Source organism: Macaca mulatta, chromosome 19, assembly GCF_049350105.2.
Source record: "Macaca mulatta isolate MMU2019108-1 chromosome 19, T2T-MMU8v2.0, whole genome shotgun sequence".
Classification (NCBI taxonomy): domain Eukaryota; kingdom Metazoa; phylum Chordata; class Mammalia; order Primates; family Cercopithecidae; genus Macaca; species Macaca mulatta.
This window is the reverse complement of record NC_133424.1, coordinates 69,389,090-69,510,193: the sequence shown is the minus strand read 5'-3', so window position 1 is coordinate 69,510,193 and position 121,104 is coordinate 69,389,090. Positions and strand designations below refer to the sequence as shown.

The 121,104-nt window shown below is 44.1% G+C and overlaps 4 protein-coding genes and 5 long non-coding RNA genes across 15 annotated transcripts; 2 read left to right on the top strand and 7 right to left on the bottom strand.

Moving 5' to 3' along the window:
* Positions 1 to 13,829: 13,829 nt before the first annotated feature.
* LOC144337115 (uncharacterized) lies at positions 13,830 to 18,410 on the bottom strand. The gene is made up of 2 exons (XR_013409739.1): positions 16,447 to 18,410; positions 13,830 to 14,337 (listed from the first exon to the last, which is right to left on the bottom strand). It is a non-coding gene; the product is annotated as an uncharacterized LOC144337115 (long non-coding RNA).
* Positions 18,411 to 24,290: 5,880 nt separating this feature from the next.
* LOC144337116 (uncharacterized) lies at positions 24,291 to 25,038 on the bottom strand. The gene is made up of 2 exons (XR_013409740.1): positions 24,846 to 25,038; positions 24,291 to 24,602 (listed from the first exon to the last, which is right to left on the bottom strand). It is a non-coding gene; the product is annotated as an uncharacterized LOC144337116 (long non-coding RNA).
* Positions 25,039 to 25,151: 113 nt separating this feature from the next.
* Positions 25,152 to 40,244, bottom strand: ZNF460 (zinc finger protein 460). Of its 2 annotated transcripts, none has more exons than XM_015125085.3 (3): positions 40,101 to 40,244; positions 35,528 to 35,654; positions 25,152 to 28,516 (listed from the first exon to the last, which is right to left on the bottom strand). In XM_015125085.3, exons 2-3 carry the CDS (start codon positions 35,559 to 35,561, stop codon positions 26,985 to 26,987), a joined length of 1,566 nt encoding a protein of 521 aa, XP_014980571.2. In that variant the 5' UTR covers positions 35,562 to 35,654; positions 40,101 to 40,244; the 3' UTR covers positions 25,152 to 26,984. The 2 variants fall into 2 exon arrangements, with proteins under 2 accessions (XP_014980571.2, XP_002801459.2); XM_002801413.4 differs by lacking the exon at positions 40,101 to 40,244 and adding an exon at positions 39,389 to 39,762.
* Positions 39,886 to 47,263, top strand: LOC144337113 (uncharacterized). Its single transcript, XR_013409737.1, has 3 exons — positions 39,886 to 39,946; positions 42,871 to 42,947; positions 47,196 to 47,263. It is a non-coding gene; the product is annotated as an uncharacterized LOC144337113 (long non-coding RNA).
* A 3,037-nt stretch (positions 47,264 to 50,300) lies between these two features.
* LOC144337114 (uncharacterized) lies at positions 50,301 to 56,521 on the top strand. The gene is made up of 2 exons (XR_013409738.1): positions 50,301 to 51,174; positions 55,591 to 56,521. It is a non-coding gene; the product is annotated as an uncharacterized LOC144337114 (long non-coding RNA).
* Positions 56,522 to 59,357: 2,836 nt separating this feature from the next.
* On the bottom strand, positions 59,358 to 65,014 carry LOC144337118 (uncharacterized). Its single transcript, XR_013409742.1, has 2 exons — positions 59,931 to 65,014; positions 59,358 to 59,536 (listed from the first exon to the last, which is right to left on the bottom strand). It is a non-coding gene; the product is annotated as an uncharacterized LOC144337118 (long non-coding RNA).
* Positions 65,015 to 68,043: 3,029 nt separating this feature from the next.
* Positions 68,044 to 81,944, bottom strand: ZNF805 (zinc finger protein 805). The gene is given in 4 exon segments (NM_001194103.3): positions 68,044 to 70,228; positions 74,874 to 74,969; positions 78,875 to 79,001; positions 81,915 to 81,944. Coding segments are annotated over 4 exon segments (1,884 nt in total). The 3' UTR covers positions 68,044 to 68,597.
* Positions 81,945 to 85,780: 3,836 nt separating this feature from the next.
* Positions 85,781 to 101,127, bottom strand: AURKC (aurora kinase C). 5 transcript variants are annotated; one of them, XM_001098364.5, is made up of 8 exons: positions 101,038 to 101,127; positions 90,249 to 91,252; positions 89,789 to 89,834; positions 89,341 to 89,532; positions 88,883 to 89,021; positions 88,021 to 88,169; positions 86,273 to 86,447; positions 85,781 to 86,080 (listed from the first exon to the last, which is right to left on the bottom strand). In XM_001098364.5, the coding sequence occupies exons 2-8, from the start codon at positions 90,790 to 90,792 to the stop codon at positions 85,910 to 85,912; spliced, it is 1,416 nt and encodes a 471-aa protein (XP_001098364.4). In that variant the 5' UTR covers positions 90,793 to 91,252; positions 101,038 to 101,127; the 3' UTR covers positions 85,781 to 85,909. The 5 variants fall into 5 exon arrangements, with proteins under 5 accessions (XP_001098364.4, XP_077836150.1, XP_077836151.1 ...); XM_077980024.1 differs by having other exon boundaries at positions 101,051 to 101,119; XM_077980025.1 differs by lacking the exon at positions 101,038 to 101,127 and having other exon boundaries at positions 89,789 to 89,825; positions 90,249 to 90,926.
* On the bottom strand, positions 100,769 to 119,745 carry ZNF264 (zinc finger protein 264). Of its 2 annotated transcripts, none has more exons than XM_015125086.3 (4): positions 119,335 to 119,745; positions 117,811 to 117,937; positions 109,508 to 109,603; positions 100,769 to 103,487 (listed from the first exon to the last, which is right to left on the bottom strand). In XM_015125086.3, exons 1-4 carry the CDS (start codon positions 119,365 to 119,367, stop codon positions 101,860 to 101,862), a joined length of 1,884 nt encoding a protein of 627 aa, XP_014980572.2. In that variant the 5' UTR covers positions 119,368 to 119,745; the 3' UTR covers positions 100,769 to 101,859. The 2 variants fall into 2 exon arrangements, with proteins under 2 accessions (XP_014980572.2, XP_077836146.1); XM_077980020.1 differs by lacking the exon at positions 119,335 to 119,745 and adding an exon at positions 118,713 to 118,971.
* Positions 119,746 to 121,104: the final 1,359 nt, after the last annotated feature.

The window sequence follows — 121,104 nt, the reverse complement described above, 5'->3', positions numbered from 1 at the left end:
CAGTGCTTTGGGATGCCAACACAAAATAATTGCTTGACGTCAGGAGTTTGAGACCAGCCCGGGCAATATAGTAAGATCTTACTTATATCTATTTAAAAAAAGAAAAAAAAAAAGAGCAAGGCATGATGGCATACACGTGTAGTCCTAGACAGTGGTCAATGGGAGGCTGAAACAAGAGGATTGCTTGAGCTCAGGAGTTTGAGGTTATGGAGAGAGATGATGAGAGAAAACACACCACATAAACACACTGAGATGCCATCTTATACTGATCAGAATGGCTATTATTAAAAAGTAAAAAACCAACAGATGGTGTGGATGCAGGGAAAAGGGAATGCTTATACACTATTGGTGGGAATGTAAATTAGTACAGCTTCTATGGAAAACAGTGTGGAGACTTATCAAATAAAAATAGAACTGTAATTTGATTTGGCAATTCCACTATTGGGTATCTACTTAAAGGAAAATAAACCATTATATCAAAAAGATGCCTGTACTTACATGCTTAGTGTAGCACTATTCACAGCAGCAAAGTCATCGAATCAACTTAAGTGTCCATTGACAGATGATTGGATAAAGAAAATGTGATAAATATATATATACACACATACACACCATGGAATAATACTCAGTCATTTAAAAAAAATCATGGCTTTTGCAGCAACATGGCTGGAACTGGGGGCCATTCTCTTAAGTGAAATAACTCAGAAACAGAAAGTCAAATACTGCGTGTTATCACTTATAAGTGGTAGCTAAATGATGTATACATATGGAAATAGTGGAATAATAGACGCAATTAAAAAAGATGGGAGGCATTGCCGGGACCCCTCACACCATGGTGCTGCACTCACCCACACCACGGCCATGCCACCCCATTGGCACACACTTGCAGGTAGCCCCCCTGCACTGCCCAAGTGTGCACACTTGCTTGTGGCCTCCCCATCCCCCAGCCACAGTGCACTCTCTGCAGTCCCCACAGTGTTCTGCTGGAACACTTTTGCCAGCAGACAGAGAACACCTCAGCCCCTCCAGCACAGCAGGTGCTTCACCCCAAGCAGCCAGAGAACAAAGCCAAGGGCTTAGTCCCCACTCCCCAGGTTTACAGCATGCAGCTCAGGAGTGCTCAGCTGAGCCTTGGCCTGTGAAAGCACCCATAATTGAAACCATTCAACTAAACCCAACTTATACCACAGTAAAACCCCCAAGGGCATCAAATAACATAAAAGCAGAAAGCCCCATCCAAAGGACAGCAACTTCAAAGAGTCAAGGAACATCAGCCCACACAGATGGGAAAGAACCAGTGCAAGATTTCTGGCAACTCTAAAAGTCTCCAAACGACTGCATTAGCTCTCCAGCGATGGTTTGTAACCATGCTTAAATGGCTGAAATGACAGAATTCAGAGTCTGGATGGCAAGGAAGGAAAAATCCAAGGAAACCAATAAAGCAATCCAAGCATTTAAATATAACATTACCATATTAAGAAAGAATCAAACTGGGCCGGGCACGGTGGCTCACGCCTGTAATCCCAGCACTTTGGGAGGCAGAGGTAGGTGGATCACTTGAGGTCAGGAGTTCAAAACTAGCCTGACCAACATGGTGAAACCCTATCTCTACTATAAATACAGAAATTAACTGGGTGTGGTGGCAGGCACCTGTAATCCCAGCTACTCGGGAGGCTGAGGCACAAGTCCCTTGGACCCAGGAGACAGGAGATGGAGGTTGCAGTGAGCCAAGGTCATGCCCCTGCACTCCAGCCTGTGCAACAGAGCAAAACCTTGTCTCAAAAAAAAAAAAAAAAAGAAAGAAAGAAAAAAGAAAAAGAAAGAGTCAGACTGAACTTCTGGAAATAAGAAATTAACTACAGCAATTGCAATTTCACAATGTAATCAGAAGCACTAATAACAGACTAGACTAAGCTTGGAAAATAATCTCAGAGCTCAAACACTACTCCTTCGAACCAATGCAGCAGAAAAAAAATAAAGAAAAAAGAATTTTAAAAAGTGAATAAAACCTACAAGAAATATGGGATATATAAAAAGACCAAACCTATAACACATTGGCATTCCAGAAAGAGATGGAGAGACAACAAGGAACCTGGAAAACATATTTGATGATACTGTCTATGAACATTTCCCCAACCACACTAGAGAGGTTGACATGCAAATTCAGGACATTCAGAGAACCCCTGTGAGGTGAGATGATTTTATACAAGATGACCATCCCCAAGACACATAGTCATCAGATTCTCCAAGGTCAATACAAAAGAAAAATATTAAAGGCAGCTAGAGAGAAGTGACAGGTTACCTACAAAGGGAGCCCCATCAGGCTAACAGTGGACCTTTCAGAAACTTTACAAGCTGGAAGAGACTGGGGGCCTATACTCAGCATTTTTAAAAGAAAGAAAGTTGAACCAAGAATTTAATGCCCAGGCAAACTAAACTTCATAAGTGAAGGATAAATAAAATATTTTTCAGACAAACAAATGTTAAGGGAATTTGATACTACCAGACTTCCCTTACAAGAAGTCCTTAAAACAGTGCCAAACCTGGGAGCAAAAGATGAATATCTGCCACCACAGAAACAACTTAAGCACATATCCTGCCGATACTACAAACCAACCATACAATAAAGTCCACATAACAACTAGCTAACAACATAATGACAGGATCAAATCCTCACTTACCACTATTGACCTTGAATGTAAATAGGCTAAATACGCCGCTTAGAAGGCACAAAGTGGCAAGTTGGAAAAAGAAATGAGACCCAACTCTATACTCTCTTTACATTAGACACACCTCACATGCAATGAAACCCATAGGCACAAAGTAAAAGGATAGAGAAAGATCAAGCAAATGGGGGAAAAAAAAGAACAGGGATTGCTATTTCACACAAAACAGACTTTAAACCAACAATGATCAAAAAAGGCAAAGAAGGGCATCACATAGTGATAAATGATTCAATTCAACAAGACTTAACTATCCCAAATACATATACGCCAAACACTGGAGCACCCATATTCATAAAACAAGTTCTTAGAGACCTACAACAAGACTTAGACAACCAGACAATAATAGCAGGCGACTTCAACACCCCACTGACAGTGTTAGATTCTTCATCAAGGCAGAAAGCTAACAAAGATATTTGGAAGCTAAACTGGACATTTGACCAAATAGACCTTACAGAAATCTACAGAATACCCAACAACCGCAGAATATACATTCTTCTCATCTGCACATGTCACATATTCTAAGATCAATCACATACTTGGCCATAAAGCAATACTCAACAATTAAAAAAAAAAAAAAGTCACTGGGCGCGGTGGCTCATGCCTGTAATCCCAGCACTTTGGGAGGCCGAGGCGGGTAGATCACGAGGTCAGGAGATCGAGACCATCCTGGCTAACATGGTGAAACCCCGTCTCTACTAAAAAATACAAAAAATTAGCCGGCGTGGTGGCGGGCACCTGTAGTCCCAGCTACTCAGGAGGCTGAGGCAGGAGAATAGCATGAACCTGGGAGGTGGAGCTTGCAGTGAGTGGAGATCTTGCCACTGCACTCCAGCCTGGGCAACAGAGCAAGACTCTTTCTCAACAATGAAAAAAAGTCACACCAACCACACTCTCAGACCATAGCACAGTAAAAATAGAAATCAATACCTAGAGGAGCTCTCAAAACCATACGATTACATGGAAATTAAACATCTTCTCCTGAATATGTTTTGGGTAAAGAATGAAATCAAGACAAATAAAAAAATTCCTTAAAACGAATGAAAACAGAGATACAACGTACCAGAATCTTTGGGACACAGCTAAAGCAGTATTGAAAGTTTATAGTGCAAAATGGCTACATCGAGAAGTTAGATAAATCTCAAGTTAACAAAATAACATCACACCTAGAGGAACTAAAAGAAAAAAAAAAAAAAAAAAACCAACCCCAAAAGAAAGGAAAGCAGCAGGAAAAAAAAAAAAAAAACAACCCAATATCAGAGTTGAACTGAATAAAATAGATGTGAAAATCTATACAAAGATCAAAAACCGTAAGTTGGTTTTTCAGAAGAATAAACAACACTGGTAGCCCACTAGCTAGAATAATAAAGAAAAAAAGAAGATGCAAGTAAACACAATCAGAAATGTTAAAGATGACATTACCACCTACCCCACAGAAATACAAAATTCTCTCAGAGACTATTAAGAATACCTCTATGCATACACTAAAAAACCTAGAAGAAATGGATACATTCCTTGAAACTACAACCTCCTAAGATTGAACCAGGAAGAAATTGAAATCCTGAACAGACCAATAATGAGTTCTGAAATTGAATCAGTAATTCAAAAGCTACCAACCAGAAAAAGCCCTGTACCAGATGGATTCACAGCCATATTCTACCAGATGTAAAAAGACCTGGTACTAATCCTACTGAAATTATTCCAAAAAATCGAGGAGGGACTACTGCCTAACTTATTCTGTGAGGCCAGCATCATCCTGATAATAAAACCTGGCAGAGGCAAAATGATAAAAGAAAATGTTAGGCCAGTATCCCTGGTAAACATAAATGCAAAATTCTCAAGAAAATACTAGTTAACTGAATCCAACAGCACATCAGAAAGCTAATCCACTACGATCACCACACTCAAGCAGGCTTTATATCTGGCATGCAAAGTTGGCTCAACATAGGCAAATCAAGAAATGTGATTCATCACATAAACAGGACAAACAAACAAAAACCATATGGTTATCTCAATAGATGCACAGAAGGCTTTCAATAAAATTTAACAACACTTCCAACCCTCAACAAACTAGGCACTGAAGAAACGGACCTCAAAATAATAAGAGCCATCTACGGGCCAGGTGCAGTGTCTCACACCTATAATGCCAGCACTTTGGGAGGCGGAGACAAGCCTGGGCAACATAGCAAAACCCTGTTCCTACAAAATGCACAAAAACTAGCCAGATGTGATGGCATACACCTGTAGTCTCAGCTGCTCGAGAGGCTGAGGTGGGAGGCACTTGAGCTGAGGAGGGCAGAGGTTGCAATGAGCTGTGATTGCATCACTGCATTCCAGCCTGGGCGACAGAGCAAGACCCTGTCTCAAAACAACAACAAAAGCCATTTATAATAAACTCACAGCTAAATTCATACCAGACAGGCAAAAGCTGGAAGCATTTTCCTTGGGAACCAGAACAAGACAACGATACTCACTCTTACCACTCCTATTCAACATAGTACTGGAAGTCCCAGCCAGAGTAATCAGGCAAGAGAATGAAATAAAAGGCATCCAAATAGGAAGAGAGGAAGTCAAACTATCTCTCTTTGCAGAGGATATGATTCTATACTTAGAAAACCCCATAGTCTCTGCATAAAAGCTCCTAGAACTGATAACTTCAGTAAAGCTTTAGTATATAAAATCAATGTACAAAAATCAGCATTTCTATGCACCAATAATGTACAGCGAATGTCCAGTCTGAGAGCCAAATCAAGTATGCAATCCCATACACAATAATCCAGAAAAAGAATAAAATACCTAGTAATAAAGCTAACCAGAGAGTGGAAAGATCTCTACAACAAGAATTACAAAACACCGCTGAAAGAAATCAGAGATGACCCAAACAAATGGAAAAACATTTCATGCTCATGGATAAAAAGAAACAATATTGTTAAAATAGCCATACTGCCCAAAGCAATGTACAGGTTCAGTGCTATTTCATCACTTTACCAATGTCATTTTTTACAGAATCAGAAAAAAAAATATTGTAAAAATCACATGGAACCAAAAAACAGTCCAAATAGCCAAGACAATCCTAAGCAAAAAGAACAAAACTGGAGGCACCACAGTACCCAACTTCAAACTATACTTAAAGGCTACAGTCACCAAAACAGCATGATACCGACACAAAAACAGACACATACACGACTAGAACAGAATAAAGAACCCAGAAATAAAGCCACACATCTCCAAACATCTGATCTTTGACAAAGTAAGCAATAACAAGTAATGGGGAAAGGACTGTTATTCAATAAATGATCCTGGGATAACTGGTTGGCCATATGCAGAAGACTGAAACTGGACCCCTTCCTTTCATCATACACAAAAATCAGCTCAAAATGGATTAAAGACTTAAATGTATGACCTAAATCTATAAAAAACCTTTGAAGAAACCTACAAAATATCATTCTGGACACAGGCTTTGGCAAAGATTTCATGACAAAGTCTCTAAAAGCAATTGAAACAAAGGAAAAACAGACAGATGGGACCTAATTAAACTGAAGTGTACAGAGAAGTAAACCATCAACAGAGTAAACAGCATACAGAATAGGAGAAAATATTCACAGCCTGTACATCTGACAAGGTCTAATATCCAGAATCTATAAGGAACTTAAGCAAAGTAACAAACAGAACAACAACCAATCTTATTTTAAAAATTGAGCCAAGGACATAAACAGACATTTCTCAAAAGAAGACATACATGTGGCCAACAGGCATATGAAAAAAAGTTTCAGCATCACTAATGATTAGAGAAATGTAAATCAAACCACAATGAGATGCCATCTTACATCAGTCAGAATGGTTGTTTTAAAGTGAAAAAGTAACAGATACTGGCAAGGTTGTGGAGAGAAGGGAATGCTTATACACTGCTGCTGGGAAAGTAAATTAGTGCAGCTATTGTGGAAGGCAGTTTGGAGGTTTTTCAAAGAACTTAAAAAAGACCTTCCATTTGACCCAGCAATCCCATTATTGGGTAGGTACCCAAAGGAATATAAATCATTCCACCAAAAAGACACATGCACCTGTATGTTCATTGCAGCACTATTCACAATAGCAAAGACGTGAATCAACCTAGATGCCCATCAACAGTGAAATGAATAAAGAAAATGGTACGTATGCAACCATAAAAAAAATCATGTCCTTTGCAGCAACAGGGATGGAGCTGGAGGCTATTATTAGAAATGAATTAATGCAGGAACAGAAAACCAAATACTGCGTCTTCTCACTTATAAGTGGGAGGTAGACAATGGGAACACATAAACACAAAGATGGGAAAAATAGCCACCGGGGCCTACTTGCAGGGTGAGTGTGGGAGATAGGTAAGGGAAAAACAAAAAACATAAACACTTCCTATTGGGTACTATGCTCACTACCTGGGTGACAAAATCATTTGTACATCAAACCCCAGTGACATGCAATTTACCCATGTAACAAGCCTGCACATGGACCTCCTGAGCTTAAAATAAAAGTTGAAAATAAACCCACAAAACAAGGGGAAAAAAGGTGAAAAATGAGAAATTGTCTATTGGGTGCAGTGTACACTATTTGGGTGACAGTCACACTAAAAGCCCAGACTTCACCAGTACATAATATATCCCTATAACAAAACTGCACTTGTGCCCCCTAAATCTAAAAAGAAACAGTTTACTGAAAGACAAAAAATAAACACATACCATATGATTACATTTATATAAAATTTTAGAGAATGCCAACTAATGTATAGTGTCATTAAATCAATGGTCACATGGGGATAAAGGATTGGAGAATAAGAGATTAGTAAGGGGCATGAGGAAACTTTTGATGTGTGTATACATGTCAAAATTTATCAAATTATACAATTTCAATATGTGTAGTTTATTGTATGCCAATTATATATCATTAATGTGTTAAGAAATAAAGTTTCCACATAAAAATCTGAATCAATCAGTCCTGTATTTATTCAACTCTCTCCCTCTTCCTGTATCTTGAGTCAGCCCTCCTTCAGTGGCAGTAAAAACTAGAAAGCAATGAAGGCCATCACTTCCCACATGCTGGCTGGGTCACAAAAGATGCATCATGGACTACAAGCTCTCTTTTGTCAGTCCTGGGGTTCCTGCCTGTTCAGTGATGACTAAAATATCAACAGCCCAAGGAAGTACAGGAATTCACAAACTTTCAGATTGTTTGCTCTCACACTGGTCTCTGCCATAGGAGAAAATGAGCCCAGCAGGTCCTGATAATTTCTGTATGCCCTCATCACAGGGTCATAGTTACATTAAATTTGTGTATCCCCCTTTAGAGTACACACATACCTTCTAGTTTCCCAGTCTCCACTACTCCCTACTATCCAGTGTTTCTGTATGTAGTGTTTCTGTATCTGTTTCCTACTTAGCCCCTGTAGGTCTTACATGCCTACCAGATTTTAGACTTCAGGGGAAATGTCCTCTGCATAGAGGTCCTAGGAAACAGCCACCCCTCAACAGAATTGATGGAATATGACACATCTTCTGGGAAAAAAGGGCTCAACTCATGCTGTTGAGTTGATATCAGAGATCCTGATATCGAGGTCACAAGCTCAGTCTCACAATGTCCTACAGTTTTCCCTAAGAGACGTTGGGCAGCATTGCAAAACAGGCCAAACTAGACTTAGAGCTACTCTCTACCATCCTGCTGTCCACTCTGAGGCACATAAAGTTGGCGGTCCCTGCTAGCAAAGCCCTTCTTTTCTCAGTCACACACAATGAACAGAACAGATTGAAGGGTTAAACACTATGGCACTTATCTCTGCACAAATGAGAACATCATGAGGTGGGCATATCTAAGGTTGGTGGATTGGGAAGCTGGTTGGAGAAATCCATCTCAGCTACCATGTGGGGTCAACACTATTTATTAAGGATGGGGACCTCTGGAAATCCACAACAGGACCCAGCTCTGATCTTTTAGGCAGCAGCTGGATCATACCCACACTGAAACTGAAGAAAGAGATGAGGACCCCATTTGTTTCTGATCACTCATGCAGTTGTAAGTAATCTCTACAGTGTGAATGCACATATGTCTGAGGTTCAAATCCTGGCTTAGAGCTCCCTCTCAAAGGTTACTCTGAGATTTTCTCTTAGGATCATGCCATGTTAAACAATGAGCACATTCCATCAACTCTTAAGGCCTCTCTCCAGTGTAAATTTTCTGATGCCTAATGAGGTTAGGCCTTCACTGTATGCTTTCTTTTATCTGCTACAAAAGGCCTTATTCTGGTTGACTTTCATTTGGCCAAGCAAGGTAGGAGCTTCTGCTTTCCCACATTTCCTGAACACATAAGATCTTGTTCCACCGTGAATTCTCTGATATAAGATAGTCCATTACTGCATTCTCACACTGCTATAAAGACATACCTGAGTCTGGGTAATTTATAAAGGAAAGAGGTTTAATTGACTTACAGTTCTGCATAGCTGGGGAGGCCTCAGGAAACTTAAAATCATGGCAGAAGGCAAGAGAGAAGCAAAGACACATCTTACATGGAGGCAGGTGAAAGAGCGAACAAGCGAATAGGAAAGAGCCCCTTATAAAACCATCAGATTGAGGGTTGGGTGTGGTGGCTCATGCCTGTAATGCTAGCACTTTGGGAGGCTGAGATGGGCGGATCACCTGAGGTCAGGAGTTTGAGACCAGCCTGGTCAACATGGCAAAACCCCGTCTCTACTAAAAATACAAAAATTAGCTGAGCGTGGTGGTGCACACCTGTAGTCCCAGCTACTCAGGAGGCTGAGGCAGGAAAATCACTTGAACCCAGGAGGCGGAGGTTGCAGTGAGCCAAGATTGTGCCACTACACTCCAGCCTGGCCAACAGAGCAAGACTCCGTCTCAAAACAAACAACAACAACAAAAAACTCCATCAGATCTTGTGAGAACTCACTATACGATGGCATAGGGGAAACTGCCCCCATGATCTAATCACCACCCACCAGGTCCCACCCTGGTCACTGGGGATTATGGAGATTACAATTCAAGATGAGATTTGGGTGGGGACACAAAGCCTAACCATGGTAGGAATTGTGGCTTTAGAATTCCTCACATTTACCACACTGAGAAGACATTTTTCCAGTGTGGACTTCCTGGTACTCAACAAATGTGTCTTTATAAAGAACTTGCCACATGATCTGTACTCATAAGGTCTTCTCCACTATGAATTCTCTGGTGCTAAACGAGATGAGGTCTAATGATAGAGGCTTTCTCACATTCAGCACTTTTTTTTTTTTTTTTTGAGATGGAGTCTCGTTCTGTTGCCCAGGCTGGGGAGCAGTGGCATGATCTTGGCTCACTGCAAACTCTGCCTCCTGGGTTCAAGCGATTCTCCTGCCTCGGCCTCCTGAGTAGCTGGGACTACAGGTGTGTGCCCCCATGCCCAGCTAATTTTTGTATTTTTTTTAGTAGAGACGGGGTTTCACTATGTTGGCCAGGCTGGTCTCAAACTCCTGACCGTGTGATCCACCTGCCTCAGCCTCCCAAAGTGCTGGGATTACAGATGTGAGCCACCATGCCTGGCCAACACACTCTTAAAGCCTTGATCCTGTGTGAACTGTTTGGTGTATATGGACGTTAGAGCTGGAGCCAAATAATTTCCCATAATCACTGCACTCATAAGGCACAGCTTTGCTGTGAATTCTCTTGTGTAACTATACAATGTTAGCTGTTATTAAAGGTATCCCAGCACTGACTGCACTCATAAGGGTTTACTCCAGCATGGGTTTCCTGATGCTGAAAAAGTATGTATTTGTGGCAAAAGGCTTTCCCATAATTGCTGTACTTGGAATCCTTTTGTCCAGTGTGAAAAGCCTTCCCACTCTCATTGCTCCTGTGTGGCTCTTCCCCACTGAAAGGGGCCTGATGCTGCACAAGTTGAGAGTTGACCAAGAAGTATTTCCCACCCTCCTTGCAAGTGAAAACCTTCTGTGACATGCGGGTAAGCATCTAACCAGTTCAAGGCACAATTCATCCATTTGTTCACCAGATACATAATTTATTATGTTGCTTATGCATTGTACACTGTAACTCCATTATTCCAGCAACTCAAAACCTCATCCAATCACTGGGTTCATCTCACTGTTACAATCTCTAGGGTGTGTTGTCCTTTGCATCAGATTCAAATACTGTTCCTATAGCACAGGGAAACTATAAACACAATATAAATTGTCTCCATTCACATCCAATATACAGGAGGCCAGGGACACAGTGGAATGACATGGTCAACCCAGATTTCTATCCACAACAACAGTATTTTTCAGGAAAAGCACAAAATAAGATTATATCTGGTCAAAAATTGGAAATTTAGTAGAAAAGTAACTCTAAAAGTTATCCTTAAGGCCAAAGGAAAGTGATTACAGGTGAAAGGTCTGCAGTGGTAGAAGGAATAAGAATCCAAGAGATGGATGCATCTGCAGATCAATACAATTACTTATTATCTCTATACAACATGAACAGTATCTCCTAATTTAGCAGAATAATAGAAATGCTATACTCTAATATCAACACGCAATGACATCCTTTGATGTGTTCAAGAGAAGGGTAAAGGTATTAACAATTCTATAATAGGTTAGAGAAGTGTTACAATTCTTATCTTAGACTAATGAATAAAATGAGTATATACATTTCAAACTAAAAGAAAATTAAGAGTGTTAATAATCTATACATTTTTAAAAGCACAAAAAACAGCCCAGAAGAAAACCACAAAATAAGATGCATTTAAAACCAAATATATTAGTTATCACATGAATTGAATACAGAATGTGAATAGTAATTTTAATGGATTAAAATAATCCAGTAATAGTTCATAAATTACACATCTAAGATATAATGTCATAGAAATATATGAAATAGAATGAAAAATGTATACTTATAATTACTAAACACAAACACACAAAAATGTATATTTGCATCTGACAAGTAGGAATAAGGAAGAAAACACCAGTAAAATATACTTTACAGTTTATACACTTTTAAAAATTTTAGTATTACTTTTTATAAAGATGAAGAGTTTCACTATGTTGCCCAGGCTGGTCTCAAATTCCTGACCTCCGGCAATCCTCCTGCATAAGACTTCCAAAATGCTGGGATTATAGGTGTGAGCCACTGCGCCTGGCCTGTATACAATTTTTAACATCAATTCAAATTACATTAAAAAAAATTTAGTATAATGAGAATAAAGAAATATACAGACAAACCAGGATATTTTAATATTAGCTATCTCAGTAACGATTTCAAAAAGGCAGGTATAACATTGATGAGGTTCTGTTAGATTCATACAACATAATGGTCAAATCTGGACTGATAGATACATACAGAACAGCAGACATCAGTTGCCGAATGTTTTCTTTTAAAACACAAACTGAGTATTAAAAAAACTGACAATATATAGTATCAGAAAAAAATCTTTAACTTTCATAGAATAAAAGAGAGAATACAATCAGTGTAGAGATCAACAAAAGATACCTTGAACTCCTGGCCTCAAGTGATCCTCTTGCCTCAGACTCCCAAAATGTTGAGATTACAGGCTTGAGCCACCATGCCCAGCCTAGATACCTGTTTTTTTAATATGCTTGAAATTCAAAGTATAAAATACTAAGTAACCCATGCATAGCAGAAACAAAAATTGAAGAATATTTTATTTGTAAAATAATGACAATACCAATTTCATAGGACTTTTTATAAGCAGTATAATAGGAAGTCTTCTGACAAATTAGGAAGATAGGGTCTGCCCTTAGAGTAGGGGCTTGGGCTAATTACCTGACTTCTCTGCACCTCGGCATTGTCATCATTACATTGAAGGGGTCCCTATGGTGCCTTAAAGTGCTCAAGCTCTATTATTCACCACACAGTTTTGTTGTTTTTAAATTATCATGGGATATTCAACCTGAAGTTTTACTTGACGTGCCCACAATGTCATCTCTACATATTCTCATGAGATGCAGTTCATGAATTCTAAAGCAGTATCATTTAATGTATTATTTTAAAAAGATAATTAGAAAGGTATATTCAGACATCTGTAAGAATAACAGTGTATCCAATTAATACAAAAAAGCATCTCTACAGCATTATTTCATTTATATCAATTTTTAAATCAGCCAAAAATGTAAAGCTACTATTAGTAATACACATTTAAGGTGAAAGCAAAATGAGTAAGGCAAAATTCTGGATGGTGGCATCCTCTGAAGCGGAGGATGGAATTGGCAATCTGGCAGTCTCATGCCGGGCATGCTGATTTTGTTCTATTATATAATCAAGGGGCAGGGCTGAGTGTATTACTTTATTACATCTATCATGTTTTCCCATTTTTCATCCATGTATAAGATTAAGTGGACAAATCTTAATAGCCGGAAGACTGTCTACATGCGTTTCCCATGTAATTCCTAGTAATGCAAAGAGAGAGAACATTCTCAATAGCTTCTCAGGCACAAATCTGCCCTCTCTCAATTAATACTGCATAAATGTGACCATTATTTTGTCTTTTATCGTCATGTATGATGTTTGGTTATGAACAACATAATTCTACAGTATTTCCTACTGTGTATCTGGTATATCACTACCACTCAAGGTTTATTTGAGAGGGAGACTATATATTTGTTATTATTAACGAATCTATTTCCATGACCGCTGTGAAACCCAGGCGGAGTTGACAGTGATGAGCTCTGGCCAGGCACAGTGGCTCATGCCTGTAATCCAACACTTTGGAAGGCTGAGGCAGGAGGATCACTTGAGCCCAGTAATTCAAGATCAGGCTGGGGAACATAAGTCTCTTTTGTAGAGACCTTGTCTCTACAAAAAATTTTAAAATTAGCCAACCATGGTGGCATGCGCCTGTGGTCTCAGCTACTAGGGGAGGTTGAGGCAGGAGGATTGCTTAGGCTGGGAGGCCAAGGCTACAGTGAGCTATGATTGCACCACTGCACTCTAGCCTGGGGGACAGAGCAAGACCCCATCTCAAAAAAAAAAAAAAAAAAAAGAAAAGCCTCAAGCGTGTCAGTTCAAAAAAAATTTTTTTTTTTTTTTTTTTTTTTTAAAGTGATGAGTTCTGGAGGTAACTACACCCACTCTGGATTTTCTGGTTACAATCACTACCTTTTCTCTCAGCCTCAGCTAGAAATCCAGACTCCTGAGGCCTCAATCCCTGACCTTTCATTCCTTGCAAATGCCAAAGCCAACTATGTAGGAAACTTTTTCAGAGAAGAAAACTTTGTCTTCCCAGAAGATAAACTCTCCACTTTGCTCTATGAGGCAGAGAGCAACCTCAAACCACAAACAGGTTGGGACTTGAACAGGCCTGAACTCAAGCATTCTTTCCTGGGAAATTCATCCATCTTGTTGGATAAAAGCAGCAGTTTTAATCAGTTTGTTTTCCTCCATTTACTTACTGTTTCACAATTTACTTAAACATCTTACAAATGACTGTCAATTGAACTATTTACAGTTGTTATTATAAAAGTGGTTTTTTGCCTTTTTTTTTTTTTTTCTAGAGACGGAGTCTTTGCTCTGTCACCCAAGCCAGAGTGCAGTGGCGCGATCTCGGCTCACTGCAAGCTCTGCCTCCTGGGTTCACGCCATTCTCCTGCCTCAGCCTCCCGAATAGCTGGGACTACAGGCGCCTGCCACTACGCCCGGCTAATTTTTTGTATTTTTTAGTAGCGACGGGGTTTCACCGTGTTAGCCAGGGTGGTCTTGATCTCCTGACCTCATGATCCACCCACCTCAGCCTCCCAAAGTGCTGGAATTACAGGCGTGAGCCACCATGCTCGGCCAATTTTAAATCTTTGTATACATGTATTTTGGTGTAAGAAAGCACTCCATCCTAATGAGTATGCCCCAACGTGACTTGTTTGGTTATAAAATATAAGGATGTTTAAATTTAATATGAAACCCTTAAGTAACACCATATATAAACATTAACTCAAACAGATGTCAAAGCTTTGCAACACTGACTTACACAAAGCCTAATTAGGTAGACAAGGATGGGAGGCCAAGGTGGGAGGATCACTTGAGTTCAGATCAAGACCAGGCTGGGCAACATACTGACACCCCCATATCTATAAAACAACAACAACAAAAATAGGATACCAAAGAACACAAGCAACCAAAATATTTTGGATTACATCAAACTTTAAAACTACTCTTCAGGATACACTGCTAAGATAAAAAGAAAACCAAATACAAATAAATGGTTTGCAAAACATGTATCAGACAAATAACTAGCATTCAGAATATTAAAAGATAAAATGAATTATTAAAATTCAATGTTAAGAAGAAAAAACAGTTTAAAATGGAACAAAAGATTTGGACAGATAGGGTATGGTGCAGTGGCTCATGCCTGTAATCCCAGCACTTTGGGAGGCTGAGGTGGGCGGATCACTTGAGGTCAGGAGTTCAAGACCAGCCTGGCCAACATGGTGAAACCTCTCTACAAAAAATACAAAAAATTAGCTGGGCATGGTGGTGGGGGCCTGTAATCCCAGTTACTTGGGAAGCTGAGGCAGGAGAATTGCTTGAAGCTAGGAGGCAGAGGTTGCGGTGAGCTGAGATCTCGCCATTGCACTCCAGCCTGGGCAACAAGAATGAAACTCCGTCTGGGCAATAAGAACGAAACTCCATCTCAAGAAAAAAAGAAAAAAAAAAAAAAAAAAAGAATTGGACAGATAACTAAAGATATATGAACAATGAACATATGAAAAAATGCTCAATATCAGTAGTCATTTCAGCAATGGAATTTAAATCCACAATGAGACACCTCTACATATCTGTTAAATTGAAAAACTTAAAGTATAACAAAACCAAGTGCTGACAAAGATGCAGGACAGGAGCTCCCACAAAATACTAGTGAGAAATCAAAATGGTACAGCCATTTTGGAAAACAACTTGGCAGTTTCCTATACAGGTAAATATGCACATATCACATGACACAGCAATTCTACTCCTAGTTATTTACAGAATGCAAATGAAAATGTTTCCAACCAAATATCTGTAGCAAGAGAGTGACTTCAGCAAGAAGGCAGATTAGCAGTCTGTAAATGCTGTTCTCCTCCCCACCCCCACACAGCCAAAATAACAAATAAATAACTACATTTTAATGCAAATAACTAAAGAAAAGCACCAGAATATGTCAAAGGAATAACAAAAACTCTGGTGAGCATAGAAACTCAGGATAGCCAAGAGAATGGAAGAAAACAACTGGCCTCCACAACTCCATCCCCCAGCCAAGATCAGCTGAAAACCAGAAGGAATTTCTCTGTACGTGGAAAAAGTGAGCAACAGCATACTAGCAGTGTCCATCACCACCTTGGACACCTACAGTCCTCACCACTGGGGTCCCCTACAGCCCTCACAGGCACTAAGCTTAGCTGAGGGACCCATCTGGAGTCCACACAGCTGTGCTCCCGAGGAAGAAGCTGACACTGTCTTGCCCCCTGTGGCCCACAGAGCTACTGTGCTGTTACCTTGGAACTGCTGGAGTTCCGTCTGGTTCCAGGGGTAAGTGCCAATGGCACCCCTTCATCCCTTAGGATTAGCCATCACCAACCACCCCTACCTGGTGGCCCAACATCTACAAGCAGCTTTTCCACCTTCCCATGTAGGGCCATGCAGTGGCAGAGCTGCTCCACCTACCCCTCAAGTCCCTATACTAGGCTGCGTCCTGTCAACTTAGACTAGCGCTGAAGCTGTGCACTCTCTCCTGGGAAAACAATGCTTTGGCAGATCTCCAACATCCACCTCTCACCATCTACCTCTCTCAGTCTACTTCTCCCAAAACTGCCCTGCTTCCAGGGACCTGAACTGAAGCTGCACCCTGCCTCCTGAGGAAAGGATGCCTTGGCGTAGCTCCTCCACCTACCCCTCCCAGTTGCTGCTGCATCCTGCCCCTCTAGGCCAGAGCTGAAGCAATGCCAGGCATCCTCAGAAAACAGTGCATTGACCATCCAGAGCAGTCACACCCCTCTGTACCTGAGCTGAAGCAGTACCTTGCCTCCTGGGAAAACAGTACTTGGGCCATCGAGAGCAGTCATGCCTCCCCAGTGCCTAAGCTGAAGCAGCACCCTGCCTACCAGGTAACAGCGTCTTGGCCATCCCAAGCAGACACACAGCCCAGTACCTAATCTGAAGCAGCTTCCTGCATCCCAGGAAAATGGTGCCTGGGCCAACCTAAGGTCACACACCCCAGACCTGAGCTGAAGAGGCACATTACCCCCTGGGGATGCAGTGCCTTGCCCAAACTGAGTAGCTATGCAATACTGGGCTGAGCTGGCATGGGACCTCACATTCCAGGGAAACAAAGCAGGGCATGAAATGAGACACCCCACACTACAGGCCAAACAACTCTAGTGCTCACTTCAGGGAGCTAGTTGGATAACCAGCTGCCAGGGGGCTGGACTAACACCCTGTATGAGCTGCTGAGACAGCTCTCTCCCTGGGGAGTTGAGTCATCACTGGGCTGCTCCCTATTGCCCAAGGCCCAAACAAAAACTGTGCTGTGCCAGAAACCTGAGTTGCCAATGAGCCTGAACGGCTCAGATTACCAAACTGCAGCTGTATTCTGCTTCCATGGCCCAATACTCCAGAGCACCACTTCTTCCCTAGTTTGGGCCTGTGCTGTGCCCTGCCAGCCAGAAACAAAATTAAAGCTACAACCTGGCCCTTTGGGCCCAAGCTGCTAGGGCGTACATCAGAATCACAGATCCTGGCTCTGTGGTAAACCTACCTCCAATTCTACCACATGAAGCAAACCTATAGCTCAAAACCCAGGGGCCACAATAGGTTCATCAGATGCTGAGCCTAGAACCCCAGACCCACAGCTGCCCTGAACACCTGCACCTGGAACCCGGAGTCACTGTACCTGCCTATAGGCCGTATCATACTTTGACAGCAAGTAGTATCTTCATGGCTAAGTAACTTCATTTGGGGGCAAATGAAAATAGGACTCCAAAAAGCCCTTGCCATTAACAACCTGTGCCACCACTGCTACAAACTTACAACCTAGGCCACTGAGGCAGTTACTGCCAACATTAAATACTGTTGATAAAGCTGAACAAAGACTACACCATTTCAAAACCTATCTGGAAACAGTTACTACACCCATCTCAACTAGCACAGTAAGGACCGACTGCAGGTGAAAGCCTCTATGAAAGTGACAGTAGAAAAATGGGAAGAGGCCATTGTTCCACCAGATGCACAGACATCAATGCAGGGACAGAAGAAACATGAAAAAGCAAGGAAATGTGTCACCATGAAAGGAACAGAGTAACTCTCCAGTAACAAACTAGAAGGAAATCTACCAATTACCAAAAAGGAATTCAAAATAATGATCTTTTAAAAACTCAGTAAGGCCGGGTGCAGTGGCTCACACCTGTAATCCCAGCACTTTAGAAGACCAAGGTGGGTGAGTCACTTGAGGTCAGGAGTTCAAGACCAGCCTGGCCAACATGGTGAAACCCTGTCTCTACTAAAAATACAAAAATTAACTGGGCGTGGTGGCACACACATGTAGTCCCAGCTACTCGGGAGGCTGAGGCAGGAGAATCACTTGAACCTGGAAGGCAAAGATTGTTGTGAGCCAAGATCACGCCACTGCACTCCAGCCTAGGTGACAGAGCGACACTCTGTCTCAAAAAAAGGAAAAAAAGAAAAAAAAAAAAACCCTCAATAAGATACAAGATAATATAGAAAGATAATTTAGTAAAATCAGAAAAACAATTCATAACATGAATGAGAAATTTAAGAAATATTTTAAAACCACCAAACAGGAATCCTGCAGCTGAAGAATTTAAGAATAAAATATAAGGTACAATAGAGAGCATCAATAGCAGACTTACTCAAGCAAAAGATAGATAGAGTTTGTTTGGAATTACCCCGTCAGAGAAGAATAAGTAAGAATGACAAGGAGTGAAGAAAGCCTACAAGACTTATTAGATAACATCAAGGGAAACAAATTTCATATTATCAGAGTTCCAGAAGGCAAAAAGATGACAAAAGGCATAGAAAATAATAGGCTGGGCACTTTGGGAGGCTGAGGAGGGCGGATCACCTGAGGTCAGGAGTTTCAGACCAGCCTGTGCAACATGGTGAAACCCCGTCCCTACCAGAAATACAAAAAATTAGCCAGATGTGGTGGTGGGTGCCTGTAATCCCAGCTACTTGGGAGGCTGAGGCAAGAGAATCACATGAACCCAGGAGGCGGAGGGTGCAGTAAGCCAAGATCACATCATTGCACTCCAACCTGGGTGAGAGTGCGAGTCTGTCTCAAAAAAAATTAAAGTAAAATAAAATAAAATACATTTAATGAAATAGCTGCTAAGGAGATCATAGCAAGACTAAAAATAAAACATTAAAAAAATGAAAAAGACAATGAAATAATAGCTAAAAACTTCCCAAGTCTTGCAAGAGTATGGACATTCAGATCCAGGAAGCTGAAAGATCCCCAAAAAGGTCATCTCCAAGGCACGTTATATTTGAACTGACAAAAGTCAAAGACAAAGAGAAAAATCTAAAAGCACCACTAGAAAAGCATCAAGTCGCAGTGGCTCAAGCCTGTAATCCCAGCACTTTGGGAGGCCGAGACGGCTGGATCACGAGGTCAGGAGATCGAGACCATCCTGGCTAACATGGTGAAACCCCGTCTCTACTAAAAAATACAAAAAACTAGCCAGGCGAGGTGGCGGGCGCCTGTAGTCCCTGCTACTCGGGAGGCTGAGGCAGGAGAATGATGTAAACCCGGGAGGTGGAGCTTGCAGTGAGCTGAGATCCGGCCACTGCACTCCAGCCTGGGCAACAGAGTGAGACTCCGTCTCAAAAAAAAAAAAAAAAAAAAAAGCATCGCATCAAGTCACATATAAGGGAATCTTCATTGGACTAACAGCAGAAACCTCACAGGCCAAGAAAAAATGGGATGACATATCCAAAATTCTGAAAGAAAAGAAAAAATATCAGTAAAAAATCCTACACACAGCAAACCAATCGATCAGAAACTGGGTAGAAATAGCCAGGCACAGTGGCTCATGCCTATAATCCCAGTACTTTGGGATGCTGAGGGGGGCGAATTACTTGAGGTCAGGAGTTCAAGCCCAGCCTGGCCAACATGGTGAAACCCCATCTCTACAAAAATACAAAAATTAACCAGGCGTGGTTACATGCGCTTGTAATCCCAGCTGCTCCAGAGGCTGAGACAGGAGAATCACTTGAACCTGGGTGGTGGAGGTTGCAGTGAGTCAAGATCATGCCACTGCACTCCAGCCTGGGCAATAGAGCAAGACTCCATTTAAAAAAAAAAAAAGAGAGAGAGAAGTTAGGTAGAAATAAAGTGTGTCTCAGGCAAGTAAAAATTAAGGGAATTTATCACCACTACACCAGCCTTTCAAGAAATGATCAAGGGAATGCAATATCTGGAAATAAGAAGACAATAATCATTATGTAACCACATGAAAGTATAAGATTCACTGGTAGAGCAGACAGGCAAAGAAAAAAGAGAAAAAAAATCAAATCTTATCACTACAGAAAACCACCAAAACACAATGATAAAAAATAAGAAATGAAGAAAAGAACAAAGGATATACAAAACATTCTGAAAACCACAAAATGAAAGGAGTCTTCACCTAAAAATAATAACCTTGAGGTGATTACATTCCTACCTTAAAAGATATATACTAGTTAAATGGATTTTTAAAATGACCCAACTATATGCTACCTACAAGAAACTCACTTCACCTCTAAAGACACAAATACGGCCAGGCGCAGTGGCTCACACCTGTAATCCCAGCACTTTGGGAGGCTGAGGCGGGTGGATCACCTGAGGTCAGTTGGAGACCAGCCTGGCCAACATAGTGAAACCCCATCTCTACTAAAAATACAAATATTAGCTGGGCGTGGTGGCACGCACCTGTAGCCCCAGCTAGTTGGGAGGCTGAGGCAGGAGAAATGCTTAAACCCAGGAGGCAGAGGTTGCAGTGAGCCAAGATAGTGCCACTGCACTCCACCCTGGGTGACAGAGTGAGACTCTGTCTGAAAAAAAAAAAAGACACAAATAGACTGAAAGCAAAGGAAGAGAAGAATATATTCCATGCAAAGGAAACCAAAAGCAAGCAGCAGTAGCTATACATTTTTTTTCTTTTTTTCTTTTTTTTTTTTTTTAAACCACCATTTTTTTAACCACCATTTTTTTAAAAATCATGACTATATAAGGAGTAGCTATACTTATGATAAGAGACTTGTATCAAACACAGTAGGGATGAAATCAGGAAGAGGATACAACAATTGTAAATATATATGCACCCAATATCAGAGCACCCAGATATGCAAGGCAAATATTATTAGATCTAAAGGGGAAGACAGACTCTAATACAATAATACTTGGGGACTTCAACACCCCACTTTCAACAATGGACAGATCATATACATAGAAAATCAATGAAGAAACACCAAGTTTAAACTGACTTTAGACCAAATGGACTTAAAAGACACTGACAGATCTTTTCATCCAACAGCTACAGAATACATATTTTTTTTCATAAGCACATACAATATTTTCAAGGAGAGGCCACATGTTAAACCACAAAACAAATCACAAAAATTAAAAGAATTAAAATCACATCAGGTACCTTTCTGATCACAATGAAATAAACCTAGAAATCAATAACAGGAGGAACTTTTAAAACAGTAAAAATAAATGGAAATTAAATAACATGATTCTGAATGACCAATGGGTAATGAAGAAATTAAGAAAAAAAATTTAAATGTCTTAAAATGAATGAAAATAGAAACACAACATATAAAAATGTATGGGATGCAGCAAGAGCAGTTTTAAGAGGAAAGTATATAGCAATAAACACCTACATCAAAAACAATAAAGATCTGGCTGGGCATGGTGGCTCACACCTGTAATCCCAGTGCTTTGGGAGGCCAAGGCAGGAGGACGACTTGATGCTGGGAGTTCAAGACCAGCCTAGGTCATATAGCAAGACCCTATCTCTTAAAAAAAATTAGCTGGTCTTGATAGCGCATACCAGTAGTCCTAGCTATTCTGGAGGCAGAGGTGGGAGAACTGCTTGAGCCCAAGAGTTCAAAACTGAGGTGTGAGGATCACTTGAGCCCAGGAGTTTGAGTTGATTGTGCCATTGCACTCTAGCCTAGGTAACAAAGTAAGACCCTGTCTCTTAAAAAAAAAAAAAAAAAAAAAAAAAAAAAAAAATCTAACAATGCTTCTCAAGGAACTAGAAAAGAACAAATCAAACCCAAAATTACAAGGAAAGAAATAACAAAGATTAGAAGAGTAATAAATAAAACTGAGACTTAAAAAAAAATTCAAAGGATCAACAAAATGAGAAGTTCGTTTTCTGAAAAGATAAGAAACCATTAGACTAACCAAGAGAAAAGACTCAAAATCAAATGCACACAAAAATGACACTGTAACTGATACCACAAAAGTACAGAGTCATTAGAGACTATTATGAACAACTACAAACCAAAAATTTGGAAAACCTACAGAAAATAAATTCCTAGACACATATAACCCATGAGGATTGAACCAAGAAGAAACAGAAAACTTGAACTGACCAATTCTGAGTAACAAGATTTAATCAGTCATAAAAGGTCACCCATCAAAGGAAAGTCCATGATCTGATGGCTTTACGGCTAAATTCTACCAAACATTTTAGAAGAATTAAATATGAATTCTTCTGAAACTTTCTCAGAATAATGAAGAGGAGGGAATTATTCTAAACTCATTCCACAAGCCAGCATTACCATGACACAAGCACCAGACAAGGACACACACATGCAAAAGAAAACTACAGGCCAATATTCCTGATGAACATAAATGCAAAACTCCTCAGCAAAATACTAGCCAACCAAATCTAAAAGTACATCAAAAAGACTGTTTACCATGACCAAGTAGAATTCATTCCAGGGATGCAACAATGGTTCAACATACACAAAACAATAAACATGATACATCAACAGAATGAAGAACAAAAAATGTGATCATCTCCATAGATGGAGAAAAAGCCTCTGGTAACATTCAATATCCCTTCATGATGAAAACTCTTAACAAATTACACATAATAATAGAAAGAACGGGCCGAGTGTGGTGGCTCACACCTGTAATCCCAGCACTTTGGGAGGCCGAGGCGGGTGGATCACGAGGTCAGGAGATCGAGACCATCCTGGCTAACATGGTGAAACCCCATCTCTACTAAAAATACAAAAAATTAGCCGGGTGTGGTGGTGGGCGCCTGTAGTCCCAGCTACTTGGAAGGCTGAGGCAGGAGAATGGTGTGAGCTGAGATCACACCACAGCACTCCAGCCTGGGCAACACAGTAAGACTCCGTCTCAAAAAAAAAAAAGAAAGAACGTACCTCAACATAATAAAGGAAATAAATAACATACCACAGCTAACATCATTCTTAATGGGAAAGAGCTGAAAGCTTTCCCTCTATAATCTGAAACAAAACAAGTATGCCCACTTTCACATCTTTTATTTAACAAAAGTACAAAAAGTCTGAGACAGAGGTATCAGGCAAGACAAAGAAATAAAGGGCATGCAAATCAGAAAGGATGAAGTCAAATTATCCCTGTATGCACATGACAGGATCAAATATATAGAAAACCCTAAACTCCAAAAGTGGCACTAAAAAACTCTTAGGACTGATAAATTCACTGAAGTTGCAGGATATAAAATCAACATGCAAAAATCAGCAGCATTTCTACACACCAACAATGAATTAGCTGAAAAATAAATCAAGAAAGCCATCCCATTTATAATACTTCAACAAAAATAATATAAGAATACAAGGGAAACTATATAACACTGATGAAGTAAATCAAAGAGGACACACATAAAAATGGAAAAACATCCCATGGTCATGGATTAGAATGGTTAATATTATAAAAATGAACATACTTTCCTGTAAGAGATAGCTTATGGAAAAAAATGAACATATTACCTCAAATGATCTACAGATTCAATGCACTCTCTAACAAAATATCAATGACATTTTTCACAGAAATAGAAAGAGTAATCCTAAAATTCATGATATCACAAAAGATACTGAATATCCAAAGCAATCCTAAGCAAAAAGAACAAAATGGGAGTTTTGTTCACACTACCTGACCTTGAAATATACTACAAAGTGATGGTAAACAATACAGCATGGTACAGGTATTTTTCAAAAACCACACAGACCAGTGTAACAAAACAGAGAGCCCAGGAATAAATCCCATTTAGAGCCAACTGATTTCTAACAAAGGCACAAAGAACATTCACTGGGAAGAGGATAGTCTCTTCAATAAATGGTGCTGGGACACTGGATATTCATATGCAAAAGAATGAAACTAGACTCATCTCTCACCATATACAAAAATCAACTCAAAACACCAAGTATGCTGGCTCTCATACCTGTAATCCTAGCTACTCAGAAGGCTGAGTTGAGGCTGACTCTAGTCCAGGAGTTCAGGATCAAGCTGGGCAATGTGAGACCATGTCTCTAAAAACTAATTTAAAAGCAAAAACAAAAATTGGGAATGTATTTTTAGGGCAATTTGAATCTATGCTCTCAGGATAATCAACTAAAAATGGTTTAAAAGCTTAAATGTAAGAGCAAAAACTATGCAACTACTAGAAGAAAACATAGGGGAAATGCTTCAGGATATTGGTCTGGGCAAAAATTTTATGATGACCTAAAAATCAAGATAACAAAAGCACAAATAAAGGGATTACATTAAACTAAAAAACTTCCGCACAGCAAAGGAAACAGAATGAAGAGACAACTAGCAGAGTGGGATAAAATATTTGCAAACTATTCATCTGAAAGGGATTAATATCCAGAATACACCAGGAACTCAATAGCAAAAATAATAATAATAATAATAATAGAAAATCTGATTTTAAAATGGGTAAGGTGAATAGACATTCCTCAAAAGGAGACATACAAATGGCCAAGTATATGAAAAAATGCTCAACATCGCTAAACATGGAAATGCAAATCAAAACCAAAATGAGATATAATTTCACCTCAGTTAGGATGGCTATTACCAAAGATAAAAAATAAAAAATGCTGCTGAGAACATGGAAAAGGGGAAACTCTTATATATGGCTGGCAGGAATGCTAATTAGTACAGCCATATGGAAAACAGTAAGGATGTTCCTCAAAAATCTAAAACTACAGCCAGGCATGGTGGTGTGTGCCTGTAGTCCCAGCTACTCAGGAGGCTGAGGTGGAGGACTGCTTGAGGCCAAGAGTCTGAGACCAGCCTGAATAACACAGCAAGACCCCATTTTAAAAAATTAAAAATAAACAAAAGTTAAAAATACAACTACCATATGATCCACTGGTAGTGATCTATGTCACTACTGGGCATATATCCAAGAAAAAAAAAATTCATATGTCAAAGAGAGATCTACACTCCTATGTTTATTGAAGCACTATTCATAATAGCTAAGAAATCAATCTAAGTGTCCATTATCAGATGATTGAAGAAAGAAAACATGGCATATATACACAATGGAATACTACTCAGCCATGAAAAATAAACCTGTCATTCACAGCAACATGAATGAGCTTGAAAGACATTAAGTGAAATAAGCTAGGCACAGAAAGATAAATACTGTCTGTTTCTACTCATATGGAAGCATAAAAAGTTGAGTAGAATGGTGGTAACCAGAGGCTGGGAAGGATAGCAGCGAGGCAGACAGAGATTGGTTAACAAATACAAAATTACAGCAAGTGAGATTCCATTTCAATAAGTTGTAGTGTTCTGTGGCACTGCAGAATGAGTACAATTGGCAATACATTTTATACATTTTCAAATAGCTAGAAAAGCAGACTGTGAATGTTGCTAAACACAAAGAAATGATAAATGCTTGAGGAGATGGATATGCTAATTACCCTGATCATTACTCTTAGCACACATATATTGAAATATCACACCGAACCCCATAAACATTATGTGTCAATTAAAAACAATAAAAGAAACAAAAAGAATACCAAAAGAGAAATTCCAAAATATTCTGATTAAACATATTAATTACTATGACTGGACTAAATCCGTAGTGACAACTACCTGCATATACACATGCAGGTTCACCTGTTAAAATTCCAGTCACTTTATAGTCAGCCTACACACAATCTTCTGTAAGACTGAAAAATGAGATTCCTTCTTTGTGTTTATTTTCTGAGTTTATCATAATCCTTTAATTTAGCTACATGTCTTATTTCATTTTTGGTTCCAAAATGTCCTCTAGAAAATTGCTGAGGTGAACTTTTAACTATTTACTCTCTCTAAAGAGGAGTAAAGAAGCTGAGAAACCACAATCAGAGGGAAGAACTAGGACTCCCTGGATTACATTATGTACAAACAGCTACAATATCATCTCCATCCCGCAGAAAAATAAAGAAAAACAAATTAACAAGTAGATCCAGATCAAGAAAAAAGTATGTGTACCGGGTGGTTAAAGACACCTGAAGAAACAATTTTTTAAAAAAATCAAAGCGTTTGAAGTGTGCAGTAAAATGTGCCCATTCATATGTACATCCTTATCTCCTTAAATGTCAAAGTATTTCATAACTCAAGCCTCCATCTTTCTCATAAAGATATATGCTTCTGCTCCTCAAGAGTGGAGACAATGCTGTGGAACAAAGTAGGCTTTCACAAAATGTTTTCAAACAAACCATTTGTCTACAGCACTGGACAGCAGTGAATGTATACACAGGGAAAATAAAGGGGATGAGGCTCTTTTGTTTCTGAAACATTTTCCTCTCCCAAATAAAATAACGAGGAGATGACAAATTGCCATGGGCTTGTCAGGGAAGTCTGAAAGAAGCTGTGCTTCCATTTCTTTCTCTTCCCTATTACTCCTCCTCCTTTGCTTGAATGTCCCTGAGATAACATTTCACTGTAAACTAACAAGAAAGATGTGGCTGAAGGTTTTCCTAAGTGCACAATAACCACTGGGTCTCTCTCATGGGCGAATTATCAGATGTAGAATAAGACTCTTGGCTGTGTCAATTTCTAACATAATTGTTTAGATGACAAATGATTATCTAAAACAGGTTTTCACACAGAGATGATGCTTATGAAGCTTCTCTTCAGTATGAATGACCAGACGGTACGAAGTTTCCTCTCACCACAGATTTTCTTCAAGTGGTGATATTCAAAAACTCTTTCCCTAACAGGAATTCGTGGATGTTGACTGAAGTGTGTAAAAGGTCTTCCCACATCTGTTACAATGGTAGGGTTTCTCCCAGGATGAATCCGTTGATGTCGAGTGAGGAGGAATGAGCGGCAATTGAAGGCGTTTCCGTATTCACTGCACTCACTGGGCTACTCTCAGTCTGGATGATGGAGTGTTGAACAAGATCTGTGCTCTCGCAAGAAACGTTCCCACTCTGGATGCGTTCATGGGACTTTTCTGCGGTGTGAATCCGCTGGTGCCTTGTGAGGGGTGACCTGCGGTTGAAGGCCTTCCCGCACTCCACGCACTCATAGGGTTTCTCTCCAGTGTGGATGCTGAAGTGTCGAATGAGGTTTGTGGTCCGACAAAAGGCTTTCCCACATTGGATGCATACGTAGGGCTTCTCTCCAGTATGAATCCACTGGTGCCTTGTCAGCCCTGACATGCGGGTAAAAGCCTTTCCACACTGTAAACATTCATAGGGCTTCTCTCCAGTGTGGATGTTGAAGTGTCGAATGAGGTCTTTTCGAATGCTAAAGGCTTTCCCACATTCTTTGCACTCAAAAGGCTTTTCTCCAGTGTGGGCTCTTTCATGCAAGACATAGGTGGAGTAGTGAGTGAAGGCCTTTCCACACTGACTGCACACAAAGGGCTTCTCACCAGTGTGAATCCGCTCATGCTGCTTGAGGTGTGACCTGCAGTTGAAGGCCTTCCCACACTCAAGGCACTTAAAGGGCCTCTCCCCAGTATGGATAAAGAAGTGTTGAATGAGGGCTGTACTCTCATAAAAGCCTTTTCCACATTCGCTGCATGCGAAGGGTTTTTTCTCATTGTGGCTCTTGTTATGCAAAACGTAATTGGAGCGGTAGGTAAAGGCCTTTCCACATTCATTGCACACAAAAGGCTTCTCTCCACTGTGAACCCGCTGGTGCCGTGTAAGGTGTGACCCGCGGTTGAAGGTCCTTCCACATTCGCTGCACACAAAGGGCTTATCTCCATTGTGAGTCCGCTGGTGCCGTGTGAGGTGTGACCTGCGGTTGAAGTCTTTCCCACACTCCATGCATTTATAGGGCTTCTCCCCAGTATGGATGATGTGATGCTGAAGGAGGTGTTTGCTCTTGCCGAAGGCTTTCCCACATTCTGGGCAATCATAGGGCTTCACACGAGGGAGAATCTGCTCATGCTGAACAAGGAAGCAATTCTCATTAAACATTTCCTCGAATTTATAGGAATTTTCCCCTTCGTGAATCAAGGAATCTGTAACTGGTCCATATGAGTCAAATCCATAAAGAGCATCTTCTGGTGAGACTTGGTTCTGTATCATCATTGAACATATACCATCAGCTGTCGCCAAACCTTCATTTTCAAGGCTCATTTTCCCATGGAGATTCTCACTCTGTGGGTCTGTCCCTGGTCTCAAAAAGTATTCCTGCATTTCAGATGGCCCATCCTGATCCATGGCCTGCCCAAAATAGGAGTATCCTGGGACTCCCTGTGCCAGCTGTTCCTGGAGTGAGACTTCCTCAGGCAAGGCCAGGTGAGAAGGGATAGGCTCTACAGTCTCAGGTTTTGTGCTGTCACCTGAAGGGAATACAATACACAAAAGAGCTTATTAAGATAGTATAGAAGAAATGAAACCACCATTTTGGTGAGAACAGTAAGATGAAAATAGTGATGATTTGAAAATAGCTATGATTTGATGGGCTGGGTACAGTGTCTGATGCCTGTAATCTCAGCACTTTGGGAGGCTGAGGCAAGTGGATCACTTGAGGTCAGGAATTCGAGACCAGCCTGGCCAACATGGTGAAACCTCATGTCTACTAAAAATATAAAAATTGGCCAGGCTTGGTGGCAGGCGCCTATAATCCCAGCTACTTGGGAGGTTGAGACAGAAGGATCGCTTGAACCTGGGAGGTGGAGGCTGCAGTGAGCCAAGACTGAGCCACTACACTCCAGCCTGGGTGACAGAGGGAAACCCATCTCAAAAAAAGGCCAGGTGCGGTGGCTCACGCCTAAAATCCCAGCACTTTGGTTTGGGAGGTTGAGGTGGATCACCCGGGATCCACCCACCTCAGCTTCCAAGGTAGCTGGACTACAGGCATATGGACCACGCCTGGCTTTTTTGTTTGTGTTTTTGTTTTTTTAGATGGAATTTCACTCTGTTGCCTAGGCTGGAGCACAGTGGCATGATCTCAGCTCACTGCAACTTCTGCCTCCTGGGTTCAAGCGACTCTCCTGAATTAGCCTCCCGAGTAGCTGGGACTACAGGCGCCCGCCGCCTCGCCCGGCTAGTTTTTTGTATTTTTTAGTAGAGACGGGGTTTCACCGTGTTAGCCAGGATGGTCTCGATCTCCTGACCTCGTGATCCGCCCGTCTCGGCCTCCCAAAGTGCTGGGATTACAGGCTTGAGCCACCGCGCCCGGCCAATTTTTTGTATTTTTTTTTAAAGAGATGGGGTTTCACCATGTTGCCCAAGCTGGTCTCGAACTCCTGGGCTCAAGTAATCCGCCCACCTCTGCCTCCAAAGTGCTGGGATTATAGACGTGACCCACCGTGCCTGGCCAACTCTTGAAATTTTTAAAGAGAAACCCGGGGGAGAAGCTCAAGCAGAGTACAGACTGGAATAGAGATCCCCACTCACAGTCAAGATGAGACTAGGTGGACAACATAATGATGACACGGTATGGTGAGCTTGCTCAAGAATATGTCAAGGTGCTACAAGAGGCCAGGGAAGGGGCACTTAATGTAGCCTAAATGGGGCAGGGACAGGAAGAGGCCAAGGAAGCTTCCCAGAGGATGCTTCATGAGCTTAAAGTGAGAAGCACATATTAGCCTTAGGACATAGAATATACAAAGACACGGAGTCTTCAGCGAATCTAGGGGACTGCAGTGAGAGGAGGCAGCCCCATGAGAAGTTAAGGCTGGTCAGGATGCAGTGACAGGAAGGGGCAGAGAGGAAGCTGATGCTCAAGATTCTGCCTCAGGGACAGCCAGGGATGGCCACGGCTACTCCTAGGACAGAGCTCCTAGGACAGAGGGTGAACAGAATCCTGGTAGACATATAGAATCCACTGTGTCAGGGTGAAAAATAGGTGAAAAGGCTAACAAACAACTGGATCTTGAAAAAAGAAAATAATAAAACTTCTGCCAGGCACAGTGGCTCATGCCTGTAATCCCAGCACTTTGGGAGGCCGAGGCTGGCAGATCACGAGGTCAGAAGATCGAGACCATCCTGGCTAACACGGTGAAACCCCGTCTCTACTAAAAGTACAAAAAATTTGCCGGGCGTGGTGGCGGGTGCCTGTAGTCCCAGCTACTCGGGAGGCTGAGGCAGGAGAATGGCGTGAACCTGGGAGGTGGAGTTTGCAGTGAGCCAAGATCGCGCCACTGCACTTCTGCCTCGGAGACAGTGAGACTCCGTCTAAAGACAAAAAAAAAAAGAAAATAATAAAACTTTATATCAAGACAATAAAGATCTACCTGAATGAAGAAATTGATAATATAAAGTTATCAATTCTCTCAAAACTGATCCAGAAATTCAATACAACCCTGAGAAACAGTAACTTGAAAACACTAGAAAAAGACACAATCTGAAAGGTACTGCCTGTAATCCTGGCTACTCATGAAGCTGAGCCCAGGAGTTCAAGACCAGCCTGGGCAACATAGCCAGATCCCATCTCTTAAAAAAAATAGTAATAATAAATAAAAGGAATGTGTGGATTAGCCTTGGAGAGTATTTAAGAGTAACAAGGACTGGCTATGAGATAATAGATGAAGCCAACATAAAAGTGAAGATCAGAGTAAGAAGAGAACCAAAGTCTAGAGAGAATAGAAGAAGAGAATCTAAGAGGGCCCAATACTGAAGCACAAAATAGGAAAACTGTGCTGAATTGTGAGTTCATACTAAAGGGAGGTTAAGAGTGTAGCTCTGGAGTCAGAACATCTCAGTTCAAATCTTGCCTGCACCAAATCAGCTGATGTCAGATAAATGATTTAGCTGATCCTAGTCTCCACTTCCTCATCTGAAAAACAGAAACTCTCAGATTCTGTCTCACAGGGTGTGATGACGGTTAAATAGGAAAATTCTTGGCTGGGCACAGTGGCTCATGCCTGTAATCCCGTTACTTTTGGGAGGCTAAGGCAGAAGAATTGCTTGAGGCCCAGAGTTCAAGAGTAGCCTGGGCAATATAGCAATACCCCATCTCTACCAAAAAAAAATAAATTAGCCAGACATTGTAGCGTGAGCCTGTAGTCCAGCTACTTTGCAGAATTGCTTGAGCCCAGAAGTTTAAGGCTACAGTAAGCTACGATGGTGCCACTGCACTCCAGCCTGGGTGACAGAGCAAGATCCTGTCTCTTAAAAAAGGGGAAAATTTCTATAAAGCACTTGGCACAGTGCTAGACAGTACATAAGAGATCGGTAAATTGTGGGCCATCATCAGTTATCATTATGGTCACTGTTGTATTTGAAAATTAGGAATGAAAGGAGTGACCTTACAATGGTTTCTGTGCTGTGATACACAGAAACCTACCACAGGGACTCAAACAGTAAAATGAAATGATGTTTTTTTGTTTGTTTATTTTTTCGAGATGGGGTCTCGCTCTGTCATCCAGTCCGGAGTACAGTGGTGTGATCTTGGCTTACTGCAACCTCCACTTCCCAGGCTCAAGCGATTCTCCTACCCCATCCTCCTGAGTAGCTGGGATTATAGGCACCTGCCACCACACCCAGCTAATTTTTTTATTTTTAGTAGAGATGGGGTTTCACCATGATGGCCAGGCTGGTAACTCCTGACCTCAAGTGATCTGCCTGCCTAGACCTCCCAAAAGGGAATGATGTTATCAAGTGATGATGAAGATGTGGAGCACTGGAAGCTTTCACATGTCCATGGTCAGAAAGTGAAATGGTACATTCTGCAGAACTGCTGGGCAGTTTCTTTTAAAGCTGAACATGGCCACACAGGGTAGCTCATGCCTATAATCCCAGCACTTTGGGAGGCCAAGGAGGGGAGATCAGTGCAGGCCACGAGTTCAAGATGAGCCTGGGCAACACAGTGAGACCCCATCTCTACGAAAGATAATAAAGAAAAAAAGAAAGCTGAATATACAACCTACTCCATGACCTGATGTGTACACACATTAGAGTATATTCTAACAGAATTTACTGTTAACAGAAAATTCAGAAACCAGTATTTACATCCACCAGAAAATATGAACAAGAATACTCTCAGCAACATCCTTCATAATATCCAAAAACTGAAAACAACAGGAACATCCATCAGCAGAGTAATGGACAAATGAATGGCAGTTTCACATACAATGAGAAACTACAACATACTGAGAATGAACCAGCTCCGACTGCATATAAACACGTGAAAAGAATAACACAGACGTGATGATCAAAAGACAGATATGTCAGAGAACACACTGTGCAGTTCAACAACAACCAACCAATCTGTGCTCTTGAAGTCTAAATACGAGCGAATAGAATTAAAGAGGCTATTGAGGGCATAAAATCCTGATGAGGAGCTGGAGATCGCCTGTGTATTGATGTAGGTGGCAGTTACTTTGGTTTATACATAAGCAAAAATTCAGTGAATGGACTTCTGTCTTTTTTTTTTTTTTTTTTTTTTTGAGACAGAGTCTCCTTTTGTCGCCTAGGCTGGAGTGCAGTGGCACGATCTCGGCTCACTGCAAGCTCCGCCTCCTGAGTTTAAGCGATTCTCCTGCCTCAGCCCCCCGAGTAGCTGGGACTACAGGTGTGCACCACCACGCCTGGCTAATTGTTTCATATTTTTAGTAGAGACGGGATTTCGTCATGTTGGCCAGGCTGGTCTCGAACTCCTGACCTCAGGAGATCCACCTGCCTCAGCCTCCCAAAGTGCTGGGATTACAGGCGTGAGCCACCACGCCCGGCCTCAGTGAATGGACTTCTTAAGATTTTTGCACAACACAGCATATGAGTTACAGCTTATTCAAAAAGTGAAAGAGATGGAGGCTTATTATGATGCCCAGGCTGGTCTCGAACTCCTAGCCTGAAGCAATCCTCCCATCTCAGCCTCCAGAGTAGCTGGGATTAGACGCATCTGGCTTCCATTTCAGGGTTATTAATTGACTTGACTGCATTATTGTTGTATCTCAGAGAATACAGAAGCCCAAGGAGAGAGACAGAGAGGGAATGGCCAGTAAGTGGAGCAGTCAGAAAACACATAACATTTATCAATAAAGCTGTCTTACATGGTGCAGTTTGAGGTGCCTCATAGCAATTACAACAGTAACATCAAAGATCACTGATCACAGATCACCGCAATAGATATAATATTAATAAAAAACATTTCAAATACTGCAAGAGGCCAGGCGCGGTGGCTCAAGCCTGTAATCCCAGCACTTTGGGAGGCCGAGGCGGGCGGATCACGAGGTCAGGAGATCGAGACCATCCTGGCTAACACGGTGAAACCCCGTCTCTACTAAAAAATACAAAAAACTGGCCAGGCGCGGTGGCTCACGCCTGTAATCCCAGCACTTTGGGAGGCCGAGGCGGGCGGATCACAAGGTCAGGAGATCGAGACCACGGTGAAACCCCGTCTCTACTAAAAATACAAAAAATTAGCCGGGCGCGGTGGCGGGCGCCTGTAGTCCCAGCTACTCAGGAGGCTGAGGCAGGAGAATGGCGTAAACCCAGGAGGCGGAGCTTGCAGTGAGCCGAGATCGCGCCACTGCACTCCAGCCTGGGCGACAGAGCGAGACTCCGTCTCAAAAAACAAAAAACAAAAACAAACAAACAAACAAAAAAAATACAAAAAACTAGCCGGGCGAGGTGGCGGCGCCTGTAGTCCCAGCTACTCGGGAGGCTGAGGCAAGAGAATGGCGTAAACCCGGGAGGCGGAGCTTGCAGTGAGCTCAGATCCGGCCACTGCATGCCAGCCAGGGTGACAGAGCGAGACTCCGTCTCAAAAAAAAAAAAAAAAAAAAAAAATTAAATACTGCAAGAATTACCAAAATGTGACACAGACAAAAAGTGAGCACATGCTGTTGGAAAAATGGTTGGGACAGACTTGCTCAATTCAGGTTTGCCACAAACATTCAACTTCTAAAAATACAGTAACTGCTAGGTGCAGTAAAGCAAAGTGCAATGAAACAAAGGTAAGCCTTTTTTGCCACATATTGTCTCATTTTACCCACGAGAAAATTGAGGCACTTTTCTGCACTGGCATGGGTATAAAGAAATAAAAAATTCTAAAAAGAAAATTAAGGCACAGAGGAGTTCAGTACTTTGCCCAGGAACACGCAGCTGACAAGGAGTAGAGCTAGGATTGGACTCTGAGGCATCAGACCTTGGTCTCCCAAGTGCTGTGCTCAGAGGAAATGCAGAACTCCCCTGTATGGTGCCAGGAGTCTCAAAACAAGGAGGCTATAAAGAAGAATGGGAGATACGAGTGGAAAAACTCAATCCTAAGGGAACCGGGCAGCAGAGTGAGGGGTAGACGTGGTGACTCCATACTTCGACATTTCATGAACCACTGAAAAATAAAAAACTGGGAGGGAACTCCAAACAGCAATTTTGCCACATACAGACATTTGCACAAACATCAAAATCAACACTTCACAAAAGAAAGAACTTGTATCAAGAAAAAAATGCAACAAACAGCATCTCACAATGAAGGTATATCTGTTAAACTGAATGAATGAATTTTCTGAGGTGTTCATTGCAATGGCCCTATTATCCTTACTCACTGAGGATGGGGATGCTGGGAAAATTAAGTGAGAAGAGTATCAACAGAGAAACAACAAAAATATGTAGGAAGTAGTAGTGCTAAGGAATGTGTGAGTCTCAGAGAACAAGAACTAGATGGTCACTTTATTCCACACAATAGCTAAGCCAGAAAAAGCCACTATGAAAAGACAGTGACAGGAGCAGACCCATAAAGGGAAGCCAGCACAAGATACCCAGTGTTAGTCCCACAAGGGGCCTGGCTGCAAATCCCACCTTTGGGTTCTACAAAACATCCCCATTTCCTGGTAACGGATCCCTCTCCTTTGGCTGTGACCACAAGCAAACTACATTTCTTAGCCAACCCTTTCTAAGTAAGACACAAAGAGATCAGGAGGAATCAAGTGAGTCAAAATAATGAGGCCAGGCGTGGTGGCTCATGCCTGTTATCCCAGCACTTTGGGAGGCCAAGGTGGGCAGATCACCTGAGGTCAGGAGTTTGAGACCAGCCTGACCAACATGGAGAAACCCCATCTCTACTAAAAATAAAAAAATAAGCTGAGTGTGGGGGCACATGCCTGTAATCCTAGCTACTCTGGAGGCTGAGGCAGGAGAATCACTTGAATCCGGGAGGCGGAGGTTGTGGTGAGCCAAGATCACGCCACTGCACTCCAGCCTGGGCAATAAGAGCGAAACTGTGTCTCAAAAAAAAAAAAAAAAAAAGAAAAAAAAAAAATTGAGTCAAGCTTTGGGAAACAGGAGGGCTGGCTCCCAAGACCTATTCCACTAGCCCGGCCTGAAGCCAGAATGAAGCTGAATTAGGCTAGAATGAAGCTGCTTTCAGGTGCCCCTGATGTTGGAGAGGAGAGGACAGGCCTTACCCAGTGCGACCAGAAGCCCACAGGTCTCCAGCATCACCTCCACGTACAAGGCCCTCTGGGTCACGTCCAACTGCCCCCACTCCTCCTGGGTAAATGTCACAGCCACGTCCTCGAAGGTCACAGACTCCTGAAAAGTCAAACAGAGCCAGTAATGTTTCCTTTGCAACTGTGGAATAGGATTAGAACCTGTCACTCCAGCACTGCAAAAGATGCACAGAGAATCAAAGGCCAAATCACCAAGCACCTCCAAAGGGCCTAGATCTGTGCTAGGATCAAGGGGAATGTGGACACTGCCTTGCATGGATTACAGCAGCGAAGAGGAGACAGAAGAGGCTGAGGCAGAATTGCTTGAACCTGGGAGGTGGAGGCTGCAGTGAGTTGAGATCGTGCCACTGCACTCTAGCCTGGCAACACAGCAAGACTCCATCTTAAAAAAAAAAAAAAAAAAAAAAAGGCCTCATATGCAGGAAACCACTAGAACTTGACACAGAAATAAGGTTAGGACAATCCGAAGCGGACTGAGAGGCACAGACAGTAAGCACTCTGACATATCAGAGGAATGGGAAAGAATAATAATAATAACATCAACACCAGCAACAATAACAGGAACAGTACCTGAGTCTTACCGATCCTCCCTGTGTGCCTGCCTCATGCTGACAGGTTTACATGCCATGGTAAAGTGACTGAAAGTCCCCAGCTCAGGAGCCAGACTCCTGAGGTTTAAAACCAAATTCCTGAAATCAACATGTGCCTGCTATGTGACCTTAGGGACCTCATTTCATTTCGCTGAGCCTCGATTTCCAGGTTAGTATAACCGTGTTTCCCACCTCATCAAGAATAGTCAAGGCTGGGCATGGTGGCTCATGCCTGTAATCCCAGCACTTTGGAAGGCTGAGGCACGTGGATTACCTGAGGTCAGGAATTCGAGACCAGTCTGACCAACATGGTGAGACCCCGGCTCTATTAAAAATACAAAAAGTAGCCAGGTGTGGTGGCACAAACCTGCAATCCCAGCTACTAGGGAGGCTGAGGCAGGAGAATAGCTTGAACCTGGGAGGCAGAGGTTGCAGTGAGCCAAGATTATGCCACTGCACTCCAGTCTGGACAATGGAGCGAGACTCTGTCCCCCCCCCCCCAAAAAAAGAATAGTCAAAAGAACTAAAGAAAAACTGTTTGTAGGTTGGGCATGGTGACTCACACCTGTAATCCCAGCAGTTTGGGAGGCCGAGGTGGGCAGACCATGAGGTCAGGAAATCGAGACCATCCTGGCCGGCAAGGTGAAACCCTATCTCTACTAAAAATACAAAAATTAGCTGGGCGTGGTGGTGTGTGCCTGTAAGTCCTAGCTATTTGGCAGGCTGAGGCAGGACAATCACTTGAACGCGGGAGGCGGAGGTTGCAGTGAGCCAAGATCGCACCACTGAACTCTGGCCTGGCAACAGAGCTAGACTCTGTCTCAAAAAAAAAAAAAAAAAAAAAAAGGAAAGAAAATGAAACAAAGAAAAACTGTTTGTAAAAAAAGAAAAAAAAAAAACCAAAAAAACACCGAGGCAAAGGCTACACACGGCATCTGAATTTACCATCATCATCTCTATGTCATACTCAGAGACCTGAGGCCCAGATCTCAGGTCCCAGAAGCTCTACCAGTCTACCCAAAGTCACATGTCTTCATGTCTTTTTTTTTTTCCAGATGGTTTCACTCTGTCACCCAGGCTGGAGTGCAGTGGCACAATGTCGGCTCACTGCAGCCCTGACCTCCTGTGGTCTAGTGATCCTCCCACCTCAGCCTCCTGCGTAGCTGGGACTACAGGCACAAGATGCCACACCAGTCTAATTTTTTGTAGTTTTTGTAGAGATAGGATTTCCCCATGTTGCCCAGGCTGGTCTTGAACTCCTGGGCTCAAGCAGTCCACCCACCTCGGCCTCCCAAAGTGCAGGGATTACAGGTGTGAGCCACCATGCCCAGCCCAGAGTCACAGGTCTTATCAACAGAGGCAGGATTTAAGCCCAGGGCCCTCTGGTCTAATTATGTAACCTGACATTTCTCTATTAGCAAAGTTAATGCAGTTAATGAGGATGAAGCATTTCAAATCCATATATCCATTTCAGCCACTCCCATGGACAAGCGCAGAGAAGTGTAGTCATCATCATCCACCTCACCAAAGAATCACCTGAGGTGGTGCCACCTGATCAGGTGTTAGGGCCTGGACCTGCTTCCAAGGAGAATTCACAATGAGCCATCACTTCCTTTTCTACCTGAGTCCTACTAGCAGGTAACCCTGAAGCCAGAATATTCCAGCAGCAAGCAAACAAGAGTCACAGAGGGCACAGCAGGTTGTAGCCATGAGAATATGGGCCCATCTGCAGATTATATCTATCCTGGCTGAGTAGGAGAGTACATTCAGCAACAAAACCATACAAACGTGCCCTCTCAGAATATGTCAGCAGGTAAGGGAGTAAGGGGAACCACATATAAAACCACCGTGGAAGCCACACAGGTCCCCTGGGAACTCCTTAAACAACCAATATACCATTTTTTAAGTCTACACAGTTCCCCCAGTATGAAAGGCCATGACTCCTCATGCCCAAGACCACGGCTAGAAGGAGGCCTCATCTTGCAAAGTTTACTTTAGGTGTCACCCCCAGGCCTCCCTAACCATTGCAGGTAAAGAAGAGGTTAAAAACAGACTATGATGGTAAACATACCAGTTGTTAGTTTCTGATACTTAAGAGCTACAGTGATGCAAGGCAAGTAATTGAACGTCTGTGACCCTCAAATTGCTCTTGTGTAAAACAATGATGACAATATAACCTAATTCTAAAGAGTTCAGGATTAAGCCGGTGCGGCGGCTTACACCTGTAATCCCAGCACTTTGGGAGACCAAGGCGGGTGGATCACCTGAGGTCAGGAGTTTAAGACCAGTGTGGCCAACATGGTAAAACCCCGTCTCTACTAAAAATACAAAAATTAGCCAGGCGTGGTGGCGTGCACCTGTACTCCCAGCTACTCAGGAGGCTGAGGCAGGAGAATCGCTTGAACCCAGAAGACGGAGTTTGCAGTGAGCCAAGGTCACACCACTGTACTCCAGCCTGGACGACAGAGCAAGACTCCGTCTCAAAAAAAAAAAAAAAAAAAAAAAAAATCAGGATTACACGAGCTGAGGGTTAAATATTACCCACCGATCAGCCCACAGCAAGGACTCAACGACAGTCAGTTAATATCATTCTTTCTAATTATTTTTCTTTGTTCTCATTACGTCCTTGACAAACTCAAATCCACAAGCTTCTTTAACACCATCAGATTCTCTACACAAAAATACCAGACTCTGGGCAAGGGTGTAAGGTGCCACTTTAGCCGGAGTTGCCAAAAAAGGCACCTCCAAATACGTGACATCTGGACAGAGGCCAGAAGGATGTGGGACGGAGGCCCCCCACTACCGCGGCAGTGTTCGAGGTAAAGGGGGGTCAAGGAGAAAGGCTGGAAAATGGAAGAGGAGTCTGTACGGTCAGCTTGGTGGCTCTGAAGAGCAAAGGACCAGGGAAAAACGCAAAGACACAAGGTCGGGGTGGTTGGCCAAGGGGATGGGGTAGGGGCTGGCAGGCCGCAGACAAGGCTGGATTTAGGGGAAGTGTGATGAGAGCCCCAGAAGGAAGCATCACTCCTCCTTCAACCACGGATTGAACACCTATCAGAGGCCAACACTGTTGCAGGACTGCGGATAAAGGAAATGACAAGCCACGGCCATTTCTCTTAAACGATGGCGACAAAGAAAAATCCTGTGGCTGTCTTGGCTTCCAGCCTGCCCACGAGGCCTCCAGAAATAGCAGAGCAGCAGCAAGTCCGAAACCTCGTCCACTCACCTGCGCCGGAGCCATCCACGCCGCCGCCATCCCGGGAATGCCGCGGATCAGCCGACCACAGCCCTTCTCTGTCCTGGGCGGGGCGACCTCGGCTGACTTTCGCACTCTGAGCCTCAGTTTTCCCCCCAAAAAAATGCGCACAAGGCCCAGGGCGCAGCGTCGGGGCTGAGGAGACGGAGGGCGGCTGCGGAGGCCTAGGCCTCGACGGGCGCCAGTGGGATGCCTCGTTAGGGGAGAAGCGGGGCGTCAGGCTCCCGCCAAGACGCGGAGAAGGGGCGTAACCGCTTCACTACCCTTCCCTGCTCAGGCCGCAGAACGCGCCCACCCAGCGCTCTAGGCCCCACACTGTTTCAGGGCCAAGCCGGCCCACGGAGATGACGTCACACGAAGAAGCGGAAGTCCCGCCTCCGCCGCCCTGGCCCGCAGATAACGCTCCTGTCCTGGGCCGTCAATGGCCCAGAGTCCGCGGCCGACGCAAGGGACGGTGCCTTCTGGGTAATGCAGTTTTTCCCTTACATCTACCGGGTGTGGGAACTCACCCAGCGCATCCGACTCCACGTAAGTGCGCACCAGAACCCCCGCGTCGTCTTAGGGCCGCCGCTTTAGTATAGGCACACGTCGGAGGGTCGAAAGGTCCCTTCAAGCTCAGGAAAATCGAGGTCAGGAGGCGGGGATAGTCGCCCCGATTCAGACCCCGAACAAAGGTGCTTACCCTGCTGTGGGGCTGGGCCCGCGACTTCTCGCTCGCTTTGCCTCTTTTCTGGATCTTTTCATAGAAGAAAAGGATAAATGAGCAGTTAAAATAGCCACCCAAAGGAGGACGCCTGACAGTGTGCCCGGCCTGCTGGGAAAGGACAGACCGCCCTCTATTGGGCCTCCTTTGGCCGGGCCCAGCCTTCAAAGGATGCAGGGACTTCCGGGTGATGTAATAGGCTTCGCGTTCGCCACGTGTGGACTTCCCATACCCTGAGGTGGGGAGGCTGCTAGTGGAGCAGGCTTGCAGGGAAGCCCAGTACTCCCATTTCAAGCATGATCAGTTTGAAACGTCAGTGAGACCTCAAAGCGTAGTGCCATCTACTCAACCTATGATTCAACATTGGCAGAGGGTTCGAGAATGGATATATAAATTTGAGAGTTACCGTAAACTGTTACTTCAAGTCATGTTATTAGGTGAGGCTATGAAAAGAATGGATAAGTGACGGGAAAGAGGGGAACCCTGGCCCAACCCAGCATTAACTGGTTGCAGACAGGTGACCAATAAAGTCATGTTAGGATTTTAACAATCCTATATTATGCAAAAGATATCTATATTATGCAAAGTGTTCGTAGTCCTCATCAGTAACTTTTTTTTTCTTTTCATGATTATGAAAGTGAGAGAATAAAGTCCAGCTTTCAATGGTTTGACGATATATATGGTTATGAAAATAGAAACAAGGTGTGCAGAACGTACTCCCCAAGAGATTTAATTTCGAGATTGAAAATAGTCAACGAATGGAGATGGGGTCAATTTCCTACACGATGCTGTCTATAAAATACTTCTGGAGAAATATTTTTGGCTAAATTAGTGTTCTAGCAACACTGTTATTCATCATTGGCAATAAAAAGACATCATTCTCTTTTTCACATACTTATGACTCTTATAATTAAATCTTTTTTTTTTTTGAGATGGAGTTTCACTCTTGTTGCCCAGGCTGGAGTGCAATGGCACGATCTCGGCTCACTGCAACCTCCGCCTCCTGGGTTCAAGCGATTCTTCTGCCTCAGCCTCCCAAGTAGCTGGGATTACAGGCATGAGACCCCACGCGTGGCTATTTTTAGTAGAGACGGGGTTTTTCCATATTGGTCAGGCCGGTCTCGAACTCCCGACCTCAGGTGATCCGACCGCCTCGGCCTCCCAAAGTGTTGGGATTACAGATGTGAGCCAACGCGCCTGGCCAGACTCTTATAATTAAATTTAAATGTTTTTTTCAGAGGCGTATGAACCAGAGCAACTCCATCTTAAATAGGAGCTGGGTAAAATGAAGCTAAAGCCTACTAGGCTGCATTCCCAGACAGTTAAGGCATTCTGAGTCACAGGATGAGATAGGAGGTCAGCACAAAATACAGGTCATAAAGACCTTGCTGATAAAATAGGTTGCAGTAAAGGAGCTGGCCAAAACCACCAAAACCAACACGGTGACGAGAGTGACCGCTGGTCGGCCTCACTGCTACACTCCCACCAGTGCCGTGACAGTTTACAAATGCCATGGCAATGTAAGGAAGTTACCCTATGTGGTCCGAAAAGGGGAGGCATGAATAATCCACCCATTGTTTAGCGTGTCATCAAGAAATAACCATAAACATTTGCAACCAGCAGCCCTCGGGGCTGCTCTGTCTATGGAGTAGCTATTCTTTATTCCTTTACTTTCTTAATAAACTTGCTTTCACTTTACTCTATGGTCTCGCCCTGAATTATTTCTTGCGCGAGATCCAAGAACCCTCTCTTGGGGTGAGGATTGGGACCCCTTTCCTGTAACATATTCCTGGCCACCGCGGAAGAGACTATACTGCAGAAACCCCTGACCCAAAGGCTAACTTTGGGTGTGTGGTGGGATCCAGTAACACCTTTCTTGCAAACCACAAAAGGAACAATACTGAGGAGATCCCCCTGACCCAAAGGAAATAGACTGCAGCACTGATTGGACCACTTTGGATAAGTGGTGGGGTATCCAAGTTAAGAATGGGATTGGGATAGACGCTCAAGTTAGGGGAGTTATAGTCTCTCCTAAGACAGAGTGGGTTAGAGGCCCCTCTTAATAAAAGGCAAGGACACTTGACCGACTTTGGGTTAGAGGCCCAAGTCAGGAGGATTAGAGTCGCTTCTAAGATTTAGGGGATTAGAGACCCCTCTCAGTAAAGTCTCTGCTGGCTAAGAACAGGTTTGGCACCGTGGGATGTTAACTCCTATTCTCTTTGGATTAATCTGCCTTGCATTCTTTGTTGATGACTGTGGGCAACAGGGTTAGGCATGTACAGGATCATGAGACACGGGGAGCTTTTTCCTCCCGCAAAAGGGGAAACTTGAGAGCTGAGGGCACTGCCGGAAAAAAATACCTTCACGACAGCAGCCGCAGCCGCCTGAACTTTTCAGTGTCACTACAATGGGTGGGTCTTTCTCTGGCCTCCCTGATCATTTCCCCTTCCTTGGGAAAGTATTGCCTGTGGAAAGTATTTCCTGGGAAAATATTACCTGGGAAAGTATTTCCCTTTCTTATCTTTTCTGTTACTCAGGGCGACCATCTTCCCCAGAGACCACATGTTGAAACTCCAAGTCAGAGGCTGGATTAAAGATGACGGGGCCCATCTGGGGGCAAATTTAAGCCTTGCCATTTTAATATTGGGTGCTAAGCAGAGTGGCTAATGTGTATGTTTTATCGCATGTATTTTGTTCTGGTCAGAATGAAAAAAGGTAATTTTTCTTTATAATGCGACTTGGCCCCCAGGGCAATGCTGCCACAAGCCAGATCACTGGGACCACTCAGAAAAAGGGAACACAGAAATCTCGCATGCCAGCACAAGGGTAAGAATTTGTTACCAGTCAGATTTCTGATTTCTCTCTCTATGCAAATGGTTGAATGAATGGTAAAATAATAATAATAATAATAACAAATCAATAAATCAGTGTTTATCTCCTCTGTAAAGTTTTGATTAATGTGAAAAAGAATTGTAAGGCTAGTCTTAAGCTGGTGTATTTTGTGCTTTGAATTCATTTTTCTGTAGGATAAAACATGGGCTTAGAACACCTGTAAGCCCGCTTTTCAAGACGACCCAGCAAGCTGGTCAAGTCCCTGACACAAACAAACTGGATGAAGTCTCCCCCTTGTTTTATGTCCTTGGGAGCTTGGCCTTTTAACCATGTAGTGGTACCTTCTCTTGGTCTCTGCCTTCTAGGGAACAGGAATTTTAGGGTTCATGTCATAGTCAGCTCTAAAAATCATATTAAGTAGTTAAAAGCCCTTGCAAGCTCAAAATTAACTACTCTAGGCTTCTGTGAAAGGAAGTGGGCATCGTCCTGTGCTGTAGCTCAGTAACTAAGGTTTTTGCACTTCCACAGTGGCAGTCTGGGTTTGATACCCCACCTAGGAAGTAAGTCATTTCTGGTTTAATATCTGCGGGACCTTGTCTATTCTCGTCTCCTCCACAGACTGTTTTAAATTGTCCTTTTTCTGTGCACCTAGGAGATAACCTTTGGTAAAGTTCAGAAGCTAGAAATATTGGCTTCTTGGCATGGCTAAAGTTGGGTAATAAGAGATTTGAAAGGATTTCTTTTTTAAAGAGCACTATGGTTAAAAGTTAGCTTAATTAAAAGTGGATAGGCTGGGTGTGGTGGCTTATGCCTGTAATCCCAGCACTTTGGGAGGCCGAGGCGGGTGGATGACTTCATTACTGGAAGCCAGTAATCCAGTTAAAAAACTGGCAAATGAAAAATCTTACAAGTGCTGAATCTTTTGTGTGTCTGTGTATTTATATGTGTTGTATGTTTAGATATAAAAGAGTTCTAATTAGAGTTCTAATTAATTGCCTTAGAAAAATAAGTGCTTAAATCAAATATTTTGTCAGCAAAATAGAAACTGTAATGCATTTTTGTTCTTGTGACTTTAGTAATCTTTTGGAAAGAAAGACAGTTTTAGAGATTATTGGTAAAATAAAATATCTTGAAAATGTAGATGCTTGGTCTAAATTAAGGTCAGATATCAGATTGCTAAATGCTTTAAGGTCAAACTGTTTCTTTAACTTTTGAAAATTGTTCAATTTACCTACCCTTAAAGCCAGTAGATTCTAGGTAAGGCCTGGGGACCTCTGGAGTTAGCCACACCCCCTTTTAACCATAGTGCTTTTAACCATAGTGCTCTTTAGTTATGCTGGAGATTCAATTCCTATTTGCACTTCTGCCTGGTGTGTCCTAGGCAGGCTCCACACCTAGTACATAATTAAAATTCCTTACTTACCAAGGTTTTCACCAAAAATAAAAGTTGCTAAGAGTTAACATTATAACATGTAACTGACACTACTAAAGAAACAATTTTACATGGAAGGGGTGTAAGAAAAGCAAATGTGTTTTTGGTTAAAAAAAAAAAAGAAAAAGAAAATGATTATAAGAAGGCATGGAAATGTGGACATTTTTTCTGCCTAAAGTGTTGAACGTTTGTTTTAAGTAAGAAAAAAAATCTAAATATTTAAACAAGTTCTGGAAGGTTTATAAAAATTAATTGTAAGAGATTCTGTGTGTGAACATATTGGCTAAAGTTAAAGGGGCATTACTCTGTTTTTCCATAAATTAAACATTCATCTCAAAAAAAAAAAAAAAAAAGAATCTTACCTTATGGTTAAACATTAAAATTGGGTAAATATGTCTATAAGGGTTTTTTTTTTTTTTTTTTTTTTTTTGAGACAGAGTCTTGCTGTGTCACCCAGGCTGGAGTGCAGTGGCACTATCTTGGCTCACTGCAATCTCCACCTCCTGGGCTCAAGTGATTCTCCTGCCTCAGCCTCCCGGAGTAGCTGGGACTACAGGTACCTGGATAATTTTTTTTTTTTTTTTTTTTTTTTGAGATGGAGTATCGCTGTGTTGCCCAGGCTGGAGTGCAGTGGCCCGATCTCTGCTCACTGCAAGCTCCACTGCCTCCCGGGTTCATACCATTCTCCTGCCTCAGCGTCTGGAGAAGCTGGGACTACAGGCGCCCGCCACCACGCCCCACTAATTTTTTTGTATTTTTAGTAGAGACGGGGTTTCACCGTGTTAACCAGGATGGTCTCCATCTCCTGACCTCGTGATCTGCCCGCCTCAGCCTCCCAAAGTGCTGGGATTACAGGCGTGAGCCACTGCGCGCGGCCTAATTTTTGTATTTTTAGTAGAGACGGGGTTTCACCATGTTGGTCAGGCTGGTTCGAACTCCTGACCTCATGATCTGTGCACCTCGGCCTCCCAAAGTGCTGGGATTACAGGTGTGAGCCACCGCATCCGGCCATCTATAAGGTTTTATTAAAAATTGGGCTTCACATTAATAGTACATTAATGTAAAGGTGAAATTTGGCTTATTTGGTATAAAGATCATACAGGAAGCATTATCAAATGTGAAATGGTGTTTTGCTTTCTTTGGATTATATTTGCATAAATATGTTATTGGTATATGTTCCAAAATTATGGGAAACTCCTATAATTCTAATATGACTTAGTGTATGTTATTAATAATTATAATTGTTATGTAAAATTTTGTGTGCCACAGAACCAAATTTCCTTATCAATTGTGGCCTTAATAGTGGCTGTCCTGAAACTTCTTATCATCCACAGACAATTGTCTTGTTTTAATCATCTTTAGAAGATGGTTTATAATCAACTATAGAACTCCAGGCTGGGCGGGTGCAGTGACTCAAACCTGTAATCCCAGCACTTCGGGAGGCCGAGGAGGGTGGATCACGAGGTCAGGAGTTGGAGACCAGCCTGGCCAACATAGTGAAACCCTGTCTCTACAAAAAAAATACAAAAAAAGTAGCCAGGCATGGGGGCGGGCACCTGTAATCCCAGCTACTCGGGAGGCTGAGGCAGGAGAATCGCTTGAACCTGGGAGGCAGAGGTTGCAGTGAGCTGGGATTGCGCCGCTGGACTCCAGCTCGGGTGACAGTGTGAGACTCCATATCCAAAAAGAAAAAAAAAGGGCCGGACACGGTGGCTCACGCCTCTAATCCCAGTACTTTGGGAGGCAAAGGCGGGCAGATCATGAGGTCAGGAGTTTGAGACCAGCCTGGCCAATACAGTGAAACCCTGTGTCTCCTAAAAATATAAAAATTAGCCGGGTGTGGTGGCGCAGGCCTGTAGTCCCAGCTCCTTGGGAGGCTGAGGAAGGAGAATCGCTTGAACCCAGGAGGTGAAGGTTGCAGTGAGCTGGGATTGCGCCACTGGACTCTAGCTCGGGTGACAGTGCGAGACTCTGTTTCAAAAAAAAAAAAAAAAAAAAAAAGTGGGGGGGCCTGGGCATGGTGGCTCACTCCTGTAATCCCAGTACTTTGGGAGGCCGAGGCAGGCAGATCATGAGGTCAGGAGTTTGAGACCAGCCTGAATATGGTGAAACCCCATCTCTACTAAAAATGTAAAAAGTTAGCCAGGTGTGGTGGCACAGGCCTGTAGTCCCAGCTACTCGGGAGGCTGAGATAGGAGAATCACTTGAACCTGGGAAGTGGAGGTTGCAGTCAGCTGAGATTGTGCCACTGCACTCAAGCTTGGGCAACAGAGTGAGACTCTGTCTCGAAAAAAAAGAAAGAACTCTAGCAGGTGTTCTTAAATGCAGGTTTTCTGGCTGGGTGCGGTGGCTCACACCTGTAATCCCAGCACTTTCGGAGGCCGAGGTGGGCAGATCACGAGGTCAGGAGATTGAGACCAGCCTGGCCAACATGGTGAAACCCTGTCTCTACTAAAAATACAAAAAATTAGCCGGGCATGGTGGCAGGCGCCTGTAGTCCCAGCTGCTTGTAATTCCAGGCTGAGGCAGGAGAATGGCGTGAACCTGGGAGGCGGAGCTTGCAGTGAGCTGAGATCAGGCCACTGCACTCCAGCCTGGGCGACAGAGCGAGACTCCAAAAAAAAAAGCAGGTTTTCTGATAATTTTGGACATAGTGATATTAGAATAGAGGAAAAAACTTTTAGAACTCTCATAGAGAACTGAAATGTTCATAAGTATCAAACAGAAGTTAACTACATGGACTAAACTGAAGAAGTCTAATGTTTTTAACTTTGTTTAAAACATTGCTGGTCCTTTGTTTTGTTTTTCAGAGTCAAGGAAACTTTTCATTTGAGCTATTTGCAGCATTTACTAGTTGAATATACTCCTATGAACAAAATTTGGAAAGTATTTGTTTCTCTCTACCTGATTTCTCCAGAATTTGGAAACTAGTTGTGAGTATTCTTAACTTATGGCAATATAGTTATTTGCATAAGTGCAATAAGAATCTGTTTTCCTTTATAACAGGACATAATTGGAGAAATTGGTTATTTTACCAAGGGTTTGACCAGAATGATGTGCTTTCCTTTAAGGAATCAAAGTTGACTTGTAGAGCCAATAAAAGCCCTTTGGGGAACTGGCCTCACACCTTTGCCTACACAGTCCCTCTACAGAGTTTCTGACCTGTGGTTAAGTAAAGAATGTCACTTTCTCACAGTCCAGGAGCTCCACATTATCTTAGGACCTCAAAAGGAGAGGAATTTACCCAACTTATAGGTATTTGAAGGTACATACCCATGGCAGGGCTCAGCTTTAAAAAAGTCTTATCGGAGATTCTCTATGAAACAAAGTTCCATCAAAGCCAATTAAAAAGCCTATGTAGGCCAGGCGCGGTGGGTCATGCCTGTAATCCCAGCACTTTGGGAGGCCGAGGCGACTGGATCACAAGGTCAGGAGATCAAGACCATCCTGGCTAACGTGGTGAAACCCTGTCTCTACTAAAAATACAAAAAATTAGACAGGTGTGGTGGCGGGCGCCTGTAGTCCCAGCTCCTCGGGAGGCTGAGGCAGGAGAATGGCGTGAACCCGAGAGGCAGAGCTTGCAGTGAGCCGAGATTGTGCCACTGCACTCCAGCCTGGGCGACAGAGCGAGACTCCATCTCAAAAATAAAAAATGAAAAAAGCCTATGTGAAAAATAATTATTCTTGCTGCACTTTATATAAATAATCAGACCAAGTATAATAAAGCAAAACAGGCTTACCCTAATTTGTCTTTAGTAAAAATGGGAAACTGGAGAGAGAAATATTGTATTTCAAGAACTATGGTATACTTGTTACTAAATTCTAGTCTCATTAGTTCTTTTTAAGTTTGTTTCTGTAATTTAAGCTAACCCTGCTTATTCCTGTGAACCAACATCTCTGATTGCTGCTCAGAAGAAACAAGAGGGATGGGTAATGTAAAAATCTGGATCAATATTCTAATTCTGGGCACATTATAATCAGCTAACAACCCCATGTCAGCTTAGTTCCAACAGTTGCTCAGTTCATGAAAAGCCTTCTAATTTAGTTTACTTAGAATAACTTTACTTATTTTGCTTTACTCTTGTGGAATATATTGCTGTTATACTCTTTGTGTAGGAATACAGGAGAAGCTTACTGAATGTTTTCTTTTTATTCTTTTTTGTTTGATGGAGTCTCACTCTGTTGCTCAGGCTGGAGTGCAGTGGCACGATCTCGGTTCACTCTGCCTCTCGGGTTCAAGAGATTCTCCTGCCTCAGCCTCCCGAGTAGCTGGGACTACAGGCACGAGCCACCATGCCCCACTAATTTTTTGTATTTTTAGTAGAAACGGGGTTTCATCATGTTAGCCAGGATGGTCTTGATCTCCTGACCTTGTGATCCACCCGCCTCGGCCTCCCAAAGTGCTGGGATTACAGGCGTGAGCCACCGCGCCTGGCTGGAAACTTCTGTTTTTAAAACTATCAGATCTGGTGAGACTCCTTCACTGTCATAGCAGCGCAGGAAAGACCCGGCCCCATAGTTCAGTCACCCCCCACCGATCCCTCCCATGACACACGAGAATTGTGAGAGTTACAGTTCAAGATGAGATTTGGGTGGGCACACAGCCAAACCGTATCATATGGGGTCTCACTATGTTACCCAGCCTGTCTGTGAACTCCTAGGTTCAAGTGATCCTTCGGCCTCAGCCTCCCAAGTAGCTGGGACTACAGGTGCACACCACCATGCCCAGCTTGGAAATCAAATTTCAACATGAGTTTTGGTGGAGATGAACTATTTCCAAATCTTAGCATCTCCTTTACCTTATGTGTATAAGATGGGATTCACAAAACACACATAGAAGCACTTATATTTATTTGATTTTTAATATATGTACTGCTAAGGTGAGCACTTACTTGAGTTTTCAAAAATTAAAACCAGTAATTAATAAGGCTTGCCCATAAATAAGGAGAAGAAACCAATCTTAAAAAAGAATTGCAAATAGTATACATAGATATCACCATCGCCTTTCAGACAGTAGAGCTTTGTGGTCTTCCCCTTGAGATGGCTGGACTTAGTGACTAATTGTGGAAAGTGAAAACAGTAACTTGACAGGAGAAACCTGGCAGACAACCACCTAACCAAGTGATCAAGGTTAGCATCACTTAAGTCAATTTTTTTTTTTTTTTTTTTTTTTTTGAGATGGAGTCTCACTCTGTTGCCCAGGCTGGAGTGCAGTGGCACGATCTCAGCTCACTGCAACGTCTGCCTCCCAGGTTCAAGCCATTCTCCTGCCCCAGCCTCCTGAGCAGCTGGGACTACAGGTGCCCGCCACCACACCCAGCTAATTTTTGTATTTTTAGTAGAGACGGGGTTTCACCGTGTTAGCTAGGATGGTCTCGATTTCCTGACTTCGTGACCTGCCTGTCCCGGCCTCCCAAAGTGCTGGGATTACAGGCGTGAGCCACCGTGCCTGGCCCATTTTAGTCATCTTGACATCAAGTAACACCTACTATGATGATACAAGGAGGACACTTTGCCAATCTGATGTTCTTCCCCTTAACCCACAATTCTAGACTAATAATGAAAAAATATCAGACAAATGCAAATTAAGGGACGTTGCATGATGAGTACTCCAGAAGTATGTAGATCATGAAAAACAAGAAAAGATAGAGCAACTGTCCCAGATGGAAGAAAACTAAAGCAGTGAGATGATTAAGTGAAATGTGGTGTCCTGGACTGGATCCTGCAACTGCAGGACATTAGTGGAAAAACACTGATGAAATCCAAATGCAGTGCGTAGTTCAGTTAGTAGTAGTAGTATACCGATGTTAATTTCTTAGCTTTGACAAATACGTCATAGACTTGTCACGTATTAACATGAGGTGGAGCTGCATGAAGTTATATAGGAACTCCATAATATCTTTGCTTCTTTACAGCTAAAATTATCAGAAAATAAAAAGTTTAAAACAAGGAAAGCAAGGAGAGACTTCTGGCATGGCAGCATAAGGAGCTCTGTGGGCCCACTCCCCAAGAAAACTGTTGAAAATTATTAAAAACAAAAATGAAAAAAAAAAAAAAAAGTCACGTCTCTGGAGAGATAGTCCTAAGGGGATACATCAAATGAAAAAATATTTATTCAAGAGAATCTGTCCTTCTGTAAGAACTGTGAGAGTCAGTGGTATTTGAACCAAGACTATCTCTTTCCTTCAACCTTCCCAATTCAGTGATAGGGAAACTATACTCCACAGTGTTGCAGACAAGAACACAGGGCTCTCCCTCCCAGCTTCCAGACAGGGGGCTGTCTTCTCAGCAGGGTAGGATGTCAGCACTTCTTATCTTGCCACCAGAAACTTGCTGAGGCTAGATCCATAGTGAGTGCAGCCCCAGAGGCAGGAGCTCCCTTCCTCCACCCATCCAGTGTTGGTGAGATGAGGGCTCTTCCTTGGGCACCTTGATGCTGAGTACTGGGGATTCATCACACATGCCCCACTGAAAGTCTGTAGTTGTGTACCATGACAGGGCAGCTGAAAAGACATGAGGCCAATGGCCACCCACTACCACTGAGCACTCAGCCCTCAAAGCAGGGATGTCAGAAGTGGACCATTTTTCTCACTCCCAGCTTTAGAGCCCAGATCCAGAGATACTGCCTGAGGGGACAAGCAGAGAACCTGGAAAGAAACATGTGGGGGTAGGCCAACCTGAGGTAGAACAAATATCAAACAGTTTGGGAACCCAAAAAGCCTGATTTTTTGTTTGTTTGTTTGTTTTTGAGATGGAGTTTTGCTCTGTCACAGAGGCTGGAGTGCAATGGCACGATGTCGGCTCACTGCAACCTCCGCCTCCTAGGTTCAAGCTATTCTCCTGCCTCATCCCAAGTAGCTGGGATTACATTTTTGTAGTTTTTAGTAGAGACAGGGTTTCACCATGTTGACCAGGCTGGTCTCAAACTCCTGACCTCAAGTGATCCACCTGCGTTGGCCTCCCCAAGTGCTGGGACTACAGGCGTGATCCACCGTGCCTGGTCAAGCCTGATAAAAAGCTTTGGAGCAATTTATGCCTCTGGGTGTTGAAAGTGGTGTAATTCTGAACTCGCTTCTCAAACCACATCAGTGGTCTATGGTGGAAGAATCAAGAATACCCAGGCTCTCTGGTTATGAAGGTAATAAATGGGTTCCAACCCTAAGATTCATCTGGAATCTGCTGCTTCCTCTTCATCTCAAGTCTCACTTCATAAGGAATCCTTTATAACCAGTGTTTGCTCCAGTCATCTTCTACTTTCATTCCCTGTAGAATCTGTCTTGTTCTCATGGAGTCAGGAGCAGAAATATATTTCGGGGCCAAAACCATGACTTTCAGTCTTGAACTGGAAGTTTCCCCTGAAGCCACAGGCTGGTTGCTGAGAGAAGAGAAAGGGAAATGGCCTTAACAGCCAGGGGTGACCCAACAGTCCTACAGTAACCATCCTACAGTAACAATCCTACGGTAACAGTCCTACAGTAACCGTCCGATAGTAACAGTCCTACAGTAACCGTCCTACAGTAACAGTCCTACAGTAACTGTCCTACAGTGGTGCCAGGAGACCATGGGGATTTCGAAGCCTCATTATAAAATCCACTCAACATTCACTCTACAAATACTTCTTAGAGAAGCTGAGGAAAGGTACTTTGCAAGATGATGTAAAAGATACCGTGTTGAGCCAGTCCCACCTGGATTGTAGACATGTGGTCCAGGTAATGAGCCTCAGCTTGTATCAACCTTTCCCTTCTCATAGAGGCCTTTAGGGAGCTCACTTTTTTTTTTTTTTTTTAAATGGGGTCTTGCTCTGTAACCCAGGCCGCAGTAAAATAGCAGGGTCATAGCTCACTGCAGCCTCCACCACCTCCCAGGCTCATGTGATCCTCCCACCTCAGCCTCCTGAGTAACTGGGATCACAGGCCCACACCAACACACCCAACTAATTATTTTTTTTTTTGTAGAGATGGGGGTCTCACTGTGTTGCCCAGCTGAGTCTCCTGGGCTCAAGTGCAAATCTCTTAACCTAAAGTAGCGCCCCTGCCCCAGCCAGGTGTGGTAGCCTGTAATCCCAACACTTGGAGAAGCCAAGGTGGGAGGATCACATGAGCCCAGGAGTTCAAGACCAGCCTGGGCAACATAGTGAGACACTGTCTCTGTGAAAAAATTTAAAAATTAGCCAGGTGTGGTGGTGGGTGCCTATAGTCCTGGCTACTTGGGAGGCTGAGGCAGGAGGATCACTTGAGCCATGGCGGTGTAGGCTGCAGCGAGCCATGATTGTGCCACTGCATTCCAGCCCGGGCAACAGAGTGAGAGAACCTCTTTCTTTAAAAAAATAACAATAATAATAAAAATGTTCAGTCCCTCACCCCAATATTACTCTTCTATTTTTCTTTAGGACATTCATAACCATTTGAAAATATATTTTTATATCTTTACTAACTTTAAATGAATTAACTCAACAAGTATTTGACTATCTTGTGATGGGTTCTGCTCTAAACAGTGGAGATACAGAGCTGGGCCTGCTGGTGTGTGCCTGTAGTCCTAGCTACTCAGGACGCTGACACAGGAGGATCGCTTGAGACCAGGAGTTTGAGACCAGCCTGGGCTATCTAGCGAAACCCTGTCTCTAGACAAAAAAGCAAAAAGTCACAATGGAGACACATACATACCACACACACAAAAATAATAATAATCCAAAACTCCTAAACAACGTAGAAGGTTAGGAGTGTTGTGGAGATAAGACAAACTAGAGCAGATTGAGAATCAGTGAGAGTGGGATAAAACCAGTTGTGCAGTACAGAGTAGTTGGGACAGGTCTAATAAGACAGTTAGTTAGGCCAGGCATGGTGGCTCGTGTCTGTAATCCCAGCACTTTGGGAGGCTGAGGCGGGCAGATCATGAGGTCAGGAGATCGAGCCCATCCTGGCTAACACTGTGAAACTCTGTCTCTACTGAAAATACAAAAAATTAGCTGGCTGTAGTGGCACGCGCCTGTAGTCCCAGCTACTCGGGAGGCTGAGGCAGGAGAATCACTTGAACCTGGGAGGCAGAGGTTGCAGTAAGCTGAGATTGCGCCACTGCTCTCCAGCCTGGGTAGCAAAGCGAGACTCCGTCTCAAAAGAAAAAAAAAAGTTATGTTTTAGCATGGACTTAGAGGAATTAAGGACTCGTCAAGTGGAGATCTGAGGAAACAGTGTTATCACTCAGAGAAAACACATAGGACAATGGAACTGACAGAGCATCCTGGGTGTTTGAGGAACACCAAGAAGCCTAGTGCAGCTGGAACTGACTATGCATGGAAGTTGGAGAGATAGATGGAAACAAATTGTGTAGTCTTTTATGCCAGTGTAGAGAGGTTGTCATATGTCCTATGTGTTCAGAAATGTACCTGGGGTTTTTTGCAGTATGGTCTGGTAAGAAACTCAGACATGCAAATGATTGCCGGGAAGGAAAAACTTTACAGAGTTTTAGAAACAGTAGGCAAAACACATCCTGCAGGGCTATGTGAGAAGCACCGGGGTGGTATAGGAAGCAGAAGCAGAGGAGAAAGCAGAGCCCAGATCCTTTACTGTGTTTTACACAGGAAAAGAAAGGCAGGGCTGGGTAATCAGAAGAGGATTTTAAAGTTGGTAGACTTTGGGGTCTAGGGGCTGTCCCCGTCTGCCTAGTACCTGGCCCTGGAGTCATTCGGGCAAAAAAAAAAAAAAAAAAAATTGTCTCCTATAGTGTAAGAGCCAGACAGAGATGATTCACATTAGGGGACTCTGGATTTGTTAGTATGCAAATAAAAGGCATGGTTCAGAGTGAGTCATTTGCAATCTCTAAGAATCAGTTAACTCTAAATGACAAGGTCCCAAATTCCATAGCATCAATAATGCAGAAAATAAGAAAATACAGCTAATACACTGTGAAATAGGTAGCCATCATGGGGTTTTGAACAGAGCTGTGATGTTATCTGATTTATGTTTTTTTGTTTGTTGAGACGGAGTCTCGCCCTGTCGCCAGGCTGGAGTGTGATGGCGCGATCTCGGCTCACTGCAACCTCCTTCTCCCGGGTTCAAGTGATTCTCCCGCCTCAGCCTCCTGAGTAGCTGAGATTACATGCATGCGCCACCATGCCCGGCTAATTTTTTGTATTTTTAGTAGAGACAGGGTTTCACTGTGTTAATCAGGATGGTCTCGATCTCCTGACCTCATGATCCACCTCAACCTCCCAGAGTGCTGGGATTACAGGTGTGAGCCGCCGTGCCTGGACTGATTTATGTTTTAAAAGGATCACTCTGGGTACTCTATGGAAATTGGAATATGGGAGGGGCAAGAGGGAGAAGTCCTGTTAGGGAGCTCTGGCTCTTTTCAGATGTGCAAGGTGGAGGATAACTTAAGCCAACGTAGTGAGAGGGGAGGTGGTTTACCACAAGGTACAGATAACAGTAGATCAAGGAGAACAATGAGTAATTGAATCGATACAAATATATGGAAAAGTATGAATGGCTTTATGGGATGGATTGTTGTTTCTAAATCTATCCATTCCCCCACACGAGCTGCTCCAATGGCTCATCATGTTCACGATGTTGCTGCTGATGTATCTTATATAAATGTTATACTAAATGTAGATGCTCAGTAAATATGATTGTTTTGCTGTAAGAGACTCTGGACTAGGGCCAGAGCTTGGGTTCTACACAAAAGTATGAATTCATCAGGCTTCAGTTGCTCAGATGCTATACATGCTAAAGAAAGGAATGGCCCTTAGCCAGCTCCAGGAAGACAGTTCTCTTGAGTTTCTGGAATATTTTGCCTGGTAAGAGTAATTTTTAAGCCTGAGTCCATAGGCCTTGATGTATGGATTTGATGAGATAATTTATTCTAAGAATATTGTCACTGAAAAGGGGTCCCAATCCAGACCTCAAGAGGGTTCTTGGATCTTGCACAGGAAAGAATTCAGGATGAGTCCATAAAGTGAAAGCAAGTTTATTACGAAAGTAAAGGGGCCAGGCATGGTGGCTCACGCCTGTAATCCCAGCACTTTGAGAGGCCGAGAAGGGTGGATCATCTGAGGTCAGGAGTTTGAGACCAGCCAGGCCATCATGGCAAAATCCCATTTCTGCCAAAAATACAAAAATTAGCCGGGCGTGGTGGCACATGCCTGTAATCCCAGCTACTCGAGAGGCTGAGGCAGGAGAATCGCTTGAACCCAGGAGGCGGAGGTTGCAGTGAGCCAAGATTGCACCACTGCACTCTAGCCTGGGCAATAGAGCAAGACTCCATCTCAAAAAAACAAAAAAAAGGAATACAGAATGGCTACTCCATAGGCAGAGCAGTAGTTTGGGCTGCTGGACTAAGGCTACTTATAGTTATCTATTGATTATATGCTAAACGAGGGTTGGATTATTCATGAGTTTTCCAGGAAAGGGGTGAGCAATTCTCAGAACTGAGGGTTCCTCCCCTTTTTTAGACCATAGGGTAACTTCCTGACATTGCCATGGCATTTGTAAACTGTCATGGTACTGCTGAGAGTGACTTTTCGCATGTTAATGCATTATAATTGAGATATAATGGGCAGTGAGGACAACCTTGGTTTTGGCCGTCTTGGTTTTGGCGGGTTTTGGCCAGCTTTACCACAAGCTGTTTTATCAGCCGGGTCTTTATGACCAGTATTTTGTGCTGACCTCCTAGTTCATCCTGTGACTTAGAATGCCTAACTTCCTGGGAATGCAGCACAGGTCTCAGCCTCATTTTACCCAGCCCCTATTCAAGATGGAGTTGCTGTGGTTCAAATGCTTCTGACAATGTTCCTCATGGTGAATGCTGGATGTTGCATGCCGCAGGCCCTGGGCCACGCTGCATGTTTGCTTTTTGCAAGGGCTGTATGGCTTGCAAGGACCCTGCATTTCTATGTAAATGACCCTCCAGAAAAACCCCAGAAATGAATGCTTGAGTGAACCTCCCTGGCTTGTATTGTAATACTGTGAACATGTTGTCACACCTCTTTGCTGGGGGAATTAAGTGTGTCCCTCTGTGACTGTAATGGGAGATAACACCCAGAGTTTTGTGCCTGGTTTCCCGTGGACTTCACTCTATGTGATTTTTCCCTTTGGTGATCTTGGTCTATATCCTTTTGTTGTAATAAACTATAACCATAATAGCTTTTCTGAGTCTTGTGTGTACTTCTAACAAATCATGAAGCCTGAGGTTGTATGGGGGAGTAAACCCTGCATAATAGGTAACCTAAAATATCAAAGTGATTAAGGCCATTCATCCACTTATCCATTTAGCAAGTATCTGACTATCTAATACTGACTAGGAACTATGTGCATGGAACAATTAGGATAAAATCCATATTAACATCTGTGCTCTTTTGAAGCTGGAAATCTAGTTGGTGAGACAGTCAGGAGTCAGTAATCAAACCTAAATATATATGCACATGTATGCACACACACACACACAGACACACACAGATATTTATGAAAGAATGCTTATGACCTAGCTGGGATGAAGGACAAATATGCACTACTGGACAAAGTGTGTGGTAGAAAAGCCCCATGGCAGGTGGGGAAAAGGAAACACAAAGTGAAAACAGAAAGGGCATAAATTATGCAAGATGAAAGGTAATAAATTAGGCACCTCCCAGACCAGATAAAGCCCAAAGGATTGACCATGTAATAATTTGGGAGTTGTTTTTAGAGATGAGGTCTCACTTTGTTGCCCAGGCTGGTCTCAAATACCTGGGCTCAAGCAATCCTCCTACCTTGGCCTCCCAAAGTGCTGAGATTACAGTTGTGAACTACAACACCTGGCCGTGATTTGGTTTTTATCCTAAGAGTTAAAGGAAGCCATAAAAAGTTTTAAGGAAACATAGTGGGGGCAGAGGGAGGGGGAAGCAGAGCACTATTAAATCTGAGATGGTTCTCTGGTTTCAGCTTAGAGAATGAAGAGAAAATGTGGGTAAAAGGAGACTCAGTAATTGAGATGATAGATGATGACTGGATGGACTAGGAAGAGGTGGTAGAGTGGAGAGAAGTGGACATACTTGAGAGACATGTAAGAGTTAAAAATGACGGGGCTGGGCGCGGTGGCTCACGCCTGTAATCCCAGCACTTTGGGAGGCCAAGGCAGGTGGATCACGAGATCAGGAGATGGAGACCATCCTGGCCAACATGGTGAAACCATCTCTACTAAAAATACAAAAATTAGCTGGGTGTGGTGGCGTGCACCTATAATCCCAGCTACTTGGGAGGCTGAGGCAGGAGAATCGCTTGAATCTGGGAGGCGGAGGTTGCAGTGAGCCAAGATCGCACCACTGCTCCAGCCTGGGGACAGAACAAGACTCTGTCTTAAAAAATAAAAATAAAAAGACAACTTTCTGATTGTACATGAGGGAAGGAGAGACTGAGGTAACTATGCTGAGTTGGAAATTTCTAGCCTAGGTAACTAAACAGTGCCATGTAGTAAAGAGGGAAGACTGAAGTAGATCAAAGTCAGGGAGAAGCATTTTATTGATCTTATTTACATCAGGTAAAGAATGAGGTATCTTTGAAACATCTCTGTGAGGATAGCAAGAAGATAACTGGTAATTCAGGTCTAGAGCTGTAAGGATTGCTCAAGACTAGGGTATTCTATTTTCAGTGCTGTCGAAGGAAGATAACTGAAGCCAAGGGCACAGATGCAGCCTGGGGAGAGGCCATATGAGGCAAAAGAGCCTTGGACAAAACCTTCAGGTATTTCAACATTGAGTGGACAGCTAGATATGGATGACTGCACAAAGAAGGGAGAGAGGGAGGGATCGAACGAGGAAAAAGATGTTACAGAGCCAAGGAAAGAGAACATATTTCAGGAATTGAGTGTGAGACACAATCAAATTCTACTGATGGCCCAAGAAAGACAAGGACTTGTGATTTATAAGCATGAAGTCACTTCTGACCTTAGTCACAGTGTCAGAGAAGGTGGCATTATAGCAAGGAGTTCCACAAAGAGTAGAGGTTTGGGAAGTGGAGAGGAAAAAAAGCAAGAAAGAGGTAATGGAGAAGTTAAAATATTACACAAAAAGGAAAACATCTCTAAGAGGCTCCTCTGTTAAAGGAGGAGAGGGACGAAAGGACAAATAATCAAGTTGGAGAAACCCATACACACACAGGAAAGACCAGAGTGGTGGTGACTGACACTCAAGCAGAAGTCAGTTGTGCAAAGATAACTTAGAAAGGGTGAAAGTGACAAAAGAATATGCAGATTAAAAACAGGCTTGTAGGTGGCCATGATGATATCGAAGGCAAATGTTAGGAGGAAACTCAAGATTGCAAGGGAGGTGACCACTGCTTACGTGATTCCAGGGATCAACAAGAGACAGAGTGAGAAGGGAACACTTCAAACACGTGTCATTTTACCCAAGAGCAGGGATATGGAATGGCACTGGGAAAGGCAAACAGGTACATTGAGAGGCTGTACAACTGCAATGCCGTAGGTCATAAGAGAGTTAATGAAGATGCCTGAGAATATCAAGAAAACAAATGATATAGGTAGGAATGGGAAATAACATACAGAAAGACATTTCTTCCTTCAAACCTCAAACAGCTTGGAGAAATGACAGATCTAAAGTCTTGACTACTGAGATCACTGGGATCCCACCAACACATTGGTCCCTTGGATGTGTTTCCTAGTAATGCACCTAAACAGTCCTTCCTTGGCATCAATCCATCCTCCAATCCATGGTTCTATACCGTGTTGCCTGATGTACATACCCAGCACTCTAGAAATTACATGGAAATTACATGGTGAGGCCAACACATCAGGAGATACTGCCATTGAAGAGATACTTAGCTACACACACTTCCCAAGAAAGGGGCACACACCAGGCAGTGTAGGACCACATGTGGAAGCACGAGGATCGGAAAAACAGCAGGAGTTGGGGGAAAGCATGGGCAGGAAGCTTCGCTGTGCTTTTGCAGGTAAGAATGGTCAAGACAAGGTAAGCAAGCTAAGCAGGATTAGGCTTGACTTTCTTATTTATTTATTTATTTTTTTGAGACAGGCTCTCACTCTGTCACCTAGGCTGGAGTACAGTGGTGCCATCATAGCTCACTGCAACCTCAACCTCCTGGGCTCATTTAATACTCCCACCTCAGCCTCCCAAGTAGCTGGGAGTACAGGCATACAACCACCATGCCTAGCTAATTATTGTATTTTTTTTTTTTTTGTAGAGATGGAGTCTCACTATGTTGCCTAGGCTGGTCCGAACTCCTGGACTCAAGTGATTCTCCCACTTCAGCTTCCCAAAGTGCTGAGATTACAGGCCTGAATTTCATTAGGGACTGTCCGTACTTGCTTAATATCTGATCCTGGAGTGGTTATGGCAGGAAGATAGTGGCTCCATGTGTGAGGCCTTGATAAAGGGGGTGGTAGAGGGGAGTGGGCACTGAATTGTTGGGTTGCATATCAAAGGCACATACCCAGGGGAGTCCTTTGCTACCACTTAAAATTAGCTAGTCCTGGGATGGGCAGTCTCACAGGATCAGCAAGGCCCCACTTGCCAAACAGCAGAATAGCCAGTACAGTGGCACATGCCTGTAATCCCAGCACTTTGGGAGTCTGAGGTGGGAGGATTACTTGAGCCCAGGAGTTTGAGGCTGCAGTGAGTTATGATCACACCACTGCCCTCCAGCCTGGGCGACAGTGAGACCCTATCTCTAAACGAAGCCAGCAAAATAAAAACACATGTGAATACATGGATCTCCAATTAAAGTGAGGCAGAGCGGTTATGAATGTCCTTTCCAGCAGGTAAGAGCAAGGACAGAAAGTATAAGTAGATAGTCTGTCTCCCAGGTTCACGCTCTTGACACTGCTCCAAAAGAGGCAAAAGAAACTGTCCATTTACGATTTAGCTGAGACCATCCAATTGTGAGATACGAAACACAAACAGATTTTGCTAGGAGCAAAAATAATCCATCTCTTAGCAATCATTTAAAATCTTCAATCTTCAAAATTGAAATACATCACTGAGCATTGTGGAGCCTCCCCAGCTTTCCACAATGGAAAGGAAAGGCTGTCTGTGGGCCGGAGTCCGAGTACAAAGGTTACAGAGACCAGATTTCTTAAGGTCTCTAGCATCATGTCTCTGTAAGGGCCCTCTCAGCTGGAGCCAACTGCTCCCACTTCCTCCAAGTGAAATTCACAGACAGATCCATCAAAGTGATTAAGCCTGCAACAACATATTCTTTAATCTCAAATTATCCACATTTAATGATACAGAAATTATGACGAACTCCATATTCTTCAACTATCTCTGTTGTAGCCAGAAGCTACAACTTTCAATAGCAAGAACAAAGAGTGGATGAGAAACTGACATACGTGCTAGGGAAAGAACACAGCATTTACCTACCCATCACATGTTTGCCAAAGTAAAGGCCAAGAAAGAGTATATCTGCAAGTCAAACCACTTGAAGCCTATCTATGAAAGATACTAGGCAGAGGCAAGATCCTTTCTCACAAGACTTCCTCTCTTCCCTGTCATCACTGAATTAAATCCTGGCCAGTTTGTTAAGTATTTTCACTGTGACTCTGATTTTTTTTTTTTCCTTGGTTACAATGGTTTACAGGTATATAAGCCTTCATCTCAAAGCTATGGCTTATTTTTGTTATAGAAAATTTTATTTGCTTAATGTTACAGAAACTTAAGCTAACTCAGCATTTTTCCGTGTAAGTTACTGTGAAAAAGAAACAACACAGCAGGCCAGAGACTGCTATTCTTTGATCTTGCAAGGTTCATCCTTGGCTGGAGTCTGGACTTTAGGTTTCGGGAGGTTTCCCATTGTTCCCAGTAATGAGAAGTAGCTCCATGTGCCTAAATTGTCTGTGCACATGTGGCTTATGCTGAACACCTCCTATTCTTCTGGAGGTCTAGAACTGTGGTATGTGCTAGAAAGTGAGTCCAATATAAACTCTGAGCAATGGGTGCCCAAGACGACTTCCTGGAACACATCTCACACGTGTTGTTGTAAAGTCCCAGATGGAGCTTCAGTGAAGCACATCCTGTGTGATTTCATTAAGATTCTCGAAGATTGTGCCTGGTTTCCTCTGGACTTGGGTCTGAGCCTTTTCCTTTTACTGAGTTTGCTCTGGATTCTTTCGGTGTGGTAAATTATAGCCACTGAGTATGACAAAATGCTGAGTCCTGTGAGTCTTCCTAGCAAATCATCAAATCTGGAAGAGGTCCTAAGGACTCCAGCAGTCATTCATTATGATTTCTAAAACTGTGTACATAGGTCCATAAAGTCCATGTAGATTCTCTTTGAGGTCAAGGTATGCCATATATGGTGCCACCTATATGCACAGCTTTGTGGTAAATGCGCTGAGGGAACTGAAAATTGTAATAAAAAAAAAATACCCTGTTGTGTATGGCCATTTACTAAAACACACATATATATTAAGGGTCTACTAAGGAACAAAAAGGAATGGGGCAGTGGTTGGATGGGGGGATGATAAAGGAAAAAGAAATGGCCACAATGTGTCTGGTTTGAGTAACGACAGAAATTAGGGGGATTCACTGATGTTCTTCAGGCATCTCAAACACACTTAAAACCACATGCATGCCTTAGCCCTTCTCTACTCCTTCTCCCTACCCTTCCCACATTTCCTCAAACCCAGACATTCTCCGTCTTTTCTACAGTCACAATAGCTTATGCAGGCATTAAAGAGTGAGTCTGGTTTATCTCATTTGCTTGAAGGAATGGCCAAGATGTACTGTCAAATAAGAATAGTAGATTATAAATAAATGAGCACAGTTTGACCCATTTTAGTAAAAATAAGTGACCAGGAAACAAAAACCTACCATATGAGAAGCAATGAAGTGGCTGAGGACATGGATTCTGAAGCCAGTGTAATGGCTTCCAATCCCCAAACCCAAATTTCATAATTGTGAAACCTTTGACAAATTCCTTAGTCTTTCTGTATCTCAGTTTTCTAATCTGTTAAAGGGCAGAAATAACTTTATGGAGCTGTAATAAACGTTAAAAGAGCTGATGCATGTAAAACATTCAAAACAATGTCTGATACACAGTAATACTTTATGTTTGTGTTCTCTTATGATGATTATGGGTGCATCCCCATGACCAAGGTCATGGCCACATGATACATGCATATAGGCTCAGTGAGTACAAATACAGAAAAGGTGTGGAAGGATGACCAGTGGGGAATGACATGAGAAACATCCAACTTGGAGACACAGATTTAGGGAAACTCTGTAGATCATTGAGAGTAAAGTGTCTTCAGCATGAATTAACTCACTCATGGGGTGAAGGACAAGTTAGAAAACAGCAATGATCACGATGGATATTGGGAAGTAAAGCTGTTTTATAGATGGAAGAAAGACACAGACCCTACAAAGGAAAAAAGCCAGGAATTCACAGAGGCCAGGAAAGGACCTTCAAGTCAGAGATTTAGCAGTATGGAGGTCCAAAAAGAGAGTGAGGGGGTGAAAAGGGACCTTTCTGAGACCTGCTTAAGTCAGGCAATGGTGGTGGAAGCCATTTAGTAGTGTCTGGGGAATAAAAGGAAATGTAAAGGGGTGGGGACAGTGCACAGAACAGTTACTCAGGGCATATGTGTGGAAGAAAGAAGGAATAACCAGAACTTGATAGGCAAGGAAGGGTGAAATAGGTTGGAAATGAGGCTTGAGATCTGAATAAAGCTATAGATTATGGGAAATAAGTTGGTTAATAAGGAGAAGTTAAAGACTAAATAAGAGTATGAAAGACAGAGGACACAGACAAATTTGGTTCGGGAAGGGTGCATGGCTCTAATAAAAAAGTCTAAGAGTGATTTTAGAAGAGGAATGACCCCTTCTCCATTGAGGATATAACAAGGCTTACAGAGCTGGAGGATTTTACATACAACCTTCCCCTGGAGTATGTAACTCTGAATGATATGCAGATCACCCTCAGTTATAAGATCTGTTGACAGAAATATTTAAGGAGCCCAGTATAAAAGACTACAGGACTTCTACTCCTCCAGATAATTCAGGATTTCTATTCAAATATTGAGACAAACCACCAGAAAACCATGACTTTGGAATTTAGTTTTGTCTGTTTTCTGTGCCCTTTTAGTATTATAAACTAAGCAAAGAAATCAAAGATGTACAAAAGAACCAAATGGAAATTAAACAACTGAAAAATACAAAAACCAAAATGAAAATTCACTGGACAAGCTCAACAGTAGACTGCATATGACAGAAAAAAAAAAAGAATCAGTGAGCTGAAAAAAAGTCAACAGAAATAACCAATATGAAAAAAAGGGAAAAACAGACCAGAAAAAGGGGGTAAACATGAAAGCACAAGAGACCTCTAAGACAGTAACAAAAGATCTACCATTCATATCACTGGAGTTCCAGAGAGGAGAAAGAGTAGGGATGAAAATATATTTCAAGAAATAATGGTTAAAAATTCCCAAATTTGGCAAAGGGCATAAACCTACAGATCAAAAAGCTGAAAAAAAACAAACAGGATACACACTCAAAAAAATTTCATGTCACACATCTCATAACCAAACTTCTGACTGCTACAAAAACAAACAAACAAAAAACAAACAAACAAAAAAACACTTTGAATGCAGGTTGATAAAAATGACACATTACGAAATAGGGAACAGCAGTTCAAATGGTAACAGATTTCTCATCTGAAAGCATAGCAGACAGAAGGAACAAACATGTTTCTCAAGTACTAAAAGAACTGCAGACCCTAAATCCTGTATCACACAAAAATATCCCTCAGGAATGAAGGGAACATAAAGACACTTTTAGAGGCACCAGCAGACCGACCCTAGAAAAAAGGCTACAAGAAGTTCGCCAAACAGAAAGAAAATGTTAATAGAAGGTGGCTTAGAATTTCAAGAAAGAATAGTGGAATGGGTAAAGAGATCAACAAGCAATACTTGCTGTGACTTTTGTAAAATATATTTGACAGTGGAAGCAAAAATTACGTTTTCCAACATGGTGCTCAATTTTGAAGAGGAATTACTTTAGACAATTATATTAACAGGCAAGGTAAAGGGACCAATGGAAGTAAGGTTTCTATACATCAAAGTGCTAAATTTTTCATACCATTAACTGTAATTATGTTACATATGTACATTATACTACTTAAAGCAACCACTAAAAAAATTAATACAAAGAAATATATTTTTAAAACACTACAAATATATCAAATGGAATTCTAAAAAATGTTCAAGACCAAAACACAAACAAACAAACCCAAAAAACTCAAGAAAGAAGCAACAGGAAACACAAAAAACAAAAAAAACTAATCATAAAATAGTAACACTAACATAATTATTGTAAACTTTAAATGGTCTAAATACACCAATAAAAGACAGAAATATGCAAACTGGGGCCAGGCACAGTGACTCATACCTTTAATCCCAGCACTTTGGGAGGCTGAGGTAGGCGGATCACCTGAGGTCAGGAGTTTGAGACCAGCCTGGCCAACATGATGAAACCCCGTCACTACTAAAAATACAAAAATTAGCTAGGTGTCGTGGCAGGAACCTGTAATCCAAGCTACTTGGGAGGCGGAGGTTGCAGATTGCGCCACTGCACTCCAGCCAGGGTGACAGAGCAAGACTCCATCTCAAAAAAAAAAAAAAAAAAAAAAAAAAAGCCGGGTGCGGTGGCTCATACCAGTAATCCTAGCACTTTGGGAGGCTGAGGCAGGTGGATCACCCAAGGTCAGGAGTTCGAGACCAGCCTGGCCAACACGGTGAAACACCATGTCTATTAAAATACAAAAAATTAGTCAGGCGTGGTAGCAGATGCCTGTAATCCCAGCTACTCAAGAGCCTGAGGCAGGAGAATCACTTGAACCCAGGAGGCGGAGGTTGCAGTGAGCCAAGATCACACCACTCCACTCCACCCTGGGCAACAAGAACAAAACTCCGTCTCAAAAAAAAAAAAAAACCCCAGGTGCAGTGGCTCAAGCCTGTAATCCCAGCACTCTGGGAGGCCGAGGTGGGCGGATCACAAGGTCAGGAGATCAAGACCATCCTGGCTAACATGGTGAAACCCTGTCTCTACTAAAAATACAAAAAAATTTGCCGGGTGTGGTGGCGGGCACCTGTAGTCCCAGCTACTCAGGAGGTTGAGGCAGGAGAATGCCATGAACCCGGGAGGCGGAGCTTGCAGTGAGCCAAGATCGCGCCACTGCACTCCAGCCTGGGCGACAGAGTGAGACTCCATCTCAAAAAAAAAAAAAAGATATGCAAACTGGATATAAAATCACAACCCACATATATGCTGTTCACAAGAAACTTACTCCAAATATAGTGATACAGATAAGGTTTTAAAAAATGATGAAAATGTATAAATCATGCAAACATTAACCCAAAATGTAAGAGTGACCACATGAATATCAGATAAAAATTGATAAGAGTATTAACAGGAGCAAAAAAGGACATTACTTAGTTATAAAAGGGTCAATACAGCAAGACTACTAAGCAAACCTATATGTGTATATATCAAACAACAGAGCTTTAAATTATGTGGAGCAAAAACTGATAGAACTTAAAGGAGGAATAGATAATTCCACAATTATAGTTCGGGACTTCAACATCCCTCTCTTGGCAATTGATAGAAATACTAGACACAAAATCAGCAAGGATATAGGAGACCTAAATAACACCACCAACTAACAGGATCATACAAACATTTATAGAAACTCCACCCAATGACCAAGAACACACATTCTTTTCAAGCAGCTATGTAAAACAAGATAGCCTATATCCTGGATCATAAAGGAAAAAAGTCAACAAATTTAAACAGTAACATCAAATGCAAAACAAATTAGAAATCAGTAACAAATAGCAGGGAATACTCCAAATACTATTAAACAATATACTTCTAAATAATTCATGGGTTAGAGAAGATGTCTCAAAAGGAATCAGGAAATCTTAGAACTGAGTAAGATAATCAAAAACATATTAAAACTTGTGGGATGAAACTAACAGCACTGTAAGAAAAATGTATAGAACTTAAAGCTTATATGAAAAAAGAAAAAAGCCTCAAATCAATAACCTAAACATCCACCTCAGGAAACCACTGAGTCAAATACAACCAAAGCAAGTAGAAGGAAGGATACAATACAGATCAGAGCAGGTATCAGTGAAATTAAGAACAGAAAGTGGAGAAAAATCAGTGATATAAAGTGCTATTTCTTTGAAATGATCAATGAAATTGACATATGTCTACAAAGACTGACAATAAGTGATACATTTTCAATATCAAGAATACAACAAGGAACGTAAGTACAGATCCTGCTGCCAACAAGAAGCTAAAAGGAAATATTTCAAAGAATGCTACAAATGAGAATATTTACATAAAATGAACACTTCCTTAAGAAAATCTATAAAAATTCATCCAATATGAAATACTCTGAATAGTTCTATACCTATTAAATAAAATAAATACATAATTAAAAAGCATCCAAAAGGAAAATCTCCAGGTCCCACTTGTTTGCTGGAGAATGCTACCAAACATTAAAGGAACAAATAACACCGATTCTACATATGATCTTCCAAAAAAACAGAAGATAATTCCTTCCAACTCACGTTAGGAGGCTAGTTATCATCTAGACATCAAAACCAAACAGTAACAGTTGAAGAAAAAAAAACTACAGATTATCACTCATGAAATTAGAGGGAAGCTTCCTCAACAAAATACTAGCAAATGAAATACTGTTGCATAGTATACAAACAAAATTATACTCCATGAGCAAGTAGGGCTTATCACAAGGATGTGAGGCTGGTTCGATACTCAAAACTCAGTCAAGGTAACACATCAACTGACTACAGAAGTAACATGACATAATTAAATCAATCAGTGGAGAAAAAGCAAGTGACCAAATTCAACACTTATTAATAATAACCAAAAAATCCCAGCAAATTAGGAATAGAGAGAAACTTTCTAAACTTGATAGAGAAACTCTTTGGAAGAAACTTTCAATATCATATTAATGAGAAACCGAACATTTCCCCCCTAATATCATGAACAAGGCATGGATAACTTGTCACTATTTGTATTCAGTATCACACTGGAAATCCTACCTAGTGCAGTAACATGAGAAAAGTAAATAAAAGGTGTACAGATGGGAAGCAAGAAATAAAACTGTCCCAAATTGCAAATGATATTTCTATGTTTAAAATCTTAAGGATTATCCCAAAGGAAATGGCAAGAAATGATGAGTTTAGGAAAGTTGCAAGACAGCAAAATAAGATGGAAAAAATAATGTTTCTGTATACTAGCCAACATCATATGAAAACTGAAACTTTAATCAATGCCATTTACAATCACGCAAAAAACTATGAAGCTATAAATCTTATTTTAAATGTGCGGGAGTTATACTGTGTAAACTATAAAACAGTAATGAAATATATCGAAGAAAATTTAAATAAATGAAAAGGTATGCCATGTTCATGAATTGGAAGGCTAAGATGCCAATACTCAACATATTGATCTACAGGTTTAACTCAATTATATCAAAATCCAAGCAAGAATATTTGAAAAACAGAAAAATCAATCCTAAAGTGTATATGGAAAGTCAAAGAAACTAGGAATGCTAAATGAATTTTAAATAAAAATAAGAAAAAAGAAAATCACATTACCTAATTTTGAGATTTACCATACAGCTATAGCAATCAAGTAAACCAACAGATGGGAATCAAGAAAAATTCTGTGTTAAGTGTTCAATACCCATTAAAAAAGGATTTTTTTTTTCTCCAAATCAAAGACTTAAAACAGTCTTAAGTGGTGGAATAAAACGTGCGCATTCATGTTTCCTTTAATCCTTAAATATAAAAGTATTTCATAACTCAAGCCTTCATATTTCTCATAAAAACAATGCTTCTTTAGAAGAGACAATGTTGTAGAACAAAGACATTCAGTAAGTTTCCAGACCTTGCCTTACTAACTTTCCTGATGTGGGACAGAAATGTACATATAAGACAACAGTATAAAAGAAGCAGTGTCTGCATTTCATTTTTTCTGTCACCTCTTTTTATAAAAATTCCTGAGATAACACTGCACTGTAAACTAACGACAAAGATGGAGCTAAAGGGTTTCCTAAGTGCATAATAACCACTGGGTGTTTTTCCAGGATGAATTCAGATGGAGAATAAGGCTCTAAGCTGTGTGATTTTCTAATATGACTCCTTAGGTGACAAATGGCATTTGGCAACAGAAGGTTTTCTCACAGTGAAGACACTTGTGGGGTTTCTCTTTGGTATGTATGATCAGATGCCATGTAAGATGCTTCCTCTTGCAAAAGATTTTCCTCAGAGGTGACATTCAAAAAGCTTTTCCCCAATAAAAGTTCTTGGATGTTGACTGAGGTCTGCCCGCTTGGAAAAGGTCTTCTCACATCTGTTACACTGATAGGATTTCTCCCAGTATGCATCCTTTGATGCTGAGTGAGGGATGAGCTGCGACTGAAGGCCTTTCCACATTCACTGCACTCATATGGCTTCTCTCCAGTGTGGATGATGGAGTGTCGAATTAGGTTTGTGCTCCAGCAAAATGTTTTCCCACACTCAATGCATTCATAGGGCTTCTCTCCACTATGAATCCGCTGGTGCCTTGTGAGGCCTGACCTGCGGTTGAAGGCCTTTCCACACTCCATGCACTCATAGGGCTTCTCTCCAGTGTGGATGCTGAAGTGTCGAATAAGGTCTGCCCTATTGCTAAAGGCTTTCCCACATTCTTTGCACTCGAAAGGCTTTTCTCCAGTGTGGGCCCTTTTATGCAAGATAAAAGTAGAGCAGTGGGTAAAGGCCTTTCCACATTCATTACACACATAAGGCTTCTCCCCAGTGTGAATCCGCTGGTGCCTCTTGAGGTATGATCGGTGGTTGAAAGCCTTCCCACACTCGAGGCACTCAAAGGGCTTCTCCCCAGTGTGGATGACATAGTGGTGAATCAGGGCTGCGCTCTCACAGAAGGCCTTCCCACATTCACTGCACTCATAGGGCTTCTCCCCGGTGTGAGTCTGCTGGTGCCACATGAGGTATGACCTGTGTTTGAAGACCTTGCCACATTCAAAGCACTCATAGGGATTCTCACCACTGTGGATGATGTAGTGTCGAATGAAACCTGGCCTATCTCGAAAGGCTTTGCCACACTCTTTGCACACAAAGGGTTTTTCTCCAGTGTGGCTCCTGTTATGCAAGACGAAAGTGGAGCGGTGGGTGAAGGCCTTTCCGCATTCACTGCACTTGTAAGGTTTCTCTCCACTGTGAATCCGCTGGTGCTGGGTAAGGTGTGACTTCCGATTAAAAGCCTTTCCACACTCCATGCACTTATAGGGCTTCTCCCCAGTGTGGACCATGTGGTGCTGCAGGAGGTACGTACTCTTGCTAAAGGTTTTTCCACACTCTGTGCATTCATAGGGCTTCACTCCAGAGTGAATCCTCTCATGCCGAGCAAGCAGACGTTTCTTGTTAAACACTTTTTCACATTCACTGCATTTAAAGGTATTTTCCTCTTCCTGACTCACTGGATTTTCACCTGATCCATGAGAGTCACAGTCACGGACATCATCTCCTAAGGAGACCTGATCCTGTATAACCCTTGAACACACACCATCAGCTGTCCCTAAACCATCATGTTTGGGGCTCATTTTTCCAGGAAGCTTCTCCTTTTGGCAATCTAACCCTGGTCTCAAGTGCTCTCCCTGCATTTCTGAAAACCCATCCTGATCCTTGGGTTGCCCCAACTGGGAGTCCCCTGAAGCTCCTTGTGTTAGTTGTCCCCAGAATGAGATTTCTTCAGACAAGGCTAGCTCACAGGTGGTACGTTCTGGGTTCTCGGGTTTTCCTTCGTCACCTGAAAGAAATCCGATACACAAAAGGGCCTGTTAGTAATGTAAAAAGAGAAGAAACAAAATCACCACTTCAGTGAAAAAAATGAAGTTGGAAATGGTGCCTTTATGTCTGTTATATTTTGCCATCTTGAACCCCAGGTCTGTAATTTGTTTCTTTTCTTTTCCTTGGATTCCTGACTCCTTGAGAGGGAGACCAGGCAGAGAGACCAGGTGAGGGGACAAGGCCTAGGGTGGAGATATCGCCTCAATTCCAGACTGAATATTTATATAAAGGTAACTCATTATGGGTCCCTAAATAGTTTATCCTAAATAGATGACTCTGGCTGAGGTCTGGTGGCACCAGAAAGACCAACCAGTGAGTAGAAGGTTAGGTCTCTGAGCCACAAGATATCAGCTGAACTCTGGAAAAGGGGCGAAGGCTGGAAACTTCACATGGCACTATGGGCAATGTCTCGATCAACTGCGCTTGTGTAATAAAGCTCAATAAACTCTAAAAACCAGAGCTCCACTGAGTTTCCTGGGTTTGCAATGCTCTGTGCACATATTTTACACATCAATGCTGGGTGGGTAACAAGTCACCGAGAAAGCTTTGTGTTTGGAACACCCTCAGCCCCATATCCTGTGTCCTCTTCTAATTTGTATGCTTTGTCTGTAATAAACAAAACTGTGAGCATAATAGGTTTTAGAAAGTCTTGTGGATCTTTTTAGCAAGTTATGAAACCTGAGGGTGGTTTCAGGAAATCCCTGAATTTGCAGTTGGAATTAGAGGATTTGGGCAGACTTGACAAAGTCCTGGAGGACTGTGTCCTTAATCTTGAGTTTGGCTAATCCTGGGTAGAAAAAGGTCAAGGCATTTTTCCAGTAGAAGATACCCAGTGAAGTAAGTCCTACTGGTCATGAGAGAAAGTGGGAAAGACACTATAGCCTTAGGAGACAGAATATGCAAATGAGCTATAGCACATGAGAGGGTTGTGGTGATGAGAATCTAGGGAAAGAAGAGGCACAGGGGAACTGATTCCTAACATTCTGACCTAGGTGACAGCTGTGAAGAGCAGTGCCACTCTCAGGACAGGGCTCATAAGGCAGAGGTACCACTCTGGCACAGACACGATCCCAACTGGGAATAAAGAAGAACGGAGAGCTCAGAAATCCCCTTGCACACAGATGGGGCTTTGGTAGATGGCAAGGAGGCACAGCACCTCAGTGGTGAGAGACTACTAAGGAAATAGAGCTAGAAAAATTGGCTACCCACATGGGGAATGGAAATATTGTATTCTATCACATTTTATACTCAAAACCAACTTCAGATTGATAAAGACTTAAATGCCAAATGGCAAGTTTTACAACTGACAATAAAATAAACAAGAATACCTTTTCAATATTAGGGTAAAGCAACATTTTTTCCACAAGGCACAAAATCATTAATCACGTAAAAAAAACCATAAATCAGACTACACTATGTAAGGAACTCACTGAACAAAAGATACTTTAAAGAGAGTGGAAGGACAAAATGAAAAACTAGAAGAATATACCTGCAGCAAATGTAACTGATAAAAGATAGGTATCTAGAATGTATAAAAATCAAATAAAAAGAGAAAGCCAAAGAAGTTAATTGAAAAATAGGCATTTATCACCAAATAACATCTCACAGAAGAAAATACAGATTGGCTCAGAATTGTGAAAGACACTAAACAACCTTACCCATGAGGAAAATGCAAATCAAGAGCACAAGAGAAAATATTTTGTTTCCATTTGATCAGCAAAAATTGAGGGGCCTTATAGTTTCAAGTACTAGACAGGATATGGATCAATGGAAACTTCCAAAAATTCCTGAGAGGAATTTTTTGATATAGGCCCTTTAGAAAACAATGAGAATGATCTTGCAAACTAGAACATTTGCATAGTTTATAATCCAATTATTTCACTCCAGAAACATCAAAAATGTGCCCCTACACATGTGAAAGATGAACAACATATATAAATGTCCACAGCATCACTGATACAAAAACGTAAACAATTAAGTGCTCAGAGAGTGAATGAATATATGAATATACTGTGAACCATGAACACTGAATTGTTGAATTTTCTTCAAGGATAAGGAAGTTGAGCATTTTTATGTTGAGTACAGAAAGGATGAAGTTACAAGACAAACAGAATATAAGTGAAGAAAAAATGTCCATGAAAAGGTGTGATACAAACTCTTCAAAAAAACTGACCGTGGCCAAGGGCAAGACCTCTTTCATCAGGGGAAGAGAGAAGCTACCGATATGAGAGGTTGAGAGGAATGTCTAAGGATTGCTGATTAAACAATATAAGTAGATGATATTGTCAACATGAAAACCTGCTGATACATCAGCAGTCACATGCTGAGTGGCTGGGGAAATATTAACTGTCTGGAACAAGGTCTGAATGCTGGAGTACCCCATGCAGGACAAAGAGCTGACCAGAGGCACAAAGCAGATACAGAGATTAAGTTTTGGGAGTCTATTAACATGCCCTAGAAAAAAGATGGTAAGAGCTTAGAGTAAGAGCCTAAGGAGGCTGGGCGCAGTGGCTCACGCACATAATCCCAGCACTTTGGGAGGCTGAGGTGGGCGGATCACCTGAGGTCAGGAATTCAAGACCAACCTGACCAACATGGAGAAACCCCATCTCTACTAAAAATACAAAATGAGCCAGGTGTGGTGGCGCATGCCTGTAATCCCAGCTACTTGGGAGGCTGAGGCAGGAGAATCGCTTGAACCTGGGAGGCGGAGGTTGCGTTGAGTCAAGATCATGCCATTGCACTCCAGCCTGGGCAACAAGAGCGAAATTCCATCTCAGAAAAAAAAAAAAAAAAGCAGAAGGATAGGTCTCATGGAGGTGATAGAGGGATGAATTCAGGAGACATGCATGATGTGAAATCGAAAGGCTCTGGAGATAGACTGGATGCAGGGACTTATGGAGGCGGAGGGGTTGACCTGTCTGAGGTTGGATCCAGTCCCCTAATCTGCCTGGATGGCAGAGCCATTCACTGAAACTTGCGAGGTGGCAAGAGCGAGCAAGATCACGGGTTCCTTGTTAGGCATGTTGAGTTTTATGCTTTCGGGATTTTCAAGGGGAGACGTGGCACTGAAGAAGGGACGATCTGGAAGAGACTCTGAAGGGCTGAATAGGGACCGCATAAACACTCAGGGTTGGATGAGCAGCTCGAGGAACCCATGCGGGCAGATGCCAAGGCTCTGCAGTGGCACCAATCCACACACCTGACAGATGGCCTCATGTCCTCAGCAGCCTGAGTGTGGGACAGAGGTCAAATGTCACCCTGAGGATTTTTGGAAAACAGGAGATATAGGAGACATGGAGGAAGTACTGCTTCTTAGTGTCTGATTGACACTAAGGGAATGAGTGGAAGGAGAAGGTGGGAGAGGCTAATAGGCAGAATATAACTGGAAAGAGAACTTGGGAGAGTAAAACAGGCCCTGCTCCCCAGAGTTCAGAAGGAAATGTAACGTATCATCACTCATTAAGGTTTATATGACATGAGTAACACTCACAGCTTACTTTGATGAGTTACTTACGTAACACGGCTCAGAATCTATGCAGTTTTATGCATTAATGTATCACATGATTACATCTTCAAACTGCCCAATGGCATAAAAATAATGTTTTTCTTTTTTTTTAATAAAAATAATTTCTGGGCCGGGCGTGGTGGGTCACGCCTGTAATCCCAGCACTTTGGGAGGCCAAGACGGGCGGATCATGAGGTCAGGAGATCGAGACCATCCTGGCTAACACGGTGAAACCCCGTCTCTACTAAAAATACAAAAAATTAGCTGGGTGCGGTGGTGGGCGCCTGAGGCAGGAGAATGGCGTGAACCTGGGAGGCGGAGCTTGCAGTGAGCTGAGACTGCGCCACTGCACTCCAGCCTGGGCAACAGAGAGAGACTCCATCTCAAAAAAAAAAAAATTTCTAATAGCATTTTTCAGGAACAGACTGAGTATAGTGGACTGAGTAGGTGCTCACCAGACCATCTGCTCTTCTCCTTGGACAGGCAGCTCAGCCACAATTCCTAGACTCATGGACCCAAGTACAGCCAAATGCCCAGTTCCCATGGGTGAAATGTGAGGGGAGGTGGTATTTCTGGAAGTGGGTATGACATCCCTTATTCCCTTAATTCTCTACCAGCAAGAGGATGTCAGGACAACCTTAAAGCAATAGGTTGACGACAGAAGGACTCTAGGTCCTGAATAACTGTGGTACAGAGTTCCCTCCCGACCCACACAGACCTTGGTATGAGTGAAAAGAGTTTTCATATGTGAATCATTTAAATTTTGGAATTTGTTGGATACAGCAGCTGGTGTTAACTTAGCCAAACTCATATACAAACTTCACTAGGGTCACAGAGTAGCTGACTGGCAAACCAGGTTTCAGGCACACAAGGTTGGAGCCCCAGGACCAATCTCAGTTCATACACCTCACTGCTCCCCAGGAGTGGGGACAAGTGTGACAGGGCTAGGAAGATGGAGAAACCACTAAGGGCTCCAAGGCTCCCAAACCCTTAGAGAAGCCACAGTGAGAAGCTTCCCAAGAGATCCCAGGGCCGGTGGTCTCCATCCAGTCTCAAGCCAGCAGGGACTCCGACCTCCCCAGATCTTGGCTCCTACCTGGACAGGTGTCTTGGGAGAGGTCTTCCTTCCTGGTCCATGGCTCCTGCCCATGCTCTAGGTGGTAGATCAGCTCAGGTCTGGGAACAGGACACCCTGTTTATGGAGAAAGAAAGTGGACACATGGATGTTGGTGAAAAGAAATAAAGACCTTCAATCCAGTCTGGGACTTCAGGATGGGGACCAGACCTTGGAATGAAGCTACACCTATCCATGGGAACAAAAAGTTAGCATGTGATCTGGAAACCAAGGGCAGGCCATGTCATGCTGCCACAGAATCTCTACTCCTAATAGTAAGTCAAAAACTAGTATTTGTAGGCTATAACCATGTCCAAGGGACTATGCCAAGCATTTAAATGCATTATGTCATTTCAAAAGTGAACAACATTTATGGAATATCTTAGAGAAAAAGTGATACACTTTAAATATTAAATATTGATTCTTTTCATTCAAAACAAGGTATGTATCTTCATTGATCTAAGTCTTTTTTTTTTTTAAACAACCTAAGCAATGTTTTATAATGCTCTTCCTCTAAACCAAAGACTAAATGTGTCTGTTGCCCAGGCTGGAGTGCAGTGGTGCGATCTCGGCTCACTCAGCCTCCCGAGTAGCTGGGACTAGACGCGCGCGCCACCACGCCTGGTTAATTTTTTTGTATTTTAAGTAGAAATGAGGTTTCACTATGTTGGCCAGGCTAGTCCTGAATTCCTGACTTCAGGTGATCCACCCGCTTCAGCCTCCCAGAGTGCTAGGATTACAGGTGTGAGCCACCATGCCTAGCCGTTAAATGAGGATTCCAGTTGAGGGTTTCCTCACGGTATACCCAGGATGTCCATTATCATAATCAACACCATTTTGTTGACAAAGAAACCCAGGCTCGGGGAGGTAAAGTGATGTGCTGAAGAGCACAGAACTGGTGAATGGCTGAGTCAATAAGGAAACCCAGGTCCTGCCATCTCTGTCTATGCTGTTTAACCACAAAGCTCCACAACGCTGCCCAGAAAGTGCCAGGTCAAGGTATGCCCCTGACAATAATCGTGATGAGGATGACGGTAACGGTATTGGTGGCAACAGAGATTGTAATGGCTCCCTGTACACAGCCTGGTCTCCCAGGTGCTGTTCTGAGCCCTTTTCATAAAATAACCCTTGACCCTGGCAACAGCCCTGGGATGCGAACAGGATAAGTCCTCATTTGAACAATGAGAACACTGAGGCACAGGCAAGTTCAGTAATGTGCCCAAGGCCGTGGAGTTTTTAAAGAGCAGAGCTGGGGCTGGACACCAGGGTTCTGGCTCCAAACCTTGCTCTCCCAAGCAATACACTACGGAGGAAACCAAGAGCACCAGAGTGGGTGGCAGAGGGTGGTGACGAGGCTGAGATGTGAGCTGGAGGATTCACCCTCAGGGACCAGTGGCCAGGGTGAGGGGCGGGTCAGTGACTCCAGATCCCAGCATTTCATGAACCATTCAAATATTTAAAAACTGAGCGTCCTACTGTGATATGGTTACATAAGGATACTGACAGAAACTTCATATAGCAGCACAGTGGCTCACATCTGTAGTCCCGGCTACTGGAGAGGGTGAGGTGTTAGGATCACAGTGAGCTATGATCTTGCACCACTGCACTCCAGCCAGCCTGGGCAACAAGAGTGAAACTCCACCTCAAAAAAAAAAAGTTCACAAAAGAAGAATTTTTACTACAAAAAAATTCAGTGGTTTCATAAAATGAAGGTGTTTCATCTGTGCTGAGTAAGTTAAACTGGATGCGGGACTCGTAGGAGTGGCTAAATTTTCCTTATTTGCTGACAAGGATCCTGTGAGAAGAAATGGAGCATGAACACTGCCTGGAACAGGCCTGAGACGCCCAGTCAGTGCTCTGGGGATCTGGACTGTTAATTGCTTTTCTTTTTCTTCTTTTTTTTTTTTTTGAGATGGAGCCTCACTCTGTCAGCAGGTTGGAGTGCAGTGGCGTGATCCCAGCTCACTGCAACCTCTGACTCCCTGGTTCAAGTGATTCTCCTGCCTCCACCTCCTGAGTAGCTGGGACTACAGGCACGCACCACCATGCCTAGCTAATTTTTGTATTTTTAGTAGAGACGGGGTTTCACCATGTTGGCCAGGCTGGTCTCTATCTCCTGACCTCGTGATCCGCCTGCCATGCCCTCCCACAGTGCTGAGATTGCAGGCGTGAGCCACCGTGCCTGGCCTGCTTTTCCTAAAAGTGACTCACTTGTTATTTTTCTTAGATTTCTTCAAAAATGGAATCCTTATCACTCTGGTAAATGGAAAATCCAGAGTCACTTGTCTTGATGGCAGGTAACCATAAAAAAGCAGCAATAAATCAAAACAACGTATACAAAAATTAGCTGGGTGTGGTGGCACCTGCCTGTAATCCTAGCTACTCAGGAGGCTGAGGCATGAGCAATGCTTGAATCCAGGAGGCAGAGGTTGCAATGAGCCAAGATCACACCACTGCACTTCAGCCTAGGCAACAGCGAGACTCTGTCTCAAGACAAACAGTGCTGTTTGGTCCCTGTGAGCTCATGCTGCTTGTTCAGGGCTGTGAGCCTAAGGCTGCTCCCTCTGTAGAAAAGGAGAAGTTACCAACAGTTTGCAGGATATTAAGACTCAGCACTAAACCAGACTTTTCCTCAAATGCTAAGAAGCCAAGACAAGATGCAATAAAAGAACAACTTCCTTGGGGGTGTCTCAGCACCAGCTGAAGTAGTGTCTGTCCAAGCACTCTCTGAAAAAGAGCTTCTCAACCTTAGCACAACTGACATTCAGGTTCAGATAATTCTTTGTGAGATCGGGGGAAGAAGGATCTGTCCTGTGCATTACAAGGATGTTTAGTGGCATTCCAGGTCTCCACCCACTAGATGTCAATGTCATCATCTTAGTGTTAACAACCAAAATGTCTCCACATATTGCCCAGTGTCCACTGAAGCTCAACATCGTCCCTGCTTGAGAACCACTAGCTTAGAAAGACATGAACAAGGTAAAGGGAGGAGGCTGTGGTGAGAAAGGGGCCTCCCCAAGATTCAGTGGTCAGGGAAGGCCTGGGTGAGGAGGCAATGGCGGCGCTGAGAAGCGGCGGCCATGTGAAATGCTGAATTACCCTGAGAACACTCATCAAACAGAACAGCAAATGCAATCGCCTGACGGGGGTGGGCACTTGGGGAAATAACAAGAAGCCCAGCAAGGCTGCAGCAGAGTGACTTTAGAATCAAGAGGACACGAAGGTGATTAAAGTGTTGTTTAGAATAACACCTGGTAGTACAGAAGGTCAAAGTCTCCTGGGGGCCTGCCTGACTCAACCCTTCTTGGAGAACACCCCACCACCCTTGACACCCCAGACTGCGCTGTGGAGCAGATACACAAGCAACCAGGCCCACCCAGGCAGATCCTGCTCTGGAACTCAAAAAAAGAACTGCAGACGGAGGCCAGTCCATGCTGGGCAGTGGGTGAGAGATGGAGGCAAGTATGAGCTGGAGGTGGAGCAGCATTTGCTGCCTCAAGCAGGCCCCACAGAGGCCAGAGAAACAAGACAAGAAATCTGGAGGGGAAGGAGGGGTCACAAAGAGTAAAACCTGGGGTCGTTATTCTTCCCTTGAACTCGCTGAGGCAGAAAAAAACCACACAGAGTAGACAGTGACATGAGCAGACCCAGACAGAGAAACTAGGACACCATCGTGGTGGTTCTCAGCTCCTACTTCAACCCCTCATAACATACAGCTGGAAATCCTACCTTTGGGGTCTGCAAAACACCCCATTTCCTTCCACCACCTCCTTCTCCTTTGGCTGGGAGCCAAAGAGTACACTATTTCTTGTCCAAAGTGATACAGGGAGACTGTTCAGGAAGAGGTGAGTGTAGAAAATGACTGAAGTTGTGGGAAGAAGGCAAGCAGGTTCGAGAGGCCTTCTTGACCCATCAGGCCTGGAGTCAGGGGATGGAATGAAGAAGTGGCAGGTCCCCTGCATGGTGGAGGGGGAAGGCCTTACCCAGAGATACCAGGAGCCCACAGTTTTCCAGCATCACCTCCTGGTACAGGGTCCGCTGAGCTAGGTCCAGCTGCCCCCACTCCTCCTGGGTGAAAGTCACAGCCACATCATCAAAGGTCACAGACACCTGAAATGTCAAATAGAGGTAGTAGAGTTTGCCGTGGGACTGTCGTATGTGGTTTGCTGGAAAAGGTGCAGCAAGATCAAGGCCCAAGTCACTGAGGACCTCCTGAGGGCCTAACTTTGTACCAGGCTGAAGGAGGAAGGCAGACAGTGCTTTGGACAGATTACTGTAATGTAAAAAAGAAAAGCATCCTATACAGGAGCCATCAGAGAATGACAGAAGACAATGGCAACAACTTGTGGACGGTGAGATGTAGACAATTACAGTTCGAGGACATCAAAGAAATGAGGAAATAATGACAATAATAGTAGCAATAATGTTGACAGCCACAGTGCCTGAGCCTCACTGGTCCAGCTCATGCTGAAGGCTTCACGTTCTGTTTTAAAGCTACTACAACTCCCAAACTCTGAAGTCAGACTTCTCACGTTTGAATCCAAACTCCTGAAACTGACACTTGCCAGTTTTGTGACCTTAGGGACCTCATTTATCTCTGCCTCAATTTTCAGATTAATACAGAGTTCCCATTTTCCCAATAACAGACATGAGTTATTCAGAGCTTCATGGACTTTGGGATTTTATTAATCCTCCCACAGCCCCTGAAGTATTACTAAACACCACCGCCAATCACCTCCATGTCACAGTCACTGACCTGAGGCTAAGGGAGCTCTGTGGATTCTCCTAGTCTTTTGTGTTTTCTGTTTTTCGCTTGTTTGTTTTTTTCAGAGACAGGGTCTCACTCTATTACCCAGACAGGAGTGCAATGGCATGCTCAGAGCTCACTGTAACCTCGAACTCCCGGGCTCAAGCGATCCTTCTGCCTCAGCTGCCCAAGCAGCTGGGACTACAGGCATGCACCACTGCGCCCAATTATTTCTTTTTGGTAGAGCTGGGATCTTGCTATGTTGACCAGGCTGGTCTCAAACTCCTAGCCTCAAGTGATCCTCTCACCTCAGCCTCCCACAGCATTGGGGCTACAGGTGTGAGCACCAAGCCCAGCTAGAGTTTCACATGTTATAAGCAGAGACAGAATTTTACCCCAGGTCCCTCTGCTTCAGGGTTTAATACTGTGACCCCAACAACCCTCCATCACCAACGTGAATCTACAATACAGTTGTGAAACATTTCTACATATTTTTGCTATTTAATCTATTTTAGTAGCTCCTGAAAATATCCCCAAGACGTGGGCAAAACCCTCATCACCAAATTCACGAGTGCCAAATGCCGGAGGAGTGACAGTGCCTGGACCAGCTCATCCTCTCCCCTGGACCCCAGAGAGATTGCATAATGAACCATCAGCCTTTTCCTTCCCTGAGTCCTGCCAGCAGGTATCCCTAAGACCAGTGTACTTCAGGACCAGGAAACTCAAGTGGCTGAGGATAACGCGGGCTGTGGTCACAAGAACCCCGGCTTATGACTGGCCAAAATGCCTTATGGGCTGAAGGCAGGATGAACATCCAAAAAAGACCACAGGATCTTGCCCTTCCAGGCCATGTCTCAGCAGGTGGGGATGGGGTAACCATGGTAACCTCACAAGTCCTCTTGGACCTCCTTAAACAACCAACACACTTTGCCTTTGTCTACACAGTCCTCTGTAATGGAATATCTGCCTTTCGCTTCCGATGGCCACTGTGACTTGCTGGAGAAAGACTGCAAAGTTCACCTCCAGGGCTTCTCAGCCAACTGACTAAAAACAAAGGCTCTGGTGGTCCACACACTAAATATGAATTTCTGTTACTTAAGTGCTGTGTGTCAGCAGGTAACTAAACAGGTTGGAGTCTTGACCTCCTCTTGTGTACGGCAGTGTTTATAATAGAATGTCACTTTAAGGAGATCAGGATTAAATGAGATGATAAATAATGTCCATTTCTCAGTTCACATCAAGGACTCAATGAAGGCCAACTGTTACAGTTCTTGTGTTAATATTGATGCTCTTTGTCCCCACAAAATCCTTAAGACCTCAACTCAGTAGCTGTCTAAAATTTTGCCAGATTCTGTATACAAAAAGTTAGACCAATGGCAGGTGAGAAGGGGACTACCTTAGTCTGAACTGCCACGAAAGGCTGCTTCAAAGAAGTGACATTTGAGCAGAGCTAACAAGATATGAAAGGGTCTTGCAGAGATCTGAGGATAGCGTCTGAGGCTGAATGAACTGTAAAGGTGAAGGCTGAGGGATGAGAAAGAACTCTGAGTGATCATATTCATGTGTCTGAAGGGCTGAGCCAGGGAGGAAAGGAAGGAAAGGAGGACAGAGGTGGTCAGCCATAGTGGACCGGGTAGGGACATGCAGGCCATGGCTGAGTTCGGATTATGTGTGTGACAAGAGTCCCTGGAGCGGAACTTCATTTATCCTTCAACCAATTATTGAGCACCTATCAGAGGCCTGACACTTTTGGCGGTGGAAAGCTGCAGAAGGGCTAAAAGTGGGGCATCGTATGTGGTTAGGCTGAGCATGTATGGCTTTCTCTGCTTGGTCCTCTGCTGGAAGCGGAGGCAAAAATTAGAACAGTCAGTTACTAATCAAGTCCTATTTGGGGCCTACTGTTCCAGGAGTTACCGTTTAGCTTCCTGAAATGTCACCAGAGAGTAAACTAGCTCCTTGCAAGACTAAGTTAAGGCAGACTGGTTTCCAGAGTTGTTTAATGTAGAACAGGAGGTTGGTTTCCTGGGCAGGTGGCTACAAAAAATTGTACGTCACAGCCCTATAATCTATGTATAGTCTGGCTACTGTCCACTTGAATATTCAGTCTCTCAGGTATTACCACGACAGAAGATAAACTAAGTGACGAGCATGCTCCACGTTTCGTAAACAAACAACACTACAAAGAGGAATCCTGTGGCTGTCTTGGCTTCCGGCCTGCCCAGGAGGCTTCCCCGAACTAGCAGAAAAGCAGCAAGGCCGAAAGCGCGTCCACTCACCTGCGCCGGGTCCGTCAAAGCCGTCGCCATACTGGGACCCTGAGGCCCGAGCGGGGCGGGGGCTGCGGCGAGCAGGGCGGGTCTCGCGGGCTCAGCCGAGCCCCACCCCTTCCCTGCGCCGGGCGCGGTGACCTTGGCTGACAGTCGAACTCTCCCGTTACGGGGAGGCTCACGGTTCGCTCCGAGACGCGGAGGTCGCTGTCAGCCTCCTACCTGCTCATTTCCCCAGAGCCGCCAGGGAGGCGGCCACGGAACACCGCCCCCTCCCTACAGCAGGCGTGGACGGAACCGTCGCGCCCAAATTACGTCTCCATCCAAATGCCGGAAGTCCCGCCCCAAGCTTCGCGACCCACAGGAAACGCCGCTGTCCTGGACTATCATTGGCCCCAGGGCCCGCCGTCGCACCTGGCAATGCCTTCTAGTTAATGTAGTTAATGTTCTAGTTAATGTTCTCAACAAACCACCTGCAAAGCGGACCGATCCTGACCCGGCAGACCTCAGTGTAAAAGCCGCAGGGGGCCTACAGCCCGGCTCAGGCCTGCCTGGGTCCTGGGGGCACAACTCGGAGGCCAGGGGCCAAGCGTGAGAACGTCCATTCTTCGCCGGAGGAAATCGAGCCCCAGCAGGCAGGGACATTTGTCAGGGTCAGGGCCAGTGCAGAGACCCTGGACCAGGCTCCGGACCCTGACTTCCACCTTGCGTTTTCTCCCCTCCGGATCCTCTTATACAGATCAGTGGGCAGTCAGAGTAACCAAAGGGGGACGTCAGGCGGCGCGATGCGGCCAGCCTGGAATCCCAGCGCCTTGGGAGGCCAAGAGGGGCGGATCGCTTGAGCAACGTAGGGAGACTACCAAAAAAAAAAATTTTTTTTTTCTTTTAAATAGCTGCGTGTGCTGGCGCACACCCGTGGTCCCAGGAGGCTGAGGCAAGGGGATCGCTTGAGGATAGGAGTTTGAGACCTGTCTCCGCGACAGAGCGAGACCTCATTGGTACAAAAAAAAAAAAAAAAAAAAAAGTAGGCCGGGCGCGGTGGCTTACGCCTGTAATCCCAGCACTTTGGGAGGCCGAGGAGGGTGGATCACGAGGTCATCCTGGCTAACACGGTGAAACCCCGTCTCTACTAAAAATGCAAAAAATTAGCCGGGCGTGGTGGCAGGCACCTGTAGTCCCAGCTACTCGGGAGGGTGAGGCAGGAGAATGGTGTGAACCCCGGAGGCAGAGACTGCAGTGAGCCGAGATCATGCCACTGCACTCCAGCCTGGGTGAGAGAGCAAGACTCCGCCTCAAAAAAAGAAAAAAAAAAAAGAATTATATTATACAAAACTTTAGTAGTCTCCATTGGTGACTGCTTTTTTTTTTTTTTCTTCTTATGACTATGAAGGTTAGAGAATAAAATCCAGCTTTCAATGATTTGACAAATACATTATGGTTATGAAAATGGAAACAGGGTATACAGAAAATGCCCTCCAGAGATTTAAAAGTGCAGAAAGTATCATGACAGGATGTTAACTGGGTGGAAATGGACATGGAATCAATTTTCTAGAAGGTATTATTTATAAATTGAGATTATTGAGCGATGTGGCTTAATTAGCATACAAGCTGTTAACACTGTTATCCATCACTGACAATACTATTTCGCCCAATTTAGAAGAGAGTCATAATTCTCCTTTTCACATATGTATGACCCTTAGGTTAGTTTTGGCTTTGGATGCAGAACAGATATTAAAGTTAATATGTTTATATTCCATCATGGAATGTCTGGGATCAGTGCAGGTGAGGAAAGCTATGTAGATACTGGTGACAATTTGTTTTTTTTTTTTGAGACAGAGTCTCACTCTGTTGCCCAGGCTGGAGTGCAGTGGCACGTAGCTGGGACTACAGGCATGAGCCACCATGGCCGGCTAATTTTTGCATTTTTTTAGTCGAGACGGGTTTTTACCATGTTGGTCAGGCTGGTCTCGAACTCCTGACCTCGAATGTTGATCTGCCTGCCTCGGCCTCCCAGATTGCTGGGATTACAGGTATGAGCCACCACACACGGCCTGGAGACACTTTTAAATCCCTCATGTAAGGCATGTCAGTGTCTTCATTATTTAAACATATATCATCTGGTGATCAGTGCTGAGGCCCTAGTGATTTTTCTATCCTTACCTGCCAAAAATGTGCCCAGTGATGTGTTTATCCAGCACCTAAAATGTATAAATAGCAGAGTTTATATGTATGTACCAGTTAATTTATTAGGAATTGCCAAGTGTTTGAAATGTTAATTCAGGAAAACTGATAGGATAAAGCAAAGCATAGAGGTAAGCACTGTGTCTCCTCATGCAAGTAAAAGAAAGAAAAAAAAGAGAGGCAAATACTGAAGGTGCAGGTTAAAAACCATGAACCAATGTCTTGGAGTATTTAACTTATAAATCTGCAATAGTGGGAGCTGCTCATCTGAGTGAAGTAGCTGAATTATTTATACTTACGTTAGTGGGTCTGGTCATAACAGAAATCATGCCTGCAACTGCTGGACATTTCACAATGAGGAGCCTTTGTAGGAGTAACATTAACAAGGCAAACTCCATATAAAGTACTTAACAACTGAAGTTAGGAGAAATACTGGTGTAACTGACTGCATTGATCAAAAAACGTATTTGAGCTTACAGCTGAGTAGTTTAGATGCTTACTGTGGTAGTCAGTTTATAATGGGTGCAGGGAGCAGATGACACATGAAACCATCACAGAAGGTTACAGAAGGCTGGAAGGCCACTCCCCAAACTGCAGCATGCAGTAATTTCAAAAGAAGTGATGTTATATTTATTATGAGGAATGACTTAATTTTTTTTTTTTTTGAGACGGAGTCTTGCTCTGTCGCCCAGGCTGGAGTGCAGTGGCCGGATCTCAGCTCACCGCAAGCTCCGCCTCCCGGGTTTACGCCATTCTCCTGCCTCAGCCTCCTGAGTAGCTGGGACTACAGGCGCCCGCCACCTCACCCGGCTAGTTTTTTGTATTTTTTAGTAGAGACCGGGGGTTTCACCGGGTTAGCCAGGATAGTCTCAATCTCCTGACCTCGTGATCCGCCTGTCTCGACCTCCCAAAGTGCTGGGATTACAGGCTTGAGCCACCATGCCCGGCCGGGGAATGACTTATTCTAATGTAATCAGAGTATGACACAACACAGAGGTGCTAATGTATTCATTTGAGAATTGGGTTGCACTGATGTGCAGTGAAATATTTTATTTCTAAAACAGCAGCATATTGATGTCCATAAAAAGAGAGTGGATCTTTCGGTTGATGACAGTCTTGTTTTACAAATGGCGTACTCCTGAAAACATGGAGAATAATAAGTTGGATCAAGGAGCCACTGTGATAGGGGGCAGGTTATGTACCCTCAAGGCATTTATCTGCAGAAAGTAGGCAAGAGTTTTCTTTTTTTTTTTTGATACGGTGTCTCACTCTGTCTCCCATGCTGGAGTCCAATGGCACGATCTTGGCTCACTGTAGCCTCTACCTACCGGGTTCAAGTGATTCTCATGTCTCAGCCTCATGAGTAGCTGGGATTATAGGTGCCCGCCACAACGCCCGGCTAATTTTTGTATTTTTAGTAGAGACAGGGTTTTACCATGTTGGCCAGGTTGGCCTCAAACTTCTGACCTCGTGTTCCACCTGCCTCGGCCTTCCAAACTGCTGGAATTACAGGCGTGAGCCACCATGCCCAACCTGAAAGTAGGCAAGAGTTTTCAAGGAGAATGAAGTCACCATCTCCAGAGGTGGAAGGTGGGGGTAGCAGGGAGAACCACCTTGGGCAGCTCTCATGGGAAAGAGTTCCCACAAGAAATATTCTACCCAGTCTCATACTAATTCACACAACTATGAAGAGCTGGTTCGAAATGATTCAGCTTTTATTAATTAGCATCTTACATCTTAAAAGAAAAAAAATAAAGACAAATGAGGTGGCAGAGCCAGGAGAGCTCCCTGAACACACACAAAGGAACAGAGGCAGACAGGGCTCAGGAAGCCATCTGAGCACAGGGAGGCAGCACCCTTCGGGAGTGGACCTGAACCCAGGGGTGCTTCAGGATCTGGGCCAGGGGCAGTCGCTCCAAGGGCTGGTATCTGAGAAGCTTGGAAATCAAGTCCCGGGCCCCCAAAGGCATTGATAGTGGAAACCTCACATCTACCTGATGAGGCCAGGAAAGAAGAAAGAGAAGTCTGGTTAATTTCTTTGGTCAATGTTCTCCCTCTTCTTTGAGCCTTGTTAAGGCGTTGTTCTGGACCACAGCAGACAACCCTGTGTGTGTGCCCCAGTTCCCACAGCCCAGCAGCCATCACTGACCAGTTCCCCCATGAATGCCCAACGGTGACTGTCCTACCTTGAGGATGCGTCTGTAAGTCTCGCTGTGGGAGGTGCTCTCAAAGGGTGGATATCCCACCAGCAGCTCATAGCAGAGCACTCCAATGCACCACAAATCCACCTTTTCATCATATGTTCTCCCCTCAATCATTTCTGGGGGCAAGTAGTCCAGTGTCCCACACATCGTCTTTCTCCTAGAGGAAGGCAGAAAAGGGAGTAAGTACGAAGCAGAGGCCCAGGATGAGGGAAATTCTCCTTCCCCAGCTTTCATTGAGATGTGGAGACCCTAGGACAGCCTGGAAAGTCTCTCCCAAGCACAGGAGTTTGGAGAGACAAATTTTTTTTTTTTTTTTTTTTTTTTTTTGAGACGGAGTCTCGCTCTGTCGCCCAGGCTGGAGTGCAGTGGCCGGATCTCAGCTCACTGCAAGCTCCGCCTCCCGGGTTCACGCCATTCTCCTGCCTCAGCCTCCCGAGTAGCTGGGACTACAGGCGCCCGCCACCTCGCCCGGCTAGTTTTTTTTTTGTATTTTGTAGTAGAGACGGGGTTTCACCGTGTTAGCCAGGATGGTCTCGATCTCCTGACCTCGTGATCCGCCCGTCTCGGCCTCCCAAAGTGCTGGGATTACAGGCTTGAGCCACCGCGCCCGGCCGAGACAAATTTTTAATATGGATCAAGGTTCGGAGAAGGTAAGTACTGGGACGGACTATTCATAAATCCATATTTTGGAAGTATAGTGATTTAGCTCCACAATGTTTTCACAGAATAGTCTCAGCATTAAGAAAGATCTAGAACAAACTGATGGTGATGGTGTATCAATGAGAACCAAGTAAATAAATTACGGTAAGAAAATTTCTGTATGAAAATTATTCATACAGAAAAATGCATTGCTGGAATTATGGAGCAATGACTTTCTTTTTCTTTTTTTTTTTTTTTTGAGATGGAGTCTCGCTCTGTTGCCCAGGCTGGAGTGCAGTGGCACAATCTCGGTTCACCGCAAGCTCCGCCTCCCAGGTTCACGCCATTCTCCTGCCTCAGCCTCCTGAGTAGCTGGGACTACAGGCACCCGCCACCACGCCCAGCTAATTTTTTGTATTTTTAGTAGAGACGGGGTTTCACTGTGTTAGCCAGGATGGTCTCAATCTCCTGACCTCGTGATCCACCCACCTCGGCCTCCCAAAGTGCTGGGATTACACGCGTGAGCCACCGCGCCCGGCCAGCAATGACTTTCTTTACATGCAAACTTACTGGTATAGTTATATATTAACAAAGAACAGAAAATAAAAGGTTTGATTGGATCACATTATTTAAATTTACAAATACATATTAAGTATATGTGTTTGAAAAAGGCAGCATAGGCCAGGCGTGGTGGCTCATGCCTGTAATCCCAGCACTTTGGGAGGCCAAGGTGGGCGGATCACCTAAGGTCAGGAGTTCGAGACGAGCCTGGCCAACATAGCAAAACCCCGTCTCTACTAAAAATACAAAAATTACCTGGGTGTGGTGGCACATGCCTGTTATCCCAGCTACTTGGAAGACTGAGGTAGGAGAACCGCTTTAACCTGGGAGGCCGAGATTGTGCCCCTGCACTCTAGCCTGGGTGAAAGAGTGAGACTCCGTCTCAAAAAAAAAAGAAAAGAAAAAGGCAGTATTCCAATACAAACCCCAAGTTCGTATCTAGGTTTTACACATGGACACATGAAATACATTAAATTGGGTCATTCCTAACTGGTACTCAGAACTCACCCTACCACCACCACCTGACTTACCTCAGGGAGGGGGTGTGCACAGACCAGCCAAAATCTGCAATCTTCACCTCACCCCTGAACCCCAGCAGCAGGTTCTCTGGCTTAATGTCTCTGTGAATCACTTTCTTCTCATGGCAGTAGGTCAGGGCATCTGCCAACTCCTCTATTATCTGTGAGTGCAAAGAAAAGTCACCCTGAAAGTGAAGCCTGCCACAATTTCCGTCTGAGGTGGAACACTCATCATGAATTGAATGATTGCAGTGGAATCTTTCTGGTCCAGCAACTAATTGCACCAGTTACTGGTGTGTGGGGTGTGGATTTCCTCTCCTTTTTATGTGGTCTTATAGGATGGATGGTAAAATGGACACAGATCCTCCCTGTTGTCCTAGCACAGCAAGTAGCCAGATACAGAACCTACACTGAGCCACTCAGATGATCTCTTACAGGACTTGAGGCCTGAGGAAAGGAAACAGAAACAGGAGGAAAGATGGAAGACCACTCGTCCTGGCAGAGCAAGCTGACTGGAGCATTGCTGCTGGGAAGATCATTGCCATGATTCCCTTTCCAGCACCCTCTAGAAATCTCTTTGTACCTATCTCTAAGCCAGTTCTAGCTGTTTATTCAGTGAACTCCTTCACAGGCTTTCAATATGTTTCTTTACATAAGGCAGTGGAGTTAGATTCTGTTGCTTACAACCAAAGAATCCAAACCTATACACAGTACTTCTTAATATTCTGGAGATGCAATGAGGTTAATTAGGGTATCCAAGGATGAAAGTAAACTTTTCAAAAGGCAATCCGGACCCTCCTGACAGCCACAAACAGAGCTCCCACCAGCCCACAATAAACTCATAGACCCCAGAGCCTCCAGTCCCCCACCTCACCGTGGCTGTGCGCTGTTCATCTAATTTCTCGCTTTTCTGCAGCTCCTTGTAGAGCTCTCCCCTCGGAGCAAATTCCAGAATCAGGTACACCCGGCGTGCATCATGGAAATAGTTATACAGGCGCAGGATATTGGGGTGTCTGAAGGATTAATGTTGGAAGAGTCAGATTTCTCCCTGAGGCCTATCATATGATGCCACTGTCACTGCCTGGTCACACAACTGGCAAATTATGCTGGGACCAGAATAACAACAGCCCTATCTGGGAGCGAGTGAGGGGAAAACAGAGAACAAGAACCAGGATTCGACTGTCTGACCCAGGGTGGGAGGTAGTGTAAATGGAATGAGTTGCAGAGAAAAGTCTTCAAGGCATAAGTGAAGGGTTTACTTGGGGTTAGTATCTGGGGAAAATGCTGGGCTCTGACGTCAAAGATGAAAGAGGAAGCAGAGACTGTCCTTACTGTAGATGCGCCTGGATCTCAATTTCCCGGCGCAGCTGGTGCTCCAGCCCTTCCTTCTCTATCTGCGACTTGAAGAGAACCTTCAGGGCCACAATGAAATGGCTTTCCTTGAGCCGAGCCAGGTACACATTCCCAAATTTCCCCTTGCCCAGGGGACGCCCGATTTCAAAGTCATCGATTTTGAGGCGCCGCCTGAGAGGAGAGGAAGAAAAGAGCCTCAGCTTGGGAGGTAGGGTAGGTGGAGGGACAGTCAGGGACCCCAATGCTTTCCTTCCTCTTTCACTGTATCCTTCCTCTGCCGCTTTCCCTTCTCACACGGGCCTAGTCCTATGTTCCTCAGGACAGTAGTTCTCGGTCCCAGGAGCCAGCACCCCACACACCCAGCCTGTCCTTCATCCCCACGTCCCACCTCCCTTCCTTTTCCAGATACCAAACCCAAGGGGCTCACATGGCTGGGCTGCTGGGCTGCTGGGCTGTTTGGTTTGCTGCAGTCACTGAAAGAGAGGAAAGGAGAGGGGAGGGAAGGAGAAGGTGAGACAAAGAGGGGAGGGGAACAGTAGAGGGAAGAGGGAGCGAGAGGTGAGGGGAAGAAGGGGAGGAGAAAAAGAGAGGGAAGGGGAAGGCAGGGGGAGAGAAGGCGGGGAGAGGCGGAGGGAGAGGTAAGGGGTTAGAAGAAAAAGTATGGTAAGGGAGGGAGGGGAGGGAGAGGTGAAGAGGCAGAGAGAAAGGAAGGGGAGGGCAGAGTAGGGGAGGGAAAGGTGAGAGAAAGAATGGGAGGGAAGGGAGGGAGTGGGTAGGAAAGGAAAGGGTTGGGGAAGGGAGATGTCAACAGATGTGTCTTCTGCGCACCCGACCCCTGGCCCAGCCCCCAGCCTTTCCCGCGTCCTTTCTCCGGCGCTGGCTCTCACCCGCTTCGCCTGCAGGCTGAGCTCTGCCCAGCTGCACCGCAGCTTTGGGGGAGCTCATGGGGAGAAGAGGTGACGGCGCGGACGCCTTCCTGAGCCCTCTGGATGGCTGTTCCCTTTCACAGCGTCCTGAAAGGGGTTGGGGGTCACTTTCTGGCTGATGCGCTTCCAATCCTGCTCGTCCTGCGGCCTCACGAGGTCCCAAACACACACAAGCCCCGGTATCCGCGGCCTCGTGAAGAGCCGTGGCTGCGCGGCCTTCTTTTATACCCGGCGCTGCCCGCTCAGAGAGGTACTTCCTGGCTGACTCCCATTGGCTGAAATTCCTGACGCCATCGGAAGTGCGCCCAATAGAAAAGACAGAAATGGGACTCTCCGCCCAGGGCCCCCGGGTCGGGGCGGAACTGGAGCGCGCAGGCCGGGGCTGGGCCCTGAAAGCGAGGCCCAGGGGTGAGGCCCGAGAAGGAAGGAGGCAGAGGGTGCGGCGAGGCGGTGATGGGAGCGGGCCAGAGAGCATGAACAATGCATACACCCACGGGGTGCGCATGCATCACCTAGGAAAGAGCCGCGATGCACGTGAGAATGAACAGACGCCCACTCCTGACATGCGGGAGCCTTGTGCAGCCCGCCACCCGAAACCACCTCACGCCTCGTGCAGTCCGAGACCCCAAAACCACCTTGCTTCAAGGTCACATCCGATTCAGGCCACTGTCCAGGGTCACCGCGACGGGGCTCCCTGAAGCCTGTGGCTATGCCTGCTCACAGCAAGGACGCCACGAGCCCAGCTCACTTACCCCTCTCCTCCCACTCGCCAAGCCTTTGTTGGACCCTGTAATCAGTTTGTGGTTTTGGCCTTAGATCGTAAAATCAGCCCCCACGTATTTATTTGTTTAGCAAACACGTAAGTTTCAAAAACATTTAAAATTGAATTCTTTTAGACAGGGAACATATCTTGCAGAAATACAATTGAAGGCCTGGCATGGTGACTCACGCCTGTAATCCCAGCACTTTGGGAGGCCGAGGCGGGCGGATCACTTGAGATCACCAGTTTGAGACCAGCCTGGCCAACAGGGCGAAACCCCGTCTCTACTACAAAAATTAGGCGTAGTGGCGCATGCGTGTAATCCCACCTACTCGAGAGGCTGAAGCAGGAGAATCGCTTGAACCCGGGAAGCGGAGGTTGCAGTGAGCCAAGATCAGCAAGGTCCCATTTGTCAAAACATCAGAATAAAAACACATGCTGAGCCAGGCGAGGTAGCTCATGCCTGTAATCCCAGCACTTTAGGAGGCTGAGGCAGGAGGACCACTTGAGCTCAGGAGTTTGAAACCAGACTGGGTAACACAGATCTCATCTCTAGATTAAAAAAAAAAAAAAAAAATCAGTGGGGCATGGTGGCAAGCACCTGTAATCCCAGCTACTCAGGAGGTTGAGGCGGGAGGATCACCCGAGCCCAGGAGATTGAGGCTGCAGTGAGCTACGAATGCACTGCTGCACTCCAGCCTGGGTGACAGAAGTTCATTAAAATCACCTGGCCAGTCAACACAAGGCCCATGGCTCATAACACTTCCTGAAGAGGGTATTTCTTCTCCTTGGAGCAGTTCAGTTGAGATCACACAATTTTAAGATGTGTAACATGCCTGTGGCAAAGATTAAAAATCTTTAACCCTCAAAACCCAAGGACACCACTGAGCATTCCGGAGGCACTCCAGCTTCCCACAATTGAGGCAGGAAAGGCCATGCTGCGATATGATAAAAAGGGGTGCTATGCAATTCCCATGAGCCAGATTCCCATGGGTCTCCAGCATCCCGTCTCTGTAGGGGACCTCTCGGCTGGAGTCAGCTGTTCAGCTCCTCCAAAGTAAAACTCAGACACCCATGATTCCAATAACATACTCTTTAATCGCAAGTTATCTGCATTTAATAATGCAGAAATTATTATAAATCCATATTATTTAAATCTCTCCCCAATGAAGCCATGAACTAGTTTCAAAAGCAGCAACAAAAGGATGACGAATTGTTTACACATATACTATAGAAATACACATTGATCTGGCAATAACATCTTTACAAAGGTGAACAAAGGGAGTACCTGCAAGTTGCACCACTTGTAGCCATATATATATATATATATATTCATACACGTGTGTGTGTATATATATATATCTTGAAGTGGTCCATATAAACACATACATACACACACACACACACACACACACATATATATATAGAGAGAGAGAGAGAGCGAGCAGACCAGGTCCTTTTTTAAAAGACTTTCTCTGTACCTTTTCATCACTAAATTAAATCTCTAGACTAAGTTGTTCATAACTTCCACTGTAACTTAAGATTTTCTTTTTCCTCTTAACAAAACTGAGGAAAGGAGGATTTTTTTTTTTATTTTTTTTTTTGAGACAGAGTCTCACTCTCTCACCCAGGCTGGAGTGCAGTGGCATGATTTCGGCTCACTGCAAGCTCCGCCTCCCAGGTTCAAGTCATTTTCTTGCCTCAGCCTCCCAAGTAGCTGGGACTACAGGCATGCACCACCACGCCCGGCTAATTTTTCACTTTTGTAGAGACCTGATTTTGCCATGTTGGCTAGGATGGTCTCAAACTCCTGACCTTAAGTGATCCACCTGCCTCGGCCTCCCAAAAGTGCTGGGATTACAGGCGTGAGCCACCGCGTGCGGCCTGAATTTATTATAATCATTATGTAAGCCTTCACCACAAAGTCATGACCATTATTTTTTTGCTGAAAAAAAAAAGATTATTTGCTTAATGTTACATAAATTTGACTTATATAGCATTTTAGTACCATTTAACTCACTGTATAAAACAGCAGGTTGGAGACTGCTATCCTTTTTGAGTTTGCAAGGTTCACCCTTGCTGGAGTGTGGGACCTTAGATTTTGGGAGGTTTACTACTGCTCCACCCACCCAAAACAGGAGTAGCACAGTGTCCTGTTTTTCGGTGCTTTTTCTCCCAGTCCCCAGCTGAAAAGGTTATCCCCTTTCCAGCTGAAAAGCTGAACCCCTGCTAACCTTCTGGAAGTCCAGAATTGTGGGATGTGCCAGAAAACATGCCCAATAAAAACCCTGGCACTGAGTCTCTAATAAGCTTCCCAGTGGACATACAGCATGTGTTGTAAGTACCAGATGGAACTTAAATATGGCACATCCTGTGACTTCACTGAAACAAGACTCAAAAGATTGTGCCTGGTTTTCTCTGAATTTCAGTCTTCCCTTTACTATTCGCTTTGTATTCTTTTGCTGTAGTAAATCATAGCTGTCGAGTATGACAGAATGCTGAGACCTGAGTCTTCTCAGCAAATCGTCAAACCTGGGGGTGGTTCTTGAGGATCCTCATTCATAACAATTTCTAAAATCATGTACATCTGTCCAAAAAAGACCAGGTAGGCTGGGCGTGGTGGTTCACGCCTATAATCCCAGCACTTTGGGAGGCTGAGGCAGGAGAATCACTTGAACCCGGGAGGCGGAGGGTGCTGTGAGTCAAGATCGCACCACTGCACTCCAGCCTGGGTAACAGAGGGAGACTCTGTCTCCAAAAAAAAAAATAAAATAAAGCCCAAGTAGATTATCTTTGAGGTCAGGTATGTCATATATGGTGCCACCTATATGCACAGCTTTGTAGCAAACATTCCGTGAGGGAACCAAAAACTGCAATAAAGGACGGTGCAGTGGCTCATGCCTGTAATGCCAACACTTCGGGAGGCCGAGGTGGGTGGATCACCTGAGGTCAGGAGTGCAAGACCAGCCTGGCCAATGTGGTGAAACCCCGAGTCTACAAAAAATACAAAAATTAGCCGGGTATGGTGGCCCAGGCCTGTAATCCCAGCTACTTGGGAGGCTGAGGCAGAACTGCTTGAACCTTGGGGGATGGAGGTTGCAGTGAACTGAGATCGCACCACTGCACTTCAGTCTGGGTGGCAGAGTGTGAGATTCCATCTCAAGCAACAACAACAACAAAATTGCAATAAAAATGCTTTGCTGTGTGTGGCCATTCACCAAAACACACACATATATGGAGGGACTACTAAAAAAAGGTGGAATGACAGAATGGGGCAGTGGCTGGATGTGCGGATGAGGTAAGAGAAACAGAGGTGGTTGCAATGTGGCTTGGGCAACAAGGTTTAAGTCTGGGAAATTCACCCTGATCTTCTTCAGGCACTTCAAACACTCCTAAAGCCAGATGCACGTCTTACCGCTTCTCTACTCCTTTCCCACTCCCCTTTCCTCAAACCCAGATGCTGTATTTTCTACATAGTTACAATGGAGATTGCACTCATTAAAGAGTGGCTTCGGTTTACTTTCCTCAAGCTGAAGAAACAGCCAAGATGTCAAATGAGAGCAACAGATTACAGCACTGTTGAATAAACGTCGGTAAAAATGGTGACCAGAAAACAAACCCCCCATATGAGAAGCAAGACAGTGGTTAAAGACATGAATTCTGAAGCCAGTCTATGTGGCCTCCCATTCCTAAATCCAAACGTAACTGTGTAACCTTGGGCTCATTCTTAACCCGAGCCTATCTATATTCTGCTCTGCAAAACGGAGGAAACAGCATTACTACCACACACAGATGCTGTAAATGTTGAAAGAGCTGATGCACGTAAAACATTCACAACAATGTCTGACACACAGCCATACTATGTTCGCTTGCTCTCATGAGAATTATGGGTTCATCCCCACGGCCAGGGCCATAGCCACACGGACATGCATACAGGCTCAGTGTTTACAAATGCAGAGAAAGTGCAGAAGATGCCCAGTGGGCCACAGACGTGAGAAACATCCAGTCTGGAGACACAGATTTGGGAAATTCTGTAGATCATCAAAAGTAAATGTCTTCAGCAGGAACCATCTCATTCCCAGAAATCACAGCAAGTGAAAAAGCAACGACCAATGATGGATTCTGGGAAACAAAAATGTTTAAGAGTGGAAGGAAGACACAGACCCTCTGGAGAAGAAAGCAACTTTCAGAAGCCAGGAAAGAAGCTTCAGGTCAGAGCGGTGGTCAACAGTACAAAGTTCTAACAAGGAAGTAAGAGGACAAATGATGGAAGCCCTCCTGTAGCTGTCTGTGGAGTGAGAAACGAGAAGGGGTAGGGACAGGTAGTGTGCAGAACAACTACACAGACCGCGTCTGTGGGAGACAGAAGAAATGGGCAGAGACTAATGGGCAAGTGGGGTGGAACCCATTTGGGGATGAGGATAGAGACCTGAACACAGATACAGATTATGGGGGAAAAATCGGGTTATCAGAGACCAGTTAAAGACTAGGTGAGGGAGTATGACAGAGAGCCCAGAAAGACTGGGCAGGAGGTGGGAAAATGTGCCCAATAACAAAAGGCAAGAGTGATCCTGGAAGAGAGGTGACTCCTTCCTGAGGACACAACAAGGCTTAGAGAGCTAGGGAACTTTACCAGCGCTCCACGGAGAACATGACTCTGACGGATCTGCAGATCACTCTCAGCTATAAGATCTGCTCATAGAAATACTGGTGTAGCACAACTCAGAAGACTGTGGACTTTCTATTCCCCCAGATAGTTTAACATTTCTATTCAAATGTCAAGACAAACCACCAGAGAACCATGCCTTTGGAATACAGTTGTCTATTCTCTGAGTCTTTCTTTGGCATTAAAAAATAAGCAAAGAAACAGAAGGTGCACACACGAACCAAATGGAAATTAAACAACTGGAAAATACAAAACCAAAATGAAAACTCACTGCACAAACTCAACAGATTAGGCATGACAAAGGAAACAACCAGTGAGGACCATGGAAGGTCAATAGAAATTAATCAATGTTAACAACAGAGAAAACAGACTGGAAAAAGAAAAAAGATGAGAGCCTGAAGGACTCATGGGACTGTAAAAAAAGATCTGCCATTCATGTTACTGAAGTCCCTATAGAGCCAAGACTGGGGGTGAAAAAATATTTGGAGAAATAATAGTTGAAAGTTCCCCAAAGTTGGCAAAAGGCATAATCCTGTAGATCAAAAAGCTAGGCAAGCACCAGGGAGCACCAAATAGGATACACTCAAAAAATTCCATGCCACGCACATCACAGTTGAACTTATGAACACTACAGACAATGAAAAACACTTTGAATGAAGCTCGACAGAACTGATGCATTACAAATTAAGGAATGAGTATTTGAATGGTAGTTGATTTCTTGAATTAAACCATAATGGACAGAACAGAGAGACACGTTTCTCAAGTCTAAAAGAAAACAACTGCCAACTCTGAATCTTATATTCCACAAAAATATTCTTTGGGAATGAAGGAAATATAAAGACATCTTTAGAGGAAGGAAAACAAAGAACATTTGTTACCCTAGAAGAAAGATTAGTAAGGTCAGTAGTGTGTAACAGAAATGAAATGCTAATAGAAGGTGGCTTGGGATTTCAAGAAGAAGGAATGAACAATGGAATGGGTAAAGAGGTCAAGAGACAGGCCGAGGCAGGTTGATCACGAGGTCAGGAGTTCAAGACCAGCCTGAACAACATGGTGAAACCCTGCCCCTACTAAAAATACAAAATTAGCCAAGCGTGGTGGCGCATGCCTGTAATCCCAGCTACTCAGGAGGCTGAGGGAGGAGAATCGCCTGAACCCAGGAGGCAGAGGTTGCAGTGAGCAGAGATCATGCCACTGCACTCCAGCCTGGGCAACAGAGGGGGACTCTGTCTCTTTATTTAAAAAAAGAAAAAGAAAAAGAAAAAGACATCAAGAGACAATGCTTCTCACGATCTTTTGTAAAATATGTGTGAGAGCTAAAGCAAAAATTACATCTTGCGGCTGGGCGTGGTGACTTACACCTATAATCTCAGCACTTGGCATTAATCTCACTCGGCATTAATTACACCTGTAATCTCAGTACTAGGGAGGCCAAGGCAGGTGGATCACAAGGTCAGGAGTTCAAGACCAACCTGGCCAAGATGGTGAAACCCCGTCTCTACTAAAAATACAAAAATTATCCGGGCGTGGTGGCAGGCCCCTGTAATCCCAGCTACTAGGGAAGCTGAGGCAGAGAACTGCTTGAACCCGGGAGGCGGAGGTTGCAGTGAGCTGAGATCATGTCAAAGCACTCCAGCCTGGGTGACAGAGCGAGACTTCATCTCAAAAAAAAAAAAAAAAATTACGTCTTGCAACATAGTGCTCAATTTTTGAAGAGGAATTACTATTACTTAAGATAGTTACATTAACAGGTAAGCTAAAGGAACTTAATGGAAGTAAAGTGCTAAACTGCTGAAACTTACATCAGCAATTACAATATTAAAACTGCATCAGCAATAAAATTATCAGTTAAATTGCTGATAACTTACTAAACTGTTGTAAGTTATATACTTACACTGTAATAGAACAATCACTAAAAAATGCAGATATATACAGACAGTCCCTGACTTACGATGGTTCGACTTACTACTTAGCTTTACAATGGTGCGAATGCGACATGCATTCAGAAACCATACTTTAATTTTTATTCAGAATTCTTTGTAGTAACTTTATTATAAAGTAGGCCTTGTGTTAGATGATTTTACCCAACTGCAGGCTAATGTAAATTATCTGAGCATGTTGAAGGCAAGATTGGCTATGATGTTCGGAAGGGTAGGTGTATTAAATGCATATTTGACGTATTATTTTCAACTTGCAATGGGTTTACTGCGACATAACCCAATCATAAGTCAAGGAGCATCCATACTAAAAAATACTACTACATATATATCAATCAAATTCCAAAAAAAAAAAGTTGAAGTAATCTACAGGAAGACTAGTAAACAACCCTAAATAACAAAGAGAGGAACAATAAAAAAGGAACACAAAAATCATTTAAGGGCACACTTAGGCCCTAAAATATCAGTAATTATTTTAATTTAAATGATTTCAATATACCAATTAGGACAGAAATATGCAAAATGAATTTAAAAAAGCATGGCCTGAGTATACGCTGTTCAAAGAAACTGACTTCATAAGTAATGATACAGGTAAGCTTTAAAATTGAAGAAATATTAACCATGCAAACATTAATCAAAATATGCAGGAGTCATTATAAGAATATTAGATAAAGTATTGACAAGACTATTAAAAGACAGAAAAAGTAATGATAAAAGAGTCAATTCACCATGAAGACTTGGCAAACCCACATGTATATTTACCAAACAACACAGTTTTGAACTTTGCGAAACAAAAAGTGATAGAACTTAAAAGAGCAACATACTTCCACAATTATGTTCAGGACTTTTTGTTGTTGTTGTTGAGACAGAGTCTCGCTCTGTTGCCCAGGCTGGAGTGCAGTGGCGAGATCTCAGCTCACTACAATTTCTGCCTCCCAAGCGATCCTCCTGCCTCAGTCCCCCAGTAGCTGGGATTACAGGCACACGCCACCATGCCTGGCTAATTTTTGCATCTTTAGTAGAGATGGGGTTCTGCCATGTTGGCCAGGCTGGTCTCAAACTCCTGACCTCAGGTGATCTGCCCGCCTTGGCCTTCCGAAGTGCTGGGATTACCGGCGTGAGCCACCGCTCCTGGCCTATGTTCAGGACTTCAACACCCCTCTCAGTAAGTGACAGAAATGCCGGACAGAAAATCAGCAAGAAATAGCTGACCTGAATAACAATGAGCAGGATCACAGAGACATTTACAGACACTCCACCCAGTAACAGTAGAACACCCATTCTTTTCAAGCAGCTGTACGGAACAAGATAGACCCTATCCTGGGTCATAAAAAAAAAATGTTAACACATTTAAAGAGTCAGATCAAACAAAGAACAAATTAGAAATCAGTAACAAATATGCCAAACACCAGAAAATTAAACATACTATTAAATAATTCATGGCTAAGAGAGAATGTCTCAAAAAATAAAAACTATTAGAATTGAGTAAAATGTAATGAAAACATTAAAACTTGTGGGATTAAACTAACAGTGATATGAGGCAAATTTATAGAATGTAATGCTTACATTAAAAAAAAGCAAAAAAATCTCAAATCAATAATCTAAAAACCTACTTTGAAAAGTTACAAAGAGCCAAAGCAAGTGGAAGAATACAATACAGATCACAGCAGAAATCAAAGAAATCAAGAATAGAAAGAGACAAATAATTAATATAAAGTGCTAGTTCTTTGAAGTGAGAGATGAAGCAAAAATTACATCTTTCAGCATGGTGCACAATAAAACTGATAAATGTCTAAGAAGACTCGATCATAAAATGAGTATGTACATTTTAAATATTAAAAATAAAATGATATAAGTGCAGATCCTGCTATCAAAAAAGAATAAGGGAATGCTACAAATATAGATGAAATATTCCTTCAACAGGACAGACTATCAAAATTTATTACACAAGAAATAGATACTTTGAATAGTTCTACCTATCCAATAAAATAAATATGTAATGTAAAAGCCTCCAGAAGAAAAATCTCCAGCCCAATGGTTGACTAGAGGTCATCAAACGTGACAAGAACAAATAACACCAATTCTACACAGTCTTCCAAAAATTAGAAGAGAACTCTTTCCAATTAATGTTGAAATGTCAAGATCACCTAGACATCAAAACCACACATAAGACATTTAGAACATAAGAAACAAAAGAAAAAAGAAACAGAACTACACATCATTAGCCAATAAATTAGAGGAATATTTCCTCAACAAAATACAAACAAAGGGAATGATGTCAAATGATATTATACTCTACAAACAAGTGTGCTTTGTTCTAAGGATGCAAGCCTGGCTCAATATTCAAAACTTGATCAAAGCAATACATTCTATCAAAAGGATGTAGAAGCAAAATAGCATGATGACAACTGGTGGAGCAAAAGCACTGGACAAAATTGAACACTCATTCATAGCAACACAGAATCTCAGAAGACTGGGAACAGAGGACATTTTTTATGCTTATAGAGAACATGTGTTTTATAAAACTTACATTATACTTCATGATGAAAACTGAACGTGCTGTGCCCTCTGGCTCATGCCTGTAATCCCAGCACTTTGGGAGATCCAGGCAAGCAGATTGCTTGAGCCCAGGAGTTCGAGACCAGTCTGGGCACCATGGTGAAACCCTGTGTCTACAAAAAAATACAAAAATTAGCTGGGCGTGGTAGTGTGTGCTTGTAGTGCCAGCTACTGGGGGGTGGTGGGGGCTGAGGTGGTGGGATCACTTGAGCCAGGGAACTTAAGGCTATGGTGAGACAAGATTGTGCCACTGCATTCCACCCTGGGTGACTGAGCGAGACCCTGTCTCAAACAAAAATCAAAAAAACAAAAAACTGAACATTTTCCCCCTATTATCAGGAACCAGGTAAGGACGGCCTTTCTCACTATTCCTATTCAACGTTATAATGAAAGTCCCAGCTTGTGCAATGCAGTAAGACAAACAAAAAGGAAATAAAAGGTATACAGATAAGATGAAAGATAAAAAATGGTCTGTATTTGCAGATGACATTTCTACATAGAAAAGTCCAACGACTCTGTCAAAAAAAATAGCTAAAAATAATAAGTGAACTCAGCAAGGTTGCAGGGTAGCAAAACAATGTCCAAAAAATTATATTTCTGTATACTACCAAAAACTGTGTGCAATTCAAAGTTCAAACATCAATGCCATTTACAATCACTCAACTTACACACATACAAACAAAAAAGCACACTAGGATGCAAATTCTAACAAAAATGCATAGGGATCTATATGCTGAAAATTTTAACATTAATAAAATACTTTGAGGAATGCTTAGCTATTATAAATTAAGAGACCTACTCCTGAACTCATGAATTTCAAAACCCAACATAGTAAAGATACCAATTCTTAACAGATTAATCCACAGATTTAACTCAATTTCTGTAAAAATCTAAGACTGTTTTGTAAATATGTACAAACTAATCCTAAAAATTATATGGAATGTCAAAGGAACTAGAAGTGCTGTCAATTTTAAAGAGCAAAGAAGAATCACTGTACTCAATTTAAAAATTTACCATTGACATTTTGAGCTACGTAATTTTTTAAAATTTAAAAAATAAAAATTTACCATGTGGCTACAGTGATGAAGTAAACCAAAAGATGGGCATCAAGAAAAAAGCCTGAGTGTTAATATGTGTATCCTTACTGACTTAAACGTGAGTATTTCATGGCTCAAGCCTCCTAAGTTGTCATAAAATTACGCTTCTCAAGAGTAAGTACTATTGTGGAACACAGAAGATGTGCGATTAAAGTTTGCAGACTTTTCCTAAACTAACTATTCTGACACTGGATAGCAATAAATGTACACACAAGCACAAAAAGGGTCAAGGCCCTTTACCTTGAAACATTTCCCTTCCCCCAAACACATTAAGAAATCTGACAAAGCACCATAGGCTTGGCAGAGAAGTCTGAAAAGATCTGTGCTTGCATTTCATTTTTTCTATGTCTCCTCCTCCTTTTGAAAATAATTCCTGAGATAACATTGCACTGTAAACTAAGGAGAAAGATGCAGCTGAAGGTTTTCCTATGTGCACAATAACGACTGGGTCTCTCCCCAGGATAAATTATCAGATGGAGAATAAGGCTCTCGACTGAATGAATTTCTAATATGACTCTTCAGATGACAAGTAATATTCAGCAACAGGTTTTTCTCACAGTGAAGACACTTGAGGGGTTTCTCTTTGGTATGGTTGATCAGACGCCAAGGAAGATGTTTCCTCTGGCGAAACATTTGCCTCAGTGGTTACATTCAAATAGTCCTTCCCTAAAAGAAGTTCTCGAAGGGTAACTGAGGTTTGTCCACCCGTAAAAGGTCTTCCCACATTTGTTACACTGATGGGATTTTTCCCAGCATGCATCCTTTGATGCTGAGTGAGGGATGAGCTGCGACTGAAGGCCTTTCCACATTCACTACATTTATACGGCTTCTCTCCAGTGTGGATGATGGCATGTCGAATGAGGTTTGTGCTCCAGCAAAACGATTTCCCACACTCAACACATTCATAGGGCTTCTCTCCACTGTGAATCCGCTTGTGCCTCGTGAGGCCTGACATGCGTGTGAAGGCCTTTCCACACTCCACGCACTCATAGGGCTTCTCTCCAGTGTGGATGCTGAAGTGGCGAATGAGGTCTTTCCGATTGCTAAAGGCTTTCCCACATTCTTTGCATTCAAAAGGCTTTTCTCCAGTGTGGGCTCTTTTATGCAAGATAAAAGTAGAGCAGTGGGTGAAGGCCTTTCCACATTCACTGCACACGAAGGGCTTCTCCCCAGTGTGAATCCGCTGGTGCCTCTTGAGGTATGATCGGTGGTTGAAAGCCTTCCCACACTCGAGGCACTCAAAGGGCTTCTCCCCAGTGTGGATGACATAGTGGTGAATCAGGGCTGCGCTCTCCAAGAAGACCTTCCCACATTCACTGCACTCATAGGGCTTCTCCCCGGTGTGAGTCTGCTGGTGCCACATGAGGTATGACCTGTGCTTGAAGACCTTGCCACACTCCAAGCACTCGTAGGGATTCTCACCACTGTGAACAACATAGTGCCGGAGAAAACCTGGCCTGTGTCGAAAGACTTGCCCACATTCTGTGCACACAAAGGATTTTTCTCCCGTGTGTCTCCTGTTATGCAAGACAAAATTGGAGCGGTGGGTGAAGGCCTTTCCACATTCACTGCACTTGTAAGGCTTCTCTCCACTGTGAATCCGCTGGTGCTGGGTAAGGTATGACTTGCGGTTGAAGGCCTTTCCGCACTCCATGCACTCATAGGGCCTCTCCCCAGTGTGGATCATGTGATGTTGCAGGAGATGTGTGCTCTTAATAAAGGTTTTCCCACATTCTGTGCATTCATAGGGCTTCACTCCAGAGTGAATTTTCTCATGTCCAGCAAGGAGGTGTTTCTTGTTAAATACTTTTCCACACTCACTGCATTTAAAGATATTCTCCTCTTCCTGAATCATGGGATCTTTACCGGACTCACATGAGTTATGGCTGTGGACTGTATCTCCTGGAGAGACTTGCTCCTGTCCGATCCTCAAACACACACCGTCAGCTGTCCCTAAACCATCACATTCAGGGCTCATTTTCCCAGGAGGCTTCTCCTGGGGATCTACTCCTGGTCTGAAGTGTCCTTCCTGCATTTCTGATAGCCCATCCTGATCCTCGGCTTGCCCCAACTGGGAGTCCACTGAGTTTCCTTCTGTCAGTTGTCCCTGAAGTGAGATTCCCTCTGACAAGGCTGGTTCACAAGTGGTAGGTTCTGTGGTCTTAGGTTTTCCTTTGTTGCCTGAAAGAAATCCAGCACACAAAAGGGCCTGTTAGTAAAGGACAACATGGAAAAAAGAGTATTACCGTTTCTGTGAAAAACCGTAGATAAAAACATTGCCTCTGTGTCTGCTATTTTCTGTATCTCAAATTCTATGGTTTGCAATTTCTTTCTATCCTGGTCCATGGACTCGGGATATTCTGAAAGGGAGACCTAGGTGCACAGGCAGAGTCAGGAGACAATGCGTCTGTCCGTGGAGTCACCTTCACAATTACAGACTGGACCTGGGTAGACAGAGTAACGATGACACTGTGCATGGTAAGCTTCCTCTGGGCAACTAAGCGAGGACACGCTGTCTTGCTACAAGAACACGAGGAAGGAGCACCTAATAAGCCCACATGGAAGACAGGAAGCGAGTAACAAAAATTAATCCCCAAAGAGAAGTACGCTTTTCGTGTGAAGTCGTGGAAAGTAACCTGTAAACACTGAGTATTTCCAAAATGTTTTTCCTCACGGTGGGACCCAACAGCCCCATCTGGCAGTTTATGCAAACAGGTAACTCATTATGGACCCCTCCACAGTTTATCCTGATCGGGTTAAGGTCTGGACACACCAGAAAGCTAAGCCACGTGATTAGAAGGTTAGGGCTTAAGTCACCATGTAAATGCTGAATGTCTGGAAAGGATGGCATGCTGGAGACCGAGCCACACAGGTGATGAGACAATCAACTGTGGTTATGTAATGAGGCTTCAATACAACTGGGGACAATGAAGAGCCGGTGAGTTTCCTGGGTTGGCAACACTCTACGCTCATATTGCCATGTGCCAGACTGTGGCACAGTGAGTTCCTGAAGACACTAAGGCTTTGTGTTGGGAACCTTTCCAACCCAACATTCTGTGTCACTTCTAATTTGCTCCCTTTGCTGTAATAAACATGACTGCAACTAAAATAGGTTTTAGGGAGTTTTGTGAGTCTTTTTAGCTAATCAGTGAACCTGACAATGGCTTTGGGACCCAAATTGTAGTCGGTGTCAGTAGAGTTGGACAGACCTGGTAGTCTTAGAGAACTGTGTCCTTAACCTTGAGCTTGGCTAATCCTGGGTAGGAAGAAATCAGTTACCCAGTAAGAGGTGCTCAACGAAGTGAGTCCTATGCTTGTGAATAAGAGTTGCCATAAAGAGAAAGCGGGAAGGACACTGTAGTCTTAGGAGACAAAGTACAAAGAAACTGCAGGATGGTGTTGATGACAATCCAGGGACAGAGGGGAGATTGATTCCCATGATTCCAAGCTGGGTGACAGTGAAGGTCGTATGACTGATGTTACTATCACTCCAAGGCTCATAAGGAAAGAGTTAAGAGGACCTGGCTTGACACAGAGTCTCGTGTGCCTGAGGAACAGCCTGGAGAAAAGATGAGCACCACACACACGACCAATGGCCAGGCTGCTGTGTATGGTGCTCATCTGTTCTTTTTTTTTTTTTTTTGAGACGGAGTCTCGCTCTGTCGCCCAGGCTGGAGTGCAGTGGCACAATCTCAGCTCACTGCAAGCTCCACCTCCCAGGTTCACGCCATTCTCCTGCCTCAGCCTCCCAAGTAGCTGGGACTACAGGCGCCCGCCACCATGCCCGGCTAATGTTTTGCATTTTTAGTCGAGACGGGGTTTCACTGTGTTAGCCAGGATGGTCTCAATCTCCTGACCTCGTGATCCGCCCGCCTTGGCCTCCCAGAGTGCTGGGATTACAGGCGTGAGCCACCGCACCCGGCCTGTGCTCATCTTTTCACCTCAGCCCCCCAAAGCCTGTAATCCCAGTGCTTTGGGAGGCCGAGGTGAGTAGATTACTTGAGCCCAGAAGTTCAACACCACTCTGAGAAACGCAGCAAGCTCCCATCTCTTAAAAAATTGTTTAAAAACAAAACCAAAAACACAGTAGACAGGCATGGTAGTGTAAGCCTGTGTAGTCCCAGCTGCTCTAGAGGCTGAGCGGGGAGGATTGCTTGAGCCCCAGATTTCAAGACTGCGGCAAACTATGACTGTGCCACTGTACTATAGCTTGGGCAACAGAGCAACACCTTATCTCTTAAAAAAAAAAAAAAAAACTCCAAATACACATGATCAAGATGAAGAAAATTATATAATCTTATTTGAAGATAATAAAGACGATCTACATCAATGAAGAATTTAATAATATGAACTGACAATTTGACCCAAATTATATAAATTCAATATAAATCCCTGTAAAATACCAACTATACTTAATTACAGAACTTGATGGTCTGTTAAGCAAACGAAGCTAGAAAAATTGGGTAGCCACATGGAGAACGAAAATAACTGCATTGCTATCACACTATATATTCCAAATCAACCTCACTGAAAAAACGTCAAATGCCAAGTTTTAAAACTTTTAGAATAAAATATATTTTTAATATGGAGGTAAAACAATATATTTTTTTTTTTTTTTTTTTTTTTTTTGAGACAGTCTCTCGCTGTGTCGCCCAGGCTGGAGTGCAGTGGCCGGATCTCAGCTCACTGCAAGCTCTGCCTCCCGGGTTTTTACGCCATTCTCCTGCCTCAGCCTCCCGAGTAGCCGGGACTACAGGCGCCCGCCACCTCGCCTGGCTAGTTTTTTGTATTTTTTAGTAGAGACGGGGTTTCACCGTGTTAGCCAGGATGGTCTCGATCTCCTGACCTCGTGATCCGCCCGTCTCGGCCTCCCAAAGTGCTGGGATTACAGGCTTGAGCCACCGCGCCCGGCCGGTAAAACAATATTTTTTATACAAGACAAAAAATCATTAATTATATAAGAAAAGTCGCAAGTTAGACTACAGTAAATTAAGATGTTTTGGTGAAAGATACTTTAAAGAGAGTAAGAGGACAAAATTAAAACCTAGAATATGTTTTTCAGCATATATAAGTAATAAAAGGTAAGCATAAGATATGTACAAAGAACCCCTACCAAGCAAACAGAGAAAGGAAAACAGGTTAATGGAAATAGGCATTTATCATAAAATAAAAAATGATTTGTATTTTCACAGAAGAAAATATAAATCAACCAAAAATCATGGTAAGTTGCTAAAACATTACAGCAGTGAAAGAAAGGGAAATCAAGAGCACATGAGACTACTCTGTGTCCATTTGATGAGCAAACATTGAGAAGCCTTATAATGGAAAGGATATGGATCAGTGGAACCTCTCACTTTTCTGGTTAAGTACAAATTGGCATAGGCGCTTTAGAAAACAAAAGGAATGATCTTACAAACTTGAGCATTTGCATAGCCTACAAACCAATAACTTCACTCCAAGAATTATCAAAAAATGCTCGTCCACAAGTGGAAACGAACTATATATACGAATGTCCACAGCATCACTGTTTTTGTGAATGAAACGTAGACAATCATTATTATTTTTTGCCTCTGCTTCATGGTCTCTCATGAATTATTTTTATTTACTTATTTTTTTGACACAGGAGCTCACCGTCACCCAGGCTGGAGTGCAGTGGCCTGAATAAGGTCACTTCAGCCTTGACCTCCTGGGCTCAAGAGATCCTCCCACCTCAGCCTCCAGAATAGCTGGGACCACAGGCGTGAGCCACCATGCCCAGCTAATTTTTTAAATTTTGCAGAGACGGGGTCTCGCCACGTTTCCCAGGCTGGTGTTAAACTCCTGAGCTCAAGTAATCCTCCCACTTCAGCCTCCCAAAGTGCTGGGATTATAGGCATGAACCACGGTGCCAGCCAAATCTAGACAATTAAATGCTCACATACTAAACAAATGTATCAATTAATATACAAATGTATCATAAGCCACAAGCATTTATTTTCTTCAAATGTAAGAAACTTGAGGCCAGGCACAGTGGCTCACGCCTGTAATCTCAGTACTTTGGGAGGTCAAGGCAGGTGGATCACCTGAGGTCAGGAGACCAGCCTGGCCAACATGGTGAAACCCCATTTCTATTAAAAATACAAAAAATTAGCTGAGCGTGGTGGCACGCGCCTAGAATCCCAGCTACTCGGGAGGCTGAGGCAGGAGAATCGCTTGAACCCGTGAGGCAGAGGTTGCAGTAAGCCAAGATTGCGTCAATGTACTCCAGCCTTGGCAACAACAGCGAAACTCCATCTCAAAAAACAAAACCAACCAACCAAACAAAAAAACACAAAAATTAGCCGGGTGTAATGGCGTGTACCTGTAATCCCAGCTACTTGGGAGGCTGAGGCACAGAGACTGCAGTGAACCAAGACAGCACCACTGCACTCCAGCCTGGGCTATACAGTGAGACTCTATCTAAACAAAAAGAAAAGAAAAAAGAAAAAACAAGCATATTTTTATGTTGAGTAGAGAAGGATGAAATCACAAAACAAGCAGAATATAAATGAAGAAAGGATGTCCATGAAAGGAAGCGTCATCTAGACCCTGGTATAGGAACTGGCCATGACTGGGGCAAGACCTCTTTCAGTAAGGAAAAGAGAAGTTGAGATAAACATTTAAGGGCTGCTGATCAAGCAATACAAGACGGTGGACTTCCTTTTCAACATGAAAGCCTGCTGACACATCAGCACTCACATGCTGAGACATCTGTGCCTGGAGATGCAAACTGTCTGGTTGGCTGGATGCAGGGACTCATGGAGGTGGAGGGATTGACCTGTCTGAGGTTGGGGCCAGTCCCCTAATCTGCCTGGATGGCAGAGCCATTCACAGAAACTTGGGAAGTGGCAGGAGCGAGCAAGATCATGGGTTCCTTGTTATGCATGTTGAGTTTTGTGCTTTTGAGATTTTCAAGTGGAGACGTGGCATTGAAGAGGGGACGATCTGGAAGAGACTCTGAGGGGCTGAACAGGGACTGCACAGACACTCAGGGTTGGATGAGCAGCTCAAGGAACCCATGCGGGCAGACGCCAAGGCTTCTGCAGTGGCACCAATACACACACCTGACAGATGGCCTCAGTGTCCTCAGCAGCCTGAGTGTGGGACAGAGAAGGTCAAATGTCACCCTGAGGTTTTTGGAAAACAGGAGATATAGGAAGACATGGGCGAAATACTGCTTCTTAGTGTCTGACTGACACTAAGGGAATGGGTGAAAGGAGAAGGTGGGAGAGGCTGATAGGCAGAATATAACTGGAAAGAGAAATTGGGAGAGTAAGAAAGGCCCTATTCCCCAGAGTTCAGAAGGAAATGTAACAGAGCATCACTCTTTAAGGTTAATAATGACATTTTGATGAGTCACTTACTATGGCTCAGAAACTATTCGGTTTTATGCATTACTGTATCACATGATAACATCTTCAAACTACTCAATGACATAAAAATGATTTCTAGTAACACTTTTCAGGAACAGACTCAATGTAGTGGACTGAGAGTAGGTGTTCACCAAACCTTCTGCTCTTCTCCGTGGGCAAGTGGTTCAGCCACATTTCCCAGACCCATGGACCCATGACAAATGTCTAGTTCCTGTGGGTGGAATGTGACGGAAGCTGGTATTTCTGGAAGTGGGTGTAACTTCCCTTATTCCCTCAATTCTCTGCCAGCTCGAGGATGTTAGGATAATCTTAATGCAACAGGCTGACGACAGAAGGAAGCTGGGTCCTGAATAACTGTGTGGTACAGAGCTCCCCACTGACCCACACAGACCCTGGTATGAGTAAGAGTTATCATATGTGAACCACTGAAATGTTAGAGTCTGTCTGATACAGCAGCTACTGTTAACTTAGCTGAAGTTATATATAAAGACAGGAGATCTTGACCACATAGCAGGTGACTGGTAAGCCACAGCTCAGGCCCACACAGTTGGAACCCCTGGACACATCTTAGTTCATAAATCTCACTCCTTCCCAGGAATGGTGACACTGTGACGGGGCTGGGAGGACAGAGAAACCACAGGTCAAAGGGCTCCATGGCTCTTAAATGGAACATTCTACTGTGATACAGTTATATGGAGTTATATATAGAGAGGCCACAATGAGAAGCTTCCCAAGGGATTCCAGGGCCGGTGGTCTCCATCCAGTCTCAAGCCAGCAGGGACTCCGACCTCCCCAGATCTTGGCTCCTACCTGGACAGGTGTCTTGGGAGAGGTCTTCCTTCCTGGTCCATGGCTCCTGTCCATGCTCTAGGTGGTAGATCAGCTCAGGTCTGGGAATAGGACACCCTGTTTATGGAGAAAGTGGACACATGGATGCTGGTGAAAAGAAATAAAGACCTTCAGTCTAGTCTGGGATTTCAGGATGCGGACCAGACCTTGGAATGAAGCCGCTCCCGTGCACGGGAATGAAAAGCTGGCATGTGACCTGGAAACCAAGAGCAGGTCCTGTCATGCTGCCGCAGAATCTCTACTCCTAATAGTAAGTCAAAAACTAGTACTAATAGGATATAAACACATCCAAGGGACTATGCCAAGCATTTAAATGCATTATGTCATTTCAAAAGTGAACAATATTTAGGGAATACCTTAGAGAAAAACTGAGGTATTTAAATATTAAATACTGACTCTTTTCATTCGAAACAAGGTATGTGATTTCACTGATCTAAGTCTTTTTTTTTTTTTTTTTGCATCCTAAGAAATGTTTTATAATGCTCTTCCTCTAGACCCAAGACAAAATGAGGTTTGTAGCTGAGGATTTTCTCACAGCATTCTCAGGAAGTCCACATCGTGATCAACACCATTTTATTGACAAAGAAACCCAGGCTCACAACGCTGCCCAGAACGTCCCGGGTCCAGGCATGCCAACGACAGTGATTGTGATGAGGATGACAGTAACAGTACTGATGGCAACAGGATGGCAATGGCTCCCTGCACACAGCCTGGTCTCCCAGGTGTTGTTCTGAGCCCTTTTCACGTAATAACTGTATTAGTCTGTTCTCACGCTGTTAATAAAGACATATCCGAAACTGGGTAATTTATAAAGAAAAAGAAGTTTAAGGGACTCAGTTTCACAAGGCTAGAGAGGCCTCACAATCATGACACAAGGTGGAGAAAGGCACGTCTTACATGGCAGCAGGCAAGAGGGCATGTGTAGGGGAACTCCCTTTATAAAACCATCAGCTCTCACGAGACTTATTTGCTATCATGACAACAGCACGGGAAAAACCCGTCTCCATGATTCAATTACCCCCCACGACACATGGGGATTATTACAATTCAAGGTGAGATATGGGTGGGGACACAGAGCCAAACCCTATCAATAACTCTTTACCCCGGTAACAACCCTGGGATGCAGATGTGGTAAGTCCTCATCTCACCAGTGAGAACACTGAGGCACAGACAAGGTCAGTCATTTCACCAGGCCACACAGTTTTTAAAGAGCAGGGCTGGGGCTGGACACCAGGGTCCTGGCTCCCCTTCCAAACACTACACTAAGGAAGAAACTACTAGCACCACAGAGTGGGTGGTGGGTGGTGATGACGACACAGAGATGTGAGCTGGAGAGTCATCCTCAGGGACCGGCAGGCAGGGGGAGGGGCAGGTTCAGTGATTCCAGACCTATGAAGCTGTCCTTTGAGGGTTGTGTTTTCTTTTTTTTTTTTTTTTAAAGTAGAAGTCCTCTTTTTATGAAACGTTGGTGAGAGTAGATACTATTTGATGTTTCTGTAAATGTCCTTATATAACTCTGTCACAGCAGGATGTTCAGTTTTTTAAATTTTTAGTGGTTCATGAAATACATTTGACTATATGTGGAGAAACAAGGAACATAATGAAGCTGGTTGGTTGCTCCTAAGTTAACTGGACAAAGTGATGAAAGAAAATGATAAACTCAGGGATTCTAACTCCCGGCTTCAGAAGCAGATACTAAGCCTCAAATCTGCTAAGATTGCCCTGAGTCTTATCTCCTGTAGAGAAAGAGCTGAAATTGTGGGAAAGCAGACATAAGCTCGTCATGTGAGTGGCTGACCTGCAACAAAAGGTGCATGCACAGTGTCTACTGTTAAAGTGAGGGCACTGATAGGAAAAGAATGGGACCCTGAAACTCGGAATAGGGATGTGTGGGAGGACCCTGATGAAGCTGGGGATGCTGAGCTTGTAAACTCTTTTTGAAACTTTTTTGCCAGAAGAAACAGCTTCCCCATCCCCAGTAGTGGCAACATCCCCTCCCTGACCCATGCTGCCATCAGCCTTTCCACCTTTGTCTGAGGAGATGAACCCTGTGCTGCCTGAAGCAACAGTGATGGCCTCCCCTGAGGCAGTTGCCAGGCAAGATAACGTTGATTCTCCTCTGGCACGCCCAACACCTTTGTTTGCTTCTAGACCTATAACTAAAGTCCTGGTGGGCCCACAGAGGTGAGGTTCAGAGTGTGACCCATGGGGAGGTGAGCTGCACTCGAAAGGAATTGAGTTTCCTAATTTATAGAAGCAAAAATCTGGAGAACAGGCATGGGAATGGATATTAAGGGTGTGGGATAATGCTGGAACGAAGGAACATACAGATGGATCAGGCTGAATTTATTGATTTGGGCCCACTAAGTAGGGATCCTGCATTTAATGTTGCAGCTTGGAGAGCTAAAAAAGGTTGTAATAGCTTATTTGCTTGGCTAGCTGAAATATGGATTAAAAGATGGCCCATCACGAGCGAGCTGGGAATGCTCGATCTCCCTTGGTCTAACGTAGAGGAAGGGATCCAAAGGCTCAGGGCGACTGGGATGGTGGAGTGGATTAGTAACTTTAGACCTACTCATCCCAGCTGGGAGGGTCCAGAGGACATACCCTTGACCATTGCCTTGGGAAACAGATTTGCGAGGGCAGCACTTGCATCTTTGAAGAGCCCTGTAATTGCCAGATCTAGCAGTGGGAACTGCAGTCACTCATCTACAAAAATTTAGATACATTGGGAATAACTGGATCCCCAGGTGGCAGGGGCCAAGTGGTGGCACTCAACCATCAAAGGCAAGGTAGGCATAGCTATCATAATGGACAGCAGAGACAAAGCAGCAATCAGAATAGTCTGACTTACATAGATCTCTGCCATTGGCTAATTAATCGCGGTGTTCTTAGAAGTGAAACTGATAGGAAGCCACTGCAATTCTACTTAATTTATATAAGCAGAAAACTTCCAGGTCGAACGGACAAAAGACTAATTTGAATTATAAAAGCAGAGAATCGTGGCCCCTCCTCTATCAATTTCCAGACTTGGGCCAGTTTATAGACCCAGAACCCCTTGAATGAAGGGGAGGTCAGGTCCCTTGAGGAAGGACCCCACCCCACTACTGACAATTTATGCAGTTAAATTTTTCTCCCATCCTTCCCTAAGGAGACCTCTGTTTTTTTTTTGGTATTTTTTTGAGACGGAGTCTCGCTCTGTTGCTCAGGCTGGAGTGCAGTGCCGCGACCTCAGCTCACTGCAAGCTCCACCTCCCGAGTTCACACCATTCTCTTGCCTCAACCTCCTGAGTAGATGGGACTACAGGCACCTGCCACCACGCCCAGCTCATTTTTTTGTATGTTTTTAGTAGAGACGGGTTTCACCGTGTTAGCCAGGATGGACTCCATCTTCTGATCTTGTGATCCACCCGCCTCAGCCTCCCGAAGTGCTGGAATTACAGGCGTGAGCCACTGCGCCCGCCAGAGACCTCTGGCTTTTTACCAGGGTAACTGTGCACTGGGGAAAGGGGAATGATCAGACATTTCAGGGACTACTGGACACATGCTCTGAGCTGACGCTGATTCCAGGGACCCAACACGTCACTGTGGTCCTCCAGTTAAAGTAGGGGCTTTTGGAGGTCAGGAGTTTTAGCTCAGGCCCGACTTACAGTGGGTCCAGTGGGTCCCCAGACTCAACCTGTGGTCATTTTCCCACTGCCAGAAGGACTAATAGGCACAGACACGCTTAGGAGCTGGCAGAACCCCCTCACAGGCTCCCTGACTGGTAGGGTGAAGGCTACCATGGTGGGAAAGGCCAAATGGAAGCCATTAGAGCTGCCTCTACCTAGAAAAATAGTAAATAAAAAACAATGTTACATCCTTGGAGGGACTGTGGAGATGAGTGCCAACATCGAGGACTCGAAAGATGCAGGGGTGGTGATTCCCACCACATCCCCATTCAACTCTCCCATTTGGCCTGAGCAGAAGACAGATGGATCTTAGAGAATGACCATGAATTATAGAAAGCTTACCCAAGTGGTGGCTCCAATTGCAGCTGCTGCACCAGATGTGGCTTCATTGCTTGAGTAAATTAACCATCTCCTGGTACCTGGTGTGCAGCCACTGACTTGGCAAATGCTTTTCTCCATTTCTGTCCATAAGGCTCACCAGAAGCAATTTGCCTTCAGCTGGCAAGGCCAGCAATATACCTTCATGGTCCTACCCCAGGGGCCTATCAGCTCTCTGGCTTTGTGTCCTAATCTTATTCAGAGAGACCTTGATCGCTTTTTGCTTCCAAGATATCATACTGGTCCATTACATTGATGACATTATGCTGACTGGATCCAGTGAGCAGGATGTAGCAAACACACTGGACTTACTGGTGAGACATTTGTGTGCCGGAGGATGGGAAATAAATCTGACTAAAATTCAGGGACCTTCTACCTCAGTAAAATTTCTAGGGGTCCAGTGGTGTGTGGCCTGTTGAGATACGCCTTCTAAGGTGAAGAATAATTTGCTGCATTTGGTCCCTCCTATACCCAAGAAAGAGGCACAATGCCTAGTGGGCCTATCTGGGTTTTGGAGGCAACACATTCCTCATTTGGGTATGCCACTCCGGCCTATTTATCGAGTGACCCGAAAGACTGCCAGTTTTGAGTGGGACCCGAAAGGCTGCTGTGCAAGCTGCTCTGCCACTTGGGCCATATGACCCAGCAGATCCAATGGTGCTTGAGATGTCAGTGGCAGATAAGGATGCTGTTTGGAGCCTCTGGCAGGCCCCCATGGGTGAATCACAGCGGAGGCCTCTAGGATTTTGGAGCAAAGCCCTGCCATCCTCTGCAGATAACTACTCTCCTTTTGAGAGACAGCTCTTGGCCTGTTACACTATGGGTCATCAAGTCCATGCAACCTGAACTGCCTACTATGAACTGGGTGCTTTCTGACCCAGCTAGCCATAAAGTAGTCATGCACAGCAGCATTCCATCATCAGATGTAAGTGGTATATACGTGATTGGACTCAAGCGGATCCTGAAGGCACAAGTAAGTTACATGAGGAAGTGGCTCAAATGCCCACGGACTCCACTCCTGCCACCCTACCTTCTCTCCCCCAGCCTGCACTGATGGCCTCACGGGGAGTTCCCTATCATCAGCTGACAGAGGAAGAGAAGACTAGGGCCTGGTTCACAGATGGTTCTATATGATATGCAGGCACCACCCGAAAGTGGACAGCTGCAGCACTACAGCTGCTTTCTAGGACATCCCTGAAGGACAGTGGCGAAGGGAAATTTTCCCCGTGGGCAGAACTTCAAGCAGTGCACCTGGTTGTGCACTTTTTTTTTTTTTTTTGAGACGGAGTCTCGCTCTGTCGCCCAGGCTGGAGTGCAGTGGCGCAATCTCGGCTCACTGCAAGCTCCGCCTCCCGGGTTTACGCCATTCTCCTGCCTCAGCCTCCTGAGTAGCTGGGACTACAGGCGCCCGCCACCTCGCCCGGCTAGTTTTTTGTATTTTTTTTTAGTAGAGACGGGGTTTCATCATGTTAGCCAGGATGGTCTCGATCTCCTGACCTCGTGATCCACCCGTCTCGGCCTCCCAAAGTGCTGGGATTACAGGCTTGAGCCACCGCGCCCGGCCTGTGCACTTTCCATGGAAGGAGAAAAGAGAAGATGTGTGATCATATACTGATTCACGGGCTGCAGCCAACGGTTTGGCTGGATGGTCAGGGGCTTGGAAGAAGCATGATTGGTAAGTTGGTGACAAAGAAATCTGGGGAAGAGGGATGTGGATGGACCTGAGCAGTCAAAAACTGTGAAGATATTTGTATCCCATGTGAGTGTTCACCAACGGATGACCTCAGCAGCGGAGGGTTTTAAAAATCAATTGTATAAGATGACCCATTCTGTGGACACCACTCAGCCTCTTGCCCCAGCCACCCCGGTCATCGCCCAATGGGCCCATGAACAAAACGGTCATAGTGGCAGGGATGGGGGTTACACATGGGCTCAGCAACGTGGACTTCCACTCACCAAGGCTGACCTGGCTACTGCCACTGCTGAGGGCCCAATTTGCCAGCAGCACAGACCAACACTAAGCCCTCAATATGGCACCATCCCTCAGGGTGATCAGCCAGCTATCTGGTGGCAGGTTGATTACACTGGACCTCTTCCATCATGGAAAGGGCAGAGGTTTGTCCTCACTGGAACAGACACTCTGGATATAGGTTTGCCTATCCTGCACGCAATGCTTCTGCCAAAACTACCATTCATGGACTCATGGAATGCCTTATCCACCGTAATGGTATTCCAAACAGCATTGCCTCTGACCAAGGCACTCACTTTACGGCTAAAGAAGTGTGGCAATGGGCTCATGCTCACAGAATTCACTGGTCTTACCATGTTCCCCATAGTACTGAAGCAACTGGATTGACAGAAGGGTGCAATGACCTTTTGAAGTCACAATTATGCCAACTAGTGACAATACTTTGCAGTAGGCCATGTATGCTCTGCATCAGCATCCAATATATGGTACTGTTTCTCCCACGGCCAGGATTCATGGGTCCAGGAATCAAGGGGTGGAAGTGCAAATGGCACCACTCACCATCACCCCTAGTGATCAACTAGCAAAATTTTGCTTCCTATTCCCGAGACATTACATTCTGCTGGCCTAGAAGTCTTAGTTCCAGAGGGAGGAATGCTGCCACCAGGAGACACGACGATTCCATTAAACTGGAAGTTAAGATTGCCACCTGGACACTTTGGGCTCCTCCTATCTTTAAGTCAATAGGCTAAGAAGGGAGGTACGGTGTTGGCTGGGATGACTGACCCAGACTATCACGATGAAATCAGTCTACTCCACAATGGAGGTAAGGAAGAGTATGCATGGAATACAGGAGATCCATTAGGGCATCTCTTAGTATTACCATGCCCTGTGATTAAGGTCAATGGGAAGCTACAACAGCCCAATCCAGGCAGGACTACAAATAGCCCAGACCCTTCAGGAATGGAGGTTTGGGTCACTCCATCAGGGAAAAAACCATGACCTGCTGAGGTGCTTGCTGAAGGCAAAGTGAATACAGAATGTGTAGGAGAAGAAGGCAGCCATCAATACCAACTACGACCAAGTGACCAGTTGCAGAAATGAGGACTATAATTGTCGTATTTCCTCCTTCTTTTATTAAAAACATGTTTGTGATGTATACACTTGTACTAATAAAACATCTGCATTTTATTTCCTTTATCATATGACATATAAGATTTATTGACTTCATATCAGCATTTAAGTATTGTTACCTTTATGTAATAGCACTTGGGTTGGGGATTAGTGTGTTTCGGTTGCATGAAGGATAGTTGTATTATGTTAGGCATAATTATTTTTGTCTTTATTTGAAGATTATGTATGATCTCAGGAGATGTGTATGGGTTCAAGTTGACAAGGGATGGACTTGTGATGGTTAACACTGTGTCAACTTGATTAGATTGAAGGATGCAACATATTGATCCTGGGTGTGTCTGTGAGGGTGTTGCCAAAAGAGATTAACATTTGAGTCACTGGGCTGGGAAAGGCAGACCCACCCTTAATCTGGGTGGGCACCACCTAATCAGCTGCCAGTGAGGCCAGGATATGAAGCAGGCAGAAATCCGTGAAAAGACTAGACTGGCCTAGCCTACCAGCCTACATCTTTCTCCCATGCTGGATGCTTCCCGCCCTCGAACGTCGGACAAGTTCTTCAGCTTTGGGACTTGGACTGGCTTCCTTGCTCTTCAGCTTGCAGATGGCCTACTGTGGGACCTTGTGATCGTGAGTTAATACTACTTAATAAACTGTCCTTTTTATATATATCTATTCTATTAGTTCTGTCTCTCTAGAGAACCCTAATACAGGTGGCCATTCTTGTCTTGAACTCTCTAAGGCAGAAAACACCATAGAGAATAGACATGACATGAACAGACCCAGAGAGAGAAGCCAGGACACCATCGTGGTGGTTCTCAGTTCCTACACCAGCCCCTCATGAGGCACAGCCGGAAATCCTACCTCTGAGTTTGCAAAACACCCCATTTTCTTTTACCACCTTCTCCTTTGGCTGGGAGCCAGAGTACTCTGTCTTTAGCCCAAAGAGATACAGGGAGACCAGATAGGAAGAGGTGAGTGTAGAAAATGACTAAAGCTGTGAGAAAGAGGCAAGGAAGGTTCTAGAGGCCTCCTTGTGCAGCCAGGCCTGGAGTCAGAAGGTGGAATGAAGAAGTGGCAGGTCACCTGCATGGTGAAGCGGGGAAGGAAAGCCTTACCCAGAGACACCAGGAGCCCACAGTTTTCCAGCATCACCTCCTGGTACAGGGTGCGCTGAGCTAGGTCCAGCTGCCCCCACTCCTCCTTGGTGAAAGTCACAGCCACATCATCAAAGGTCACAGACACCTGGAAAGTCAAACAGAATTAGCAGTATTGGCCTTTCAGCTGCTGAATGTGGTCACAGATTGTGCTCCACTGGAAAAGTTGTACAGTGATGGAGGCCTGAATCACAGAGCACCTCCTGAAGGCCTAGCTCTGTGCTGGGCTCGAGAGGAAAGGGAGATGCTTTGAACATAATAAGGAGAGAAGCCTCCTATTTAAGAGCCATTAGAGAATGACACAGGACAACAGAAACAACTCGTGGACTGTGAAATACAGAAACTAAGGGCTCTAAAACGACAAGGAAATAGGGAAATGGTAATAATAGCAACAAAGGTTACAACAGCAGGACCTGAGTCTCATGCCTGTAATCCCAGCACTTTGGAAGGTCGAGGTGGACGGATCACTTGAGGCCAGTTGAACACCAGCCTGGCCGATATGGTGAAACCCCGTCTCTACTAAAAATACAAAAATCAGCCAGGTGTCGTGCTGCATGCCTGCAACTACTTGGGAGACTGGGGCAGGAAAATTGCTTGAACCCGGGAGGCAGAGACCGCAGTGAGCTGAGATTGCGCCACTGCACTCCAGCCTGGGCGACAAAGCGAGACCCTGTCTCAAAACAAAACAAAAGTATCTGTGAACACGGGCACAAAAAGCTCAGCATTCCTCACTGACCCCACAGAGCGGCAATGGAGGGGCTGCATCTACCCGGGGAATGACAGGCCCCAGAACAGCTTCCCATGCCCTCCGGGATCTCCCTGGGTCTCCCAGACCCCCCAAGGAAATTCCACAATGAACCAACCACCAGCCTCTTTCCTTGTTGGGTTCCGACAGAACTTGTCTCGGACGCCAAGATACTTTGGGGCCACGGAACACGAGCAGCCAAGGATAATGCAGGCTGTAGCGATGAGAGTAACGGCATCTGACTGGCCACAATGTCTGTACTAGCTGCGGATGGGTAGAAAGTCCAGGAAAAGACCACACGCTCTTACCGTCCATGTCTCAGCGGCCGCAGGAAACCATGGCAACCTCACACACCCTCCTGAGACTCCTTAAACATACACCTTGTCTCTGTCCACGCATTTGTCGGCCTGCTACTGCCCTGCCCTGCCCTCCCCTTCCCCTCTCAGGCCCCCAATTCCATGCTGGAATGAGACCTGGTCCACCAGAGAGGATGCTTGCAGGCCAAGGGTGATGGGAGTCCCCAGAGCAAGCATCATTCACTCAACCACCTACGGAGCTCTTTCCAGCAGGCCCAACACCCTTTACGGCCAGGTATAAATTAAGTGGCAAACCAGCTCCACACACCAAAGCGAACGACGACTGTGAAGACAAATATAGGGGATACCTGGGCTCCCACCCATTTCGGGAACCGCCTCCGCGCTAGCAAGGAGGCGGCAACTGCGAAGCCACCGTCCACTCACCTGGGCCCGGTCCGTCAGCACCGCTGCCGCCATCACGTCACCCCCCGGGCCGCAGAGCTGGGACAAAGGACCCCCGGGCGGCTTGACGGACCCCACCTGTGCCCGGCCCTGGCCGGTTGCCCGGGGCTTCCAGGCGCGCCCGGGGCCGCCGCCTCCTCGGTGGCAACCGCGTTCCAGACCCAGGGCGCCGCCCCTGGCGACCGCGGGGCTGAAGGGCGGGGGAGGAGAGACCGCGGCTTCACGACGACCCAGGAGCAAGCCCCTGGAGGCGGTCAGGCTCAGTCAGGCTCGTACAAAGGTGCGGCGGGGATTCCTATCCTCCTCCCCTGCTCGGTCCTGACTAGCGACCTGCAAAGCGGTCCCGGCTGGGGCCCTCAGTGGCTACAGACTGCTCCAGACAGAAGGGCAGAGGAAAATGGCGTCCCCGGCGAACAACCCGGAAGTCCCGCCCCCACCGGCGTGGGGCGTTGCAGTCGTTCCCGTCCTAGGTCGTCATTGGCCCAGCTCCCGCCGCACGCATAACGCACGGCCTTCTAGGTAGTGTAGTTTTCCAGATGTGCTCGCCAACGGGAGGAGCGCTTCAAGGCTCAAGTTTTCCTTCTAGGGAAAGGCACTCCAGGACCCGAGGAGACGCTCCAGACCCACCTCTTTATGGTGGGCACAACTCGAGGGGAAGCTGATGGAGGGAGGGAACCGAGGGGCAAGGGTTACACTCCATTCTTCTCTCGGGAAAATCGGAGCTCGGGAGACAGGGACTTCTGTTCAGGGCACAGGCAAAGGCGCAGAACTGGGTCCTCAGCTCGCCTGGCGACTGACCCCCTTTCAGATCCCTCCTCCCCGAATCATCATCTTGGAAAACACAAAAAAGTAGCCTAATGACTGAGTGGAAGCCCTGCCCTGACACGTTGTGTGCGCAAACTGCCCTCTTTTGGGCTTTCTTTGGATGAGTGCAGCCTCCATGTGATGCAGGGAGTCATGTATTTGGCCCAGACCACACAAAACGTGGATTTACCCACTTCTGAGGTGGGGAGGCTGCAAGTGGAGGAGGCTTGGAGGCTCAGGATGGTTAGTTTGAAATGTGTACAGAACAAAGTATCTCTGTCACAGGCAGTTCAACTTATGACTGAATGTTGGAAGGTTTGAGCACGGATATATGAATTTAGGAGTTGTCTTACACTGTTATTTCAAGTCATGATACTGAGTGAGACCATCAAGGCAATGCATGCAGATGGAGAAGAGAACACACAGAGCATGAGCCAGGGACCAAGTCTACATCATTAAATGGTTGATGACAGTATTACCAGAAAGGCCAGGCCTTGCATCTGGATCCTGCTGTTTGCTGCACAGAAGGCCAATGAGCTAGATAACGAGTATTGGCAGAGATGAAGACTTTATTCGGTGCTGCAGCTGAGGAAAATGGGAGATCAATCTGAAATCCCTTTCCTCAACTGACTAAAACTAGGGGTTTATACATCAGGGAAGAAGTGTAACTATGTGTGAGAAAACCAGGAATTAGGAAGGGGTAAGGAAGAGGAATGGGTCAACAGGCAGCAGATGGTCAGTTAGGCAATCATGATGGGTAAGGGGTATAGCATCTCGTTTTCCAGATGTGGTAATCCAGTAAGTTTCAGTTTCTTTATACTATCTGGGAAGGCTGATGCTTGGTTTCCTGAGAAAGGAAATCAGATAAGACAAAAGTGTCTCGAGTTTTAGGAATGGGAGGCTCAATGTCTATAATGTGTTTATTCAAGAGAAATCATAAATATCAAT

Excerpts from the sequence above, each read along its gene's own strand:
- ZNF460 (XM_002801413.4), bottom strand. The coding sequence starts at position 39,418 with ATGGCGGCGGCGTGGATGGCTCCGGCGCAG. Across the intron at positions 35,655-39,388 it reads CGTGGATGGCTCCGGCGCAG|GAGTCTGTGACCTTCGAGGA; the intron begins GTGAGTGGACGA and ends TTGACTTTTCAG. Across the intron at positions 28,517-35,527 it reads TGGGCTTCTGGTCGCACTGG|GTGACAGCACAAAACCTGAG; the intron begins GTAAGGCCTGTC and ends TATTCCCTTCAG.
- AURKC (XM_001098364.5), bottom strand. The coding sequence starts at position 90,792 with ATGCGCACCCCGTGGGTGTATGCATTGTTCATGCTCTCTGGCCCGCTC. Across the intron at positions 89,835-90,248 it reads TCAGCCTGCAGGCGAAGCGG|TGACTGCAGCAAACCAAACA; the intron begins GTGAGAGCCAGC and ends CCTCTCTTTCAG. Across the intron at positions 86,081-86,272 it reads CTTACAGACGCATCCTCAAG|GTAGATGTGAGGTTTCCACT; the intron begins GTAGGACAGTCA and ends TGGCCTCATCAG.
- ZNF264 (XM_077980020.1), bottom strand. The coding sequence starts at position 118,832 with ATGCCGTTACTCTCATCGCTACAGCCTGCATTATCCTTGGCTGCTCGT. Across the intron at positions 117,938-118,712 it reads AACAAGGAAAGAGGCTGGTG|GTGTCTGTGACCTTTGATGA; the intron begins GTTGGTTCATTG and ends TTGACTTTCCAG. Across the intron at positions 103,488-109,507 it reads CTCCCAAGACACCTGTCCAG|GCAACAAAGGAAAACCTAAG; the intron begins GTAGGAGCCAAG and ends GATTTCTTTCAG.